The sequence below is a fragment of the Siphateles boraxobius genome, unplaced genomic scaffold, assembly GCF_051911475.1.
Source record: "Siphateles boraxobius isolate OS27281-9 unplaced genomic scaffold, OSU_SipBor_1 15, whole genome shotgun sequence".
In the NCBI taxonomy this organism is placed as follows: domain Eukaryota; kingdom Metazoa; phylum Chordata; class Actinopteri; order Cypriniformes; family Leuciscidae; genus Siphateles; species Siphateles boraxobius.
In genome coordinates, this window is record NW_027508755.1 from 3,363,978 (window position 1) to 3,490,000 (window position 126,023).

A 126,023-nucleotide genomic window follows, 5' to 3' on the forward strand; every position below is an offset into this window, starting at 1 on the left:
TGACCTCAAAAGTCTTATTTGTAAGAAAAAATGTATTTCATCTAGATTTTCCACCAAAATGTGAATGATCCATGCAAAATTCGCCTCCACTAGTATATTGTGGTTTGTTTCCAGGACGTTATTATGCGGCGGCTTAGGAATTGCTAGGTGGTTGCCCTGTCAACAGTCTGTGTTCTCTTGCTATGGCCCAAAAATTAAGATATTTTTTATATCATCCTCCATCATCCTTACAATTTGAGGTATCATTCAAGTCCATCGAATACATATGGAATGAGTTACACTCCAAAGTTGATAGGGCTATGTTTGTTCAGATCCTCAGCCCTAAGTATGAGCAAAAGTAATAGAGATATTACACTAGTTTTTACAAAATACCACTAATGAGGGTCATAAAGGGTCATACAGGAATCAGTCTCAGCCTCAGACATCACGCCCACCAACCGTTGGTTAAACGTCTAATGCATAAGGCATACAAAATGGGAAAAACTTTGGGAGTTTCGAAGTCGTGATCTGATTCGTTGAACTCTACGTGGGAGGTGTGTGTGTTGTGTTCTTTAACAGTCCGCCTGGAAACAAAGCAATCGTGAAGCCAAACCCCCTCATGGAAGAAGAAAGCCATTGTGTTTACAGCTGTGACAATGAGCGCTTACCACACTGTTAACCCTTGCTGTAAAAAAAGGGCCAAATTCTGACAATATCATACCATTTTCCATCAAAACAATAATATAGCCTACAGGAATATTCTGTGAATTAACCGCGCTCAAAATCGACACTCACAGGCTGTTTTCACAATCACACCCTATACCCTCAATCACTATTCCCAACATTAGTTCACTTATACAGTCCACTTGACAGACTTGTCATTTATTATAAAGAATATAGAAATAATTTAGTGCATTAAAACATTTCAAACCCCTCCTTGACATAGACACACACAGACATCGGCATATAAATCTCAACAATGGTTACAATCAAAAGTTTCATGCTGCAGCTCAAGCATGAGAAAAACTCATTTAAAAAAAGTCAACGGTCAGCATCCCAACTAAAGCAAACACTGATCTCTACAATAGTAACTTCAAACCAAACATTTTCAATTAAACATCTCAGTAACAACTTCTGTAGATGTATGACAGAAATAAAGTCATACAGGTCAATAAAAGGTGTAATAATGTGTAATGGCTGGAAGTCAGTTGTAGTTCTTGTGTTTTTTCTATTTTCTGTTCAGTGTTCCTCTTTCCTTCAGTGATTCTGCTTGTTAACAGCAGGTGTTCATCAATAATGCTCAACAATCACTTACATATTCCCTTAATTATCTCACTGCAACACTGTCAATGTTACGTTTTACTCTTTGTAGTGTGGATTTTCCTGTGTGGTTGAAAGGATTAACAATGTAAGATAAAAAGACACACTCACAGAATCTATTTTAACAGTAATAAACTGTAAGTTATAAAACAAGTATATACTAACACTGTTGCCAGTAGTTTACAGTAAAATTTAGTTTTTTGGGTCACCGTTGTACTGAAGAGTAGAGCCTGTGCTTCAGTCCAGGAGAAGATGTACAAGCATTGACGATATGGTACATGTTGCTTTATTTAACAGGCGGTGACTGTGTAGTTGCTGGTCCAGTAGAATTTTTTTTTACGTACCATAGTTTTTTAGTGGTCTCAAATGAAATAAGTTTACAGTACTTTGCACACATTATTAATGTGTTATAAATTTCAGTTAACACATTTTAATGACAGTTGGTTAATTTAAGGCAGTCAGTTTCTGCAAGGGAAATTAGTTAACTCAAGTCTAAATTTTGTGCATTTTTACAGTAACATACTGTAGATTACAGTAAACAACTGTACAATTAACAGTAAATTTGCCAGTATTTTACTTTTAAAAAAGCCTGGTAAGGTCTAACAGTGCAGGAACAACTAAACGCTGTATTTTCAAAAGTATGTTAAGTTTGCAGTGCCATTGATGAAGTACATTTACACAACATTCTTGAATGAATAATTTATTACATGCACACCGGTCTGTTATCGTAGCCACATCGACTTTACATTATCATGCCCCTAAACATGACGAAGAACAAAACTAACTGTGTTTGGTGGCTTTACATGTCACAGACGTCCACTGGCCAGTCCTTAGCCAAAGAAAGCTGTGATGGAGTCCAGACCTTCTGCCGTCAGTCTGAAGGACTGGCGATGCAAGACTATACTGGAATAAACACCATAAACCTACGTAAACCACTGCGTTGAGGGCTATGCAGACTTCTAAAAACGCCCATACACAAAGGTTTTACGGTTAAATGTCTTTAGATTGTGGCATGTGGTGGCGTAAAGCATAATAGGTTCAAGCTGACCACTTATCCGTCAACTGAAGCTGCCCACATCTGGTTTGCTTCCTGCAGAGACTACAAAAGACCTCACTGGTGATATTAAGTGAGTAAGAAATAGTGTAGATACACTGTGAGATATATGTAAGGGAGAGTATTTGTTATGACTCACTGGAAATCAGTGAAAGGGCTGTACAGCCATTAGGAGAGTAATGAGCAATGTGTGGAATATGAGCTGGATTACTGTGTGTTACGATCAAGATCCCTTACATCACTGTTCGCCGCAGTCCCTCAGCTCTCAGTAATCAACATTAGAAATTTCCACTATTTCTTTAGTTCTTTCTGTCTTCAACAATGGACTTTATATTCTAATATTTTTTTATTTCGCATTTTCGTTTATTTTTTTCTGTCCGCTGCCTGTCACAGTATCTGGTAGGGATGTAACGGTACACAGAAGTCACGTTTTGGTACATATCTCAACTTTGGGGTCACGGTTCGATATGAGTTGGGTAGATTTACATTTACAGGCAGCAAAAAAGAGAGCCTTGTCAGACTTTGAATTGAAGAATGTCACCCAGGGTGATGAGAGTCTGTGTCAAGTTCAAGTTCACTGAATGCATCCTAGGAACACCAACTCTATTGCTTAGCATTTTGAAGTCACTACATATTTCACATACTTGTGTTATTATAAAGTTTTGACTTTATTATTCTAAAATGTGTGAAATACTATTAATAAGTAGGTGTTTCTTTTGACTGATGATATAAAGGAATTCCACAAGGATGAGACACACAGTCTGACATAAGATTAAGTTTCTCAATGAATAAACAGTGGAAGAAAAAAAAACACAGAATAAACAGTGACCTCTACTGAAGAATGGTTCCCCTTGTATGGAAGATTTCATTCTTACTTGCCTAAGACCCCTGAGAAAAGTGTGGGCTTCAAAGAAACCAGGGTTGGACAACAAGGAAATGACACACTCAAGATTAAATGAGCAGAACTCCATGCCTTGATTCCTTATGGCATGCCACAGCCTGAGGAGAAAAACAGAGTTTTCGACATCTGAGGTCAGTGTTACGTCCCGTCCCCTTGCCCAAACAGCTCATCTCTGTCTCATGTGGCAAGGACCGTTTTTTTCTGCAAGGTCCCCACCTGATTGCAGGGCTCTGGAATTCCAGGATATTCCAGGAATCCTTGCTCATATTGTTCCATTACTGGAACAATTGAAATATTAAGCATAAAGTAAATTAAGAACACATAACATACACTGTAAAAAATAAAATCTTTAAAAAATGGTCAATGACTCAGAACTGGAAATAGGGTCAACTGGAAATTTTTATTCACCACGTTACAAAAATTCGGCTTTGGAGAGTCGTTTATTAACTGGATCAAGATTTTATACACATCACCATCGGCCACAGTAACAACGAACGGACTAACATCACAAAGCTTCACACTGCACAGGGGAACGAGGCAGGGATGTCCACTCTCTCCATCCCTATTCACCATTTTTATTCAACCTTTAGCAGCAGCTATCCGTCAAAACCCAGCAATCAAAGGTATTGAAACACCACAACAAACACATAAAATCTCACTCTATGCAGATGATATCCTACTATATATACAAGAACCCCTAACATCTACTCAAGAAATAATTAAAACAATTCAGTCCTTCTCAAAAATATCCGATTATGCAATAAACTGGAATAAATCTTCCACCCTCCCTTTACATAAAACCAAATGGGATGTGGCTCCCCAGCAATCACCAATACCTATTTGTCAAGATCACATCACTTACTTAGGCATTAAGATTTCCTCCAGACTGTCAGAGTTGGTAACACTCAACTTCACACCATTGCTAAAAAAAATAGAAGACGACTTGCTCAGATGGCTCAATCTCCCAATCTCCATAATCGGCAGGATAGCAGCAATAAAAATGACGATTTTACCGAAAATTAATTACCTATTCTCAATGATTCCAACCCACCCCACACTCACCTGGTTTAAATCACTAGACTCCATTATAACTCGCTTCTACTGGAAAAATAAAACGCCAAGGATAAAACTCACTACACTTCAAAAAAGTAAGGTTCAAGGAGGACTAGAAGCACCAAATTTCCAATATTACTCAATGGCTAACCAACTGCAATACATATACAAATGGATTCGCCCCACCCAATCTGATATTGTATGGCTAGATATAGAACAATCATTATGCAAAGAATTAAATATAGCTGACATACCATTCCTCACCAAATCAATTAAACAACACACATGTTTTAAGGCATTAACTATAGCCACCACTCTGACAGCCTGGTGGAAATTTCACCAAATCACTAATTCTACATTAGCTCCATCTAACCTCACCCCACTGTGGAACAACCGTGACTTTATAAGCAATAAAAAAACATTGAACTTTCACACATGGGCGGAAAAGGGTATCACCCACATTAAGCATATTTTCAAATCTAACACATTTAGACCATTTCCGGAACTGGCCCAGGAGTATGGCATCGGGAACAACGAATTTTTAAAATACCTACAACTCAAATCTTCTGTTCTGACAAAAATAAACATCAGAGACACAAATTTAGAACTTCCACCGGCAATATCAGACTTGGTCAACATTTCCTCTCCAAAGAAACTTCTCTCTAAAATATACAAAATGATCTCAAATCAACTTCAGACCATATACTTACCAACAATAAAATGGGAAAACGATCTATCAATAGCCCCTGATGCCAACTTCTGGACCCAAATCTGTAAAAACATCTATCACATGTCCAAAAATTCGAATCTTCAGTTAATACAATACAAAATACTTCACAGAACGCATTACACGGGCAATAGATTAGCTAAAATGGGATTCACATCAGAAATTTGCACACATTGCAATCAAAATTCTACAGATACATACATTCATGCAACCTGGCACTGCACTCCAATCAAACACTTTTGGGAAGAGGTCACACAGGCACTATCAACTATAGTTGGCTGCCACATCCCAATGTCGCCTTCCCTTTGCTTGCTGGGGGACCTCACAATAATAACTGATAAAACCATAAACTCTAAAATACTCCTCACAGCTCTAGCCATCGCCAAGAAAACTATCCTCATGAACTGGAAAACCAGAAATAAATTACACATTAACATCTGGAAAAATCTTATAACAGACTTCATGGCAATGGAACTCGCATCTCCCCTTCATAATAACACATCTGAAACTGATCCCTGCCGTCCAACACTTTCTGACCTCTTACAGCTATGAATGCTTTCTCTGTTTTCAACTCTGACTTCTCTCACCTTCTTACTCAACCCACGAATATTCATATTAGTTGTTTAAACTTGTTTCTGTCATCATTGTTATTGCTATCTTTACTGTTACTGTTATGATTACTAATTTCACTTTTTTTTTTTTTTTTTTTTTTTTTTTTTTTTTTTCATTGTTGTAACTACTGTTGTTGCTGTCTTTTGCTCTTACCGTTATGATCACCACTGCCATCATCATTGTCATTTATTATTATTATTAATATTATTATTATTATTATCATCATCAATATTGCCATTGTCAATGCTGTTTTAGAATTAGATATCATTGTCATCACTAGTGCAATAACTTCCCCCTTATCTCTTCATGGGTTTTTAATGCACCACAACATAAAAAAAAAAAAAAAAAAAAAAAAAAAAAAAGAAGGATTAAGGATATATGGAAAAACCTCACAAACACCAAGGCAGGCTAGACAGGCGAGAAGTGGTTTCAACGGGACAGCATCTCTGTCCCAATTTGAGACACTCTCGCACTGTACTCCCTATTTTAATGCACCTTAGACATTGCACATAACACACATAACACAAAAAAAAAAAAAAAAATTAAAAATTAAAAAAAAAATAGGAAAAGATATGGACTGATGAGATGAGGGGGAAGGTTATATTATATTATCTTATATTATATTATCTTATTATGTCGTATTTTATGCAGGATTGACAATGGCAATTATTACATAGGAGGAAGGATGGAAGTAAAAAATCTACCAACACAATATTGGCAATATGGTGGTAGTGGGAAGTGGGATGGTGATGGTAATAACAATGGTAATACATAATAAACGGTTACTTTGTTTACGCATACACACACATACACATAACCACACTCACACCCGCACACATACACACTTAAACACTTAAATCACTCTTGTCACTGCTGGAAGTATGGATTTACAAGATTGCTCACTACTGCACTATGTTGGTTTGTTTGTATGTATGCCTGATTGTTAAATAAAAAAAAAAAAATAAAAAAAAAAAAAAAAAAAAAAAAAAAAAAAAAATGGTCAATGACTGTTAGCTACGGCTGCCATACAAAAACCATAAAATGAATGTAAAATGTCCTAATTTAAATAAAGTGGAAAATACTTTTTCAGAAATCTTCATTAAACTTTCTAACAGAAACAGTTACCTTTTTTTTTTTACTAACTAAACCATTCAGTGTAAAAAGTGAATCTCTTGCAGTTAACAAGCATGATTTACTGTGACTATACGCCATCCAGTTACTGTCAGTTAAATAAAGCAACACACAGCATAGTAGAGTAGATTTACTGATTAGGCCTGATTTACAGATACCATCTGAAGTTTAATATCTGAATAAGTCATTAAATATTAGTTATTAATTTAGCATGCCAATACTGATGCTGAAAACCCTGTAGTGCTGTGATAAAAAATATTTTATGAAGTCATACAGAAAATGTTTTGATGGGATCATATAAACTCACTCATACATCAAGAATCATGGATCGAAGAATGGGTCGCAACAATGGTGACAATGAAAAAACATTCTGATCAACACTGACCTACTAAAGTCGCAAAAAAGCTTTGTTGATTGTCACCATTGTTGAGATTCTTCATGTCTCTATACTCCTAAAAAACCCCAGCTCAAAACATTTTCTGTATAATATATATATATATATATATATATATATATATATATATATATATATATATATATATATATATATATATATATATATATATATATATATATATATATATATATATATATTGTTTAATTTCAGAATATCAGATTGTAATAATACTGACGCCACAATATTTTTGTTTGGCAGCCAGTCATTTGACCATTTTTTAATGATTTTTTTTAAAAGAAGGTATATGATCGTGATAATTCAGGAAACATCAGTAAAATAACAGTCTTTTTCAGTTTATTTAAATTAAGATGTTGTACTTTAATGTTACAGGTTTTCTTTGGGCTGCCAGTCATTTAACCGTTTTATCATTTAACTGTTCTGTTGCTGTTTAATTACAGATTATATTTGTAATTTTACATATATTTTAATGTAATTTAAGAAAACAGCAAATATACTGTATGAAAAATACAGTACATTTTCTGTATAAACAATTTTAATTACTGGAATTTGTCATTAATGTCACAATACATAAAATAACAGCTGAAATTTAAATTTACAGTTATTATTTGTAATTTTACAGAGTTTTGAGTACAACTTAAAATTAAATAAAATTATCGTAAAAAAAAATCAGTTATTTTCTGTAAAATTAAGATTTTTTTTACAGTGTACTGAACATGCTATATAAAGCAGATGATATAACAGTGTTGTATTGTTTTGCATTGTAATTTATGCAGCGTGACAATGAGGTAAGCTGTAGAAAAGTTGTTACGTATCAAGGGCGTTCTTCTTTATCCTTCTGTATTTTTATGCAATTTTTAACTTATGTTTCACTTCAGATGGCAGTTTAATGCTGTTATGTGATTTACCAGTACTGCATATAACAAAAAACGATGTAAATTAGTTTCTGTCAGGACATCTATCGTCGAATACACATTAAGTGGTGGTACACCGCAAAATCCCAAGTGTTAAATTAACACTGCTCAGTGATTATATGAATAAACACTCAGAGTGTTATAAGTAACACTGAAGCAGTGTTAAAGTTAATGAGATAATTAACTGATAAATTGAGTGATGATTGAGCATTATTGAAGACACCTGATGTTAACAAGCAGAATCACTGAAGGAGAAAACATTTATAAGTCACCATTAGGAAGGTCGTGTGTTTGCTTTAGTTGGTCTCTTGACCCTTAAATCGTTAACTTTAGATTTAATTTGGCAACTGTAACTAAGTTATAACAGTCAGATGAACAAATAGAAAAGGTGATCTGATGGTGTTGGTTGTGTATTAACAAAATCATTGTTTGACCTGATTAATAAAGATTTTTATGTACAACATAATTTGAGAATTTATTCTGATTCAAAGGGCAATCAGAATGCCAAATCCTGACGGGGCGAGAGGAGGAGCTGGAAATGGAGCAGGATAATTTGCTCCTGAGAAATGCGATAGCTGCTGATAATATTGAAGGAACTTATACAGTGACAGGCGTCGTATTCCTATAGGTAGACGTGGATCAGCTGAGTAATGACTAACGTGACCTGCCAGCACTGACGGTACGCTTAATAAATATTAGATCGGATCTGAATAATTAAATTAGACACTTTTCTTATATTAGGATAATTTGAACTATTTATTCAAACCAACTCCACCGTTACTCAAGTTTTCTATTGCATAAATGCTTTATATTTTGTTTCTTCAAATTGCATTGTTTTTAAACATTATGCAAAAAACTATAATGCCGCAACATTAGAGAACAACTGAAGCGTCATATGCAATCCCTGATAAGAGAAGTGATACTAACTCAGACGTGTTGTTGGTGACGCTGTTATATTGAACGTTTGAACCAAATGTATGATCGAAATACCATTACAAGATTTCTAAGAATCAATAAGATTACTAACAAAAAAAACATTATTTTGACTTAGTTGCAGGAAGACACAGGAAGACAATATTGTTGTTTTTTTAATAAAATTTTAATTTTTAAAATTTAATTTCAATCCAGTTTATCTGGCAAAGGGTGTTTACATCAACCAACCACTGAGGTGCCTCAAGGATCAGTGCTTGGCCCACTCCTCTTCTACTCATCCTGGGTCAAATAGCTTTTCCTACCACTGCTGCATCAATTACATGTAGCTCTACCTGACGTTCCAGCCTAACGATGAAACGGAGTCTGAATAAATCTGGACTTGTGGATTAAAGAGCACCACCTTCAACTTATTCTTTTCAGGCTTTTGTTATCTCAGCCAGGCTGATAACAGGGCCATGCACCATTCAAAATGCTTTTTAAGACACATTTGAATGTTGGCTTAATAATGGCATCTTTGAAAGTTTCAATTGATTAATTGATACATTGAAGATTACTCTTCTGAATTGAAAAGCACAGTTATCAAATTGAGATTTTTGCCCAGGGCCAGTGTCATTACCATACAACACTGACAACACTAACGCCATCCAGGTCAGCAAAGAACCTGGGAGTAGTGCTGTTGTTTAGCATAACTTCACAAAGCACATTTTTTTCTTCTATACAGTTATGCAGATGTGTGCATTATAACACAGTTGTCATCTCAATGCCTGACTACTGAAATGCTTTGTTTGCCAGCCTTTTTACATGCGGATGGCAGTGGTACTTATTAAATCTGAAATAAAAGTTGTAAGTCAGCGTTCAATGCTGCCAACTGTGATTAAGCAGCACCATGTGATACAAAGCACAAAATCACATTTCACATTCACTGCTTACATACACTCATGAAAAAATTACCATTAATGCATTCACTTTACTCTGTCTAAGGTAACAGAAGGGGAAAAAGAAACCCTTTATACTAGATGTGGCTACTTTTAAATGCTATCATTGGTGAAAGATTAGTTTTGGCCATGATTTTTATTTTACTATATAAAATATTGGTCTGGGACAAGGGTAGAACAATAAAATATGTAAATAAAAGACTTAAAAAAATATCAAAAATAAATAATGAATGGTAAAAAAAATTTGCTTCCATGTATTACTTTTTTTATTAAAAACAATTGGTACATAAATTACCTTAATAACATAGTGAGAATATAGTGCACATAATTTTCCAAATGAAGAACAAAGCAGTATCTTATCCAATAATCAAAAGTGCCCTCACCAAGGAAAGAACAGAATTGTGCAACTGTGGTGCGAGTGTGGTTTTATCATGTCATTGATGTGAGACGTCTCATTGTATTTCAAGAGCTTGCATGGTAAGACACACAAGTTCTAACACAATAACTAGTCACTTAATCTATTTCTCAGACAAAGCCTCATCAAAACAATAAGAGTCATTATAATGGTAAAACGTTTGTTTTTAAACTCTCAACAAAAGCTCTTTTAAATCTAAACATATATTCATATTTCCTCTAAAAAATGTGTCATGGTGTACTGAAGACTTATCTACATCCTTCATGTCTAACATTTAATTATATTAACTATGTGTCCTGCTACGGGAAATCTGCTTGCCTAGTCACAAGACCAGTAAAACTACAGTAAACTAGTCCAGACCTGACTTCTATCAAACATGTTTACAAGAGTTGTAGGTGTTTTTATTATCAGAGGGAATATGTTTATAGTAAATTCCTTTATTGATTTTGATATCAAATATATTTGAATGGCTTTCTTATATAGCCAACATTTCCATGTAGGCTCCATGTAGGTTTTTGATGGGCAGTCACTCGTGCCCCAGAAATGTATCCAGTCGGCTCCACATGGGAATGTTAGCCCGTAGGGCCACATGATGTGTCCATAGTGGGCTCTAATAGGGGCCATTTAGATGTTCATTATATTGGCTCACTTGGGTCGCAAATGAGTGCTAATAATGGGGCCGAGGTGAGCTGCACTCAAAAACCATATGGGACCCACAAATGGCAAGATTATATGTTTTATATTATTTTTATTTTTTATGCTGCCCTCAAATGTTAATCTGGAGCCTTTCAAACTTAAAATAAAACTGCATATTGTAATTTCTATAAGTTAAGTCCATTTATTACCAAGGCATTTGTCAGTAATAAACTTAAAGTGCCCCTATTATGCTATTTTTAAGTTTCCTAATGTTGTTTTGGAGTCTCCTACAACAGGTTTACATGCATCAAAGGTAAGAAAAAAAAAAGTTTAATTTTCTCATAATATACATTTGCACATCACATTTTCAATGATTCTCAAACGACTCATCAGATGAAGCGATCTCTCTAAATCCCTCCTTTCCGCGAGCTACTCTGCTCTGGTTGGCCAGACAGCTCAGTCTGTTGTGATTGGTTAACTGCATACAGTGCGGGCGTCGAAAACAAAAACGCCCATTGCTATAATAACGTCAGCTCATCGTGTCCTGAGGCTTCCTACACCATAAACTAAACACAGTAATGAACAATGACGTCGATTTTACCATATCAATGCGAGCGCGATGATAAAACATTGGAAGAACTAGTCATTCAACCTGAACCTCCATCGCAAGGACGACTCGAGCAGGACGTTTCTCAGTGATAGACTACTTAGTTTGAGGTAAATTATGAGATGTTGCAACTGTAATTCCTCAGCATCAGCATTAACAAGTGCATGTCCATCAACAAACCGATTATTTTACTTGTAATCATTTATTTACCGAGTATTTTTCTAATATATTGCGGTGAAAGCGTGATAACTGTATCAATAACAGTGCATGTATGCAATGTATACATTAGCCGAGCACTAGCGAATGACTGATGTAACATAAACGTTGGTTAAACAAATCTTTCTTCATGCTTAATCTTTCAGTTTTAGGTAACGTTAATAGTGGCCCACAACGGATTAGCAGAAGTATTTCAGTAAGACAGTGATAACATGAGTTAGCCAGTTAGCAGGAGACCTACACAATATAAAACTCAAAACTCGTTTGAAAAACGATTAATTTAATTGACTCAGACTCTTGCAGGATGTTTTCATTCACTTAGACCTATGTTACACACTACATGAAAGGTCATTTTCAAAAATCCATAATAGGGGCCCTTTAAAATGAAGGTAAATGTGAATAACTGCGCTGCAGGTTGATTTAAGGTGTGCCCCTAAATTTTCTGCTTGTGCACCTAAAGTTTTCAAAAGTCTGGAGCCCTGTACATGACAATAGGCTACACCAGTGGGAATACTTCAAACATGTTCACTTTTTTAGCCAACATGACCCCAGTGTGTCAATAACTGGAACTAGAGGAAAACAAGGAGAAAAACACACGTTACAAACTGTCCCTGCAGCATTTAGTGGACACTCTCATCTTACTGGAAAAACAAAAAAAAAACAAAAAAAAGCACTTTTTTTTTTTTAAAAGCACACTGAGCTCCATATAAACACAAACATTTTATTTTCTTTGTATTTGTTTATAACTACTACACTATTACATTAAATTTTTTTATAAGGAGCTGGTTTTGTTTTATATGCTGCTAAGAAGACACCCCAATCGATGGGTCATCATTGTTCAAAGTAAAAAAAGATCATACTTTATGATGTGAGTTTATCGAGGAAATTTCTCTGGCATTTCTTTCTTTTTGCTGTATCGAAAACGTACCAAACTGTGACACCACTGTGTCGTATCAAGCTGAACCGTGAATTTTGTGAACCGCTACACCCCTAATATATATATATATATACTGTATGTATGTATATATATATATATATATATATATATATATATATATATATATATACATGGGCTACTATCTATCTGTCACGATTAGCCACGCACTCCCTGGGTTATCATGGACTACATTTCCCTGCATGCACCTCCCTTGACTGATTACACCATACACCTGCACTGCGCTGATTACACACACCTGCATCTCATTCACACACAGACATATAAACCACTTCCACGCATCACATGGATGGCCGTGTACATGTGTTACCTGGGAGGTGGTACCAGGATGTTCTGTGGGACGACATGCCGGTGGATCGAGTGTGGGAAATGTTCTGTTGGGAGACCGTGGGTCCGGACATTCATATTACCCCGGTTCTGTCAACACTGCATTTGCTCCCTATAAAACATCGTATAAATTTTAAAATATTGCTGATTACTTACAAAGCACTAAATGGTTTAGCTCCCCAATACTTGAGCGAGCTCTTAACGCATTATAGTCCTTCACGTCTATTGCGATCTCAAAGTTCTGGCCAGTTGATAATACCTAGAATATCTAAATTGACTGCTGGCGGTAGATCCTTTTCCTATTTAGCACCAAAACTTTGGAACAATCTTCCTAACATTGTCCGGGAAGCAGACACAGTCTGTCAGTTCAAAGCTAGACTAAAAACACATCTCTTTGACCTAGCATTCACATAACACTCTATAGACTTCTATAATTCAATATTAGTCTGCTTAGATTAGGTCAGCCGGAACTGGGAACACTTCCCTTAAATCCTGATGTACTCGTTACATCATAAGAAGAATGGCATCTACGCTAATTTTAGTGTCTTTGTTTATCCCGAGGTTTTCCCGCAGCCTGCCGGATCCAGGCCGTTTCCAGATCTGACGAAGGACTTTCGTCTGGACCCGATGACAATGCAGTGCTGAATTGCCTACTAGCCTCTCCCTATGGAGGATCCCTATACCACTCTACAGATAAAGCGTTGTGGAATTTTTTGGTTCGCGTACCTACCCGAGGTGATAAGATAAAATAAAATTCTGCATCAAAATTTATAGACAAGACAAGTAGTTTGTTTAGGCATGGTTTGTAAGAATTACAAACCTGCGCATATATAATCAAATGCACATAACTATAGAATCAATTCTTAATGCGCATGTAAACGCCATCAGCGTCTATCACAGTGTAGGGGATCTACAAATTGTGATTGTGAAGACTTTTATTTTGATTTTTGACATGGGCGTCGCCATTTTGGGAGTATGACGAGTTGCACGAGGAGAGAAGAGAGAGCAGCGGTGAACTGACAGTGAATGTTAAACTCGGGTGTTTAATCTCGTTAAAAAGTTACGTCGAGATCCGAAATATACATCAGAGCTGCGTGACGTTGTCTACAAGTCTTCGTGGAGGTGAATAAGTTTGTGTAACGAGTGAAAAACGAGCTGTTGCCGTGTTTGTGTCAAGCGGGGCCTGTTAGTTTCCTAAAGTTTCAGCCGCGAAGGAGTTGAACACTCTCGCGTTTTCTTTGTTTAGACAGTTTTTTTTTTGTTTTGTTTCATTTTGCTCAAACGAACGTGAAACTGTGAAAACTGTCACTGATCGAGTGAAGAAGATTTGCTGTGTCGTCGGATAGAGTTAGGTATTGTTAGTCTTCTCATTGCGCCCCATCAGCTGAGATTGCGGCCTCGTCGAGTTAAGCGGCTGTCACCAGGATCGCGAGGACAATCGCAGAGGGTTTAGTGAGTGAAGAGACATTACCCTGCCTTCCGTAGGACATCATTCAGCATCTAATCCCCGAGTTGAAAGTGGTGAAGTACACTATGTTTCCTTTTCTACTGAAAACTGGTAAGCAAATACCAAATTGTTGTCTATGAGTGATCGGAACTGAACTGTTCAATCATACAGTTATCTAACCTGAAACTGTGATAAGTGAATCTGCCTGCAAAGGGATTCATGGACGGTTTTTTCTACATATAACTGTCCATTTGAACACGTGAACTCATAAGTGGACCGAGCTTACTTTCCTTTTCTTTTTCTTGGATTCTTGAGTTGGATTTTTGGATATTTTTGAACCGAATTGGAGTGAACTTTTCTTAAGTGAACCTCTGAATCAGAGTGATCATCCAAGTGAACTTTATCTGTAACATTGAGCCAACTGAATGGATCTGTGAACTGTTTCAGTTAGGTGAATCTGTTGGAGATTGAACTGAAACCAATACAAATTTAGTGATTCTATTTCTTTCTTTATTGTTTTCTACATTTTAATTTCATTGTGATTTTACTGCATTTGAATCTGTTTGTTTATGCTTCCTGGGAAGGCAAGGGAAAGCTGAGAACTAAAATTCATGCAGCAACAATAAATGTTGTTTTTGTTATAACACTGTTATAATTTTTGGGTTATTTAGGCTATACTAAGGAGTGGGGGCGTCTGACCTATCCTGTTGGATCCGGGGACGGTGGGTTTTGTAGTTAATTAGAATTAACGTGAGTTTTCTATACACACACACACACACTTCAGGTAGCTGCCGTGCACTGAGTAAATCCTGGAGCCCACCTCGCCGCCTCTTGAGCATTACCAACCTTGCAGCACGATAGGCACAACCTACAACTCAGTAGTTGTACCCAGACCAAAAGCATTGGGTGGGGGGACACAGATCCTGTTGCTCACTCGATCTTCCTTAGGATATTGCTGAACATTTCCCCCACAAAGTGGCGGCATATTTCCCTCCGCTACATACTGGCGTCACGAACAGGATAAACTAGCGAGTATTCTAATTAAGTGTAAGTTCCTGGTCTTTGAGTCAACGCTATGGCTGAACTAGAAGAATTAAAAAGACAGTTTGACGAGATGGAAAGGAGGTTCGGTGAACAGGCGGATATGTTGATACAGGCCAGAGCCGAACAGAGAGAAGCGCTTTCACTTGCTAAAGCTGTTATCGATCAACAGGCAGTTGCTCAGAGAGTGCCATCTACCGTTTACATCCCAAGAGACCGTAAACTTCCAGAGTTCAGCGGATGCCGTTCCAAGCCTGGTGAGTCGAGTATAGAGGATTGGATAAACTCAATGAAGTCCGCCTTTAAAGTAATGAAAATTCCTGAAGAAGACAAAATTGAGTTTGTTAAGCAGTACCTCAAAGACGAAGCTAAAATGACAGTTAAGTTTATGCTTAATGGAAAAGAGAAATCAGTGGATGAGATTTTTGATGCTTTGGATCAGACTTATGGGGACAAACTTCCCATTGGCAGCAGACTGAAAGAGTTTTATGACCGCAAACAAATGCCTGGAGAAACCATCCGCTCTTACGCTTATGACTTACAGGAGAAGCTGAGCACCATCCAGAATCGTGAGCCGTCTAGAGTTTTTGATGCTGATGGCGTACTGAAAGAACAGCTGGTGTTAGGCCTCAAGGATGACTTGTTACGACGTGAGATGAAGAGAAGAATCAAAGCTGAGAAGGACCTGACATTTATTCAGCTTATGCAGGAAGCGATTACTTGGTCGGAAGAAGAGGAGGTGCAAGTTCCATGTAATTTGAGAAGCAGTACTCGTTCACGAGGTGTCGTCCAGGCTACCACTGCGACAGATAGCTCTTCAGCTCCTCTCACTCTGGAGAAGCTTCATGAAGCTATTCAACAGATAGCTGCCAGACAAGAAGAACTCTTTCAGATGGTGAACAACAACGAGAAAGTGAAACCTGTAGAAAAGGAGGGCAAAACTAAAAGTGCACCTTTAAAAGACAGTGAAGGAAGATACATCTGCTATACGTGTGGCAAGCCAGGGCACACTAGCCGACGCTGTGCTCGGAGCAGAGAGAACTCGAGTGGAGTGCAACCTCTGAAACACAAAGTAGAAATGATAAATGCAGCTGATCAAGTTACCTCGGTGTTAGAGAGTGTAGGTCCATCCGTTATCAGGAGTCACACTGCAGACTGTGATGCAGAGAATGTTTCCAAGGCCCTCTGTGAAAGTGCTTTCGGTGACTGTCTTACCATTGACTTGAGAATTGCTGGTGTTAGAACTGTTTGCCTCTTCGACACGGGGTCGGAAGTAACTACTATCACTGAGTCTCATTTTAAAGCTCACTTTGGAGACGTTGTGTTGTCATCGGCCAATTGGGTTCGACTCACCGCGGCTAATGGCTTAGACATTCCTATAATAGGTTGTTTGGAAGCTGACGTTGAGTGTATGGGGAAGACGTTGCATGGAAAGTGTGTGTTCGTAATCAGAGAGGACAATTCCAATGGAACAGAGTTGAAAGGATTACCTGGCATTGTTGGAATGAACGTGTTGAATGACCTCAAAGAGCTCTTCATGGCCACTGGAGGTATGAGGAAAATGGACCGGTATAGCCATGGTGCCAGGGAGGCAAAAGTTCAGCGAATGTTAGCTAACCTTCAGATGCAAACTGAAACTTTGAGTTGTGGAGAACAGATTGGTTTTGTGAAAGTTGCTGGGAAGCAAGCAATCACTATTCCTCCATTCAGTGAGCGTGTGTTGGAAGGTCGCTGTAGAATACCGCCGAAGGTAAACTGCGAAGTGTTGGTTGAGGCTTCATCAGAAGTTAGTCTACCAAAGAGTGTGTTGATTGCTAATGTGCTCGCCAAGACCGCTGATGGTAAAGTTCCGGTCAGAGTCTTGAATTCTAGTGAGAAAGCTGTAAAACTCATGCCGCGATGTAGGATAGCAGCACTGTGTAAGCCCCAGGAGGTGGTTCCTAAAGTACTTGTTGAGTTTGAGGAGAAAGAGGGTGCTCTGCATGTCAAGGTGGCGCAGCAACATCAGGTAAAGGTGGAGAAGAACACCACAGAGCAGTTGCCTGTTGCGGTTCACACAAACCTTGAAGATCTAACAGATACTCAGCGTGGAAAACTCCAGGACATACTGGCAAAGCACATTGACGTGTTTTCTAAGAACGAATGTGACTTCGGTTATACGACAGCTGTCACACACGACATCCCTACAGGAGATGTTCCTCCCATTAAGCAGAGGCATCGTAGAATTCCACCCCAGGTATTTCAGGAAGTGAAGAAACATGTTCGAGATCTGGTATCTCAAGGTATACTTCGAGAAAGTTGCAGTCCATGGGCTTCTCCAGCTGTAATCGTGATCAAGAAGGATGGCAGCGTGAGGTTTTGCTGTGATTACAGGAGGCTGAATAAAGTGACATGCAAGGACGCTTATCCCCTTCCACGTGTCGAGGAGTCACTTGATGCCTTGGGAAATGCGCAACTATTCTCCACACTTGATTTAACTTCAGGCTATTTCCAGGTGGCTATGAGTAAAGAGGACAGAGCAAAGACCGCTGTTACTACCCCTTTTGGTCTATTTGAATGGTCCAGGATGCCGTTCGGACTTTGCAACGCTCCTGCAACTTTTCAACGTCTGATGGGAGTGGTGCTTGGTGATCTGACGTTTGACATATTACTCATCTATCTTGATGACATTATTGTCTTTTCAAAGGACTTTGATAGCCACTGTCAAAGACTGGAAATCGTGTTCAACCGGTTGAGACAACATGGATTGAAGCTGAAACCCAGCAAGTGTTTCCTGTTGAGACCCGAAGTGAAGTTCCTAGGTCACCTAATTTCTTCCAAGGGAATACAGGTGGATGGAGAGAAAACTCAGGCATTGGAAACCTGGCCTGTACCCAAGAATGTCAGGGAGGTGAGACAAGTCCTGGGATTCATGAGTTATTACAGAAGGTTTGTTCCTGGGTTTGCTAGGTTGGCCCGACCACTTCATGCTTTGGTCGGTAAAGGAGTAAAAGGGAAAACGATAGAACCTTTTAACTGGACGATTGAGTGCCAGACTGCACTCGACGAACTCAAGCAGTGTTTGATGTGTCCACCAGTCCTCGCGTACCCAGATTTCAGTCAGCCTTTCGTACTCACCACGGATGGGAGCCTGCATGGTCTTGGAGCCGTATTGAGTCAACGACAAGGAGAGGTTGAGCGTGTGATCGCATATGCGAGTCGAGGCCTTCGTGGATCAGAAAAGAACGATCGAAATTACAGTGCTTTCAAGTTAGAGATGCTTGCTCTAAAATGGGCGGTGACTGAAAAGTTTAAAGAATATTTGATCTACTCAAAGTTCTCTGTGGTCACTGATCATAACCCGTTGCGTTACCTGGAGACGGCAAATCTAGGAGCTGTTGAACAACGGTGGATGGCTCAGTTAGCAGAGTTTGATTTTGAAGTCTACTACAAGCCAGGACGACAAAACGTAAACGCTGATGCGTTGTCTAGGATCCCATCAGTTGAGGAGCCGGAGCAGGAGGATTCTGCTAAAGACTTCATTAAGATGAACTCAGAGGAAGTGCGCACATGCTTATGGCCAGTCTCCAAAAAGCAGCAGAAAGTTCAAGCATCGGTACAGGTGTCGGTGACAAGGAAAGTTCCTGGACATAGCTGGAGTGAAATAGAAGAGCAACAAAAGGTTGACCTTAGTATAGCACCTATCTATCGCGCTGTACTGACCAACAAGAATCTGAGTCCGGTCGAGCAGCGAGACACGAATGCGGAATCAAAGAAACTTGCTAGACAGTTCACACGACTCAAGCTTAAGAAAGGATTGCTGTTCCGAACTATCCTTGATCCACGAGACGGAGAAGAAATTTGTCAGTTGGTGGTTCCTGAATCTCTACGTTTCAAAGTGTATGAAAGTCAGCATGATCATTGTGGTCATTTTGGAGAAAGAAGCACAATAGAGCGTATGAGGAAAAGTTATTACTGGCCAACAATGACTAAGGATGTTCAAAGTTGGATTCATGAGTGTAAGAGATGTACTCTAGCAAAGGATGTGTTCCCTAAAATTCGAGCCCCAATGACATGCACTAACGTTTCTGCCCCTCTGGAAGTCCTTGCTATGGATTATTCTCTCTTGGAGGAATCTGTGGGAGGATATGAGAATGTCCTTGTCTTAACTGACATGTTCACTCGTTTCACGGTGGCAGTGCCAACTAGAAATCAGACTGCTCACACCACGGCAAAAGCACTGGTACAGCATTGGTTTGTTCACTACGGCTGCCCTGCACGACTCCATTCCGACCAAGGTCGATGTTTCGAAGCTAATGTCATCAAAGAGCTATGTAAAGTCTACGGAATCGGAAAGAGTCGCACAACCCCGTATCATCCACAGGGTAACTCCCAGTGCGAGCGATTTAACAGGACTATGCACGACATGCTACGGACATTACCTCCGGAAAAGAAAAGAAACTGGAAGCAGTATCTCCCTGAGTTGGTCATGGCCTATAATAGCCGAACCCACACTTCGACCGGCTATTCACCCTTCTACCTGATGTTCGGGAGGGACGCTCGTATGCCATTAGACATTCTGGGATGGAAAGACATGGAGAACAGTGAAGTTGACAATCTTGACGATTGGGTGAAAGACCATCACGACAGACTAAAGACTGCTGTGGAAGTAGCTAACCATGCAGCACAAGAGGCTTCAAGGAAGAGAAAAAGAGCCTATGATCGCAGATCGCATGGAGCACTCATGAGATCTGGTGACCGTGTTCTGTTACGGAATCATTCACATAGGGGAAGGAAAAAGATACAAGATCACTGGGAATCTTTACCTTATATTGTGGTGAAACAGAATCACGCAGACACACCAGTCTACACAATTCGTCCAGAGAAAGGGGGTCCATGTAAAGTTGTACATAGGGATCAACTCAAGCATTGCACTTTTCAGTCATCACCACTACCCTGCACATCCAGACGTAAATCTAGAGAACATGCAGAACAGGAACACACTGACTCAGAAGATCCTTATGTTCTTGCAGTCCCTGTTGTTACATTAGCATCCGACACGCATACAAACACAGGGTGTCGAGGGGAGGATGGGGATGGATTAGACACTGGTGTTAGGGACCATGACAATGAGGTGTTAGCTGATGGTTCAGTGGGTCAGTCTGTACTTGGGTCAGTAAATTCAGGTGAATCTGATGCTGAAAGTGAAAATGAAAGTATTCCTGAACCTAGACGTTCTCAACGACAGAACAAAGGTACATTGCCTGTTAGGTATAGGACTGACTATGTTTTGGAATAATTATATGCAAAACCTGAATGTTTGAGAAGTTTCTTTGAAGGTGAATGTAAATAAAAATTTCTAGTTGATTAACCTTGAATCTTTGCACTGTGGTACCAATGTTTTGCATTGTGAAGAATGTTAACCTGCTATTCTCTGTTATATATTTGTCAGGGACTGAGTTGCTGAATGGAAGTCCGATGGTATGGCAGGGTTTAGCAGGGGGGAATGTAGGGGATCTACAAATTGTGATTGTGAAGACTTTTATTTTGATTTTTGACATGGGCGTCGCCATTTTGGGAGTATGACGAGTTGCACGAGGAGAGAAGAGAGAGCAGCGGTGAACTGACAGTGAATGTTAAACTCGGGTGTTTAATCTCGTTAAAAAGTTACGTCGAGATCCGAAATATACATCAGAGCTGCGTGACGTTGTCTACAAGTCTTCGTGGAGGTGAATAAGTTTGTGTAACGAGTGAAAAACGAGCTGTTGCCGTGTTTGTGTCAAGCGGGGCCTGTTAGTTTCCTAAAGTTTCAGCCGCGAAGGAGTTGAACACTCTCGCGTTTTCTTTGTTTAGACAGTTTTTTTTTTGTTTTGTTTCATTTTGCTCAAACGAACGTGAAACTGTGAAAACTGTCACTGATCGAGTGAAGAAGATTTGCTGTGTCGTCGGATAGAGTTAGGTATTGTTAGTCTTCTCATTGCGCCCCATCAGCTGAGATTGCGGCCTCGTCGAGTTAAGCGGCTGTCACCAGGATCGCGAGGACAATCGCAGAGGGTTTAGTGAGTGAAGAGACATTACCCTGCCTTCCGTAGGACATCATTCAGCATCTAATCCCCGAGTTGAAAGTGGTGAAGTACACTATGTTTCCTTTTCTACTGAAAACTGGTAAGCAAATACCAAATTGTTGTCTATGAGTGATCGGAACTGAACTGTTCAATCATACAGTTATCTAACCTGAAACTGTGATAAGTGAATCTGCCTGCAAAGGGATTCATGGACGGTTTTTTCTACATATAACTGTCCATTTGAACACGTGAACTCATAAGTGGACCGAGCTTACTTTCCTTTTCTTTTTCTTGGATTCTTGAGTTGGATTTTTGGATATTTTTGAACCGAATTGGAGTGAACTTTTCTTAAGTGAACCTCTGAATCAGAGTGATCATCCAAGTGAACTTTATCTGTAACATTGAGCCAACTGAATGGATCTGTGAACTGTTTCAGTTAGGTGAATCTGTTGGAGATTGAACTGAAACCAATACAAATTTAGTGATTCTATTTCTTTCTTTATTGTTTTCTACATTTTAATTTCATTGTGATTTTACTGCATTTGAATCTGTTTGTTTATGCTTCCTGGGAAGGCAAGGGAAAGCTGAGAACTAAAATTCATGCAGCAACAATAAATGTTGTTTTTGTTATAACACTGTTATAATTTTTGGGTTATTTAGGCTATACTAAGGAGTGGGGGCGTCTGACCTATCCTGTTGGATCCGGGGACGGTGGGTTTTGTAGTTAATTAGAATTAACGTGAGTTTTCTATACACACACACACACACTTCAGGTAGCTGCCGTGCACTGAGTAAATCCTGGAGCCCACCTCGCCGCCTCTTGAGCATTACCAACCTTGCAGCACGATAGGCACAACCTACAACTCAGTAGTTGTACCCAGACCAAAAGCATTGGGTGGGGGGACACAGATCCTGTTGCTCACTCGATCTTCCTTAGGATATTGCTGAACATTTCCCCCACAAAGTGGCGGCATATTTCCCTCCGCTACAACAGGTTCACGTTTAAAGTCTGTTTAGAGAGAACGGTGTCGTCTTAGCGGCCCCTAATTTAATAACAAATGATCATTTAGACGGAAGTGAATCAATCAAAACTAACTTTAGCTGAAAACATTTTTCAAGAACCACTATAAAACTAAACCAATGTTACCTTAAATTATATGTTTATCTCTGTAAAGCTGCTTTGAAACAATCTACATTGTTAAAAGCGCTATATAAATGAGGATGACTTGACTTGACTTGACGTGGACTTGAATTTGAGACGTGCCACCTAACTTATATTGTTACAGACCAGGTACAACCCTTTAGGACACTGGTGTTCCCTGGTGGAAAGTGGCCTCTTTCAGCAGGATAATCACCCTATCACACTGAAAAATTTGTTCAGGAAGGGTTTGAGGAACATGATGAAGAGTTTAAGGTGTTGCCCTGCCCTCCAAGTTCCCCATATCTCGGTCCATTTGAGCATCTGTGGGATATGCTGGACAACAATTTTGATCCATGGCGGCTCTTCCTCGCAACCTAGAGGACTTGAAGGAATTGCTGCTAACTTCTTGGTGCCAGAGACCACAGGACACTTTATAAAGATGATTGAGCTTAATCAGATTTACCACTTTACCAGCTTATGAAACCAGCTTACCAACAGTATAGCAGGATATAATAAGAAAACTGCAAAATAAATTATTAACATGTTTTATTTATATTTTTTTATTATGCATCTTTAAACAATCACACATTATTAATGTCTAACAATAATCATTACATGAAATAAGCAAAATGGTTAAATGAAAACCCTTCACTTATTTTTTAAAATGATCATAAACTGTTATTGAACATTATAAATGAAGATTAATGATTCATTTTTAATATTCATTTAAAGATTAATTTGATTGATTTTGGTAAACAGAGCCTAACTAAAACAGTGGCAGAAAATAACCTGATGTCAACAGTGCGCAGTCAGATATATTCTGGACGCACAACAAATCTAAAACTGTAGTCATCAGGACAGGGGTTAGGCAGACCCATACTGATGTTATTTGGAATCACTGCCATGTCATTTTTGAAGTCTTGGACATGAAAGACATTGTTTTGATTCTTACAAGTGAGAATCAATCTGTTACTGAAGCGAATGGTGTCAGCGTAACTGTTCTGATTACCATATTCTAAACATCTTGCAACAGGAAAAGAATCACATGAGACACCATAGTTAGAGCATTCATGAACACTAAGAAAAACCTGGGCTTGCCACTGGACAGTTTGCTCTTTGTAAATAGCACTAGGGTGTACACGAGTGGAGAAGGTTTGGATTCTGTTATTTTGGCCATAGTTGTAGTGATAGTATGGGTTATAGGTGGTTGTGTCATTGATAAATACACTCCAATCATCAGCAGTGTAGATTCTGGGTAGATAATCATTACTCATGTCATCCATTTCATTCCTGATCTTAGAGAAAGGCAGAACATTGAACTGAAAACCTCTGAGCAGACCAGTTAGGTACAGTTTCTCATGATTCTTATAGAGAACACTTGAGGAAAACTGCATTTCATACAGTTTATCCACTGGGATCGAGAAGAAACGGATGTGATTCAGGAGGCTGGCCTGTTGTTCTGAACTAATTTCACCTTTGTCTTGGATCCATCTCTCCAGAGCTTCAAGAAGTAAAGATTCATCCTTTACAACCAGGTCTGAGCGCTGCAGCAGAGCGTCCATCATGTGAAAGGAGATGGTGCTCCATAGCGGAGAGCTTATGAGGAACTCACAGTTCCAGGAAAGATACTGAAGGACATTCTCCTGCAGAACGAGGTCACCTGTGCGGACGCCATACTCGTACATTGATACCTGCGTCTGGAAGGTGTTGTCTTCTGGAATGAGTGAAGTGAAGACCCTGCCAACATCCTCCATAAGTGTCTTTACTCCGAAGATAAATGAAAGCTGATGGAGACATTGAGCCGAAGTGATGGAAACATCAATTTCACGTGTGTACAAATACCTGAGCAAAAACAGATATTATTAGTTTCTATAATATTGTGTCATTTTGGCCAAAAAAGAAAGAATTCACAATTTTTATTATTTTGTTGAAAAGGTTAATGAAAAATTACAAAATCTTATTTTCCCACCTCTTCCAACATAGGGGAACATACCTGTGATCAAATATTTTGCTTTAAGTAGACCAACTAAAAATGTACACCCAGGTCGGACGCTAATATTTATAGGGCCAAGGATAAAATTTTATGGATGCCTCCACATGAGCTATTTATTGTTGCTATACCTATTGCTAAAGTACTATTATTTCAACCTTGTCATAGTAAGATGTAAGATTTATACAAATTGTCACAGTCAACAAGCTATACAAGGACGCTTAGGGAACGCCTCTGCGTGATTGTGTTTGAAGCACATTAATGAACTCCGTCCATTTGTATGACGGAGCGTCACAGGCGGGGTGACGTCAGGACCAGGAAGCTATAAAGTCTCCATTCCCCGGGTCTCAGTCGACAGGATGTCTGCTCCTAAGTTTTGGTACTCTGGAATGTATACTACTCTCAGGTAGAGCGGCGTTACTAGGGTCCACTTTAGGATCTGGTGTGCCAGTTTGCATAGCGGGCACAGAGGGTGGCAGGGTTGGCAGAATGGCCTCCTGAGGGCACTGAGAAGGAATGAGCACCATATAATGAGGTGGGAACCACTCACACTTCTCTTAACGGTCTCGTAAAAGCGAGATCGAGCCACTACATTCTTTATTGCATCTCTCAAGATCTCAGCATCTTCACTTAGGGACTGTTCGTTTTTATTTAAGGGGATACCGGAGGAGTTTTGAAATCTGTAGTCAAAATAGCCTCCCCAATGTGTTGCTACCTTGCCGTGGTGGGGAGGCTTGCGTGCCTCTGTGACCATGAGGGCTATACCGGCGGGGGCAAGGCCCCTGGTAGGTTCAACCAAGCCGGACAGGACTCATGGTAGAGGACAGACGAAGAGCAACACCTGATCCTCTAGGTTGGGGGTTGGGCGCGGGGCTAACAACCCCACCCCGAAAAAAGAATAATGTTACAGATTCGCGAACAAGAAGTTCAAAAGTAACTAAGGCCGTGGGAGAAGATGGACCCATAGCTGGAGAAAGTATGACGCCTAGTAGGGAGAGCCCTTTGGAAGCTACTTGGCCAACAACCATCATCTCCACGAGGACCACCACGAACATCGGAACATAGAATGTCAGAACCATGTTTGAAACCGGCAAAACAGCTCAAGTGGCAGCCGAGATGAGACACTACAATCTAGATCTCCTGGGAATCAGTGAGTCTAGGTGGACAGGCGCTGGTCAGAAGAAACTAGCCACAGGGGAGCTGCTGCTTTTCTCAGGCCACGAGGAAGCAAACGCACCCCACAGCCAGGGAGAGGCTCCTAATGTTGACAAAGATGGCACAGAGAGCTCTCATTGGATGGGAGGCACATGGCCCACGGATCCTCACTGCCTGCTTCCGTACAACGAACAGGATGATCAACATGGATATCATCCAATGCTATGCCCCAACCAATGACAGTGAAGAAGACGTCAAAGAGGATTTCTATAACAGGCTGCTGACCATCCTCCAGGCATGCCTAAGACGAAACATCATCGTCACCATGGGTGACTTTAATGCCAAGATCGGCAGTAACAACCAAGGGTATGAGGAAATAATGTGAAAACAAGGCTTGGGGGAGATGAATGAGAATGGGGAGAGATTTGCCAACCTATGTGCCACTACCAACCTAGTCATAGGCGGGAGCTCTTCCAACACAAACAAATACATAAGGCTACCTGGGTGTCACCAGACCTGATGACGGAAAACCAGATTGACCATGTATGCATCGAGAAAAAGTTCAGAAGATCTCTGGAAGATGTACGGGTCAGAAGAGGAGCGGATGTTGCATCCGACCACCATCTCCTGAGCGCCCGCATGAAGCTCAAGCTGAGGCGGAACTGGACAGGGCAATCCAGTCAATGCCAGAGGTATAACATCAGTGCTCTGAAAGAAACAGCCAGGCTAGAAGTGTTTCGAAGTACACTCTCTAAAAAAGCCCAGATCCTACAGCAGCGGATCGACAGAAAGACCATGGATGAAAAATGGCAGAGCATTAAAGAGGTAATAACATCAACATGTAAGGAAGTGCTAGGTAACAAGAAGAAGGGGCAAAAATAATGGATCTCAGTGGGGACCATAGAAAAGATCCAGGAGAGGAAAAGGAAGAAGGCAGAAATAAACAGTAGTCGCACACGTGATAGAAAAGCCAAGGCCCAAAAGCAGTATACAGAGGCAAAAAGAATAGTAAAGCAGAGTATAAGGGCAGACAAGAGAAATTACATGGAAGCAATGGCAGTAGAGGCAGAATATGCGGCTCAAAATGGTAACATGAGAGAGCTGTATACAAACATCAAAAAGCTCTCAGGTAAATTCAGCCAATCAGAGAGGCCAGTTAGAGACAGAGAAGGAAAAGCTATTCCGGGGATAGAACAGCAAAAGCATAGATGGGCAGAGCATTTCGAGGACCTCTTGAACAGACCTTCTCCATTAAACCCAGTAAATATCCATCCAGCCAGCTGTGACCTACCTATCGTTTGTGGCGTTCCATCGAAGGAAGAAATGTACAAGGCCATCAAGCAATTGAGAAACGGGAAGTCAGCCGGACCAGACACCATTCCTGCAGAAGTTTTAAAAGTGGATGACGTGACCACTATGGAAATGCTCTACCCTCTTTTCCATAACATCTGGGAGGAGGAAGACATTCCAACAGAGTGGAAGGAGGGCTATCTCATCAAGCTCCCAAAGAAGGGTGATCTTAGTTCCTGCTCCAACTACAGGGGGATAACACTGCTGTCAACCCCAGGCAAGATATTCAATAGAGTCCTCCTAAACAGGATAAAAGATGCAGTCGACCCACATCTCAGAGACCAACAAGCTGGCTTCAGGAAGAGTAGATCCTGCATTGACCAGATAACAACTCTGCGGATTATCCTCGAACAGTCTTTGGAGTGGAACTCACCTCTCTATGTCAATTTTATTGACTACGAGAAGGCTTTTGGCAGCGTGGATAGGCAGACCACCTGGAGTCTGTTGAGACACTATGGGGTACCAGAAAAAATCACTAACATCATCAGGAACTCATACGAGGGAATGACCTGCAGAGTGGTACATAGCCAGCAGCTTACCGATGCCTTCCAAGTGCGAACAGGGGTGAGACAAGGATGCCTATTGTCACCCTTTCTTTTCCTGTTGGCAATAGATTGGGTAATGAAGACATCAACTGCACAGAAGTGAAATGGCATCCAATGGACAACTTGGACACAATTGGATGACTTCGACTTTGCTGATGACCTGGCACTTCTTTCCCATACACAGCAACAAATGCAAGAGAAGACAAAAATCATCACAACTCATTCAGCAAGCCTTGGACTCATTATACACAAAGGGAAGAGCAAGATCCTCAAAGTCAACAACAACAACACAGCTCCCATCAGGCTAGGAGGAGAAGCACTAGAGGAAATGGAAAGCTTCATCTATCTCGCAGCGTAGTCGACAAGTGGGGAGGGACAGAGGCAGATGTGAAGGTGCGGATTGGAAAGGCAAGGGCAGCTTTCCATCAGCTGAAGAAAGTCTGGGGATCCTCTGAGCTGCCTAGGAACACCAAGATCAGGATCTTTAACTCTATGATAAAGCCTGTTCTACTGTACGGTGCAGAGACCTGGAGAACAACAGTCACTACCATGAAGAAAATCCAGTCCTTTATTAACACCTGTCTCAGACGAATCCTAAGGGTACGCTGGCCAAACACCATCAGTAACCTGGAGATGTGGCAGCGAACAGGACAGCAGCCTATTGAGGAAGAGATCCTCCAAAGACGTTGGAGATGGGTTGGCCATACCCTTCGCAAGCCTGCATCAAGCATAGTAAGACACGCCCTCTTTTGGAACCCACAAGAGAAAAGGAAAAGAGGCAGGCCAAATAACAGCTGGCGCCGCGACCTGGAGGCAGAGGTGAGGAGGTCTGGCCACACATGGGGACAGTAAGAGAAGTTGGCCCAGGATCGGGATTACTGGAGAGCCCTTGTTCGTGGCCTATGCCCATAGTTGGGCGGAAGGTGTAAGTAAGTAAGTCAAAATAGACTTGACCCTCCCTTCGCCAGCAATACATTTTACAATGACCCACCAAAATGATTACTTATTTACTGCTTTGCGCTTGGCAAAAAAGTTCAGATCTCTATGCCTAGTAGAACTACACCAAACGTTTATTAAAATGGGTCCTATACAGTGTGACATCTACGAAAAGATTGGTCTTTGCGATTAATAAATGTACCACTGTAGCACGCGTGCCATACAGTTTTGTAAACTCCGTTACTTGTGTTTGTTTTCAGACATGATTTTATATATGTGCTTATGCGATATCACGGTTTTTGATTGTGGATAATTAAATGTCTCCACGATCTGCTTTTGAAGAAATATGGTAGTATCGTGCTACAGCGCGCATTCTATTAGCTGCAGTTCTGGCGCCTCAGTCCCAATAATGTAAAACTCGACATACATTCACATCATAATTAACACAGCGGTAGAGTTACACTCACAGGACACTGCACTTATTCACAATCACAAAAATTCATTATTTGCTCAAGCTTTGAAGCAGCGGTTTTCAAACGCTGGGTGGTTTCACCCTCGTGTGTGTCGCCAGGATGATTTAAGGAAAATAGAATAAATATATATATTTTTTTTCATAAAATCATTGTCTAAAGGCCTATATAAAAGAAACATGTGAAATATGGATATTTAAATAAATAATAGATTAATAAAACAAAAGAAAAAAACTGCATGCTGCTGAGTTTGGACAATTTCTGTGAGGCACGGCGCTTCACAAACAAGTTGAGAGAAACGAAACCTGAACGGCAGTTTGTTTTCTTTATTTTAAAAAAGCACAATGTTGTGTTTTATTGCGAGTCCTGTACAAAATAACGGAGTATATTTTTATGATTCCATCGTGCTGGCGCCACACACACACACACACACACACACACACACACACACACACACACACACACACACACACACACACACACACACACACACACACACACACACACACACACACACACACACACACACGATAGTAGGCTATTAATTGTTTAAATTATTATGATCGGTTGTTTAGCATCCCTGTATTTAGCTAGATCAAAAGAGTGCAGAATCAACTTTGTGTTGTGATCGTGTCAAGGATCAGTCAGTGCTTGTGCATCATCAAAAGTGGTTGTTAACAAAAGTGCTAGGTTTTAAATGAGAATAAAGTCAAAATGCGCCTTTAGCCCCATTGTATAAGAATACGTCTATATGAAAAATGTGAAAACCACTGCTTTAAAACTTTGCCGGGTAAACATTTAATTGGCGTTCTGTTCTGACAAGATGAACTTTTTCTGAACGTGTATACCCGGACCGCGGGTCTGTCGCTTCTGATTTTTGTTGGGTCAGACCCATCTGCTGGCGATGGGGGGGCCGAGACTGAGAGAGCTACATGGAAAAATATGCACCAAACAAGCCATTTTGAAATTCTGCTGTTTTCATGAATACAAAAGTTAGGTGGCCCTCCCCCTAGACTAAAAAAAGTTGGATGACCCTCCCCTCAACAAAGAATAAAAAAACATGACCCTCCCCTATTTTCCTCCGGTGGTCCATTCCAAAAATACCGAACAGTCCCTTATTACAATCCAGACTTTATTTCTTTCACACAAAAGTTCTCATTGAGAATTAACAGAGGTTTAGAAATTGATGTTTTATTGAAAATAATAACGTTTGATGTCATCATTTTGGTGATCAGTGTTTTGCTAATATCACAAGGGTCATGTGAAAAATTGTGACATCAAACATATTCTATAAAATAAAAAATTCTATGTATAAATGATGGAATCTCAGCTAATATACTCAGAGATTTGATTATGAGTCATATCAGGCCACCAAATAATGACTATAACTTATATAAGAAAACGCATATTTGTCTCAGTGTATGCATTGTCTTAGTCTTGCAGTGCCGGCGCTAGCTTAGCTTAGCATAATGAATGGAATCCTTTGTTGCCAGATAGCATGTTATGAGTAAAAGTGATCCAAAAAAAAAAAATCCTAATTACTTCTTGTGGCCTGCATATTCACAAGGAGTACAAATAGCAATGCAGATTAAGACTAGGTGATTTCCTAGACAGATATTGACTTGGGACCACAGCTAGCAGTCATTTGACCTTTTTTTTTTTACGATGAAGGTATATGGTCATGATAATTCAGGAAATAACTGTAAAATAACAGTGTTTTTCAGTTTATTTAATTTAGGATGTTTTACTTCAATTTTACAGGTTTTATTTTTAGGATGCTAGTCATTTGACCGTTTTATCATTTAACTGTTTTGTTTCTGTTTAATTACAGATTAAATTTGTACTTACATACATTTTTACGTAATTTAAGAAAACAGAAAAATACTGTATGAAAAATACAGTAAATTTTCTGTATAAAAAATGTGAAATACTGCAATTTGTTATTAATGTCACAATACATAAAATAACAGCTGAAATGTTTTAAGATTTTTTTTTTTTTTTACGGTGCATCATACACTTGGTTTATGGTTACAGAGAAAAACTGGGCATTATACACCAAATTCTCATAATGTATGATCCTCAGTCATTTAAAGTCATTCCAAACACAACAAACTCACATGGAACCATGCACCTCTTTGCTAGGAGATGCAGGACAAATTAAAACAATAGGTGTTCTAAAATCGGCTCAAAATATCAACCATGCTAGATCTCCTCCGATTGGATGGAATCATAGTCTGAATCTGAAATCTTAAAATCAGAGTTACCCCTTTTCCACCAAAAAAGAACTGGTTCGGAACTGGTGCTGGTTCAAAGTTGGTTCAACTTGCGAAACTTCTCAGAACCTGTTTGTTTTTCCACTGACTAGAGCGCCCATCGAACGATGTTGTTACGTCACTGTGTACGTCGCCATCCGTCTTAGCTAGAAACGCTTGCAAGTACAACATTGTGATTATCTCAAACTCGTGTACCAAGAAGGCTTTAAAAACAACTGAAATATGTAAGTTTTTTAATCTTGTCCTTTGATATGTAATCTTTTCTGATTAGTTATGTACCCCTGTCTTGTGTCTTTTTTTTCTCTCCGTTTATTTGTTCTATATTGTGACTGTTTTCTTCTTTGCTTACATAATGTTTTCAATAAAAAAATAAAATAAAAAAAAGCTAGAAACGCTTGCGCCAACTTCAAGCATAACAATTACAATGGCGGACTACATCGTGTTTCTGCAACTGTTTCTCCTGGCTTTGCGGTCAGAAAAGATATTTAGAACACATCTAAACCCGCCCCCAGCCCCCGACATAAGCATGAAGTGGTAAAAGAACGGTTCTAGTCCAGCAAAGAGTTGGTGCCGCTTTGGAACCAGTTTTCCTGGCCGAGAACCGGTTCTTTGGCTGTCGAAACACAAAGAACTGGTTCGCGAGTAGGCACCGGCTCCGAACAGGCTCTCAAAATGCTTTGATGGAAAAGGGGTAAGTATGATGCTAATTGTGGATGATCGTGCATGCACGCAATATTTACAAATGATTGGAATTCACTAACATACATAACTATCAAATCGGATTTTTACGAAGCGTTTGTGAATCTGGAGAAGAGTTTTCGGGTAGGTGCGTTTTACGCGCAAATTACATATAACTCAAATAAGTTAATATATGTATGATGGTTTAATGAAAGAGCCCCATTGAACCTCATTGGCCAGTGCACTTACACTGGCGTGATTTTATGCTTCAGTATTCTTGGATAAAGTGGTTTTCCCAATAGCATAAGCTACTGACAAATGAATCAGCTTGCAATCAAGCAGCAATAACTTCCGTAAATACCTTTTTTTTCTAAGGTGTGGCTTATTATTATTTCATTTTATTATCCACAAAATTAAATATTCTAGTTTATCCCATTCATTGTCTTGACACAATAGGCCACCAAAGACACCATTCCAGAGAATCACACAGGAGTTCAGACTGAGTAAAAAAGCATGGTCTTCTGAAACTTACCTGAGTACAGTAGGGACATGAGGATGGCACTCCTGGCTGACATCCACTGTGAGGTTTCTGGACTCATTTGTTATGTTTAGTTCTGGATAAATCATGAGGATCATTCTGTGCGCACAAATAGTCAACTCTGCCTCTTCACTAAGGTCTTGTACATTAATGCTGAAATCACAACCATCTCCACTGTCAAACAGAAGACCAAGATCATCAGACAAACCCAGACTGTTATCCACAGAGAACTGACGATTGCTGGTTGAGTTTGCACCTGCAAAGAAAATATATAAAACAAAATGTTTCCAAATTAAAATGTTCCTCAAGTTCCTCAATCTGATCAAAAGCTGTGGTTAAAGCATGTAAAAAATTATCAAAATTTCTGTGGAAAACATCAAGGTTACTAATGTAAACCCCATTCCCTAAAGGAGGGAACGGAGACGTTACGTCAGACGTGAACTGACAAATTGGGATCTCACCTGAGATTCACTTAGAGTGTAAATAAAACAAGCGAATGGACATTGGCGAGCAAGTTTTGTCTTGCGAACTACGCCCCGCAAAGATGCATGAATGGAAGCGCGCTGTATTCGCTCGGTTAAGTTTTCCACAGAGGAGCCGAGACTGTGTGTCCCAGCCATTCAGCATTGGTACAGCAATTGTGGTGACGGGACGTGACGTCTCAGTTCCCTACTTCATGGAATGTGGGTTATATTAGTAACCTAGACATTCCCTATTATTCAGTCATGTTCGATATTATGTCGGACGTGAACTAACGAATTGGGATCCCAATAGGGAGAGTTGGTCAGCCCGAAATTCCAGGCACATTTCATTGACTGAAAATGCATGTCAGTTAAGTCATCTGTTAACTAATATTGCTAAAGCAAGGCAGAGGCGACAGTGGCTAGGCACCAAAACTCTATGGGGGGTTGTGCAGTTCTCCTCTGGCCAATGAACAAACATGGTTCATTAAGATTAAGGCTGAAAAGAAAGCAAGACTCTGATTGGACATTTACGGGGTCTTCTCGGTAAGAAGAACACCAATCAACGAACGTATGCGTGCCTTGTAAAAGGGCTCAAGCTGAAGTGATCTTGTCTAACACTCCTGGGGGTAGCCACCTAAGTCCTCTGCGTCCTAACCAGATACCACACGTATTCCAGAGGTCTGGACGCAGGTCCCATAAGGTGCTCCATCTCTGAGAAAGCAGGTCCTTCCTCATAGCAATTCATCAGGGAGGGGCTGTCGCGAGGAGCACCAGTTCTAGGAACCTCCTCCCTGACCTTGCACAGTGTCTGTGCGAGAAGGCTCACTGGGGGAAACGTATACTTGCGTAGGCCCCGAGGCCAGCTGTGTGCCAGCGCATCAGTGCCGAGGGTCCCCTCAGTCAGGGAGTAAAACAACTGGCTGTTGGATGTGTCCAGAGAGGCAAACAGGTCTACCTGTGCGGCTCAGAAGCGTCTCCAGATCAGCTGGACTGCCTGGGACTGGAATCTCAATTCTTTTGGGAGCATGGTCTGTTGTGAACGTCGTCAGCTGCACAACTGAGCTCACCTGGAATGTGAATGGTGCAAAGCGACCTCAGATGCTTCTGACTCCAGACGTGCAACGGGAGTGTAGACCACCCTCATGGTTGATGTACGCAAAAGCCGCAGTGTTACCACTGCGACCTTCGTGAAGACGTGAGGCAACAGTGACAGCCCGAAGGAGAGGACCTTGTACTGACATGTCCATCCCTCGAACGCAAAGCGTAGGAATGGTCTGTGTCAAGAGAGAATCGAAGCATGAATGTACACGTCCCTCAGGTTGATCGCTGCAAACCAATCTTCGGGACAAATGCATTCGAAGAAGCATCTCTGCATTGACATCTTGGATGGGAGCTTGTGAAGGGCCTGATTCAAGACACACAGGTCCTAGACTGGCCGTAACCCACTGCCTTTCTAGGGTACTATGAATTATGGGCTGTAAAACCCTGTCTTCATATCAGCTGGAGAGACCGGCGCTATCGCTTGTAGGACTGCAATATCTGCACGCAGGACAGAAGCTTCCTTGTCCACCACTGAGGTGAACCAGATGCCGCTGAACTTGAGAGGACACTGGGCGAACTGAATTGCATAGCTGATTCTGATAGTCCGAATGAGCCAGCAAGATGGGCTGGGAAGCACTATCCAGGCTTCCAGACACGGTACAAGCAGTGTCAGAGGGACTACCAATGTTATTCACCACGCAGTAGGACAGCGTGGTGAAGCACAAGGACCCGACTTGGAAGGCTTCACTGGATTCCCTGGCTTCACGAGGCAGGGGGTGCGTGAGAAGGCATCAGGAAAGATCAGGCGAGATCCCAATTCGTCAGTTTACGCCTGACGTAACGTTGAACATTACTGACTGAAGAGTCTGAAGAGTTGTAATTTTGGTAAAATCGAGGAGATGTCTTACCAGTATCGCAGGTCACTCCTGCATCCTCTTTATGTGTGCAGTCAGTAACACCCCAGCCTTTGAAGCAGCATTCAGACAGTAAGCTCTCCGAGCCTCTACAGTTCATATCATCCAGCCAGACTGGACCAGAGCCTTGAAAGTATAATTGAACAAATATAATAATATTGTTGTTATCACAATGTGTATCAATCAAATCATCTTCCTCATATTGCACCATACCTTCACCATATTTTCCTCCAGGCGTAACTGAGATTGCTCCAGGGAAACCCATTTGACGACACACCACTTGTGCTTCAGCCAGGTCCCATCCGTCATCACAAACTGTTCCCCACTGTCCATCATGGTAGATCTCCACACGACCAGATGAAGGCAGATCTCCGACAAGCCTCACTCTACCCTCTCGCTTAGGCTTTGACTGCTCATCTGCCACAAGTAATAAATGTATATATTATATACACTGCCCGGACAAAATTACTGGATCATTATTATGTTGATTATCATCATTATTATGATTATTATGTTTCTACAATTTTATATGTTTGGGAACAGTTCTTCTAACCCTAATTGCCCAGACAGCAACATAGTATCAACCCAGATCCGGCCCACATCTGGGTCATTTGGAATCCCCATGTACCAAATGTGGACAGACACTATGTTGCTGTCTGGGTGATGGAGTGTGTAGCTTTTCATTTCTTGAACAAACATTTAGGAACACACCTATTTGGCACACAGTCTGTTTTATTTAGCTGACCAACTCTCAAAATCTGTGTGCTGAACTGCGCGACGCACTGGACAGGCTGAAGAGAATGCATAAGCTAAAGCGCAGAGCAGAATCGATTCAAGGGTAAACTATGAAATAACATTTTGAAAAATAAAGCCAGAGATGAAGAGTAATTTTATATTTATTGCTATCTATCACCGTCAGAAATGAATTAAGCCAAATACCTAGATTTTTTTCTAATCTTATTAAATTTGTAGGTCTATGATATCTTTAAATTTAAATTCTTAAAGGGTAACTAAACACTGAAACAACTTTTTTTAGTTAATGATCTGTAAGAATAGAGCTTCATAAATGCTGTTCTTTGATTAGAGTACATTTTTTGGCATTTGTGTATAAAATGTTTTAATTTTCAAATATATGGTGTAAAAACGAATGAGTGCTGCCCTCTTCAGGTTAAACGGAAAGCTCCTGAAGTAGGGGTACTCTCTCACGTAGGGGTACTCTCTGACGTAGAATACTCTCTGACGTCACTCTGTCACGCCCTTGGTGTGAGCTTACCACGCCCTTGGCAGCCCCTGGTATAAAAGCATCTGGTTCCGTCAAAACTACTGTAGCGAGTCAGGAGTTGGAATTACGAGTATTGAAAACGATCATGATAGTTTTATATTTGAAAATCAACAAACAACAAATAAAACAAGCAGCTCTATGCACTTTTTAAGGCAAGATTCTATTCTGTGGCATTTCCTTCTGACCGTCGTCAATAGCAACGCATTATAAACACAGCAAATCCATGCATCACAACGGACGTGCTCTCTCGTTTCATTCAAATACAACTTGCCGTCTTGCGTCTCCGTTTTTGATTGTATTGAAAATAAAATCAGAGTTAATTTATTGTTTACAGAGTTTGATAATATTGTTGTGATCATCTTGTCTGGACGATTGTTTTGTACGCTGTACAAAATTGATTTATAAACAGGTAAGATTTAAAAAATTAATGCAAACTTTTCTTCGTGGAAGACTTCAAATGAACGCTCTGTTGCAAAGCTAAGCGAGTTTGACAGCAGCTGTCAATCAATCCCTCACTGCGGATCTCAGGTGCACGCCCCCGCTCAGCCCCGCCCTCAGTTCGTCCCCTCTATCTCCGCTGGGGTCTGCCCACTTTTCCAGCATTTTTCAAATATTGCCAGTGGGTGGAGTCAGGCTCTGACCAGGGGTTTAGTTACCCTTTAAATTTAAACTCTGTAGAACAGTGGCACTCCAGAAGCTGAATTGAAGAAAATTTTTAACAACAATGTAAAAAAAAAAAAAAAAGTGAACCCAAACTACCGAATTAAAGGAAACACTGATCACCGTAATGGAACACATAATACCAAATATTTTCAATAAAACATTGACATCTAAACCTCTGTTAATTCTCAAAAATAACTGTGAATGAAAACTGATTATGAAATAAAGTCAGTCTGGTTAGTAATAAGAGAGATTTAATGTCTTGGTTGATTTCATCTAAGGCGGTGGCTGGAAGTCAGTAATAGTTCTTATGTTTCACTTTCCATCAGTTATTCTGCTCATTATCATCAGGTGTCTTCAATAATCGAAAAATAATCAATCAATTAATCTAATAAGTACCTAAATAACTGATTCAGTGTTACTGGTGGCTCACATATGAACACCAGGTGGAGTTAAAAGCATCTTGCTGCAGCCTGTGGGGGACATCCAATCTGGCCCACATCCTAGTGTGACATCATAAGCCATGCCCATGTCCAAATACGGATCATTCTCATTGGCCTGTTTTTTCCCCAAACCAGTTCAGCGGAAACTCTGCCCTGCAGCCGATTCTAAAGATTATATAGATCATCACATTACTGAGTGCCTGCACCAAACACTGATCTACCCGTCACTGTAACATTAAGCCTAAAAATCCTTTTAATCTAGAACCTACATACTGAAACTCACCTAAAACCTACCCTACCTATTGGACATGAGTGTGGCTTCTGACATTACACTTGGATGTGGACGGGGTTGGATGTTCACTGCTGGATGCCCCACTTTGTTAATTTAAACCGGGGACCGATGACTTAAATACTTTGAGTAGTATGAACATAATTCAATTGTGTGAATGTAACTTATTGAAACATTGTAAATATATTGTCAAATAATTTTTCAACACATGAAAAACGGCCATTGCTTATGTATTATTCAATATTGTAATATATTAACACAATATATTATTCTGTACATTTTTCAATACATTAAAGCAATTTAATATATCTCTTTCCATAAGGGCAATGCCATTACCTTTGATTTAAAAAAATAATAATAATAATAAAAAAAAAATCAACATTAATTGCTGGTGCAAAAGTCATGGTGATTCAATGCAATTTACGTTGATGCATTAACATTGTTTTAACATTGTTTGCTTGCTATCTAGGTATTTTTATACATATAATTATATAAATGGTTCATGAAAATGTGCTCAGAAAGCCCACAACAAACAAAACAATTTGTAAAACGAATAAGACTATATAAAGGACAATATAGGCTGTGTAAAATCAGATTAGCAGCTTTGCATACCCAATATTTATAGGAGATAAATTCTTATATCTGTAAACACATGCAATTTTTGTGTAATATTCATACAGAAAATACAAATAATTAATGTATGAAGGTCATATTGTAATTCAAATTTAAAGCAGTGGTATGTTCAGATACTAACCAAACAGAGTCCAACGCTGTGCTGACACAGATAGAAACAGCAAGGTCCACACAAGATACATAACCAATCGCTTGGCAGAAACTCTTTAAAACAGCAAATTAGGATGCAAAAGATTCATGAAAGTTCTAACGGAAAGACTTACAAATCCTCTTGTATCTCATCTAAATATCAGGTCAAGCATTGTGAGATAGGTATCACTTATATGTTCTACCACTGTCCAATCAAATTTGAGGACTACTTTAAATTTCATTTCACAAGAAAACAAAACTGATGTGGTGTGCAGACAAAACCTGTTTGACTGGCTTTAGGTTTGCCACACACACATACACAAAAAATCACAACAATGCAAAGAGCAGGTTCCCTTACGTAACAACAATATATGGAAATATACTGCAAAATATAATGCTATATATTACATAATACATTTCCATATACTGTATGGGAAACTAGTGCTTATATTTTTCAATTTACTGCAATATATGCATTGACCATTGACATCACATTCACGGAATGAGTTATAGCAGACTTCTAGCTCCCAGCATGCTGTGCTTATGACTGTTAAAGGAGAGCAAATGTTAAAATTAAGTTTCATTTCACGTGTTTTGCTCAGTATCAGCCCAGTGATAGTCTCTTTGCTAAATACTTTATTGTTAACTAGCTATATATGAAAACATTAAACATAAATAATTATTAAAAATAACAAATATATTACATAATAGAATTATAGCCTATACTGCATGGGTAAATATGTTCAATATATTTATTCACATGCTGTACCATATCTGGTCATATGTGCATCTATATATTATGAAGGGTATTACTGAATATGAAATGACATTCTGATATACAAGTAAATAGATTGTCACATATTTTTTAATATATGAAATCAGAAATTCCTTATGTATTATTCAATGTATTGTAATATATTACACAATTCTGTGTAAATAATTTGTTTAAATAAAAGGTTTTTGTTCAAATGTCTTTGTTCAAATAAACCGGGCTGTTTGCTTTTTCATTCTATTCATATTCACAAGAACAACCCAGGGTGTTGGCATTGCAGTGACTTCTGTGATTAGACCTGGCTTTGAACCAGACTTGAGCATGACATAGCTGAAACATAGTGTTACATTTTTCTGCAGAAAAATTTAAAGTTTGTATTTATGGTCACATATATTATTAAATGAGACTTTTGCTCAGATATAACTAAACAATTTTGGATCTAAACAGAAATTAAAACAACAACAATAACAACAACAAATTAAACTTTAGCAATCAGTGGGGAGGAGATAGAGAGTGATGATGAATGATAGAGGAAAAACCCTGGGTTTATTAAAGACCACAGAAAGGCTTATTGAAGATATTGACCGACTGAATAAAAATGAGCTCAGATTCCAAGACGGTGACGATTTTTTCATTAAACAGAGCAAACTTTCCTACGTAGAAAGTGCAATATCGGGTGCCATTGATGAGAGATGGACTATAGGACTTGGTAAATGGTACAGAGACTGCTCCACTATCTGATCCAAGTAAGTTAGCAAGTTATATGGCTAAAAGTGATTGTGCACTGGCTACCATTGTACTGTCAATAGAACCGTCTTTGCTCTATTTGATTGGAGAGCCGGGAGATAGCGTGGAAAAAGTTGTTGTATCAGTTTCAGAAGAAAACTTGGGCAAATAAGCTAGCACTGAGGCGTATACTGTACTCGTTGAAATTGAAAGACGGAGACTCGGTTCAAGAACACATTAAGGTGTTGGCTGAAACGTTTGATGCACTTTCAGTCGTGGGAGATCATATTGGCGAAGAAGATTGCGTGGTGCACCTGCTAGCTAATTTACCCGACTCGTTCAAAGTGTTAGTCACAGCACTTGAAGCAAGTGCGGATGTATCTAAAATGGAGGTAGTCACAGAACGATTGCTGCATGAAGAAAGTAAACTGAGAGAACGCGATGTTAAAATCACCAGCAACAATGTTAAAGCTCTGACTGGAAAACAGTTTGTGAGAGGAAAAGGCCCAAGTGTCACTACTGCAGAAGGTATGGACATATCAAGCGTGACTGCAGATTTCAACAAATTGATTGGAATCAGAAGTTCTTATTAAGAATAAACAGGTTCAGATGTACCTTTTTTATTGAAAATGTTTGGTCACCATTTTGGTGATGAGTGTTTACTTGACTTGGTAGGTTTGACAATTGATCTGTTTTTTGAGAGTATATGGTCTTTGTAACAATGTTTAGCAAAACAAATAATTTGATGCAAAGAAAGCCATAAAAAAGAATGATCTGGTGATATAGATAACAGCATCATAAATGGAATAGTTCTTTACTCTTATTCCTGGTAAAAAGATCTTATTTGTGAATAATATATTGGGTTTTGCCAACAAAACATTTATGCAACATATCAGACATTCTGATTTTTGATTTTAAGATACATTGTGGGATTTATTTTTTAGACACACACACAGAAATCAATAATCAGCATATGATTCACAACAGTGGTGACATGCGTCATGCTGGAATGCATGCTGGGGGCCATGATTTTAATACTGTGGTGACTCCCAGCACGCATTCCAGCTTGAGGCATGTCACCATGGTTGTGAATCATATGCTGGTTATTGATGTCTGCGTGTGTGTCAAAAGACTTTTGCCCCATAGTATATTTTAAAATGAGAATGTGTGTTCTGCTGCAAGAAAGTTTTGGTGGTTAAATTATAATATAGAAAATAATCACTTTCAGTCAGAATTAAGATTAGGGATTTAATCCAGTTTATGAAACTAAAAACTTGATCATCTTGGTTTCTATCTTTTGTTCGTTCGTTCTTTCTTAGTAACAAATTATGTGTTTTTCTAAATACTGTTATAAAGACCATAAACCCACACCAAATGTCAAGAGTGATGACCAACCAAAGGAAACGCTCATCACCAAAATGGTGACCAAATGATTTTCAATAAAAATAAATCAAGATCTAAACCTGTAAATTCTTAAGAACTTCTGTTTCCAATAGACAATAAATGTTGATTTGGCTCAACTACAAAAGATTTGTCACAGTTTTCATAGTTGAAAACAAATAATGTCAAGTTGACTCAACTAAACGTTTTTTGTTTGTTTTTGTGTCACAGACAACTTATTTTCAGTTCATAAACTGTTATTTACAAAAATTGAGTCAACAAGAAAAAGCTAGGGGAAATTAGTACCAAAATGTAAGCTTGCATTTTTTTACAGTGTAGTGTGCAAACTAAATCGCAGCATCTATGGACTGAAACAATTACCAAGATGTTGGAACATCGTCCTAGATGAAAAGCTGAAAAAGATCGGGTTTGCTGATTTATTAGCCTGCATTTACACTGCAGTAACTGGTGAGATGTTCATTATTGCTGTGTATGTTGATGACATTCTCCTGGCTGGACGCAATGATAAACGGATGATGGAGGTGAAGAAAATGCTTGCAAAGAACGTTGAAATAAAGGACAGGGGTGAGCTAACTCATTTTCTTGGAGTGAAAATTGTCCAAAAAACAGAAATTGGAGAAATCTGGATAGGTCAGACAACATATGCCAAAAATGTGTTGGAGAAATTCTGAATGGAAAATTCAAAGCCAGTAAGCACACCAGTAGACATGATCTCGACAAAGAAGGACTGGATCCGACACTATTTCAGTCTGCTGTTGATAGTCTGCTTTATTTGTCAATCAAGAACAAGACCAGACATTGCTTATGCTGTAACATATTGCAAGTTTTATAGATCTATGAGAGAGAACTCAAGCGCAGAATGAGTGTTAACAGGTTTTATTGAAAGACAGTTGACAAGACGAGAGATGGTGGGTGAGGAGGTGATACCAGTCCAAACAGCAGGGAACAAAGCAAAATGTCAAGCTGAGAGGGTGGGAGTTGAGACCAGCCCAAGGTGAACACACTGGTGTTCTGAGCTAGATGTGCAGCACAATGCCAATGGATGCAGCAAGAGCCAGACAGGAAGGATAATACAGCACACGTGGATGCACTCACAGGGCACGATCAGTCACTGATCTTTCTTTTTTAACATTGGCTATTGTAACTTTACACATTGAGAATGAACATCATAGGTTCTCGGGCGAGCAAATCCGGATTGTTACTTTAGTCCAATTAAGTGCATTTTAATACAGTTGACGTGACTGATTTACAATTTACTTCATTTGAAATGATAATGTTTCATCTGTTATGACTTGGAATTTCAAAGATGAATTTTAAACAATATTTAAAATATTGAATTGATTACAATTTCTGTGATGATTTAACCATAATCATGTAATATTTAATTTATTTTGTTTATGATGGGGTATAATTTTATTAATATGCTCTCATAAAATACATAGTATTTTATTCCTGCTGTAATCCAAATCTTCGGGATGTGCTTTGTGTGAGGAACTGTTGTAGAGTAAGATTTAAAAGTTGTATGTGAATATTTATGACAGTCTAATGCAGTTCAACCTGTGACATGGTTAATGGAAACTGCTTTCTGATGAACATAAAAATGGTCAAATGACTGGCAGCAGCGACTGTAAAATATAATAGTAATAATGTATATAATAGTAATATAATAATGTAATATAATAGTAAAATATCCTAATTTAAATTCAAGTTCAAAAAACTTTAACAGAAATTTTCTTAAATGTTTTACAGAAAAATATTATTTTAAATTAAGTATTTTCTGAATTAATTCAAATGACTGGCAGCAACAGAACAATAAACACTCATGATGTCATTAAACATATCTCTCAAGAACTCAACATGTTCGCTATTTACAATCCAGTTTGACTATTTATTTCATACTAAAGTCCCTACTGAGAATTAACAGAGGTTTAGAAGGTAAAGTTTTATTGAAAATAATAAAGTTACCAAACTGTCACCATTATGGTGATTAGTATTTGCTTTAGTTGGGCTCTTGACCCTTGACCTTTTAATATCAGTTTTTCTTTAGCTGCTTTAACTGTGCTTCTGATACACATTTGTTATGGAAAAACAAACAACAAAAAATACACAAGAAATTCTCATCAGATGAAGTTAGTCATGTTTCAGTGATGATATTGTCATCATGTAGGGGCCTGATTCACTGATGTTGCTTGAAGTCAAATCTAAGATTACTTTATCAGTTAATTTCACATGATTTACAGTAACCTTGTGATATTGTGGAATTGGTAATATGACAATATGATATTCCAAATATTTTATACAGTCATTATACAGAAAATATTTTGAGCTGTTTTTTATGGCACACAGAGACATCAAGAATCAACATATGAATCTCAACAATGCTGACGATCAACAAAACTTGTTTTGTGACGTACAGAGTTGATCTATATTTTTTGTTGATTGTCAGCATTGTTGAGATTCATGCACTGATTCTTGATGTCTGTCTGAGTCTACAAAAACATTTTCTGTATAATGACATCGTAAAATCTTTATGAGTATTACAGCACTCCAGGAGCTTCAGCAGTAGTACTGGCATGTGAAATTGAAACTAATATTAAACAACTTATTTAAACTTTAATCCCAGTGAATCAGGCCACTAAATGATGACTAGATCGCAACTTAAAAAGGGGGCAATCAAAATCTGATCATAGTTTCTTTTGTATTATTGTGCCATAATAAACATGTATCTGAGAAACACAGTTACAGAAGCAAAAGAAAAACTGATGTTCAAGAGTCAAGAGGCTAACTCAGGGGCTGTTTACATGACATGGTTTTCAACTAAAAACTGGGTGCCTGAAAACTGAAAACTGGTTTCAACATGCAAGTTTTTGAAAACGATTTCCGTGCAAACAACAAGTTTTTGAAAACGATCTCAGTGTAAACAACAAAAACGTGAATCTCTGAAGAATATGACATTGCAACTTGCTTATTACATATTTTGTTTACATATTTTGTTACCATCCAATGGCCTGGCAGCAGAATACAGCATTTTTATTCATTTCCACAGATCCGTATGAATGGGGATCCTTTTGACAATGGTGTCACCTGTACACGGAAAATTCAAAAGAAAAACTTCTCAGTATATCATGTAAGCATATCGCTGACGTAAATGTAACCTCAAAATACTGATTAACATAATGGTGACCTCAAAATTGATTATTTTCAATAAAACATTAACATATAATCCTCTGTTAATTCTCAATAAGAACTTTTATATGAAAGAAATACAGTCTTGATTATATAATAAGTGAAGATGCTGAGATCTTTAGAGATCCATTAGTGTTTAATGTTCGGTTGGGATTTAAAGGGTTTCTGTTGTCTGAGTTTTTTGGCTCACCATTGTGCTTCAGTCCAGGAGTGGCCCGAAAACATTGATGTTATGGTGCATGTTGCTTTATTTAAGAGGTGGTAATTGTTTAGTTGCTAATGCAGTGAAATGGTTAAGTAAATTCACACACGTTTTTAACTGCATTTGACAATGTATGTGTTTGTTGGTAATCATTTCAAAAATACCTGCAAAATAATAGTGTTTTTATGTAAAATATTTACTGAAACTTCCTGTTATTTTTTTTAAATTGCATTTTATATAAATTAGTTAATTTCAATGTTTTTGTTTGGCAACCGTGGCTGACAGTCATTGACTTTTTGTGTAAAAAAGGCTAAGTTTCGGGGTTTTTGGTTTACTTACACCTTGGAGTCCGTTCCAACACTAAAACCTATTCTGGCCCAGTGCAGGGCCAGTTATGGGTTAGTGATTGGCTGAGACTCGGGCCAGTTATGGACCATGTGTGGCTGTGGTCTTTAATCCCGATCTGTGCCATTCCAGTGCCATCATTTTTTGTGGCATGTGGGCCGTGGGAAAAGGGGCTGTGTGGACCGGAGCTGGGCCAGGAAATATGTGAGCAATAAAGGGAATCACACTAACAGAGATAATGAAAGAAATATTTTTTTATTTTTAAGTGCACTTGCAAAATTATGCTTTTTTATTGCCAAAACAATTAAATGAAAACTTTAAAATCAAGTGAAACATTTCAGAAAAACAATTCAAGATTATAAAACAATAACGGGCATTTTTTAAAAAGAGACTTGATTGAATCTAATAGATTTTAATAGACTGAAAATGCCTGTAGAAAACTACAGTAGCCAAATGTAACTGTGCAATCAGATATACTCTGGACGCACTACAAATGTAAAACTGTAGTCATCAGGACAGGGGTTTGGCAGACCCATACTGCTGTTGGTTTGAATCACTGCCAAGGTGTTTTTGAAGTCTTGGACTTGAAAGACATTGTTTTGATCCTTACAGGTGAGAATCAATCTATTACTGAAGCGAATGGTGTTAGCGTAACTGTTCTGATTATCATCAGAGAAGAGCCTTGCAACAGGAACAGAATTACATGAAACTTGATAGTTAGAGCATTCCTGAACAGTAAGAAAAACCCGGGCTTGCCACAAAACCCTTTGTCCCCTGTAAAGACCACTAGGGTGTACAGGAAAGTAGATGTTTTGGATTCTGTTACTTTGTTCAAGGTATGGGTGTTTGAAGCTGGTAACATTGATAACTAGACTCCACTCATCAGCAGTGTAGATTCTGGGTAGATAATCATTACTCATGTCATCCATTTTATTCCTGATCTTGGAGAAAGGCAGAGCACTGAACTGAAAACCTCTGAGCAGACCAGTTAGGTACAGTTTCTCATGATTCTTATAGAGAACACTTGAGGAAAACTGCATTTCATACAGTTTATCCACTGGGATCAAGAGGAAGCGGATGTGATTCAGGAGGCTGGCCTGTTGTTCTGAACTAATTTCATCACCTTTGTCTTGGATCCATCTCTCCAGAGCTTCAAGAAGTAAAGATTCATCATTCACAACCAGGTCTGAGCGCTGCAGCAGAGCGTCCATCATGTGAAAGGAGATGGTGCTCCATAGCGGAGAGCTTATGAGGAACTCACAGTTCCAGGAAAGATACTGAAGGACATTCTCCTGCAGAACAAGGTCACCTGTGCGGACGCCATACTCGTACATTGATACCTGCGTCTGGAAGGTGTTGTCTTCTGGAAGGAGTGAAGTGAAGACCCTGCCAACATCCTCCATAAGCGTCTTCACTCCGAAGATAAATGACAGCTGATGGAGACATTGAGCCGATGTGATGGAAACATCAATCTGACGTGTGTACAAATACCTGAGAAAACCAGTTCAGACACTGTAAGCATCTATCACCCAAAATATATTCGGTAGAATTATGATATGCATATTCAAAGCAACATTCTCGATGAATTGAGACAACTGTATTGAGCTACGAATTGAAGTGATCTTAAGAAATGCACCTGAGAAAAGCAGAGACATGAGGATGGCACGTCTGGCTGACATCAACTGTGAGGTTTCTGGACTCATTTGTTATGTTTAGTTCTGGATAAATCATGAGGATCAAACGGTGCACACAAAACTCCAACTCTGCCTCTTCACTGAGGTCTCGTACATTAATGCTGAAATCACAACCATCTCCACTGTCAAACAGAAGACCAAGATCATCAGACAAACCCAGACTGTTATCCACAGAGAACTGACGATTGCCGGTTATGTTTTTACCTGCACAAAATATAATAAACTTATTAAAATTCTGTAATTAATAGATATACAAGCGCAACTGCAAATATGTCTCTTGTAGCCAATTTGTTTTTACCAGGGTCGCAGATCACTCCTGCATCTTCTTTATGTGTGCAGTCAGTAACACCCCAGCCCTTGAAGTTGCAATCAGACAATGAGCTTTCTGAACCTTTACAGTTCATGTCATCCACCCAGATTTGACCAGAGCCTTGAAAAATCAATCGAATTTGGGGTAAAAAAAAATTAGACAATTATTGTTATCATAATGTGTAACAATAAAATGGACTGAGGATCATATACCTTCACCATATTGTCCTCCAGGCGTTACTGCGATTGCCCCAGGGAAACCCATCTGACGACACACCACTTGTGCTTCGGCCACGTCCCATTCGTCATCACAAACTGTTCCCCACTGTCCATCATGATAGATCTCCAGACGACCAGAAGAAGGAAGATCCCCCACCAATCTCATGCTGCCCTCCTGTGTTGGCTGCTTTGGTCGGTGATCTTTATCCAGGGACAAAAGATTTAAAGATTTATATATTTTACCGAAAAACATGCTCACAAAAAAGACTTTAAAGCAGCCAATAAAATGTGTTGTTTAACCTCAGCTAACTGTGCATTTGTTGTTGCAACACATGTGTTTGGTTAGAAATTCCACTGGATGTGTAAAACTTTGTAGATTAAATTTAACTTAAAAAATATGTTGTAATGTTTACAAATATTACTGTGATATTGTATTTTTTTTAAATAAAACTCACGACAAAACTGTAAATACAAATACTGCAAATAAACAATAGAGCTATTCACACTCTTTTTCATAAAGAAATTGTTACTACACCATATGTTTGTTACATAATGCAGACTCTGGAGAGGAAGATGGAAGGTGAACAGTGAGTTTATTGACAATAATGAGGCAGTGATTAAATGAACAGGTAGATTAGAGTTCAAAGGCACTCTTAGACGAGGTATCAGGTTCGGCAGCGGCCATCTTTGACGAGGAATCAGGTGCGGCGGCGGCCATCTTAGACGAGGTATCAGGTTCGGCAGAGGCCATCTTTGACGAGGAATCAGGTGCGGCGGCGGCCATCTTAGACGAGGGCTAAGGCGCGGCAGCAGCCATCTTGGACGAGGGCTCTGGAAAGGCGGCCATGACGGGACGAGAGTCTGGAACAGTGGTCATCTTGGGTTGAGACTCTGGAACGGCGGTCATCTTGGGCGAGACTCTGGAACGGCGGCCATCTTGGAACGAGCCTCTGGAATTTCGGCCATCTTGGGACGAGACTCTAGAATGGCGGCCATCTTGGGATGAGGCTCTGGAATAGCGTCCATCTCAGGACCAGGCTCTGGATTGGCGGCCATCTTGGGACGAGGCTATGGAATGTCGTCGAGTTCACCATAGCTGGGATGGCCGATGGTGAACGGGGACTCACTGCTGGCCAACACCCACTCCACAAAAGCCTCAAAATTCGCCCGAGGTCCCGCACCGGGCCGGCATGCCTTCGTCTCCGCATTGAGGGCTGTGTGGAAGAAAGCACTCAATGATCGGTTGGGGAAGGAGGTAAGGCACGCCAGGTCGAGGAACGCCATGGTGTGGGCCTCGAGAGAATGCAAAGCATAAGCACTGCTGGATCCGTTTTGGTCCGGTCCGGTCCGCAGGAGACAGGGAGAATAGTCGACTATGTGTAATTGAGACCGGACAATGAGCTGGGGTGAACCCTTACGGAACAAAAATATATGGGAATACACTGCAAAATATAATGCAAAATATTACATAATACATTTCCATATGTGGAAAACTAGTGCTTATATTTTTCAATATACTGCAATATATGCATTGACCATGTTTGGCTCTATATTAAAGCTCCAGTAGGTAACTTTTGTAAACAAATATTTGTTAAAACTGTCATTATGTCCTGACTGTAGAATATGAGACAGATAATCTGTGAAAAAATCAAGCTCCTCTGGCTCCTCCCTGTGGTCATATTCCCATTTGCAGAAATACACCGCTCCCGGTCAGAAACAACCAATCAGAGCCAGGAGGAATATCTTAGCAGTGTCAATCACGCGCGGATCACCCCTCTCTTGCACAGCGCGAGCGCGTACCGTCGTTCGTGACTCTCCTGTTCGAACTCGTTCATCCAAATGACTCGAAAAAGATTTGTTCATTTTGAATGAGTCTTTTTCGGAGTCATTTCGTTCATTCAACGAACGAAATGCCTCGAAAAAAGATTTGTTCATTTTGATGAACGAGTTCGAACAGGATCACAAACGTGCATCAAGAACAGAGCAAGGCGAGCATTTGTGCTTATAAAACTTAAAGTTTTTTATTTATTTTTGAAATGACCGATCGTTGCGCTAGATAAGACCCTTATTCATCGTCTGGTATCGTTTAAAGCCCTTTGAAGCTGCGCTGAAACTGTCATTTGGGCCTTGAACCGTTTGTGTCCCATTGAAGTCCATTATATGGAGAAAAAGCCTGGAATGTTTTCATCAAAAACCTTAATTTCTTTTCGACTGAAGAAAGAAAGACATGGACATCTTGGATGACATGGGGGTGGGTAAATTATCAGCAAAAGTTTTTTTAAAAGTGAACTAATCCTTTAACGTTATCTTACTAGCTATTTATAACTTATAGAAAGAGTGCAACGTTATAAAGTTACATGTATTGATAAATACATAATGATTTGAGGACCAAGTTTGTAGTCAAAGTATGGGAAGGCCATAGTCAATGTAAAGCATATTGTTGATGTTTCGTCCCTATTAGTGAATGTTCCATCACTGTTTATAATCCGCCGTCATCGGTGGTCCTGCTTACTAGCCTGCGCGTTCATGGCAGTCTCCGCTGTGGGGGAGGAGCTGTGGAGGGAGGAGCTGTGGAGGGAGGAGCTGTGGGGGAGGAGCTGTGGGGGAGGAGCTGTGGAGGGAGGAGCTGTGGGGGAGGAGCTGTGGGGGAGGAGCTGTGGGGGAGGAGCTGTGGAGGGAGGAGCTGTGGGGGAGGAGCTGTGGAGGGAGGAGCTGTGGGGGAGGAGCTGTGGGGGAGGAGCTCTGGAGGGAGGGCTGTAGTGTAGCAGAGAGCAAGGGGGTTGGACCTGTAAGTTGTGCTTGTTCAAATTTTCAGGCTAAGTCAACATTTTCTCAAAACTCCCTACTGCAGCTTTAATGAATAAAAAATATTTATAAATGAAGATAAAAACAGCATTACATGTAATATTCACAAAGTTTCATCCTTTATTGTGTACATATATTGCACATACAATGTATGTTCACACACATATACACACACATTCACGGAAAGAGTTACAGCAGATTTCTAGTTCCCAGGATGCTTTGCTTCTGACTGTTAAAGGAGAGCAAATGTTAAAATTTATTAACATTAAATAAATGTTATTTAAAGGACAAGTTCGGTATTTTACACTTAAAGCTCTGTTTGAAATAGAATGGTTAAGATTGAAATTTGGACAAATGCTGCTGTCCCGAGAATTTTCAGTTTCTTTGCTAGCCCCTCCCCCCACCTCGACAATGGTTTCATAGGGTCACTAGAAGAATCATTCATAAAACGCATTAAACTTTAGTTTACAAAGACGTGAAACTCACCGAGTGGTCTGGGGTGTTCACTGATATGCCCACACAAAAATCACAGCAAAAGATGCTTTCCAACAGGTTTTATCGTAGTTTTTGTCCAACCCCATTGACTTGTATTGGATGTTCTGTGAAGTACGGTATTACTCCGCTGCCGGAAACAGATATGGGGTTGTTTGTATTCTTTCTGTAGTCTTAGGGGCTAGCAAAGAAACCGAAAATTCTCGGGACAGCAGCATGTGTCCAAATTTCAAATCCCAACCATTCTATTTCATCAGAAACTATCTTAAAACAGGGCTTTAAGTGTAAAATACATCAAACTTGTCCTTTAATGTGTTTTGCTCAATATTATTATGGGAAATCTGTTAATGTTTAATATTCTATTATTTTTTTATTTAAAGGTTTTCTGGTATGTGTGAGTTTTTTGGGTCACCATTGTGCTGAAGAGTAGAGCCTGTGGTTCAGTTGACCATTGGCTTGATGCTGCAAAGTCTGTAATCAATGTTTAAAAGTTTTGACTGGTTAAACCTTAGTATAGGGTTGAACTTTTGGTTATATACTTTCGTATATGCAGATTTATTTTAGCTGTTATAATACTTTTTTGTGGGCGTTCTTGGGGCTTTAATCCAAAGATAACATTATGGATATATAAATATGGAGTTTTTAGCCTCTTTTCTCTCTTTGTTAACTCCTTCTCCTCCGCTCTCCTCTCTGTACTCTGTAATAAAAGTCCTCCCAACAACATCCACTTTAACACAATACTGATGAATTAACATTGAAATATTCAAATATAACATCAGCATTAATCTTTTTAATACAATGTGCTACACTTTTAACTCTTACACTGTTGTCAACTAGCTTGGGAATGTGAAACATTTATTATGTAAATAATTAAAAAAATATGAGAAAATATTACATATATTTCTCAATACATGTGTGTTTATGTTGCATGAGTAAATACATCTGCAATATATAACACATGCAGTACCATATCTGAGTACATATACAACTATATATTATGAAGTGTATTACTGAATATAAACTACATATATTATGATATATTAGTATAAGTATTCATTTTTCAAAATATGAAAAGTATTATTCAATATATTGTAATATATTAACACAATTTCATGTATTGATCATTCATTTTTCGTGTGTGTAGGTAATGAGGGTGTTGATGAGGGGCAGGTGTGTGTGGTCATGAACGACGTGCAGGTGGGAACCAAGGAGAGTGATGGGAGATGAAGGGCAGAACTGTGACAATGTTAGATCTTATTGGAGCACTTTATTAAATGGTAAGGTCATCCCATGGGATAAAGTGTGGTTGTTACTTGATGTTTCATATTAGAAATAAGGTTAAAGAAATATCTTTTAAACTCATTCATCGATTTTACCCAGCTAACCATTATTTAAAAAATAATTTAAATATATAAATTTAAACTGTACTTTCTGTAATAATGATCACAAAACCACATTGGATTTATTTTACTTTTTCTATTATACTGTGGTGTAAGGTACATACATTTATTAATGAAAATATTCAGTGTTCAAGACAATCAGTCTCTCTCTTATGGGAAAATGTACTCTTTGGTTTCACAGATTATCCTGAAGAAGATGGAAATATAATTAATGTCTTTATACTTTTGACCAAATGTTATATTTATAAATGTAAGTTTACCGACCAGAAACCCAATTTTATAGGTTTGTTGACTGAATGAATGTATGTAAACAGTATTAGAGACTCTGAAAAAGAAAGCTGTCAAGACTTTAAAAATCTGTGAGCTTGACAAAATATTTCTTTGTATTGTATGTATAATGTTTAATACTTTTATTTGTACAAAATGTATGTTGCTTGAGTAAAAAAAAAAAACTGCAAACAATGTATTTTTTATTACAAATGAAAGAAAAGGTTTGCTAACCAAACGGCATCCAATGTTGTGCTGAAACATGAAGAAACAGTAGAGGCAATAGAGGATACATGATTCTTCTCGTGCTGGAAATATTGCAAGCAGAGACAGGAACACAATTCTCAGCTGAATGAGTCACAAAACATCTAGCCTTTCCTTTAAATAAGGATCAAAATATTTTGAAACTGGGATAAAACACTGTAATCAAAGTCTACCAACATTTCTATTTGACGAAAAAGCCCAATTTGAGAAGTTTTATTACTGCAACATATGCATTCATTCAATAACTATCTGTCAGCACGTCTGGGCTAAGGTTAGTGTCAGAAAAATGTATTCTTTAGTTAATAATTGAACACAAACTTTGCTTTGTTGTTCCGTCCGACCTGCTTCAGATCCTTTTCATGCAGTCCAACATGGGAAGAATGATACAAACACAAAATGGTATCTCCTTCTTCTTCCAAGGCTATTGGTCAGACTCAAAGTTTATATGCTCTTCTTGTTATGCATATTCAGTTGATATAGAACAAAGACTTTCACAATTGATTGGATAAACAAATGAACATTATTATAAGCCCTCCTACTTCCGTTTACCATTTATGTGGATGTTTTTTCCTCTTTTCAAGGACAAATGTGTCAGCAGTTAGATAAAAACATGTTGAAACACAGTTGGTGCTCTAGCAAGGAAAACAATATTAAGAGAATGATGGGGGAGAACAAGCGCATCAACTCCCAGAGGGGATTGCGTCAGGGATAAGAAGAGCGGGCAGTGAGTGTTCTCTGCTAAAGCGAAGAGGTCCACTTCTGATAACTTCTGACAAACCTAGTATAGTTGAATGGTCAAAGTCAACTGTATGATGGATCAAAGTAACTGTAGACCCATTTGTTGCATTCTTGTTTTCTGCAGTGTTTTAGCAAAATTATCTTTTTTTCTTATTATTGACTTTCTGCTATTGTTGTTAAAATAACCTTTAAAGGGTTAGCTCACCCTAGAATTAAAATAGTCAAAGTGACTACAGTGGCTCAACCTTAAGTTTATCAAGCGACAAGAATACTTTTTGTGCACAAAAAAATAAATAAAAATCATGACTTCATTCAACTATTCATTTTCTTCGGTGTGGGCCTCTGAGTTTGTTGACGAGAGCGCCACGACCAATGCGCGAGAACTGAGAAGCTTCTTTAGGGTTACCAGCCCCTCAAAACCGCCCGCAGACTCGACGCCATGTTTATTCTAGCCTTTTTGGGGGGTTTCTTAGATGCTTGGAACTCGCTATATCTTCCAAATTCGACCTAAGAGTCCACCGCACATGAGTTTGGTCAGTGTCCTGCCTTCACTAAAAGGCAGTGGTGGATAGAAACTATTTTTAACTTACTATACTTGCGTACATTTTTGCTCATTAAAGTATTTTTACTCAGTACTTTTTACTAAATACTTTACTTTTACTTCACTACGTTCCAAAGCATATCGTGTTTTTACTCACTACATTTCATAAAATCGAGACGATACCTTTAAATTATCTTGTTAAATCGCTTTGCAAATCGCACTGAACAATTAATTTGTGAATTAGACCGATCTGATTGCATCTGTTCTCAAGTCAACAACGCACCGATTCAAATGATCTGGTTAGAACGATTGTGTCTCTTCAGAAAATTTGGACTAAGCTACTCAATTCATATGGATTAGCTTTACAATCCCTTTATGAACCTTTTGAAGCGTCAAAGTGTTAGTTGCGCGGGCTGTCAATGGAGGGACAGAAATTTTAATTTCTGGAACAGAGGGACAATTCATTCCTGAGACAGAAAGACAGAATATTATTCCGAAGACGAATGAAAGTCTTACGGGTCTGGAACGACATGAGGGTGAGTAAATAATTACAGAATTTTCATTTTGGGGTGAATAATTAATTTGTTGGGGTTATTTTAACACTCTGTAATGTGGATACACATATTAAACACTGTACAAAGGTTCCAAGGAGGTTCTTTTAAAACAGCACACAAAACCTTATTCATTTGAAGTTAGTTGTCATTATAATGTTTAAAAGATGTTCCAAGAATGTTTTCTGAGGATATTTAAAAAACCTTCTACAAGCAATGAAAAATGTGCACCCATTGAGGATTCAATGTCAGTTCAGTTCTCATCCACTGGTGTCAGTGCAGTCAAGTCAATAATATTGCACATGAAAGTTCTCTTGTTAAAAACTCTTTAAAATACAAAATTAGGATGAACACAATTTATGAAAGTTCTTACGGAAAGACTAACAATTCTTATTGTCTTCCATTTAAATATATACCAAATAAGGTCAAGCATTGTGAGATAGGTGTCACTTACATGCACTGTCCAATCAAATTTAAGGACTACCTTACGTTTCATTTCATGAGAAATCAAAATCAAGTAACTGCAGTGTGCAGAAAAAACCTGTTTGAGGCGCTTTAAGTTTGCCACAAAAATGTTTCACACAATGTAAAGAGGTTGTTCTCATGTCTCATCACTGATGTGAATATAAAGTATAAAGTATAAAGTATATGAATATAAATAAGTATTTTCAAAAATGTATTTTCAAATAAAACTGACTGTTTACTTTTTCCTTTATCCATATTCATGAGACCTTTTTAATGTTGGGTGTAGACATTGCAGTTACTTTTGTGATTAGACTTGGCTTTGAACTGGACATGACATGACATAGCTGAAACATATAGCATTAGCTTTTGCTGAAGAAAAAAGACTACATTTTCATACAGTTATCCAAATAATACAGGTGCCCACAGACCATGTGCTGTCTGTAATGTGTCTTCCTCGTCTCTCCAGGTCGGCCTCCGGTGGTCGACGCCCGACTTTCCGCCCCAAACTTCCGGGATTCTGGCTGTGCCTACACCCGGCACATGTGTCCACATTACAGAGTGTTAAAACAACACTGAATCAGTGTTGGAGTTAATTAATATTAGTTCTACCAGAAAGACTCAGGAGAATAAATACCGTAGCAAATATACATTTATTAACAACCCAGCAAGCAATATTATGAAATAAAGTTATTTGGCGTAGGCCCCGTCCATAGCTCTCTGAACAGAGCCATACCGCCAAATTTCAATTCAGGAACATCAACTTGTTGCATTCTATTCAATAAAAATTCTTAAATTATTTTTGTCTGTGTGTTCTTGACTTAATGGACCTGACAGAAATGAGCTCAATTGACCGGAGTTCTCCTTTAAGCAATCTAAAATAGTTCTGTCTGGTCCATTTAGGTCAAGAACACAAAAGACAATAGAAATGATTAGGAAATTGTATTGAATAAATTGCAATTCAGTTGATAATTGAAATTTGGCGGTATGGCTCTGTTCTGGGAGTCCTCTGACCTTTCATGAGCACCATGAATTTAGCAGAGAGTCAGGGGATAACAGCAGCATTAGCAGAGTGCTAATTAGCAGATTAGCAGATTATTTGCTAATTAGCAGATTAGCATTAGCAGTAGCATTATCAGCTGAGCAGATCGCTGATGAGACCGTGTTGGCCAATAGCGTTAGCAGCATCTTGACTACTTGGCCTGCCAGAACTGACGCTGACGCTCAAGTTTTAGCTAAATAACAGGTCTGGATCTCCATCTTTTTACCACATTACGACAGCAAAAGCACTCGAACGCAACACACTGGTAAATACCAGTTCACAAGTGGAAAATATCACGAAAGCACTTGAACGCAACGCACTGGTAAATACCAGTTCACAAGTGGAAAATACCATATTTTCCATTGCATGTGAACGCATCATTAGTAAAGAGGGCCACTTCATCATTGTGGGAAATTCATGTGGAAGTCCATCCGTCACATTCCAGTACATTTTCTCTCTCAACTCTCACACACACACACACACACACACACACACACACACACACACACACACACACACACACACACACACACACACACACATACACATACACACAGACACACACACACACACACACACACACACACACACACACACACACACACACACACACACACACACACACACACACACACACACTTAATTAATTAAATTCAATGAATTGATAAAAACTAATATTCTACATTGATGGTCTGTGGAAAAACTTGACTATATTTTTTTATTTATCTGGGTGCATGTAAAGACTTTGGGGGTCTCACAAGTCATCTCACACATTGTGTGCAATGTTCAATATTTCCTTAAGTAGTATCTGTCAGAAAATCATCACATAGTCTTAGTAACTTTAATCTTTAGTTAGAGAGCAACAATGAAGACATTTAGAATCTGTGATACCTCAGTCTGACCTCCATTGATAGGATGTCCTTCCGATCACCACCACATCCTCAGAGAAATACGTACAGAGCAGATGAGCCTCTGTGCATCGTGTAAAGTCTTCTAACGCCTTTCCAGAGCCAACGTTTTGTTCGTACTAAATTTATGTCAACGCATAATCGTAAAAGTTTAAAATGAAAATATTGTTTAAATTAAATCTTTAAAGTTTTTATACATTTGTATCTTCTATTTATCTCTGAGAAGAATACTGTAATGATTTTGTTTAACGGTGACTTAAAGTATTATTTTTATTAATATAGCCACAGCCATAATGATTTTTGTACTGTAACAACATATTCTACCCCGTACACCTAAACACGACCATCACAGAAAACAGGCAAGGCAAGTTTATTTATATAGCACATTTCATACACAATGGTAATTCAAAGTGCTTTACATAGAAGAAATTAAAATAATCAAAAGAAATCAGAATAATTAAAACAGTTTAGAGTAAAAGATAAAATACAGAAATAATCAAAAGAAATCAGAATAATTAAAAACAAAATAGAATACAGTGCAAACAGTCGGACGAACAGTGGCACAGTGCTCATACATTAAATGCAAAGTTAAACAGGTGTGTTTTGAGTCTGGATTTGAATGTGACTACGGTAGGAGCACATCTGATCTCTTCTGGAAGCTGGTTCCAGCTGCGGCTGGCATAATATATAAAGGCGGACTCGCCATGCTTAGAGTGAACCCTTGGTATTTCTAGCCGATGTGATCCTAATGATCTGAGTGATCTGTTGGGTTTATATTCAGTGAGCATACCTGCAATGTATTGATGTACTAGGCCATTGAGTGATTTATATACCAGTAATAATACTTTAAAATGCACAAGTTTCTCCAAGTCTTGACTGGAAACAAAGCATCTAATTCTTGCAATATTTTTCAGGTGATAATATGCTGATTTAGTTATTGCTTTGACATGACTGCTGAAACTAAGGTCTGACTCTAGAGTCACACCAAGATTCCTGACTTGATTTTTAGTTGTTTGACCCCTAGACTGAAGGTATGCGTTCACCTTGAGAACTACATCTTTGTTTCCAATATGTCCGCATGTCATGGATGTCCACTCAGACTTATGATCTCCTATACTCACATAATAACCTCTGCCTCCTAAGTATGACCTGAACCATTTTAGGACCGCTCAGGCGGGACGATTGAAACAAAGCACAACTCCCGTTCAAAGTCAATTTTTACTTAAATCATTCTATATTTCTAACGGATAACACATGATACTAAGAGAACACATATGTGAGTTGTTGATTACAAAAACAAAAAAAATCTATCTGTAACCTTATCTTAGAAAACGACGTTTACCTGAAAAGTGTTTCAACCGTCCCGGCTCTCCCCTACTTCCGTGTAGGTACAAGTGAACAATATGTTAAGTTTTGGGTAATAAACAACCAGATAAGCAAGCAAATTATTTATAATGTAATAATTTTAAAACTAACATGTACCTATTCTGTTAATATATTCCAGGCAAAAATTGTATGTCTGTTGGATATAAAAGTTTATGATTAACAAATCAAGCAATAGGCCAAAAGAATTACACAGTAAACAAGCTCACCAAACCTCCATATCACGATGTTATAGCTTTAAAAGAGCTTTGATGCTCTTTCTTTAAATATTTATTGGAAAAGACGCAAACTGTCCACCAGAGTTTATCTGATGATTCCGCTGAGTTTTGTTTTGGGCCTGATCTTTCTGGTCAGTCTTTGACTAGCTTTACTCAGAATAATCCATCTTCTATCACTGAGTTAATCTTGAAATTCAATTCCTTATCCTGTCAACTTTATCCTGCTCCACCATCTCTCTTAAACTCTGCCATTCTGTCATATCTGCAACTATTGCTCATTTCATAAATACTCTTGCCCTATGCTTCATTCCCAAAAAGATATAATAAGTGGACATGGCAACACTGCAGCGAGCTCTGTGATGCAGCTTTTCCAAACATAAGCAAAACACGACTCCTCTGGCCAATTTGATTTATTTAAAATAGTTGAACATAATAAGTCTTTTGTCGCTGTAATATTTCTTTGTTCAGAACAAAAACTTTAAAAAAAGATGGACAACGCATCTTCACTCTCTACCATTGTACAAAAGTGAAGGCTTGAAAAGTGAAGTGAATGTCCCAATATGGCGCCGACATCCCGAGTCTGCACAGTAGTGGGCGTGAAGTGGAGCCGTGGTATCAAGGCCCCACCCACATTCCTGCAGAATCGGTTAGTACAACAACTCATTATGTCGTGTGAAATAAATAGTCATGGAAATGTAGAAGTTAAAGCTCCAATCTCCTCCTGAAAATCCTGTGGTGATGTAGGGGTTGTTTAATACATTATTTTAAGGCTCAAAACCTCAATACTCAACTTTCTGCAATTCTGCAGCTGTGATCCTTGGAGAGTCTTTGGACACTCAAACTATCCTCCTCACTGTAAGACACACGTCCTCTTCCAGGCAGATTCGTAACATCTTTAGTTGATTGGAAAATCTTAACTGTGGAAATGGAAATTTTCACATTTCAAATTTCTTTAGCTATTTTCTTACAGCCACTTTCTATTTCTATTCTCAACATTCTTTTGCACATCAGAACTATATTCTTTGGTTTTAGTCATTGTAATGGATGATTAAGGGAACTTGGCCTTTGTGTTTCCTCATATTTATAGTCCTGTGAAACAGGAAGTCATGGCTAGACAATTCCATGTTCCTAGTCTCACTGGTGTGCTTAAAATTGTAAATATGAAGGGGAATATTCTTATTTTATAGAGATATTTTGCTCACAATAATTTCTAGGGGTGCCAATAATTGTCGTCAACATGTTTTGAAGAAAAACATTTATTTCATAATGTGATTTTCACCCCACTTTTAATTGTTTTACTTCAATGAAAGGTTCGATTTTTGTGATTTTTGTAGATCTTTTTAAATGCAAGATCAAAAACATTATTTTCACAGCTATCTTTGATCATATTTACCAAGGGCAATTCTGACCATGACTGTACAAGATCCTTCAATTGCTGGAAATATAGCAAACAGCAGAGACAGGAACACAATTCTCAGCTGAATGAGCTACGAAATATCTTGCCTTACCTTTAAATAATGACCAGGGGTGCGTTTCCCAAAAGCATCGTTTGCCAACTATCTCTGCAAGTTCTGTTGTTGTTGGCATAGTTCAACGAGGCAATGTTTCCCGAAATCACTGTTCCCACGAACATTCGCAAACAGCATCGCAAAGTTGTGTGGTTGAAACGACAGCTCTCGATCTGTGGTTAGAAGCAGAGTTTCTAGTTTGCATGACGTGGACTTAATAAATCCTTATCTTGAGCAAAATAAGCAAGCTGACATTCATTACAACCTGTGTCTCTAATTTAGAATGAAAATGTCATTTACGTCTTTTAGTTGGTCAAGAGATTTAAAGCACTGTTTTTGAAGACTGCGCATGTGTGAACATGCTCGACTATGTAAGAACGAGCCTATGATTGAATCTGGAAATAAAACAAAATAACTGAGAAAAATGAGAAATAGTCCTCAAATGCCATGTCCATAATTTATATCAAAACATCTAGCGTTAATTCGATCTTAAATAGTTTCATTAAAAGAAGTTATTTCTCCACCACGTGCGTGACGTAATAAACCAACGTGGTTGAACGGACACTTTGCGACAATATGGTTTCGGGAAACAGTCGTGACTTGCAAGTTGATTTCTTCAACGATGCATATGGTAGCTATGGTAGTAAAGCAGCGAGTTACGTTGTTGTATGGGAAACGCACCCCTGATCAGGCCAACTATTGTGAAATTTGGATAAAACGCTGTGTAATCACATTTAAGGGCTACCATAAGTTTCATTTCATGAACATGCTAAATTTGGTAAGTTTCATTATTGCAACATATGCACCCAAACAAGAACTGTCTGTCAGCACATCATGGGCTAAGGTTAGTGTAAGAAAAATTGCTAACACTTTATTTTGATGGTCCCCTTTAAACATTCTGCTGACTATAGGTAATGTTGCAACATGTCAAATAACTCTCTCTAGACTAGAGTATTAGTAGACTGTGTGCTTAATATCTGCTAAAATTTATTTTGATGCTTCCACAACAGACATTCAACTGACTTAAGTAACTTTGCAACTACGTTAACTTATTCTTCTAACCATAACCTTAATTTGATACGTATACTCTACTAAGACTCTAAGCAGAGTTAGTTGACATGTAGGTGCAATGTTACTTACAGTCAGCTGAATATCTAAAGGGGACTATCAAAAGTGTAACCGAAAAATTAATTCTTTAGTTAATTTTTTCTGTCAAACTTTGTCTGATGTTCCGTCCGTGCTGCTTCAGATACTTTTCATGCAGTCCAACATAGGAAAAATGATACAAACACAAAGTGGTATGCTTCACATCCCCTTCTTCAAAGTTTACTGGTCAGATACACAGTTTATACTCTTTTTGTTAATAATACAATAATAATATTTTATTTATATAGAGCTTTTCCATAGCTAAAGGACCCTTTACAACGCATATTAATAAATCATAACAGCTATAGAATAGAAAATAATAACAGACAATAGTGCAAATGGAGTAGATTTCAAACAGTAGACTATGCACTGTAAAAAATGTACTGTAAAATTTACAGCAATTTGTTACAGTGTAGAGCAAAGATAATACAAAGACAGAAAAAGGGACATTACAGTAAGGGATCACGCAGCTAAGCTTGTTTACACCACAGAATAGAAGATTTTAAAAGATAATTGCGAATTATTGTCTCACAATTGCGGGTTTACATCTAGCAATTTTGACTTTTTTTCTCAGAATTGCGAGATATAGAGTCATGATTGCGTGTTATAAAGTTAGAATTGTGAGATATAAACTCACAATTGCGAGAAATAAACTTGCGTTTTCTTTGGTGGAAACAAGTTTCCATACGCAGCAACATAGATCAAGTAGCCTACAAAAACAGAACAATACTTGATAACAATCAGAAAACAAAAGTTTTAAGTTGCGATTTAAATTCAGAAATGTTATGAATGCAGTGGTGGGGGGAGGGAGTTCCAGAGTTAAGGTGCAAAAACACTAAGGCCATGTACACACTGTAAAGTTTCAGGAGTGACAACCGTATTTAAATGCGGAACTGCAATGATTGACACCAGAATCTCGCCAGAAGAAGTAGGTCATCCGGTTACTTTTTGTCTAGTCTTTTCTGAGTTCTATGAATTCGGACATACTTATTTTGTCACATTCTGTTTTATCATCCTACTATATAGTAGGGAAGTATGTGATTTCAGATGCAGCTCAAGTGTGCCGCACAAGTCCTGAAAGGTGAAGCCAAAGCGTTTTGATCGCACCCAGGTGGCTGGATGCATTATAGGTCATAAACAACTAATCTCCATCTAATCTAATAGGATGTGGGTCCATTGTCCAAAGATGGTTTCTGTCATTTTAAGTAGTTTTTTTTATCACGCTGATGTAAGTGCAAGTGTTGTTTTTTTTAAAAAAAGTTTTGTTTTAGTTACTTATTTGATGTTATAAAAACGGGGGTGTGACTCAATAAAGTCACTGAGGCACCAACAGACTTTTCCGGGATTTTCAGGAGGAGATTGGAGCTTTCATTTCTACATTTCCATTACTATTTTTTTCGCACCATCATAATGAGTTGTTGTACTAACCGATTCTGCAGGAGTGTGGGTGGGGCCTTGATACCACGGCTCCACTTCACGCTCACTACTGTGCAGACTCGGGATGTTGGCGCCATGTTGGGACATTCACTTCATTTTTCAAGCCTTCACTTTTCACAGCAATTTTAACTAAAGCAAAGTCGTGTTTTGCTCATGCTCCCTCTTGCAGTGTTGCCATGTCCACTTATTATATTTAATGATTAAAGGCTGTGGTTGAAGTCAGTCCTTGTGTTTATCTTTCCTTCAGTGATTCTGCTTGTTAACAACAGGTGTTCATCACTACATCACTCAATCATCACTTAATTATTCACATAATTATCATATTAACTTTAAAACTTTAACATTGCTTCAGTGTTACTTTAACACTCTGTAGAGTTGGACCATATGTGACCCTGGATCACAAAACCAGTCATAAATCACGCGGGTATATTTGTGGTAATAGCCAACAATACATTGTATGGGTAAAATTATCGATTTTTGTTTTATACCGAAAATCATTAGGATATTAAGTAAAGATCATGTTCCATGAAGATATTGTATAAATTTCCTACTGTAAATATATAAAACATTTATTTTTGTGAGTGGATGCAGCACAATCGCGAACATAAATGACAACTTTAAAGGCGATTTTCTCAATGTTTCGATTTTTTTGCCCCCTCAGATACCAGATTTTCAAATAGTTGTATCACGGACAAATATTATCCTATCCTAACAAACCATACATCAATGGAAAGTATATCTATTCAGCTTTCAGATGATGTATACATCTCAATTTCAAAAAAAAAAAAAAACTATGTGACTGGTTTTTTGGTCCAGGGTCACATATGTGCTCGGAGCAGTGTTGATTTAACACTGGGGATTTTGCTGTGCAGAAAGTTCAATAGATTATAATGTTATATTCCAAATTAGGGGAGTTTTGAGAAATGTGTATGTTCTTATGGTTGCACCACAACTCGTTCATCATAAAACAGACGCCACCACCTTTCTTTTCCCCCGTGAGACTGCAATCACTGTCCGTGCAGTTTATACAAAAGTCAATAGCTGTTTTCCCATTCAGGGGCTGCATCCTCCGAAGGCCGCATTTGAAGGCTGATTGCGTCACAGCAGCGCGACGAAGGGCTACTTTTAAGTTGTTGCCAAGGGGAAATTTTTTTTTTCCGCGGGTTGATTTCCACCCTCATAAGTACGAACAGCCCCAAAACATCCCTCAGACGCACAAATCAAGTGTAGAATTCGGCCGCCCAATGGAGAAGAGCCGATGGGCTTTTTGTGCTACTTTTGTTGCACAGCTCTGGCAACCCTGCTACTGTCCTTCTTTCCCCGGGCCTGGAAGATAGAACGAGGAATATAAAGGTAGTATGATGCCATAAAGAATCGCATGTGCAGGGTAAGAATTGTGAAATTGTACATAAGATTGCAAGCGTAAATTAAATTTGCATGCAAGAGAGAAGATTTGTAAAGGTGTAAATCGCCTTTCAAGCGTAGGAAAAAATTTTAAGCTGCAGCTTCATGCTAACACAAAATAAATAGGATCTGTATTCTTCTGACCTTTTTTAAAAAAAAGTCAGAAGGTAAAAAAAATATAAATAGGATAAAAATAAATAGGATCTGTAATATTCTGACTCAGGCGTGGGCTGCCAGTCACTGAAATATTTTCAGAAAGAAGGAAGAATAAATTCAATTAACTCACATCCTCAAAAATCAAACCATAAAATATTTACCATTGAAAAAACATTCTATGAGCTAAACTCTGCAGAACAGCGGCCTCCAGGACCGACGTTGCCTATCCTCGATCTAAAAGACATATTTTTAGTGTTTCTATTGTATACTGTTCATATTCATATGTTCTAATATCAAAATCTAATATCCATGTGTAAAAAGTCAGTTTTCATAAAAATACTATATTTGTCTCTGCCTGAGATTGGTTGAATAACAAGTACTTCAAATTTATACTTTTCCAAAATTATACTAATCCAGAGTAAATGTATTTCGTTACATTCCACCACTGGTTATTTGGAAAATGAAACTAACAAAATGTTTTGTCACATTAACAAATTGTTGCAAGCTGTGTCCCGGGAGTTCAATGGGACGGTCTGTTTTGTCGCCTAACAACTGTGAAAGCCGTTGTGACGAGAGGCAGTGACATTTGTACTGGAAATTATATATATATATATATAATTTCTAGTACAAATTTAACTGAAATTTGAAAACCTATCTAAAAATGTTCAATGTCAGTAAATTAATCATAATTGATTTAACCTACCACCTTTTTTTATCTTTTAAATGTTAATTTTTATAAGAGCCTACATCTTAATTTACAGTACACGTCCTACAGGTTTGTGGAATTGCGCGCTTTTAACATGAGTTTTCTCAAAATTGCAGCATTGCATATCTAACCATTATCTAGCAATTAAACAAATAATCTTTTTTTCTTTTGTAGTAAGTTTTTATTTTGTTATATAATTTCTTTAATAGCTTTTCATTAAACTCACAAACCCCCTGCAGTTCCATCACAAGTCTGGGGAACCCTGATGTAATGTAATATTTAATGTACTTCATGTTGTTGATAAAAAAAGAATGGAAAATATTTTCTTTCTCTTTGTATTTTTATATCAATATCAATTTTATATTTTATATTTATATTTTATATCAATTAAATTAACTTAGTTCTAACTTTCTTTCTGCATTGTGTGAATTTAGTTGGACTGGTCTCACTCACACTGCATGCCCAGAATATGCTGACAGACAGTTCTTGTTTAAATTCATGTTTTGCAGTAATGAAACTCAAATGTAGCCTTTTCATGAAATGAAACTTATGGTAGCTCTCGAATATGATTACACAGCGTTTGATACAAGTTTCACAATATTTGACCTGATTTGGTCCTTATTTAAAGGAAAGGCAAGATTGTGTTCCTGTCTCTGGTGTTTGCAATATTTCCAGCGTGAGAAGAATCATGTATATTCTATTGCCTCTACTGTTTCTTCATGTTTCAGCACAACGTTGGACGCCGTTTGGTTAGTAAACCTTTACTTTCCTTTTTATATAAAATACATTGTTTGCAGTATTTGTATAGATTTTCAATGTTTACAATATGTAAACATTGCATTGTATTTTTTTAATTAAATGTAATCTACAGTGTTCATTGGTCTATTGGAATTTTACAACCAAATATGTATTCCTGTTGCAACAACAAATACAGTTAGCTGAAGTTGAACAACAAATTTGATTAACTTTCTGAGCAGTTTTTTAAAATAAATATATTAACCTTTTAATCTTTTGCTGATGGATGAAGGTTACAGACCAAAGCAGCCAACACAGGAGGGCAGAGTGAGATTGGTGGGGGATCTTCCTTTTTCTGGCCGTGTGGAAATCTACCATGATGGACAGTGGGGAACAGTTTGTGATGACGGATGGGACGTGGCCGAAGCACAAGTGGTGTGTCGTCAGATGGGTTTCCCTGGAGCAATCTCAGTTACGCCTGGAGGACAATATGGTGAAGGTATTTGATCCTCAGTCCATTTTATTGTTACACATTATGATAACAATAATTGTCTATTTTTTTTTACCCCAAATTCAATTGTTTTTTTTCAAGGCTCTGGTCCAGTCTGGCTGGATGACATGAACTGCAAAGGTTCAGAAAGCTCATTGTCTGCTTGCAGCTTCAAAGGCTGGGGTGTTAGTGACTGCACACATAAAGAAGATGCAGGAGTGATCTGCGATACTGGTAAGAAATTCAACTACTAGACATACAGTATTTGCAGTTGTCCACTTGTATTTCTATTATTTCTACTGTTTCAACCTATTTTATTATATTTTCTTGCAGGTAAAAACATAACCAGCAATCGCAAGTTCTCTGTGGATAACAGTCTGGGTTTGTCTGATGATCTTGGTCTTCTGTTTGACAGTGGAGATGGTTGTGATTTCAGCATTAATGTACGAGACCTCAGTGAAGAGGCAGAGTTGACTATTTGTGTGCACAGTATGATCCTCATGATTTATCCAGAACTAAACATAACAAATGAGTCCAGAAACCTCACAGTTGATGTCAGCCAGACGTGCCATCCTCATGTCTCTGCTTTTCTCAGGTACATTTTCTTAAGATCACTTTAATTCGTAGCTCAATCCAATTGTCTCAATTCATCGAGAATGTTGCTTTGAATAGTACACAACAAAATCACCAGTGTTAAATTAACACTACTCAGTGTTTATATAAGTATATGTTATAAGTAACACTGAAGCAGTGTGGATGTTAGTGAGATAATTAAATGATTACTTGAGTGATGATTGAACATTGTTGAAGACACCTGATGTTAACAAGCAGAATCACTGAAGGAGAAAAGCACAAATATAAGTCCTCGTTATGCTGATCAGTGTTTGCTTTAGTTGGGCTCTTGACCCTTACATTTTTAATTTTAGTATTTTTTTTATTTTGTTTGGCTGCTGTAACAGCCAGATGAACAAAGAGAAAAGGTGATCCGATGGTGTTGGTTGTGTTTTAACATAATAATTTTTTGACCTGAAACACTAAACTAATTTAGAGCCTAATTTCTGAGTTAGATTTACTTTGATTATAGCAGCACTATCCTTGAACAGCATCATTTTTTGTGCATTTTCAATGTAATCCAAAGGATTTCTTAAAAGTGGGTCTGATACAAAAACTTTTTAGAATACAATTTTTTTTAGAAAAAACGTAGAAAAATATGATGCTGTACAAGGACAGTGCTGCTATAATCAATAAAGCAAACCTCACTCAGAAGTTCAGGTTAAAAAATGATTATGTTAAAAAAACCAACACCAACGGATCACCTTTTCTCTTTATTCACCTGGCTGTTATAACTCAGTTACAGCAGCCAGACAAAATCTAAAGTTAAATATGTAAGGTTCAAGAGCCCAACTAAACACCGATCACAATAATGGTGACATTTTCTTTTTATTTCCTCCTTTGGTGATTCTGCTTATTAACATCAGCTGTTTCAATAATGCTAAATCATCACTCAACTAATCACTTGATTATCAGATTAACTTTAACACTGCTTCAGTGTTACTTATAACACTCTGAGTGTGGACTCATATAAACACTGAGCAGTGTTAATTTAACACTGGGGATTTTGCTGTGTGCATATCATAATTCTACTGAATATATTTTGGGTGATAGATGCTTACAGTGTCTGATCTGTTTTTGCTCAGGTATTTGTACACACGTCAGATTGATGTTTCCATCACTTCGGCTCAATGTCTCCATCAGCTGTCATTTATCTTCGGGGTGAAGACGCTTATGGAGGATGTTGGCAGGGTCTTCACTTCACTCCTTCCAGAAGACAACACCTTCCAGACGCAGGTATCAATGTACGAGTATGGCGTCCACACAGGTGACCTTGTTCTGCAGGAGAATGTCCTTCAGTATCTTTCCTGGAACTGTGAGTTCCTCATAAGCTCTCCGCTATGGAGCACCATCTCCTTTCAAATGATGGACGCTCTGCTGCAGCGCTCAGACCTGGTTGTGAAGGATGAATCTTTACTTCTTGAAGCTCTGGAGAGATGGATCCAAGACAAAGGTGATGAAATTAGTTCAGTACAACAGGCCAGCCTCCTGAATCACATCCACTTCCGCTTGATCCCAGTGGATAAACTGTATGAAATGCAGTTTTCCTCAAGTGTTCTCTATAGGAATCATGAGAAACTGTACCTAACTGGTCTGCTCAGTGGTTTTCAGTTCAATGCTCTGCCTTTCTCTAAGATCAGGAATAAAATGGATAACATGAGTAATGATTATCTACCCAGAATCTACACTGCTGATGAGTGGAGTGTATTTATCAATGACACAACCCCAACTATCAATTATCAGTACTACAACAACTATGGATATGACAGGTATGGCCAAATGATCAGAAACCAAGTTCCTACCTTCTCCACTCCTGCACACCCTAGTGCTCTTTACAAAGAGCAGATGGTCCAATGGCAAGCCCAGGTTTTTCGTAATGCTGAGGAATGCTCTAACTATGGTGTCTCATGTAAATCTTTTCCTGTTGCAAGGTTCCTCGCAAGTGGTAATCAGGACAGTTACGCTAACACCATTCGCTTCAGCAACAGATTGATTCTCACCTGTAAAAAACAAAACAATGTCTTTCATGTTCAAGAATTTAAAAACAGCATGGCAGTGATTCCAAATAACAGCAGTATGGGTCTGCCTAACCCCTGTCTTGATGACTACAGTTTTAGATTTGTAGTGCGTCCAGAGTATATCTGACTGCACAGTTACATTTGGCTACTGTAGTTTCCTACAGGCATTTCAGTTCATTCGAATCTAGTTTAATTGAATATATTAAATTCTATTAAGTCGCTTTATAAAATGCATGCTAATCATTCTTGATTGATTTCTCAGAAATATTTGTTGATTTTAAATTTTTGACTTATTTTAGCAATAAAAATGCACTTCAAAAATAAAAATATATAACTTACATTAACTTTGTCAGTTGGATTCCTCTTTAATGTCAATGTAACATCAAGACATTGGACTTCAACGTTAGGCAGACGTTGCATTTTGGTTGGAATAAATTACCAGAGATCTTTCAGTAGCATGGTCAGACAAATCTGATCTGATCAAGATCCACTGTCAGCCAGACCCAAAGTGTTAATTTTAAGGCTTTTAATGAAGCATGCAATGGATTATCAAAATAAACATTCAATGTAAAACTCTCAAAGTACACTCATTCCTTGTGACTCATTCCTGCTGCACTCGGTTGGTCATCATTCTGTGGATACAAAAGGGAAAGGATAACCATTCACTAATTGCATGATATAATGGTTAATCAAATTAACCAAAAACATCCACATTCATCCATATTTGCCTTGAAAAGACTTTAAAATAAAAATATTCATTCAATAGCATTACAATTGTGACACTAAAGCACTGAATATAAGTTTATCACTTCATGCACCACTCTGACGAGCAGCCCACCACTATAATTCTGAGCATTTGTACTGCGTGCCCTAAAATCCTTTAAAAAGATTATCTGAAATTCTTTCCATAAAATGTTGATATATGGAAACTACCAAGCAAGGTTAAAAGAAGCCTCTTCTAAACTCACTGATGGTCAAGTCTTATTTTTATCATTTGAGATTAATAGCAAAGGTGAAACCTCTACCGATCGACCACAGAATAAATTAAAAAAATATATTTTTTGTTTATAAATCATTGCATGGTATGGCTCCACTGTATTGAGCAAATCTGATTAAGAAATATGAACCAAAACGGTCTTTAAGGTCAGCTTACCAGCTAGTTTTAACGACTTCTAGAACAAAAGAGATCTAGAAGAGATCGAAGATCTAGAAGAGAAGCGGAGATCTAGCTTTTGTAGGGATTGCCCCAAAACTCTGGAATGACCTACCCATTTCTATTAGATTAGAACCTATATTAACTGTTTTTAAACAAAAGCTAAAGGAATATCTACTAGATTTAGCATTTAGCGGGGTATAGTAGCTGTTCTTGTAGGCTTTTTAGTTGAGCTGTTTATTTTATTGTCACTTATCTGTGGCGTAAACGTCTGTGTGTTTCTGTATGGTTATGTTTTTTTGTCTCCATTCTTGTACAGCACTTTGTTCAACGACCATTTTTTTTTTTTTTCATGATGGAGTCAATCATGTGCCCCTATGGGCTAACATACATGGGCATATGCATTTGTCCATCGGCTCCACATGGGACCCATTTGAGTTGCCCATGCAGGGCCCAAGTGACAGCCCATCAAAACCCACATGGAAATGTTGACTGGGACAGCGTATTGACATCAAACACTGACTGTGTTTGGTGTCAACACTGTCAACACTGACTGCTATTTTGTTGGTTTTAAATAGTGGTAGTAAGTAATTAAAGGGTCGGTAAAACACATTTTTTCGAAGGCTTGATTGTGTTTGTGGGGTGCACTGTAACATGTGTTCATGATTCGTTTTTAAAAAATTGCATTATTTTTCATATATTTTACCTTTATTCTACACTGTTCTGTCCCTCTTTGTAAAAACGGTCTGATGGTTTCCGGGTTCTGTGAAGCAAGTCCCTCAAAAATACGCTATGGGCTCAGATTGGTTAGCTGGCCCAGTGTGTTGTGATTCGCTAACCACCTAGTGCACGTTTTTTCGGAAACGTCACGCCCCTTACCTTTACCGGTAGTTTGTGCTTTAGTGTATTATAAACAATGGTGTCAATAAAACCATACCAATTTGAGCCCGAATCGGACCCAGAGAATGTTAGTGAAGATGATCGAGCAAAACCTGTTCAAGAACGGCTGTTAAACGACGTTTCAGAATGTTTTTTTTTTTTTTTGTCTCATTACTTTTTAGATACTGTAGTGTTACAAATTTATTCAACAGTATTTTAACTGAGAAAGTTCACACAAGTGTTTACCATTTGGAGGCATAGATGATGACTCAAGAACAGCTGGGCTTTGTTTCTCTTTGGTAATGCAGGTCTGAGGTATCTCGGAGAACAGGCTTTTATTTACATGCTTTGTTTCTCTGTGATAATGCAGGTCTGAGGAATCTCCGAGAACAGGCTTTTTTATTACCTGCATTGTTTTCTCAGAGGCTCTGAGTTACACTGTCATGCTGATCTCTATGTAAAATCCCTCCCCCTTGAAAGTTATAAAACACTGTGTTTTTTAGCTATTGAGTTAGACTTGATGACTGCAGCTACTGACAGCTCGTGTTCTCAATAAAGAATCCTGCTGAAGAAACTATCAAGTCTCCTGGTATTTCGCTTCTAAGTCTTAAAGGGGTGATGAACTGAGAAATCAAATTTTCCTTGAGCTTTTGACATCTAAGAGGTCACCATATTATAAGAATATCCTGTAAGTTTCAGAACTGAAAACGTCCTTGTTAGTCCAATAAATGCTTTTATTGGCACCAGGCTCAGCAAACGACTCGTTTTTCAAACTGGGGAACTATGACATCAAAGAGGATAAAACACCACCCCCGCAGAAGAAGATCAACGCCTACTTCAACACGGTTGGTTTAGCCCCGCCCACCGATTCGCGCATTACAGGCATAGCTAAATAACATAGGCCTACCTCGTGATGACAAACCGGATCGAGCTACCGAGCAGTAAACATGACGTTTACTAAATATTGTGCAGTGCCTGGTTGTGGAAGAAGACAGTCGCTGCATAAGCTTCCTCTGGATTCCAATAGGAATGCATGGTTAAAATTTATTTTTAATGAGGTTCCAGCTGATGTGGGTAAAACATTGTCCGTTTGTTCGCTTCATTTCGCCGAGGACTGTTTTGTAAACAAGACACAGGTCGAGACAGGATTTACAGACCGATTAAGATTGAAAAACGGTGCTGTGCCTTCTATATTGGATCCGTCAGGAATGGTGCAACACACTTATGTGAGTAAAATTTCTATAAAAATATTAAAGATAGCCTACATTAGAAGTAGCATAAACAATTAACAATAACTTACCACGCTGTCACAGGCTGAAGTATCCGTTGTATTTGAGGTGTTGTTGGTTCATTGTCCTGCGATTCGGGATCGGACTCTGGGTCGAACATGTATGGATGAATCATTCCGGTTGCCATTTTACAACATTGGAAGTTTTCAAAACAATTTCCCCCACGTGCACTGACGAGTGAGTTGAAACTCATTATTATGCAAAACTGTTATCCACTCACAGCAGTGGGCGTTTACTTCCAAGTCTTCAATGCGAGATGCCCATAAAAACCGAGCGTTTTTGAGCTAGGCTCAAAACTAGGGTAGAAAATAGCCTATTACTTATTCATTTTGATGTTTTTGAATGTAAAAACAAAGCGAACGTCATAAGTTGACCTCAGACAACAATATATATTTTTTTAAAAAGCCAATTCATGACCCCTTTAACAAAAGATGGTGCCGTGATGTAGCTACTCACTCGAATCCAGATTTGAAACTTCAAGCTCAACAAAGATCACAACAAAGAAAGAACTTTTCTGACTGAGTTTCCAGACCGTACAACCAACGATTTGGTGAGTTTCACTCTATCCAAAAGAACCTTTAAGACCAGTACAAATGTGTTATCCTCTGTGCCATCAGAGAAGAGTTAACAGGCAGCTGTAGAGTTTGGTTAACTAAGTTTATCCTCTAAAGTTTTCTGTTAGAGATTAAATTTATCCTCTGTCCAGGCAGGGAAGATTAGCATTACGTGTTAATATTTTGGTTTATATATTTGGTTTGCTAATACTGTTATTCTCTGTTTTCAGCAGAGAAGAATTGTTTTATCCTCTGTAAAGTTAGGGAAGACTTATCCTCTGCTTTACCAGGGAAGGTGATATATCCTCTGTCCAGGCAGGGAAGTTTAGCCGTACGGGTTAATATTGTTTATCCTCTGTTTTCAACAGAGAAGAATTGTTTATCTTCTGTTCTTGTAAGCAGGAAAGATTAGCGTAAAGTGCTAGTTTTGAGTTGATCAGTTTTGAGTGTACCCTCTGTTCGATAAGAGAAGTTTTAGTGTTTGTTTGTGTTGTAACAAAGAAATCCACAAAATGTTTAGGAAGAGTGCTAGACTAATCCCCACAACTGAAAAAGGTCTGCTAGCTACCTCTTTATGGACAGACAGTGAGTTCAAGTCATTGTTAGGGGAGCAGATGGACTCCATAGTAACTGAGTCAGTCAGATTGGATTTGAGAAAGAAATTTGGTATTCACCCAGAAAAAGTGTGGTCGATTGAAGAATGCAAGAATGTGTTAGGTGCATGTATCAGGAAGAGAAATATAAAAGGGATTATCTGCTGCCACAAAGAATTTAGCTTATCCATTGCACAAGAAAAAGCTTGGTGTATTGCTAAGTTAAAAGAACAGAACAAACAATTGTTCAGTCGAGTTTCCTGTCTCACGAAAAAGGTGGGCCATAAAAAGGCCTCAACCAAATGTGACTCAGAAGACCAACAGTCAGATGAGATTTATCCTGACTTACAAGCTTTCTTTGAAATAGATGTAGCTCTCCAATCAGAAACTGATGTGCCTGTAAATTCAGTCAATGTGTGTGTTGCTAGGAAAAGATCGCAGGGAACTGAGGGAATTGAGAGTGTTTCTCCCAACTCTTCTGTTGTCCAAATCCCAACTGTTGCCAAAGCGCAAAGACCTAAGGATATAGAGAGACTATCCAAGAGCTTACCCTCAGTACGTACAAATTTTTCTGAATTTAGAAGGGCATTGATCAGTAAAATACGTCTCTACGACATGTCGTTGGCAGAAGTCACACAGCTGATGTCACAAATTCTAACTGAATCTGAATTCAACAGTTTTGAGTCTGCTGTTACTTCTGAACTACAATATGCCAGAAAAGACTAATTAAGAGAGGGAGTCCTGAAAGCGTTAAAGAACATTGTTGGACCAAACATGGACTGGTCAAAGATCACTAGTTGTCAAGTCAAGTCAAGTCACCTTTATTTATATAGCGCTTTTTACAATACAGATTGTATCACAGCAGCTTCACAGTGATAACATGAAAATAATATAACAGAGTTTGTTTCTAAAAGAAAATTGAGTCAACGTCCACCTTAAGTAAGGCAGATCAATAATATTATTGAATATTAAATGTCCCCAACTAAGCAAGCCAAAAGCCAAGGCAACAGTGGCAAGGAACCAAAACTCCATCAGGTGACAGAATGGAGAAAAAAAACCTTGGGAGAAACCAGACTCAGTCGGAGGGCCAGTTCTCCTCTGGCCAACGAAGGAACAGTGCATGATTTATGATTCGGGGAGCATTACAAGTCAGATTGGATCGGAACATTTAGAATATTTATCCATTTCCATCATTTGGAAGTCCAAGTAATCACGCCGGTGTTGAGACGAGTTGTTGAGGATCAGTGCCGTCCACCATAGAGGGTCCATATCGCCGGTGTTGAGTCGTCTCTTCACAGGCTTTGTGATTGGCGTATCTGAAGTCTCTGTGAAAGGCTGGATACAAACTGGAGCTGACGAACGCCATTTTTCTCGGGACTCGCGTCCCGAGATAACAGCAGAAAAGCAAAAAGGGAAAATAATTAGCGTAGCTGCTGTTCATAATGATTTCCATAACACGGGCGTAAATGATAAAAAACATGAAGACAGTGATTCTTGTGTCCCAGAGTCACCCCCCTCCGTCCCCCACTCAACTCAGCCCTGCTTACTGACCTCTACATCCCTCCTGCTACTGAGACCCAACCACAATCTCAAAATCTCTCCGCAGCCCAACCATACGCGCCGACCCGTTTGACTAAGGCTGTCGAGCCCCACTGTCGTCGTTAATGCAGGTTCAGTGGCAACGGTTCGGTATGGCATACCACCTACCGCAAAACACAATATCTACCCAACCACCCGTCATTCACGCAATATACACAGGAACGTAATGACTGTAAATACTATGCAACCTATACAAATAACCTACAGACAAATAACCTGTAGTTGTGTACAGAAGAAGGATGAAACTGTTAGTGAGTACACTGAAAATTTTTGTCAGTCAGCTGCAGCATACAGTGGGATAGCTGACACTTCAGAGAAGTTGCTGGAAGATAATGGTCCCCTAGTTCGCACATGGTTTGATGGTCTTTTGTCAGAACATAGAAAAGCATTGCCTTTCTTAGAAGTCATATGGTCCACTAGAACCATACAAAACAATTTGGGAGAGGTTAGCTGCATGGGAAAGAGACTCTGATGTCAAGGCAAGAGTAAAAATTGCAGCACGATCCTTAAGGTCAACACAGAGAATCAACAGAAACGTAAATGTCCTAAGAGAGAGGGCAGTTGCTATTATTGTGGTAAACATGGACATTGGGGAAAAGAGTGTAGGAAAAGCAAAAAGAACTTTAGAGAAGTTAACAATGTTGCTCAGCTCCTACTCAGTCTGCTTGCTACTCTGAAGCAGCCCCTCCCCTCGTCATTAAACTCATGGGGTAGTTTGCTCAGGTGTTAACCATTTGGGCTGTGAGTGCTTAATTTTCCCAGTAAAGATGAAACAAAGATGAAAGACTGATTTTTGTTCAATAGAACAAAAGGTAAGTGACGGTCTCACCCTTCCTTTGGGGGACACTAGTTAAGTTACAGTGTGCACCTGTCACAAACCCATCATGTATCATGTCTACAATGACTGAAGTTAAGAGGATGAAGGAGAAATGACTCATGATTGTGTTACGCTTACATACACACCTTCGAGGCAAGTAAAAGAAACTCCCATAGCGAATTCAGAATTTGAGTTGTTTGTTGACGGTTCAGCTCAAGTAATTGAAAGTAATTGAAAGTAATTCAGAAACAACCCATTAGAGCCTATGTGGCATGGACCACATTAAGTGATGTTGATTACAGCAGCTACAGTATTGTGTCAGGGAAGGAAAAACCTGGACTAATGTGTCACACTGTAAAGTTGTTCCTCCATCTACAGGGATAGGATATAGGACACGGAACAAAGTGAGGAGCCCAGAGAAGAACCGAACGCAACAGGCTTCGGTGGTGAACTCTGCGGTGAAAACTCCCTCATAGGCCTTCCCCATCCACTAGTCCATCCTTACCTCACTGTTTCCTTAGGTGTCAAAGGGTTTAAGAAATAGGGGAAGAGGGAACAACAATAGCAGACTCGGAAAAGTTTACAACCCTAGAGTTTTAACAAATACTGCTCTACTGTCTAGCAGACTCGGAAAAGTGTACAACCCTAGTGTTTGAACAAATACTGCTCTCCTGTCTTTTGTTTTCTTTCTTACTCTGTGCAGATACCACTTGATGGCTGTCCCGAGACCCATACACACCGACCTCCTCATCTGCATATGAAGCCACAAGAAAACCTCAAGAAAACGACTAGACCCACAACCGAACGAACTAGATTGTCGCACCAGTAACATCACAGACACTCTTGCTTCACACAAGATAATGATCTTACAGAACAGAGTGGCCTTGGATTACATTCTAGCAACGCAAGGAGGAGCCTGCACCATCATCGGACCTAAGTAATGCACTGGTTTAATGGATCCAGCAAAGAACTTGGACAAAATCCAACAAGACTTTTTTGATCTTTTAGCAAAATTACACCAGATGACTGAAGATAATTCTTCATGGTTCGGAAACTTGATTGGGAAACCCTGGCTGTGGATAAAGGAAATCGCAATTATGTTGTTGTTTGTTTCTACTGGCATACTATCTATGTACTATCCACAGTATCAAGTGTTTAATTCAACAAATGAATCACGCCTCTCACAAGAAAATGACAGTTCCAACCAGAAAAGACTATTATCCGTAGGAACTTCACGGACCCTGATTGCATGTTTTGTTTCTGTGTCAGCATGCAATTGCAGAAACATCAACACAAAGCATGTACCTGTAATGATCACAAGTTACAAGAATGAACTTTTTAAGTGTTTAAATTTGTATATAATGTAAGAGATATTAGAATTCTCAAAGGGGGAAATGTAGTGTTACAAATTTATTCAACAGTATTTTAACTGAGAAAGTTCACACAAGTGTTTACCATTTGGAGGCATAGATGATGACTCAAGAACAGCTGGGCTTTGTTTCTCTATGGTAATGCAGGTCTGAGGAATCTCCGAGAACAGGCTTTTATTTTCATGCTTTGTTTCTCTATGATAATGCAGGTCTGAGGAATATCCGAGAACAGGCTTTTATTTACATGCTTTGTTTCTCTATGATAATGCAGGTCTGAGGAATCTCCGAGAACAGGCTTTTATTTACATGCTTTGTTTCTCTATGATAATGCAGGTCTGAGGAATCTCCGAGAGCAGGCTTTTTTATTACCTGCTTTTGCTTTCTCAGAGGCTCTGAGTTACACTGTCATGTTGAACTCTATGTTAAATCCCTCCCCCTTGAAAGTTATAAAACACTGTGTTTTTTAGCTATTGAGTTAGACTTGGGAAGATTACAGCGATGCCACGGCAATAAAGAACTCTGCTTAAAAGATACCCCCAAGTCTCCTGGTCTTCGCTTCTGAGTTTTCTACACTTAAGAAGAAAAAGGTTTACAACAATAAGCTGTTATTTAATTGTACTAATTATTATAGTTGATGTTTAATTTATAACAGTAACAAGTGTTTTTCTATTCACAAAAGTGTACTCAAGAACATTTCTTATTAAAAAAAAAATATTATTTTATTAGGTGTAGGTAGGCCTAGTAACTGTGCAAAAATGCCAACTGAAGTGGAAAACATCTGCGGATCTATAGTGATCGTTACTGACTGTATGGCACCGTTACTTTTGTATTTTGAGAATGACTGTAGCCAAATATCTGTCGCCAGAACTATTAACCCAAAACGAACACTAAACATTGGCTTTACTACAGTAGCCAAATCAAACACAGAACCATGTTTAGCATGCCTGTAGATAAACAAGCATGTATAGATAAACAATACATACAAGCTCTAATCAAAGAATAATTTACACTAATTCCAAGTTAGAGGTTGAGATAAAAAAAGTTTATAACGTTAGGTGTTTGTCGGATAACGTTAAGTATGAATGAGCATTTAACAAACTAACATTTAACAAATAATTATGAGGGACCGAGTTAAAAATAAATTTTAACCATTGATCCCTAACTCCCCAGACCCTTGGAAGGCTGAACAAAGTGGACCTGAAAATAACAGCATTTCCACGGCATTGCGGCAACAACACTCAACTCTTCCCCAAAGCAATATAAAATGGCCTCGCCCCCCTTATTTAGTATTCAAATATCTCCCTTTGTTATGTTTATGTTTATGTTTATGCTCAAACAGCAACATTACACTCTAGCTAAAGTTAGAAAAGTGAAATCGGGTTTTACCACCCATTTAAAATACATCTTCCAAACATTTAACAATGATGTAGAACTACTTTGGTCAGAAGAGAAAAAGCAAGATCTGACAACAGAGTTTACTTGCTGATGAAGTTTCAAATCAAACAAGCAGTGCTCAACTGCCTTTGCTAGAGATACAGTGAACAGGGTTTCTAACAGAATTATCTTGGCAGTAAAGAGCTGGGGTGTCCTTCTTGGAACTGCCTTCTCGGCTGTGACTGGGACAACAGGTGAACAAATTAAATCAACACTACAAACAAACAAGATGGCAGAGAGGAAAGCCGCCATGTTGCTAGCCCCAGCAACATGCAATGTGTAACGAGTATTGTGTTATATTCTGTTTTGATTTAGTTTTCTTTGTTCTCAGTTCTTGTTTGCCTAATTTCTAGATAATATTCTTGTTTGTAAGTTAGTTTCTATGGTTCCAATTTAGTACACACCTGTTCTGTTTCTCCCTTGATTAACTCTTGTGTTTATAAGCCCTGTGTTGTTTCAGTTCTTTGTCCGATCTCGTTTATATTACGTGGTTGTGATACCCATACCCTGAGTTTTCCTGTGTCATTTAGATTTATTAATTAAATGACCGTTTGCTTTGATAATCTCCGTCGTCATGCACATAATACACAGCTATAATGTTACAGAGGATCGGACCTACAAGAGTCATAAAATGGACTCACAAGCAGTGCATCTTCTCCTACCCCCTGAACAAAGGCCTTTAATTAAATATTTGTGGTGGGTTCTCCGGCAAGCAGAGTTTGTGAGACAGAGGCTACCACAGAGTCCGTCCCGGAGCCAGAGCCAGCTACCCTGTCAGTCCTGGAGTATAAGCACTCTGTTCAGTCCATCCCAGAGCCAGGAGCGGACGACTGCCTGATAGATCTGTGGGTTATGGATCCAGTTCCCACCCGAGTCCCCACCCTCGAACCGACTCTTTTCCCACCGGTTCCTCTAGGCTCCCTGGTTCCACCTCCGTCGATCGGTCCCTGGGTTACGCCGAGCCCTTCAGCCAAAGCTCCACCCTGGCTGCTCCTGCCATCGGCTACACCATCCAGCCACGTGCACACATAGACTTTTGTATTTACTGCACAGACAGCGATTGCAGTCTCACAGGGGAAAAGAAAGGTGGTGGCGTCTGTTTTATGATGAACGAGATGTGGTACAACCATAAGAGCATACACATCATCAAAACTGCCCTAATTTGGAATATATCATTATCATCTGTCGAACTTTCTTGCTCCAGAGGGAATTATTGGCGGATATCGCTATGGCTGTATATATCCCCCTATATACATCCCACTTAAAAATCTGCTCTCAATTTGGCTAAATCTGGTTTGGTTTCTGCTATGATTAACAAATCAAGCAATAGGCCAAAAGAATTACACAGTAAACAAGCTCACCAAACCTCCATATCACAATGTTCTAGCTTTAAATATTTATTGGAAAAGACGCAAGCTGTCCACCAGAGTTTATCTGATGATTCCGCTGAGTTTTGTTTTGGGCCTGATCTTTCTGGCCAGTCTTTGACTAGCTTTACTCAGAATAATCCATCTACTATCACTGAGTCAATCTTGAAATTCAATTCCTTATCCTGTCAACTTTATCCTGCTCCACCATCTCTCTTAAACTCTGCCATTCTGTCATATCTGCAACTATTGCTCATTTCATAAATACTCTTGCCCTATGCTTCATTCCCTTTACCACTTAAATCTGCAGCAGTTACTCCAGTTCTCAACAAACAGAACATATTAGTAATTTATGTGAGTGAAAACCATATTCTACAACTGAATGAATTCCTGAAAATGCAGTTAGTGACAACCGCATTTACAAAAATGCTATGTAGAGTGTACGGAACTCAACTGAACAACTACTTGTTAATGACATATTTATTCTCTCTTCTGTATGTGCGGTGCAAGAAATCACAGGGAAAGCAGTATGAGCCTTGACTCATTCATGTTGCCAGGTCATGCTAGAAAAAGCAGTGAACAAGAACAAACCCTCAATAAACCGAAATAAATACATATACTTCATGCTGAAAAACAAGACCAACATATCACAACCCTCACCTGCTCACTTTAAAAACTCTGTTAACTCTATGGCTTTATGAGCCAAGCTTAAACAACAAGCCCAAAAAGATATAATAAGTGGACATGGCAACACTGCAGCGAGCTCTGTGATGCAGCTTTTCCAAACATAAGCAAAACACGACTCCTCTGGCAAATTTGATTTATTTAAAATAGTTGAACATAATAAGACTTTTGTCGTTGTAATATTTCTTTGTTCAGAACTTTAAAAAAAGATGGACAACGCATCTTCACTCTCTACCATTGTAGAAAAGTGAAGGCTTGAAAAGTGAAGTGAATGTGAAACATCCCGAGTCTGCACAGTAGTGAGCGTGAAGTGGAGCCGTGGTATCAAGGCCCCACCCACACTCCTGCAGAATCGGTTAGTACAACAACTCATTATGATGGTGCGAAAAAAATAGTTATGGAAATGTAAAAGTTAAAGTTAAAGCTCCAATCTCCTCCTCAAAAATCCTGAAAAAGTCTGTCGGTGCCTCGGTGACTACTTTGCTCAGAGAAGCTGTAAATCACAGCTGTTATTAATGATGTCACACCCCCATTTTAATAGCATCAAATAAGAAACTAAAACTTATTAAAAAAAATAAAAACACTTGAACTTTCATCAGTGTGATAAAAACAAAAAATACCTAAAATGACAGAAACCATCTTTGGACAAAAAAATATTTGATGCGTAATTTGATTGTTTAGTTTGTCTCACATCCTATTAGATTAGATGGAGAGGATGGTGTTTATGACCTATAATGCATCCAGCCACCTGGGGGCGATCAAAACGCTTTGGCTTCACCTTTCAGGACATGGGCTGCATCTGAAATCACATACTTCTCTACTATATAGTAGGCGAAAAACAGAATGTGACAAAAGAAGTATGTCCGAGTTCACTGTACTCATAAAAGAGTAGGCAAAAAGTATCCGGATGAGCTACTTCTTCTGGTGAGATTCTGAAGTGTACGATGAACACTTTACTATCCCATGAGGCCATGGGAGAAGACAGTGAATGACAGTAAAGCAACATAACTGATGCTGGTTGGTCACATGATAATGACAACATGGCGGATGTAATACGTCCAGATTACATTCATACTACAAACATACATACTATATAGAACGTACTTTGTTTAGCGTACTTTATGTACTTTATTCTAAACAGTTTTAATTATTCTGATTTCTTTTGATTATTTGAATTGCTTTTATGTAAAGCACTTTGAATTACCATTGTGTATGCAATGTGCTATATAAATAAACTTGCCAGCGTTCATTAATACCACTTAGTAAATAGTGTTTTTACTGGAAATTGTAAATACTTTTGATATGAAACAAAGTATCAACTTTCAAATTTGGTAATTTTTTTAAAGAAATTTAAACAATAAATACCGTTTTTGTGGCTCTTTAATGTGTCTGACAGATCGCTGTAGAGCCTCAGTTAAAGCTACTGGATCATCTCTTCCTTCTAGTTAATTTATAGCATCAAATAAACATGAATGAACATCAGAAGGAATGTTGTTTTAATCACTTTTGTCACTCACAAGTGACAGTGATTAAACTGTCGCGAGACAAATGCGCTATCGCGAGAGTTTCTGTAGCGCGTGTTTCCAACATTCGTTTTTATTTTTATTTTTTATTATTATTTTTTTTTATTGAAGTGTAAATTTACAACAATGTCTGGCTTAGTAATAATTTACAAGAATATCAGTGCAAACAGGAAACGGAGCACGTACAATTACAAACAACTTTAGAAAATAAGAGTAAATTAAAGTAAAAAAATAATAACTGAAATAATAATAAACAGAAAAATAACAGAAGATAAAGATAAAAAAACCAGTTATAAGACAATAGTTAAGCAGCTTCAATTAATTTTAAGGCATCAATAAACTTAAGAAGTTTTTTTGCTGTTTTCTTCTTCATGAACAGGGACTTGTAGTACAATGCAAATTCTCTCTTAAAGACAGTAAATAGAGGCTGTGTTTTTATACATTTACATTTGTGGATGAAAAATTTACCCGAGATAATTAATGTGTTTAAAAGCAGTTCATATTTTTTGTCTTTTATTATAATTCCAAATGAGATGCTATCTCTAGTGAAACTGGAGGGAGACTGGAGAAAAGGCTCTAGCCAATCATACATGTCACACCAGAATGTGTTACTGTAAGGACAGAAGAAAAACAAATGATCCGTGGTCTCTATGTCCTCATGACAGAATATACAGTTAGTTAGCTCTAAGTTAAATCTACGTGAGAGGAGGTCTCTTGAAGGATATATATCATTAAATATTTTGAAATGGAGCTCTTTAGCTTTTGGTGATAAAGGTAACTTTAAGAAATCTGTGCGTAGTTTCTTCAGAGAAGAATGACTGAAGATAAGAGAAGCAGCATTACGGCTGAATTGCATTGGGTATAAATTCAGAGTAAAGAGATCACGGAACAATTTGTTCTGCAAAGTCTTACTACAGAACTGTTGACCAGCAATCATCAATGAAGGGAGAAGAGGGCTGGACAGTTGAGGTAGTGCATTTTTGCCATCAAAAGGAAGGCAAAAGGGATGCTTTGGATAACCATATTATAATGTTTACTATTACACTGCAAATTAAATTTTGCACCAAAATCTTCAAAGGATAAAACATTACCATAATTGTCCAGTAAATGTATGACAGACCAAATGTTGTTATCCATCCATTTACTGAAATACAGGGACTTATTTCTAAAGAGAATGAATCTGCAGTTCCAGATGGGTACATCATGGGGAGTAAAATTGTGTTTGTACAGTAGTTTCCAATATAACAGAACTTGTGAATGAAATGCAGACAGTTTTATAGGAAGTTTTGGAATATCAAAATCACAGCGTAAAAGTAAATCAATACCTCCAATTTTTTTAAACAGTTCCCTGGAAACACAATACCAGAAGCTATTACTGTTAGCTAGAAAGCATCTTAACCATTTCTTTAAGGTTCCATTTATACAATCAAAGTCTATGGCTTATAGCCCACCATCTTCATAGTCTTTCACTATAGTGGCTTTTTTAGATAATGGGGTTTTCTTTTCCAGATGTAATCAAAGTTTAAAGTATTGATGGTTTTAGCCGCTTTGTTGGGGATAGATAAAGAAAAGGCTGGGTAAATGCACCTTGAAAGGCTTTCCATTTTGGTTATATAGATGCGACCAAACAGAGAAATATCTCTATTTAACCATCTGTCTAATCTTAATTTACATTCATCCATTTTGTTCCATACATTTAATGTTTCACTCAACTTAGTATCTTTGGTTATATGTATACCCAAGTATGTAACTGTAGTTTTAATAGGGATACCATATGCTGCCTCAAGATGGCAGTCGTGTATAGATAACAACTCACATTTTTTCAGGTTCAGTTGTAACCCAGAAGCTTTTGAGAATAAGTCTATATTTTCAGTAGCCTTTGGGACCTGCTCAACATTTTTAAGAAATAGAGTGGTGTCATCAGCCAGCTGACTTATAACTATTTGGTTATCAAAGACATTTAACTGTTCAATATCTGAATTTTTGACGAGGATTGATAACATTTCAGCGGCAATAATAAAAAGTGTGGGTGAGATGGGACAGCCTTTTTTTATACCTCTTTTGATGGTGAAGCAAGGCGTAGTGCCACCTGAGAGAGATATTGAGCCGTTGGTGTCGTTATAAAAACATTTTATAGTGTTTCTAAATTTTTCCCCAAAACCACAGAGTTCCAGAGCCTTAAAAATAAAGGGGTGTCCTAGCGTGTCGCACGCCTTATAAAAATCCAAAAAGAGAATAAAGCCATCGTCCTTTATATGCTCTTTATATTCAAGTAAATCAAGGACAGGGCGAACGTTATTGTGTATTGATCATGAATCCTGATTGAGCGTCACTAATTATTTGAGGAACCCTCTTTAAGACGATTTGAGAAAATGTGTGTTAGCAATTTATAAATCATTGTTTAAAAGTGTTATCGATCTCCAATTGCCCAACATTTTGGGATCTTTGTTTGGTTTTGGAATGAGAACAATTACACCTTGCCTCAACGTCTGTGGAAGAGATCGGTTGTTTAAAGCTTCTTTAAGTGTTTCAAATAAAACTGCTTTGATATGTTCCCAGAAATGTTTATAAAAGTTGTCTGTCAGGCCGTCTGGGCCAGGGGAACGGTCAGAAGTCAGACATTGTAACGCCTTTTCAAGCTCATTATACGTGATCTCTGCCTCACATGTATTTTGGAAGTCCTCATTTATTTGAGGGAATAAAACCTCTGATTTAATTAAAGAAGGCCTCTGTTGCATTAGCTGAGAAATTAGAAGAATATAAGTAAAAGGAATAAACTTCATTGGTTATAGTTGTAGGATCAGAGCATTCCTTTTCATTAATGACCAGTGTTCCTATGTTATTTCTTTCATGGCGAATTTTTTCTAATCTACAGAAATAAGAAGAGTTTCTTTCTCCTTCCTCGATCCATTTTGCTCTGGATCTGATGAAGGCTCCATTTGTTTTTCTTGTATAAATATTATCTAATTTGGTTTGTAGTGCAAGTAGTTTCCTTTTGTCCGTATCCGTGTAAGGAACTCAGCTTTCTGGAAATATTAATAATCAATAATATCTTGTTATTATTAATTATAAATATTCGGGTCAGTTAATTGGATTAACTTGATGTGGCTGAATTAATATTACCATCAATTAATCAGTTCTTCCAACGAACTCTTTTGATTATTAATTTATTCTAAGAAAAGGGTATCTTCCATGGCCACCGAAGAATAATTATTTCTTCGCCTGTACAGTACTTTGAGCCAGTAGCAAAAACCGTGATCGTAGAGTGACTTGTATTGCAAACAAGACAGAACCAAATACATATTATGTACAAGTTTTATTAACTAAATATAGATATTTATATGAATATAAATAAACTAAACAACATACACACATGAATACATAAATAGGTTAGTGATAGGATGAAATTGGAAACCGGAAGAGGGTCTATGAGAAGAACCATCAGAATTTCATTTTCACATTTCATTGAATTGAATACTTGCATTTGTAATGGGAACAATTCTTGAAGTTGTTGAAAATTGAAGTCGTTGATGGTTCCGGCAGTGTCAAGTGGAAGTTGGTTGAGCGTTCTCTTTCTCCAGGAACGCATGACTGGTTTGGTGAAGGCCTGGGACTCTGTTGAGGCCACGCCGAGCACCCAGGAGAAGTGAGGAAGTCGGAAGGATGGGTGATTGGAGTCGTTGTTGGTTGGAGTCTTTGTTGGTTGGAGTCTTTGTTCCAAAACTCCTGAGATTGTCCTTGGTTCTTTGTGAGAGAGTCTTCTCTCTTTTCCATGAGGCCGGATCTGGTTGGAATCGAGGCCTGCTGGGCCCTGGGGCCCCCGTGGAGGGAGAGGGGGCTCCCCAGTCTCACCAGAACAGTGTTGCGGCTGGATGAAAAAACTAAGAGAGGGCGGTCACTGTTGCCTGCCTCTGATATACCCTGAGAAAGAACCAACCCCTAAGGTTTGAATGGACCTATGAGTAAGGTGACATATCCGAGAGGGGAAGCGGCTCTTAGTTGATTTATGGTCTTTGTCCCCAGCATGCTTAGACTGTTCATTCAAGCTCAAATAGACATAACAAATTCACATTGCATTCTAAGAGAAGGTGATGTACATCAAAGTGTGTGTCATTAAATGAGGATTAATTTGGTAGGAAGCATGATACAGGTGAGGTTATATTGACCGTTGGGTGGTTGTTCAACCACATACACCCCAATCAAACATACCATGTTGTTATACCTAATAGTACACGAGACAGTAAATCATCACAGTTTCTGTGAGGCATGTTCCTTCATAGATCAGTGTAACACCGCAAAGTTTATTTAATTAAAGATGGTCTCTCTCTCTTAAGCATGTGGCGCATGTGGCCACATTCCTTTGAGGTCGTAAAGTCTGTTATCAGTCTTAAAGTGTTCTGTAACCGGACACCCGGCTGACAAAGTAACTTCATTTGTGAGGTTAGTTTTGGGGGAGAGTTTCATAGACCTTTATATTCATTAAATATAGTGAATATGAATAATTAGTGTGTGTCTGATTGGTCCAGACCCTACATGTCCGTATCCGTAAGCGTGGGTTTATTACAACAGAGACTAATCTCTCTTGTCAAATTGGTCTCCCCTAAAAGGGCAGATTGTTGCAATTGTTTACTGAAAGAGATTGAAAAGTTTCTTATTCTGAATTTAAAAAAATCCCATTCGGAGCTATAAGATAGAAAGTTGGAGTCTTGAGTCATTTCATAAATTATGTCTTTAACCCCTTGGTTATACGTTTCGGATTGTAACAGGTTGGCATTTAGTTTCCAATAACCCTTGTTTCGTTTGTGATTATTACTGGATTTCAAGGTGAGAATAGCAGTGGTCAGATAGGGGAGCAGAAGATATAGAGCAGTTAGATACTAATTATTTTACACAGTCAGAGATTAACCAAAAGTCAATCCTTGATTTGATTGAATCATCCGGCTTAAACCAAGAGAAGTTTTTTAAGTTGGTGTGTGTAAAGTTTCCAACATTCGTAAAAAGTGGAGGACAGTGAGGAGGGGTGCAGCTTCGCTTTGGTGCCTGGATCAACTCATGTTTGAGCACAAAACACATCTATTCAGGTGAGTTATTAAAATCATATAAATTATTATTTTAGTTCCTTTCAACTCTTTTTGTCAGTGAAGTTTTATCAATGTTTAAACAGTGTAAACAGTTAGGAAGCAGTTAGATTTATATTAGCTGACTTGGATGCTCAGAACTATTTCCATGTTATCTCTGAATATATAGGGAAATTTATAAAGTTATGTTTTTATCATGAGACATTTAATGTAATTCAAACATTCCAATATAATTACTAGGTTATAGGTCGATTTATATACCGTATAATAAAAACATTCTGATCTTTGTTCAATAATAGTCCTACATTTTAGCTGTTTTTCAAGCATGTTAATGTTGAAATGTTTTGCTCAGATGTATTTATGTCAGACAGTCAGTGAAATGTGTGGAAAATGAAGAGAAAGGCATCAGATATAGCATCCTTCTTCAGGAAGAGTAGCATGAAGCAGCCAAATTTCCATAGTTTGCACTTGAAATAAAATTCACTTCAGTACATTATTGACATGTACATAATCTATTTTTTTTATAGATATTGATTGCCATTTCTTAAATAGGTTTTACTATTTATATTTGAGTCTGATACTGTCTTCCCACTTCTGTTTATTTTTCATTCTATATTTGAGTCTTATACTGCTTTGCTACTCCAGTTTTAAGGTTGCTCTTAGCTTTGCTGCTTTTATTTGTTTTTTACCGGTTTGTTATGCAGGTATTATTTTCAGCCTTGTGGCTGTTGTAAATGTGCTATATAAATAAATAAATAAATAAAGTGAACTTGAACATGATTTTCGAAATACACTCACCTAAAGGATTATTAGGAACACCATACTAATACTGTGTTTGACCCCCTTTCACCTTCAGAACTGCCTTAATTCTACGTGGCATTGATTCAACAAGGTGCTGAAAGCATTCTTTAGAAATGTTGGCCCATATTGATAGGATAGCATCTTGCAGTTGATGGAGATTTGTGGGATGCACATCCAGGGCATGAAGCTCCCGTTCCACCACATCCCAAAGATGCTCTATTGGGTTGAGATCTGGTGACTGTGGGGCCATTTAGGTACAGTGAACTCATTGTCATGTTCAAGAAACCAATTTGAAATGATTCGAGCTTTGTGACATGGTGCATTATTCTGCTGTAAGTAGCCATCAGAGGATGGGTACATGGTGGCCATAAAGGGATGGACATGGTCAGAAACAATGCTCAGGTAGGCTGTGGCATTTAAACGATGCCAAATTGGCACTAAGGGGCCTAAAGTGTGCCAAGAAAACTGAAATAATTGCCGTATTTACGTTATCAGTTCTTCGAAGTTTAACGGCCGGAGAACTGCACGGAGTGTCGGGCCAGCATAATTTCAGACTCATCATTTTGTTCACAATAATCATGCAAACTGTCCTTCAATACCCCGAATGCAGGATAAACTGCTTGTTTATCGTCACCTGTGCTAGCAGATCTAGCAGGAGTGTCCAGCACTGTTTTCCCTGACTTCTACGCACCTTTCCTCTTTTCAGATCCTCCCATTATTGTTGTTCCAAGAATTGAAAATATCAATTAACGAAAATTCTCAAAAAAAAAACCCTCTAAGTTTGTTATAACTACTATAAAACAGTTTGGGATTGCTGAGCTCACAAATGTACATGTGTTCAGGGTGCCATCTTGTACGCCTCGGTCCCTGACGGACTGTGGCTGCAGGCTAATATTGCATAATATTGGGAACAAGAGGTGAAACTCTGATGCTTTTTTGGAAACAGCCACTAGTTGGCGCTTCGGTAGCGCGGCCGCCATTTTGGGGTGAAAATTCCAACTGGAGTTCCTGGGCAACAGCACAGATAACAGTTAATCCAGTCATTAAATACACATTTGAGGTAGTTTTTTCTTGCTTTATTGAGTATTTCCATTTTATGCAACTTTACACATTTATTACTATTATTAGTTACCAACTCCACTAGGCCTGAAATATATTTTGTCCGTTTTACCCATAAAATGTAATATGGCCATATATGTTATATGACATCTATACATATATTTGACTTATCTGAGAACACAATATAGCCTATGCCTGCAACATAATATGAACATTTATGTGTCCAAACATGTGAAGAAAATATTTGAGTTAATCTATATATGATACCATATATCTGCTTATATTACAGAGTAGAGTATTTCTCGCATATATGGAAAACATTAAGTATAAATATGTGACATACATATTTGTTTCCCACATATTTAATAAATGTAGGTAAACATACATGCATGTGATACTGATGCATTGAAATAAGTACATATATGCGTCTTAGGCTATATATATTTAACATTTATGTGGGGTGGTGATGGCACAGTGGATAAGACACATGCCTTTGGTGTGAGAGACCCGGGTTCGAATCCACTGTGAGACACCAATGTGTCCCTGAGCAAGACACTTAACCCCTAGTTGCTACAGAGGCGTGCGTCCTCTGAAATATAGCAATTGTAAGTCTGTGTCCCTGAGCAAGACACTTAACCCCTAGTTGCTCCAGAGGCGTGCGTCCTCTGAAATATAGCAATTGTAAGTCGCTTTGGATAAAAGCGTCAGCTAAATGAATAAATGTAAATGCATATCCGGGAAAATATATGGCACTTACATGAAAACGGACATTTTTGCTATATTGGTTCATATATGTCTATGTGTTTTGAATTTTGCATATATTCTCATATAGGCAGCAGACATACATGGGCACTGACATTAGGCTACCGGTATATATGTAATTTACTTATATTGACATATATTACATTTCTGTATGGGTAATCCTCTGGATCATGCTACAAACATGATGATCTTATAGAACATGATGGACAGTAAAAAAATTACAAAGCAGCTGATATTGCCATAGCGACAGCGAAACGCTAGTGTATAGTGATGGGACGTCCGGCTCTTTTCAAAGATTCGGCTTTTAGAGCGGCTCGTTCGTGAACGACACATCAACACTAGTGGACTGCCGAGGCACTTTCACCCCAAAATGGCGGAAGCGTAGCACTGCTGCTGGCGCTGGTGTTGCAGTGGAACGTTCTATTGAGTTTCGCCTCTTGTTCTTCTATACTCTTTGTTACAGTTCATAAGAGGTATGTGCAATTGATCGGTTCATTTCTGTGTGTTTACTGAAGTTAAATAAGTTCGAGATTAGTTGAAGCAATAGTTTATTAACTGCTGTTTAGTCCACATGTGAACATAAACATTTATTTTTAGTATTGATGGATTTTCATGTCCTCCCCAGTGCCATTATATCAATTTGATGTCAAAAGTTGGTCAAGACTTGATCAAGATATTGTATATCATTTTAAGGTCAGTTTGAAAAGAAAATGTCTTCCAGTGGTAATTAGATGAAAAGAGAAAGTTAATACCCACACTGAAATTGGTTTATGTATATGCAGGTCAATATGTTTGACATTTAGTTTACATCAAATCAATGTCATGGATTGGTTTTGACGTCAATTTGATTTGCATATTTGACCTGTTCCTTGACCTTGACGTTGATTTTGACATCAATTTGATGTATTTTCAGCATCAATTGCCCACTGGGTCCACCACACATTCAACTGATGATAATGTAGTCTATTTAATGACGTGCACAGAAGACATCTGTTTTGTTTTAAGCTGCCATATTATGTAGTTTTATTGTTTCAGATTTCCGAGACAGATGATGTATAAAGTTGCAGAAAATCAGTACTGTGATCTTACCATTCCTACTGTAATTATTTCAAAACAGTTATGTTGCAAGCCATCCATTTTTACAATTGTTTCAACAAGAGGTTGCTATGCATGCATTATTAAATGTTCTTGTCAGAATAAAAAGATTCAAAGACATAGTTACATGTGATGTAAACGTTTTATTAATTTGAAAGTTTCTAAATCATTTGGGAATAAAATATATATAAAATGACTTGATCATGATTGATGTTCCTGTTATATATGAAGATCATGAACTGACAATCTTAAGCATGAAGCACAGCATTCAGTACAGAGAAATATACGTCTCTTCCAGAGTTGTGAGATCCAGTCAGAGTTTTCAGGAGGTGAAAAAGCAATCTGCAGCCTTCAAGCAGTACCTCCCTCGAGAATCGTTTTCGGTCGAACCCTGCCGGAGATCCGCTTCAGGGGGTCGAGAACGAATCCCTATTGGTACCCGAAGCCAGGCTCGAGAGCCTGGTTCCTTTGGTAAAATATTTCGATGCATGGAAAAATCTTACGAATATTTCGCCTTGGGCCCTGCGCACCATTCAAAAGGGGTACAGGCTGCAGGTCTGCAAATGTATGGATGCAGTTCTAGCACCCCTGAGGCTCCAGGGCATCAGGGTACTCAATTATATCAACGACTGGCTATGGCAGGACCATCATTCCTCCTGGCACATAAACTGCCTGGAGATGTTGGCGGTGTTCCGAGCTCTGAGGAGCTTCCTGCCAGACCTCAAGGGTCATCATGTCCTTGTGAGGTCAGACAATATGTCGGTAGTGGCCTATATAAACCATCAGGGTGGTCTGAGGTCTCGCCCTCTATGCAGACTGGCGCATCAGATCCTCCTGTGGTCACAGGGGAAACTGTTATCTCTAAGAGCAACATACATCCCAGGGAGTCAAAATCAGGGAGCAGACATCCTGTCGAGACAGGGGCTGAGGCCCGGGGAATGGAGACTCCACCCGAGGTGGTGGAGTCAATATCTCAGAGGTTCGGCCCAGTGGAAGTGGACCTATTCGCATCTCGAGAGACGACCCACTGTCCACTGTGGTTTTCCCTCACTCATCCAGCCCCGCTGGGGTTGGATGCCATGGTGCAGACGTGGCCGAGGCTGCGTCTGTATGCATTTCCCCCGATCGCTCTGCTCCCGGGAGTTCTAGAGAGGGTCCGTCGCGACGGGATCAGCCTACTGCTGGTAGCCTCGTTGTGGCCGGCCCGAGTATGGTTCTCAGACTTATATCGCTCCTAGACGGCCCTCCGTGGGAGATTCCCCTCAGGAGGGACCTGCTGACACAGGCAGAGGGCTCAATATTTCACCCTCGGCCCGCGTTATGGAAACTGTGGGTCTGGCCCCTGAGGGGGCACATTACCTAGAGGCCGGCCTATCAGCTGGAGTAGTGGAGACCATACTCAGCTCTAGAGCCCCATCCACGAGGAAATTGTACGGCTTAAAGTGGAATGTCTTTACCAATTGGTGTAGAGAGCGTGAGGTGGATCCAGTTAACTGCCCAGTGGCTTCAGTTCTGGAGTTCCTCCAAGATCGCTTTTCACCTGGTCTTACCCCGTCCACACTCAAGGTGCACGTGGCTATCATTGCGGCTTTCCACGCTCCTCTGGGTGATGGGCCTCTGGGGAGACAGCAGTTGGTCGTACGTTTCCTCCGTGGGGCTTGGAGGATGATACCTGCGGCTCGTACCAGGGTTCCCACATGGGACCTGGCAGTGGTTCTCGAAGGGCTGGCCGAGGCCCCCTTCGAACCACTGGAGTCGGCTGAGGCCAAGAACCTTTCCCTGAAGGTGGTTTTTCTGTTGGCCATTACCTCTCTGAGGAGGGTAGGAGATCTCCAGGCGCTCTCCATATCTAATGGGTGCCTGGAGTTTGCTCCAGGCGACATTAAAGCCATCCTACATCCTAGGCCGGGCTATTTGTCTAAGGTGCAATCTAATGCGGCACGGCCTACGGTTCTGCAGGCATTTCATCCTCCACCTCACGTGACGGCGGATGAGGAGAGACTTCATCTGCTCTGCCCTGTCAGAGCTCTAAAAATTTACATTCAGAGGTCCTCTTCATGGCGGAAGTCAGACCAGTTGCTGGTGTGTTTTGGGTCGCCCAAGAAGGGTCTTCCCGCCTCCAAACAGACCATCAGCAACTGGATTGTCCATGCTATTTCCTTGGCCTACCAGGTGCGCAATCTGCCTTCACCTTTGGCCGTGAGGGCTCATTCAACCAGAGGCATGGCGTCCTCTAGAGCCCTCCTCTCGGGGCCCCAATCCAAGAGGTCTGCGATGCAGCAGGATGGGCCACCCCCCACACCTGTATTAGGTTTTACAGTCTGGACATCCCGTCTACGCCTGGCACTCTCGTGCTCTCGTCCTAAGTGTGCCGTGAGCAGCTTCACACTAGGACAGGCAGGGCGCGTTGTGGCATGGTGGGTACTCGTTCCCCCAAAGTGTCGTTCGACGCAGTCCGAGTTCCCTCGAAAGGGAACGTCCTCGGGTTACGACTGTAACCCTTGTTCCCTGAGAAAGGGAACGAGGACTGCGTCCCTTCGCCACGCCTTCCCCTGCCTGGGAGCGCTTGCTTCATCACAGAAGCTGACATCTCATGTGTGCCGGCGTCCTTTATAGCTTCCGCTTGTATGCCGTCACTCATTACGTCATTACGCAGCACCAATCAGAGATTGGCTCAGTTTCATTGATACTTCAGATGCGCTACGCTGAGGGGCGTTCCCCCAAAGTGTCGTTCGACGCAGTCCTCGTTCCCTTTCTCAGGGAACAAGGGTTACAGTCGTAACCCGAGGACGTTTTCACTACTGGTGGAGTTGATAATATTGATGAGTCTGGTCGATTTGAGCTCCATGACACTGCTATATCCTTAACCAACCATCTCACTCATGACAACATGGGAGTGGACCCTCCTCCTCTAACCCTTGAAGGTTCTGAAGGCACCTTTATCAAGCTTCCAAATGACTTTGCCATTGTGCCGTACATCGCTGAATATGCTGGGGAAATCAACGAAATTGTTTAAAAACGAACGCTTGGTGACGATACTTGTACTTCAGGGAGATGTTTTACATTAGATTAGCGTGTCATTCAGGATCGATGGATCAGCAAAAACTCGGGATTTTACGCAAATGATGATAATTCACTGTAAGAATGTAAGCAGCTGATTTTAAATTCTAAAGCATGACCGTTTTTTGTTATCATTTTTTTAACGAGATTTGTTGTTCAATGCCTGCATTATTTGGTACAAAGTGCAAATAAAATGTTTAATGGCAAACACGTTTCCTGGTTGTTTACCTGTTCATACATTATGAGGGCCTATTGGTTCTGTAAAGCACTATGTTATAGTTTTTAAAGATTCATGTTTTCTAATAAGTGTCAACCGGTTATGTACGACTGTCTATCTGTGACTGTGACATCAGATATATTAAAAATCCAATTGTTTATTCATCCGCATTGCGTGTTCATGTTTTAATCTGCGTATATGTAGGCTACGGGATAAAAGTGGTTTCGAATATTAACGATCACATATAGGCTAGCTGCATAACCATAAAAAACCCACTGCTGTAAATCTGTGTGTGCAATTATAATAGACTATAATAAAATAAATAAAACACCCAGCAGATAAGTGACATGAACATGTAGGCCAATTGCTTAAATACGCTCTTGAGCACATAGCCTACATTCTAATATTTGCTATAGATCGACATAACATCTGTTTTAGTAAAAAAAAAAAAAAAAAAAAAAAAAAAATATATATATATATATATATTCACATTGCAGCGCTGCACGGATTTTATTCCCATTGTACGCACAAAACCCAATGGCCGGGGCTTGCAATTTGTTAGCCTATTATTGTCTTATTTGTCACCTTGGTTTTGCTTTGAAATAAAATAAAACACACTTTCGGATTTATCTTTTGTTTTACTGAAATACAGAATTATCATAATTTGTGTAAAATCCCGAGTTTGTGTTTATTCACTGATCCTAATGGAAAAACGAAGAAGCATAAACGAGTGATGTAAAATTACGGAGCCCTGCATGACATGCGGAAAAATATTGTTTAAATCAGCCTACATAGAAATTATCTCTCCTTTGATATGCCAGTAATTTCATGCAGTCATGCTCATTGCCCACCAAAAGTAGCACTGACTTATCTGCAGGGTAAATTAATATAGTATAGCTAGGCTAAATCTCAAACAGTGTATTATTTATCAGCAACATATTTTGTGATATCGCCAAGGCATAAAACTGCTAAATATTAAAGCTTACAATATGACTTTTTGTAAAAAGGCTTTGAAACGATGTGAATTGCAAATACATTTTAACAGTAACTTCATCTAACTTGATTCGTAAGTTCATCAAAACATTATCCAATTGATCGGTACTGAAATCGCCATGGTTATCGCTTAATATATTACGGCCAAACAGCATTGTAGATAATTCATAAACTCGTACATAAAGGAATGCGCATGCTCATGCCTCAAGCGTCTATGCCAATAAGATTGCTTTATTATAAACCAATAAGATCGGGTGTGGGCGGAGCGACACGTGTCGCCCCCCCTAAAAGTGTCGCCTCGCCCCATTGTCCAGACTAGAGATGCGCGGATGGGCTATTATTTAATCCGCAACCGCATCAGAAAACTCATCATCCGTCCGCCATCCATCCGCACCAATGTTTTTGACCAATTTTCCCGCCCGCCATCCGCTGATACAAGGCGCTGCTGATGACAGCCGCAAGACTACAAACCGCCCGAATTTAATTAAAATATTTTTTTCCGTCACGTCATCCGCCCGATCCGCGGTTTATAACCGCCAACCGCGCATCTCTAGTCCAGACTGCACTCTGGGGCTACTCAACACACACACACACACACACACACACACACACACACACACACACACACACACACACACACACACACACACACACACACACACACACACACACACACACACACACACACACACATCCAAGGCGATACTCATACATTTTAAACATTCAAAGGTTTTTGTGTACAGTGGTATATCTACGAATTGTGTTTTGCATTTGTGAAATGTATTTTATGAATATATACTTTTATTTTGCGCATGTGAATTGATTTTGTGAATATAAACTTTTTTCACGAATGTGAATTTTTTTGTGTACACGTGAATTAGGTTTCATGCATGTGAAATTGTCTACGCATGTGTGAATGACGTTTTTTGCGTGAATTATAATTGAGACTATTCTGCTTCCATACCCCCAGGTGGCTGGATGCATTATAGGTCATAAACACCATCCATTCCATGTAATCTAATAGGATGTGTGACAAACTAAACAATCAAATTACACTTCAAATAATTTTGTCCAAAGATGGTTTCTGTCATTTTAAGTCTTTTTTTTTATCACGCTGATGTAAGTTCAACTGTTAGTTTTTTCTTTTATTAAGTTTTGTTTTAGTTACTTTTTGATGCTATAAAAACGGGGGTGTGACTCTGAGCAAAATAGTCACTGAGGCACCAACAGACTTTTCCAGGATTTTTGTGAGGAGATTGGAGCTTTAATTTCTACATTTCCATTACTATTTATTTCGCACCGACATAATGAGTTGTTGTAAAAAACGATTCTGCAGGAGTGTGGGTGGGGCCTTGATACCACGGCTCCACTTCACGCTCACTACTGTGCAGACTCAGGATGTCGGCGCCATATTGAGACATTAACTTCACTTTTCAAGCCTTCACTTTTCTACAATGGAAAAATAGTTGTCCATCTTTTTTTAAGTCTGTGTTCTGAACAAAGAAATATTACAGTGACAAAAGACTTATGTTCAGCAATTTTAACTAAAGCAAAGTCGACAGAGGAGTCTTGTTTTGCCTATGCTCCCTCTTGCAGTGTTGCCATGTCCACTTATTATATTTAATGATTAAAGGCTGTGGTTGAAGTCAGTTCTTGTGTTTATCTTTCCTTCAGTGATTCTGCTTGTTAACAACAGGTGTTCATCACTACATCACTCAATCATCACTTAATTATTCACATAATTATCATATTAACTTTAAAACTTTAACATTGCTTCAGTGTTACTTTAACACTCTGTAGAGTGGGACCATATGTGCTCCAAGAAGTGTTAATTTTACACTGGGGATTTTGCTGTGCAGAAAGTTCGACAGATGATAATGATATTTTCCAAATTAGGGGAGTTTTGATTTATGTGTATCAAGGTTATTTTCGTAAACGAAAACTGAAACTAAGACTAAAACTATTGGTCAAAAAACATTTTCGTAAACTGAAATAAAATTAAAAATTCATAATAAATGAAAGACTAAAACTAAACTAAACTAACAACAGTTACTGAAAAACTAACTGAAATAAAATAATAATTAGCAAAAATAAATAATCGTTTTCGTAATTAATAAGCTCTTTACTTTGGCGGAAAATTTGACCTGTGCATGGCTGTTTAAGGAAATGCCTGATATGGCGCTTGGCTCCATACGTGAAGAAGTTGCTGAGGCGATTAACCGCTGTCCTTCTGTGATGCGCTTAATGAAGGACCGTAACGTAAAACACATGGCTAGTTCTAAGGCCGTGTGTCCACCAAAGCGTTTTTTCATGCAGCTGGTGTAAAATTCTAATTGTTTTCAATGGGAGCGCCGCGTTTTTTAAACGCCATGAGCGTAACGAGGCGCTGAGCGAGTATTTAACGCTCAAGCGCTGAGCGTTCTGCGTTTTTACTGGTCGCCGAGAGTTGAAAACTGTTCAACTTTGGATAAAACGCAGTGCTCATCACTGTCACTTTTTACACAGCCGTCCAATCACAGTGGAGGAGGGGCGGGACAAATACCACAAGACCAACTGTCACAACATTCTTTCTGTACAACGACATCAACCAGCAGAGCTAACCGAACAAAATGGTTGAAAAATGAATTTTTAGGATGAAACAAATTATCTGCCAAATCAGTTACAAGTAAACTGTGCTGCGGATATTCGGTATCATAGCAACGAATCGTCTCAACTGAAAAAACGCGGCGCTGCCAAAACGCTCTCAAGTTCCCACAGCTAGGCGTTTTCAGCAGAGCGTCTAGCGTTTTCAGCCGGCTAAAAACGCTTTGGTGGACACACGGCCTAAGCGCTGTTCATTTAGAATGCGTCTGTTGCATTGGAATGGGAAATAACACAAGGTAATAAGACGCAAGTTGGACTTCTTTTAACATGAGCATTTTTAGAATGCCGTTTCATTTGCGAGACGCGGGTGCAACAGCAAAACCGTCACGCACAAAAAAAAAACCTTTAGACTACTAGGCTAAAGTAGGCTACTGTATGTTTCAGATGTCATGTTTTCATGAAGGTTGACAGGGTGAAAGGTGCATTTAATATTATTATCCACGTTGAGACATTTCCCCGCAATGTATGGAATACCAGGACACGACACACACACACACAAGTGCGCGCATACACACACACACACACACACACACACACACACACACACACACACACACACACACACACACACACACACACACACACACACAGACACACACACACACACACACTGATCCACTATCTTTGTGGGGACTCTCCATAGACGTAATGTTTTTATACTGTAGCCTCAAACAAACTGTATTCTATCCCCTTACAGTACACTAACCCAACCCCAAGAACCCATCACACAACTTTCTGCATTTTTACATTTTCAAAAAAACTTTTTTGTATGATTTATAAGCTTGTGTACCTCAATTTAGGTCCTCACAGTGACACGAGTCCCCATGAGTCTGTGTGCATTCAGGTTTAAGTCCCCACCAGGATAGAAAAACATGCACACACACACACACACACACACACACACACACACACACACACACACACACACACACACACACACACACACACACACACACACACACACACACACACACACACACACACACACACACACACACACATACACACACACACACACACACACACACACACTGCATAGATACTTCATTATTTAATCACTCTGGCTTTACAGGCTGTCTTTACTGGCCAATCAGGTTGTGTTTGCTGTAGTAAGATGAATTGAGCTTTTTTTTTGGGGGGGGGGGGGGGGGGGGGGGGGGTTGTGTACCAGTGGTCACTCTGCTACATTTACAGCTGAAAAAAGTAAACTAGGCATGTTTAACAAGATTTCATCTTTAATATGAATTAGTTTGTCTGATCTTTTCACAGTTTTTTCTTGTATACTTTTAAGTTCCATTTATTTGGTGCTTTGTTCAATCTCCAACCATTATTTTATTTTTATTATTAAGATGTCAAGATGTACAAGAGTTAACTGTAATCTGGGCAAACATTAAACTTTGCTGAAATTAAGCGTCTCGCTTTGGTCTACACTGGAAGTGTTTTGTTTGTTCTGCTAAACTATAATTACTAAAACTAAAACTGAAACTAAATAAAATAAAAACTAAAAAGAAATGTCTTTGCAAAATAAAAACTAAACTAAAACTAACAAAACCATTAATGGAACTAACTAAAACTAAACTGAAATTTAAAGCAAAATTGAAAACGATATTAAAATAAAAACTAATTTAAAAAAACAAAACTATAATAACCTTGATGTGTATGCTCTTATGGTTGAACCACATCTCGTTCATTATAAAACAGACACCACCACCTTTCTTTTCCCCCATGAGACTGCAATCGCTGTCCATGCAGTTTATTCAAAAGTCTATGTGTGCACGTGCCTGCATGGTGGAGCCGATGGCAGGAGAAGCCAGGGTGGAGCTTTGGCTGAAGGGCTCGGCGTAACCCGGGGACCGATCGACGGAGGTGGAACCAGGGTGCCTAGAGAAATCGACAGAGCAGAGAGACCGATGGACCAGGGTGACCTAAATGGCCCTGAAAGCCCAAGGCAGAGTAGCTGGCTCGCGGGACCGAGACAGGGACTTGATTGCCCGTGGCAACGATACAGCAAGCGAGGATGAATGGGAACCTGGAGAAAGGAAGGAGTCCAGGGGAGCTGAAGGGGTGGAGGGTCGAGGCACAGCCAGAGACCTGGAAGTCTGTGGCAGAAGCTGAGCGATGGCCGACCGAGGTTGATCCAGAGGGACGAGGGAGTCTGGAGGAGTTCCAGGGCAAATGGGTCACAGTGGAGACGAGAGAAAGCAGAGTCAGGGTGGAGCCGATGGGCTGACAGGCCGAGCTGGTGGAGGGGAAGCCTGAGGTGGTGCTTAAGAGCCGCATGGATATAGTGGAGTGGATGGAACCGGAGCATCCAGACAACGGGTACTCGGGTAGGAACTGGATCTGTAACCTACCGGTCTATCAGGATCTATCAGTCGTCCGCTCCTGGCTCTGGGATGGACTGAACAGCATGCTTATACTCCAGGACTGACAGGGTAGCTGGCCAGGCCTGGCACCACGAGGGGTCAAAATGGGGTATTGCCCCCTCAGGTCTGATTTCCCCCTCAGTTTCATTTTTGTATTCATGGTTTCAAATGAAATGTTTAACCTTTTGAGCGGTACGGTCCCAAATATGGGATTTTTATTTCTGTGCCCCTGAGAGTACGGTCCCAAATATGGGATTTTTATTTCTGTGCCACTGAGAGTACTGTCCTAAATATGGGATTTTTATTTCTGTGCCCCTGAGAGTACGGTCCTACATATGTGATTTAGAATGTTCAGTGACATGACATCACTGCCAGATTCACACTACTCTTTCGCGCGTTGGTTGGCGCTGAGCCAGAGAAGGACGAGCTCAGCGCTGTCATATATCACAACTATACAGTGTTTTCAACCTCATAATCTTTATTTTAGGTTTCAGAAATTTAAATACACATAAGCACTAGTAAAAATACATTTGGAGTTTGTAAAATACACAGATGTCTGTGGAAGTCTATACAATCTATTCCAACATAATTTGCTGTCGTATGCTATTCTTATCAGAAAAAAATAGTGGAAGTACTATAAAGTTTACTCTATTCTACTCACAGTTCACTGGCCACTTTCTTGCATGTGTTTCGGGAGAAACTGATGACTGACAGGACTCTCTGAACTGCGGTGAAACATGGCCATTACAACTTAGTCATTTCATCCTGCAGCCAGGCATGTAGCTGGCTCTGGCTCTGTGGTAGCCTCTGGCTCACAAACTCTCCTTGCCGGAGAACCCACCAGAAATACTCAATCAAAGGCCTTTGTTCAGGGGGTAGGAGGAGACGCACATCTTGTAAGTCAATTTTATCACTCTTGTAGGTCCGATCTTCTGTAACATTATGGCTGTGTACAAAGTGCATGATGACTGAGATTATCAATGAAAACTGTCCTTTAATAAATAAATCTAAATGACACAGGAAAACTCAGGGGATGGGTATCACAACCATGTAAAAATCATCAGATAAAGATAATTTTGTACCAAATGAACGGTACAAATATAAAATTGAGTTAAATATAGCTACATTATATAGCTACATAGAACATTGAATTACCTCACCATCAGTGAATTTAACAGAGGCTTTATTTAACCATGCTTGGTAGTTTTGCGTTATGCAAAAATAGTCATTCACTTATTAATAAATTATAAATTGATTCCATAGATTAACATTTTATGGAAAGAATTTCAGATACTCTGTTTAAAGAATTTTAGGGCACTCAGCACAAATGCTCAGAATTATAGTGGTGGGCTGCTCGTCAGAGTGATGCATGAAGTGATAAACTTATATTCAGTGCTTTACTCAAATGTCACAATTGTACTGCATTGAATAAATATTTTTATTTGAAAGTCTTTTCAAAGCAAATGTGGATGAATGTGGTTGTTTGTGGTTAATCTGATTAACAATTATTTCATGCAATTAGTGAATGGTTATTCTTTCCCTTTTGTATCCACATAATGATGACCAACAGAGTGCAGCAGGAATGAGTCACAAGGAATGAGTGTTCCCTTTCAGTCGATAACGTCAGACGTAGTCGACGGTCGACTGAATGGGGATCACGCCAGGGAGCCTATGATCTTCGAGTACTATTGAACGCGCCAATGTAATTGGCGTGCGTGATTCGCATCACACACTCCGCCCCTGCGGTGCGGGTATAAATACAGAAATGTATGCACGCACTAGTTGCCTTTCGCTTCGGAGCCGATCGTTTTATGTCTCTGAGAGTGCTGTTGTTTACAACGAGCGAGTGTGTCGGTGTTCTTCAGGAAGACTCTCCCAGTGCTGGTGTTCTACAGCGCGAGTGCAGCGGTGATCGCGAGGGTGATGCTCTTGAAGTGGCACGATCACTCCCTCCCCCCGGGTGAGGGCCGGGTGGAGTCTTTGTTTGTGTGTGTGTCTGTTCCGCCGCTGGCGAAAAAAAGAAAAAGAAAAAAAAAGCGGAGCAAGGGGTACCCACACTTCAGAGAGAGAGCAAATTCATGTGGCGGGTGTGACCCTGTATAGCCTTACACCCCTCAGCTCCCCCTTGGTCGCCAGCAGGCAGCTTGGTGCGTTTGAGGACCCGGTCATCCGCCTTTTCACGTGCCCCCTGCCGCTAGTGGAGACAGGTAAGTGTTGCACAGCACACTAACACCACTCTCTCTACTTTGCTACCCCACCTCAGGCTCGGCTATCCCGCTCAAGTCAGTGATAATCATCACATTAGGTGTTGAGCAGACGTGCTCCTGAAAATCCAGTGATATTCATCACACCTAGTGTTAAGCAGTGCTACTGACTTATGCGTGCTTATCTTATCCTGCTGGTGAAGGATTTGATATAGCCACTCCTCCAGCCGGTATGAAGGCCAGTTGTAAACTCATTCTTCATGCTACTAGGTGGTGGCGTGACCATCTTGGCCCAAGATTGGTCTGCAGCTCCGACCTGAAAGATATGTGCTTCAGATCTCTACCTTCCGCGCCGCAGTCCATCCTGTGTGTTGCGTGTGAGGGTTGAAGTATCAGTACAGAGTCCTTCCCTTCGAGTGCTCCAGAGGCCGTTGGGTCTTCAGGTCAACTGGGAGAGAGTAATCTCGCCCATGGGTTGAGTATCTCTTTTTCAGTTTTGGAGAACGACTCGGTCCAACACGTCTCTCCAATGAGAGTGTGTTCAGCTGGTATTGAAGTGAGAAAGGGTCCCACTGAAATAACTTTCAGAGGCTCCTGGGGCATATGGTAGATGCAGCTATTGCCTTCCTCCATATGATGACCGCTTAAGCGCTAGCTTCACGATCGGGTCCCGAGGTGACCGTGGCAGAGCAGCTCACCCTGTGTGAATATAGTCATCCCGGTCTGCTGCCAAACCCTGTTCAACTGAGGGGCCATGTACAAAGGGCGTGTTTTAACGGGGGCCTGGGCTACCCTCGACTACACGGGCATTCGTGCCTCGAGTTGTTAGACATTGCGACCGTTGCGCAAGCTTCCCTTGCATGTCACAACTCACCCGTCACCTCCACCTTGGAGTCAGAAGCTTCTGAGGACGCTTTGTTCCACTCTCCCCTGTCTACTCAATCGTGCCCACCAACGAGCATCACGACAGTTATAGCCAGGGCAAGTGGCGACTCCATCCTCTGGGTCCAGCTGGGTCATGGCCATTCTGGGGCCGCTCAGTTGCCTCTCCGGTTTCATCTTCCTGCCAGTGTTTCTGTCCGAGCGGACTACCCTTGGACAGACACTGGCTCTCAGCTGCCCCAGGGGCTCGCAGAAATGCGTTTCCCCAGTGAGCCTCCTAAAAGCGACTGCGACTCATGGTCGCCTTGCGCCTGCTCAAGTCAGTGAATTCATCACATGTTGAGCGGAAATGCTCCTGAGACTCAGTGAAGTTCATCGCACTCAGGTGTTGAGCAGCAATGCTCCTGTTGCTCTGTGAAGTTCTACACACTCAAGTGTTGAGCAGAAATTCTCCTGTAGCTCAGTGATTTATCACACTCAGGTGTTGAGCAGAAATGCTCCTGAAGCTCAGTGAACTTATCACACTCAAGTGCTGAGCAGAAATGCTCCTGAAGCTCAGTGATCTTCACATGTTATGTTGAGCAGTGCTCCTGTCTTTTTGCGCCCGCCGCTTGCACCTATGGTGCCAAGTCAGGAGGGAGCAGGTCTTCATAGTTGCCCCTTATTGGCCCAACCAGACCTGGTTCCCATCGACAGCCTTCCTGACTTCCCCTGAACACTTTTTCAGGGACGGGGCACGATGGCACCCGCGTTCTACCCCTGGAGATTCCAGGCGGTCTTACGTCTGAACGCGGAGGTTCAGGTGGCTATCACAGGGACATGTAATAGTTACCATCACTTCTGCGAGCACCACCTAGAAATGGGTAGCGTGCTTACGCCTTTAGAAGTGTAACCTAGTCGTTGAGTGTGTCTTCTCTCCAGAGGAGATCCTGAAAGCTTTCGATCATTTCAGTGCTCTATTTTCTACAAGATGGGTTAGAGTAGGTTGCCTCAGTGTTAAACGACGCACATCGTGATGCAGAAGTATGGAGAAGCACGTCCTGATCGTCAGGTTCCTGAGGAGGAAGGTAATGTAAATCCTTGCGTCCCTCTTTATCCTCTTGGGCCTTATCTCTGGTGCAACTGCACTGCAGAGACCGCCCCTGAGCCACTGCAGGCAGTGAGTTAAAAATTATGTTATATCAGTTCTCCTGCTCGCATGGTCTCTACTAGAGGGTAGGGACTTGCTCGCTTTCGGTCAACGTATTGTGCCTGGAGTTCGGGCCGGCTAACTCTCACAAGCTGAGACCCCGGCTTGGATTGTGCTCAAGGTTCCTACCTCTCCCGTAATAGGAGCAGGTGGTGAACCTGCAAGCGCTGCCCCGGAGGAGGCAGATTCAGCCCTGGCTTCTCTGTCCGTTCGCTTATAGCAGTCTGACGTGTACAGAACGCAAGCCATAGACCTCAGACCAGCTCTAGATATATCTGTTAGGAATTCAGCAGAAAGGGAAGGCTGTTTCCAAGCAAAGTTGGCCACTTAGTGCCTACTTTCATTTCGGTAAAAAATTCCGAGATGCAACATGTCCACTTAGGTGTTGAGCTCCTCTTTCATGAGTGTAAAGTGCTCCGCCTGGGCTTTGACGATATGCTTTGCTATACAGATTCTAGAGTTGGGGGTTGGACGACATCTAGTTGAACCGTTGTTTCCCGTGGGCTCCCTTCTCATGAAGCCAGTTTCACCGTGAGCCCGGTTCAAGACTGGATACGTGCGCCTTTCTACTTCAGTTTAGTTCCCTTAAAGCGAACCCTGTTGAGTTCCTCCACACCCCTCCGACGTCGGACGTGCGGAACGTCTGGTGTTAGGCCTACCACTTGTAAGCAGTGTGGAACCTGTGTTAGGCTGGGTCCATATGTTAAGGTCCCTACGGCGACCCCATATGTGTATTCCACGATACGACTCCCTACAGCGAGCACGTGTCTTCCCTCGGCAGAGTCTTTCTGCCGTCACTGTCCGGTGAGTCTCCCCACGTTTTAGGCTTGAGCCACCCCAGTGACATTCCATATGTTGTACTGCCCGGTCATCCGCCCAGTTCATGTGTGTATTCTCTACGTTACCTCCCTCCGGGTAGGTTGTGGCTTCCGCAGCGTCCCTTCCTTCCAATGCACGGGGAACGCTTTCCCAGTGGTCCTGTAGGAACAGCAGTGACTTCCCTGGCCTAAGCCCTGTCCTTCCCCGCCTAGAATTGCAGGGGCATCAGGAGGCTTTTTGTCTAGGCAGCTTTAGTGGCGTTTTCAAAGGTTATCCCCATTCAGTCGACCGTCGACTACATCTGACGTTATCGACTGAAAGGGAACGTCCTGGTTGCGTATGCAACCCACCATTCCCTGAAGGAGTGAACAGAGGAAGTAGTCCCCTTCCCACTACCGCTGGACCACCGCTGACTCCAAGTTACGCTCGGCTCATCAGCGAAAAACTAGTGCGTGCATCCACTTCCGTACTTATACCCGCGCCGCGGGGGCGGAGTGTGTGATGCGAATCACGCACGCCAATTACATTGGCTCTTTCAATAGTACTCAAAGATGACCGGCTCCCTGGAGTGATCCCCATTCAGTCGACCGTCGACTACGTCCTCCGTTCGCAACCAGGACGTTCTTTGAGATTTTTACATTGAATGTTTATTTTCATAATCCATTGCATGCTTCATTAAAAGCCTTAAAATTAATACTTTGGGTCCGGCTGACAGTGGATCTTGATCAGATCAGATTAGATTTGTCTGACCATGGTATTCAAGATCTCTGGTAATTTATTCCAACCGTCTGTCTAACGTTGAAGTCCAATGTTACATTGACATTAAAGAGGAATCAAACTGACAAAGATAATGTAAGCAATATATTTTTATTTTTGAAGTGCATTTCTATTGCTAAAATAAGTTTAAAATCAACAATCAAGTTTAAAATCAACAAATATTTCTGAGAAATCACTCAAGAATGATTAACATGAATTTTAAAAAGAGACTTGATAGAATTTAATAGATTCAATTAAACTAGATTTGAATTAACTGAAATGCCTGTAGGAAACTACAGAAGCCAAATGTAACTGTGCAGTCAGATATACTCTGGACGAACAACAAATCTAAAACTGTAGTCATCAGGACAGGGGTTAGACAGGCCCATACTACTGTTATTTGGAATCACCGCCATGGTGTTTTTAAATTCTTTAACATGAAAGACAGTGTTTTGTTCCTTACAGGTGAGAATCAACCTGTTACTGAAGCGAATGGTGTTAGCGTAACTGTTCTGATAGCCACTTGCGAGGAACCTTGCAACAGGAACAGATTTACATGAAACACCATAGTTAGAGCATTCTTGAAAAGTACGAAATACCTGGGCTTGCCACTGGACCCTCTTCTCTTTGTAAAGAGCACTAGGGTGTGCAGGAGTGGAGAAGGTTTGGATTCTGTTATTTTGGCCATAGTTGTAGTGATGCCCGTAGTACGGGTTATAGGTGGTCGTGTCATTGATAACTACACTCCACTCATCAGCAGTGTAGATTCTGGGTAGATAATCATTACTCATGTCATCCATTTTATTCCTGATCTTAGAGAAAGGCAGAGCATTGAACTGAAAACCTCTGAGCAGACCAGTTAGGTACAGTTTCTCGTGATTCTTATAGAGAACACTTGAGGAAAACTGCATTTCATACAGTTTATCCACTGGGATCAAGAGGAAGCGGATGTGATTCAGGAGGCTGGCCTGTTGTACTGAACTAATTTCATCACCTTTGTCTTGGATCCATCTCTCCAGAGCTTCAAGAAGTAAAGATTCATCATTCACAACCAGGTCTGAGCGCTGCAGCAAAGCGTCCATCATTTGAAAGGAGATGGTGCTCCATAGCGGAGAGCTTATGAGGAACTCACAGTTCCAGGAAAGATACTGAAGGACATTCTCCTGCAGAACAAGGTCACCTGTGCGGACGCCATACTCGTACATTGATACCTGCGTCTGGAAGGTGTTGTCTTCTGGAAGGAGTGAAGTGAAGACCCTGCCAACATCCTCCATAAGCGTCTTTACTCCGAAGATAAATGACAGCTGGTGGAGACATTCAGCCGATGTGATGGAAACATCAATTTGACGTGTGTACAAATACCTGAGAAAACCAGTTCAGACACTGTAAGCATCTATGACCCAAAATATATTCAGTAGAATTATGATATGCATATTCAAAGCAACATTCTTGATTAATTGAGACGATTGGATTGAGCTACGAATTGAAGTGATCTTAAGAAATGTACCTGAGAAAAGCAGAGACATGAGGATGGCACGTCTGGCTGACATCAACTGTGAGGTTTCTGGACTCATTTGTTAAGTTTAGTTCTGGATAAATCATGAGGATCATTCTGTGCGCACAAATAGTCAACTCTGCCTCTTCACTGAGGTCTCGTACATTAATGCTGAAATCACAACCATCTCCACTGTCAAACAGAAGACCAAGATCATCAGACAAACCCAGACTGTTATCCACAGAGAACTGACGATTGCTGGTTATGTTTGTACCTTCAAGAAAATATAATAAAACAGATTAAAACAATAGAAATAATAGAAATACAAGTGGACAACTGCAAATATATCTATTAGTTGAATTTCTCACCAGTATCGCAGATCACTCCTGCATCTTCTTTATGTGTGCAGTCAGTAACACCCCAGCCTTTGAAGCTGCAACCAGACAATGACCTTTCTGAACCTTTACAGTTCATGTCATCCAGCCAGATTTGACCAGAGCCTTGAAAAATCGATAGAATTGTGGTTTAAATAATAATACAATTATTGTTATCATAGTGTGTAACAATAAAATGGACTGAGGATCATATACCTTCACCATATTGTCCTCCAGTCGTAACTGAGATTGCCCCAGGGAAACCCATTTGACGACACACCACTTGTGCTTCAGCCACGTCCCATTCGTCATCACAAACTGTTCCCCACTGTCCATCATGGTAGATCTCCACACGACCAGATGAAGGCAGATCTCCCACAAGCCTCACTCTGCCCTCCTGTGTTGGCTGCTTTGGTCGGCGATCTTCATCCAGCAGCAAAAGATTAAAATATTTATATTATATTTTACTGAAAAACATGCTCAGAAAGTCAATCAAATGTGTTGTTCAGCCTCAGCTAACTGCATTTATTGTAGCAACAGGAAGAAATTTTTGGTTTTAAAAATCCAATAGACCAATAAATGCTGTAGATTACATTTGACCTTCAAATATTGTAACATTGTATTAATTTTTTTAAATACAAATACTGCAAATGTATGTATTTTATATATTAAAAAAAGGAAAGTAAAGGTTTACTAACCAAACGGCATCCAACGTTGTGCTGAAACATGAAGAAACAGTAGAGGCAATAGAAGATACATTATTCTTCTCATTGCTGGAAATATTACAAACACCAGAGGCAGGAACACAATTCTCAGCTGAATGAGTCACAAAACATCTTGCCTTTCTTTTAAATAAGGTCCAAATCAGGTCAAATATTGTGAAACTTGTATCAGACGCTGTGTAATCACATTTGAGGGCTACCATAAGTTTCATTTCATGAAAAGGCTACATTTGAGTTTCAAGTTTCATTACTGCAAAACGTGAATTTAAACAAGAACTGTCTGTCAGCATATTCTGGGCATGCAGTGCGAGTGAGACCAGTCCAACCAAATTCACACAATACAGAAAGAAAGTTAGAACAAAGTTAATTTAATTTGTTAGCCGTCTGTTGTCCCAGTTCCCAGCCGTCAGCACCTCTGATCATGGACAAGAAGGACACCCCCAGCGCTTTGCCTTCAAGCTAATTCTGTCTGAAACCCTGTTCACTGTAGCTCTAGCAAAGGTGGTTGAGCACTGCTCTCAAGTTTTCGAACATGTGATATATACAATTTTATCATCTTGCTTAGACTACTGTAACTCTGTATTATAGAAACTCCTCTACCCTGGCACGACTCCAGGCCATTTAAAATGTCCTGTCACCTGTCAAGGGGTGGGATATATTAGACAGCAAGTGAACAGTCAGTTCTTGAATTTCATATGGTGGAAGCAGGAGAAATGGGCAAGCGAAAAGATATAAGTGACTTTGAAAAAGGCCAAATAGTGATTGCTAGACAACTGAGTCAGATCATCTCCAAAACGACAAGTCTTATGGAGTGTTCCCGGTATGTAGTGGTTAGTATCTACCAGTATTGGGAAGTGTTGCAAGGAAGGACAACCAGTGTTCCGGCACCCAAGGCTCAGTGATGCTGGCTCGATTTACACAAGAGCTATTTTATGTTAAATTGCTGAAAAACATAATGCTGCCCATGATAGAAAGGTGTCAGAACACAGTGCATCTCAGTTTGCTGAGAAAGCTAAAGATCAGTCAGAAAGCCCATGAAAACCCATTTACACATTGAAGAAGAATGCCTGGTCTGGTGAATCACATTTTCTTTTAGAACAGGTGGATGGCGTGGTGCATGTGCATTGTTTACCTGGGGAAGAGATGGCAGCAGGATGCACTATGGGAAGAAGGAGGCAGTGTTGATCTGGGCAATGTTCTGCTGGGAAACCTTGGTCCTGGCCTCAATGTAGACGTTACTTTACCGTACCACCTACTTAAAGTGTTCCCTGATGGCAAGGGCCTCTTTCAGGAGGATAATGAACCCTGCTGCACTGCAAATATCGTTCAGGAATGGTTTGAGGAACATGACAGTTCAAGGTGGCCTACAAATTACCATTGCTGTGCAGATAACTTGCAAATAGTAGTTGGTTACTGATTCCAGATTACATGACAACAATTATAGGTAGTAACATAATCCATTACAATACACATTTAAAGTAATATAATCAGACTATTTTTGGATTATTTTTGAGGATAATCTTGTAGCACTTTGATATAAAAATACAAAGAGAAAGAAAATATTTTCCATTCTTTTTTTATCAACAACATGAAGTACATTAAATATTACATTACATCAGGGTTCCCCAGAATCGTGATGGAACAGGGGGTTCGTGAGTTTAATGAAAAGCTAATGAAAGTATATACCAAAAGAAAAAACTTACTACAAAAGAAAAAAAGATAATTTGTTTAATTCCTAGATAATGGTTAGATTTGCAATGCTGCACTTTTGAGAAAACACTTGTTAAAAGCAAAATGATTTCTGTAAACCCAGCAGCCAAATACTGTGTGGGTTATCAGTTCTGTTTTCAGTGATATCACATGACTAGTGAGGTAACATAGTGGCTGGTCTGTGAGCACGATTCCACAAACCTGTAGGACGTATAATGTATATCCATAATCCAGATTACCTGTAATCAGTTACTACCCAGCACTGCAAATTCCGCAGATCTCAATCCGATTGAGCATCTATCTATGGGATGTGGTGGACCAACAAATCCAATCAATGGAGGCCTCACATTTGAACTTAAAGGATTGGCTGTTAAAGTCTTGGTGCCAGATACCATAGGACACGTTCAGAGGTCTTGTGGAGTCCATGTCTCGATACATAAGAGATGTTTTGACAGCACAGGGGGACCGACATGATATTAGGCAGGTGGGTTTAATGTTGTGGATGATCAGTGTAAGTGATTTTGGTGTGTGTACGCCTCTCAGCTCTTCCTACTCTAGCAATCCCTTTGGTTCTGGTTGCCGGTTTCGGATTGAGCTCACGATTCTGACCTGCCTCTTGGCCCCAACCTTACATCTTGATTTCCCCGTCTGGCCTGTCTGCTCTTCTTGGATGGCCTTCCACTTGGCGAAGGAGTTTGCTCCAGGAGGACCCCAAATATATGGGGGGTGGTAGAGGGTTTCTCTCGTTTCTTGCGACTTTGTTGAGTATTTGCTACAAAACGTTTGATGGTTCTGTCACGCCCAAATATCTTAACGATTTCAAGAGTGCTGCATCCCTCTGAAAGACTTTTTATAATTTTTGATTTCAGTTAAATCTCTTTTTTACAGTATTTTATACTGCTTTCTGAAAAATGCTCTCTCAGAAACTGCTGGTATTTTCTGATCTCTTCTCACAGGCATATTGTTCAAGGTTGTGTCAGGGAATGAAAAAAAAATGCTTATGAAAAAAAAGTTATTGGTGCTTGATTGATGGCTTAGGTCAGGAGTCCAAGTCTATGAAAACCCCAAATATGTTTTTGTTAAAAACAATTATGAATGCATAAATGCATAAAATTTGTCTACAACCACACTGTTTGGCAAGCATTTCCTATCGAATGTGATTATTTTTCATTTCTTTTTCATTTTTTTTATTTTAGCAAAATCCCTACAATAAAACCATATAAACAGAGTGATTAAAAAATATATAAAAGAAATTCAGGAGCACTAATAGCATTCTTAAAAACCTTCAATCTGTTGTTTTCAGGAAGAAAAAAACAGCAACAAGTAATAAATAGCTGTGGCACGTTAATGAAAAATAACATTCATCATATTGTGACGGATCAGTTTGTTTTTTAGATTTCTTTTTAAAAGTACCTGAAATACGTTAGAAATGTATCAATAAAGTAAAAAACAAAAATGCATCATTAAAAAAAAAACATTCACAAGACCACATGGCAACCGCAATAATGTGTGTAGAGTAAACTATTTTATGCATATACTATAGTCTATCACTTCATTCTGTTACATTCATTACACTGTAAGTACAGTACTGGCGTGAAACCACTATAGGTCGTTGCTGAAAATGGTAGTGAAAAAAACAAAAAACAAAGAAATAAAAAACTCTTGATGAAGGCTCAAATAAGACAATTAAAGAGTCAACATGTCCTAATTTCTTCAATCTCTATAACCACAACCACATTTTAAGCAATGCCTGCCAATAGTCAGTTGGCATTATTTGAATGTCATTGAACTATTTCAACCTAAAGACACCTAAGTGTCCACACCTAGATGTACATCATCTAGACGAAGGTATTTACCAGTCCTTGCCACGCATTTACTTCCACACAATCCCTTAGACACTAAATGAACTCAAGTCCTTCATACTTCACGTCTCCAATCTTAGTTTCAGGAAGCAAGATTCGGCCGTCCAGGGTGAATGCCACAATGTAAGTGGCAATTTTCCCAGCATCCTCCTCAGACTTCAGGGCAACAATAATCTGGTCATCTGTGTTGGGGACAAACTTGAAGGACGAAAAGCCATGCGTAGGGTTCAGCGTCCCAACGTTTCTCGCATCAATGTCCTGGAAGTCTGGGGAGCAGCTGAACATTATGTTGGTGCCACGACGCTCATCCGCCGTCTCGTCGTAGCGCTCGCTGCTCGCGCGCCGCGGCAAGAAGAACCAGCGCTGCAATGTGTCGCTCCAAGCTGCAGACTCGTGTATGAGGTACCCTGAGATGACCAGAGAGAGGAAATGAGCAGGGACTGGGAATTAAGCATTTCATCTGAGACTGAGTACTAGTGAATCTCTCAAGCCTGTGTCATATTTCAGCCTAAATTGAGAAGACAGAAAATTATAAATTTTTCACATTTTCCATGAAGAAAATGAAGCCTATTTTCCTGAACAATAAAGGGTTCACAACACAAGGGATTGCATTTTCCTTGATCTTTCGGAGACACTAAAGTCTGATGTTCTATAAAAATATATTCTGACTTTCATTATTCAACAATAATGAGTGTAGTCCGGTGTAAATTTTTTTGTTGTTGATTAAATTAGGAATGCTGTCAAAAAAATTACATTTAGTAAGACTAATAAAGCCAAAAGTCACTTCCCTGTCCACTTCCCGCTCTGGCTCAAAGTCTGTGTGACGTCATTTTGTTCCATCAGTAATGTCCACACAGCACGATTTTTGTTTCAGAGTGGACCATTTATCACTGTAAAGTTTATTTGTACTGTAATAAAGCACTATATAAGTAAAGATTGTAAACTAAGGTCCTCTGGGAAAGTCTCCATCTGTGCTTATTGTTCCTCTCAAAGGTAGGAATTAAAACAAGCTCATTCCCCAAAAAATGGCTTGAGAGAAGATTATTCTAGGTTCATTTTGACAAATTTGAGGTCCTGCAAGTAGATTGTCACCGCTATGCTGGAATAAAGTTCTTATTCATCAAGATCTTTCTCTAACGAGTGTACTTTGAATGGCTTTTCTTGTAGAAAACAAAGTACTCCCGGGCTCTGGTGCTCTTCAGTCATTTTTGACTGAAATATATTAAGTTTAGATTTTTGTGAATTTTTATCTTCATCGGAATGGTACGAGACTTAGTAAAGGTTTTTTGATACTTACTATATGAACACACAAAAAAATCATGGAAGTTATTCGAAAAGGTTAAATGGTCCTGTAAAAAAAAAAAAAAGGGTCACACTTTTGTGCTCCTCACGGTCATAAATGAGCACATTGCAGATTTATGGGAGACCAAATTTTATCTGGTGAAAACTTTTGGTTCTGCCACCAAACAAATTCTTAATGAAAGCACATTTTTTGAGATATCAAGCTTGGAACACAATTTGTTTAGATTCATGGCTTTTTTTTTTAGAGTAAAACATGATTTTGGAAATATATATTTAATATATTAATTGAAAATAGTATTTTTGTGCAATTTTCGTAACTATACGTAAATTTATGTTACTTTATAAAACTTTTTTCACTTCAGCAATAATCTGCCAAGTGTCGTCTTTGAATAGAGACCAAACTGAATTTTGTTTTCTTTAAAGCGTTCAAGATTTACCACAGTTTAAGTTCTATGCTCAAAAAGTGAATAAATGGATTATAAATACAGCGCAAATATAATTTAGCATTAAAAAATTCCCCTAAAAATACAAAATATGAAATAAAAAACATTATCAAACTAAAATATAGTACATTTATTTCATTGACAAAAAAATTCTGTCATTTTTGACCGACACGCAAAGAGCACCAGAGGGTTAAACTATAGGAGCTCTTAACACACAAGTTCTTGAGAGATCAATGTCACTTTTAAAAAACCAAGCATAACAATATTTACTGCCCACTACAAACACACTGTGTGTGAGTGAATGGCTGCCTCTTACCGGGCGGACTGATGCCTGCAGCTCTGCGGAGAGAGTTGTACTTAGGGACCCAGTTGTGGTGCTGTACATCTCCGTGGATTCCCACCACTTTCACCCACTCGGGATTGTCATTCAGCACTTCTCCATCGGTGGTGGTCCACTCCTTCCCCAAACCCCCCACATATAGATGCTCGTCCTTCACCGCAAGCCACTCTGCCTTAAACCCTATGTAAGAGAACGCCAAAGAAGAAACCACAACTAAAATCAGATATCATGTTAATTGAATGCTTTGAATTTGATTCATTATTTTACATTAATTTCAGTAGTTTCTGAACATTACACTAAAGTCAGCTCATGCTGGCCTAAGGGTGGTAAATTAAAATGCCCCGATTATGCTTTTTTGGAATGTACCCTTTCTTGCGGTGTGCAATTTAGTTATTTGTGTATGTTAAAGGTCTGCAAATTTTCAAAGAGCAAAGTGCACAATAAATTAAGTTAATGTCTCATTCAAAAGAAATAACTGATTCTGAGTCATCAGTAATTATATTCTTCACTGGCTGGCCGCAAACAACGTCTACTTTGACGTACCCTTCACACTGAGGCTGGAAGAGTTTGGTTCATGCTGTCGACATGTCGAGAAGATGCTGTTTTCTGCACTGCGAAAGTAAATCCACTTTGATGCACTTCCAAATTAAAAGGACTCGGGCTCGAATTGATACGGTAAAACCAATGCCATCGTTACGGTTCGTATCACTGTGTGCACAATTGCTGAGGAAGAGCTGAAATTGAGATATGGTAATGGCCGTTTGGTTGCTGACATGCGCTGTGAGTGGTTGACCAAACACAACAGACTGGGCTGTTTAACCAATTAGAGCAGAGTAGACCAATCATTGAGCCATCAGACCAATCAGAGCAGAGTACACCAATCACAACAGACTGGGTTGTTTAGCCAATTAGAGCAGAGTAGACCAATCATTGAGTCATCGGACCAATCAGATCAGAGTAGACCAATCACAACAGACCTGGCTGTTTAACCAATTAGAGCAGAGTAGACCAATCATTGAGTCATCTGACCAATCAGAGCAGAGCAGAGTAGACCAATCACAAGAGACTCGGTTCACTTGACCAATCAGACCTTGAATGCATGTAAACATATTGTAGGAGACTCCAAAATTAAATGTGGAACCTTTAAAATGGCATAATAGGAGCACTTTAATTTATTTCCTCAACACTTGAGTCAAACGAAGACAGCAATGCCTGTTTGTTTGGGGGCAGATTAAAAGTATTCATTCTCAAGGCTCTCAAGTCCGTGGAAACTCTGAATGGATCTGAGAGAGGTCCCGGTAACAGGACCATTTTGGTAAAAAAAAAAAAAAGGAAACACTAACCTTTTGAAACAGAGCCATCACCATCTGGCAGTATAACCCAGGGCACCACCTTAAGTCCTTCTATGTTATACACTACGCCCGTACGGTCATCCACGCTGTACAGTTTGCCATTAAACACCACTAATTCGGAGAGCTCCATGCCCCGACCCTTCTCTGCCAGGTGGCTCTCCAAGACCACCCTTTCCTGATCCCATTCGACAGCCACTGTATCTCCGCTCTCCGACACCAGGAGGTGACCCTTTAGCATGTAGCTAAACCAGGTCAGCTTCTTGTCACTGAGAGAGTTTGTGTCCAGGTCAGCAATGACCCCTATCCGGTAGCGTGTGCCCTGGGCCGTGCGCTCTGGTGGACTGAGGGGGTACGTGTCGTTGTAGCGGTCCTCCGCTCTCGCCTCATGATGGTTTAACTTTGAGCCATATCTGGCACTAGGATGGGGGTGAAAGGGCAAAATCTGCATGTAGATGAGGAGGACGAGGGTTAGCGCTGATGCTACCAGCACAATGGCTCTCCATTTGATGCGGAAGCGGGGGTCTGTGGTGTTGGTCATGGAGGCCAGCATCGGGAGCCCTCCAACAGAGATGCGCAGAGAGTTCATAGGCTCATTATGGTTAAGAAGTGCATAGCCTGGAGAAACAGGCATTAGGGAGGGACGGCAGCCACACCTACACAGGAAAACAGAGAGCGTAGTTAGGTCAACATGACACTTTTACAGACTTATATCCCGGACATCGAGTGAGTGAGAGAGAAAGCCTGTTTTCACCTGGTATTAAGCTGTGTGATCAGCCAAGACGTACATTTACTATTAGCATTACCAGGTGTTATTACACGGCTCTGTGGGATACTTGATTCTGATTGGTCAATCGCTCCATCCAGCGGTGTGCTCATCCGGGTCACTGAAGTCAGTGCTATACGTTTGGCTAGGAATGTTTTTTTTCCTCATGGAAGTTTTGAGTTTGGTGAGCTACTAATATATTAAAACTCAAATCAATATTTTGTGTACAGTTAATTAATCATGTCATCCGGTTATCGCAGACTCAATCTCTTGTTTCATACAAATGCAGCTGCTGCCATTTTGTGACGATTGTTTTGTACACCGTAATGGATTATAAAATAACAAACGGATACGACTGTTAAACTCTTATCCCCATAATTATTTATTATATATATATATATTATTATTGTATACCGTATCCCTTAAATGTACGTCTAGTTTTAACTTGCCACTTGCCGCTAGCAACTGCCTTCTCCACAGAAGCTTTGTGTTTAAAGAGCTAATAAAATAGTTTGACTCAGATCTAATTAATTACTTATTTGGCAAGTAGCCATGTAAAAAGCGGGAATAATTATTATCTCAGAATAAACCCCTTAAGAGTGATGCAAGACCTGATCACCGTATCGGGTTTATTCTGCGATAACAACCAGCTGGAAATACAATATCTGTTACTTAATAGGCGTTTTAAATGCGTCTTCTGTGACCTCTTGAATTCAGATTTTGTGGAGACCCTCGCCTCTTTTTTCGACACATTCACCTACATCACGTTACTGAATACCACTAAATATACAAACCCATGTTTAGTTTAAGTTTTTAATCCCCCCCCCCCCCTCCCTCTGTGACAAATTCGTTTAGCTTGTTTCTTCTCAATTGCTTCCTTAAACTGTCGATCTTAGCCACTTTATTATTTGACACAAACAGGAGCAAAGGTTAGAAATATACAGATGGCTATTTCAATCTCTCCAGCATGACTCCTCTTCTTAAGTTTCTAAACAACAAATATAATCCGGTAGATTCTCAAAAAGCTATTTATTCTAAGCTTAAAGGTTCAGAAACAGACGATTGCATCAATAAGACAAAATACAAGCAAGTGTTAAAACAGTCCTACTTAAGACACAACAATTTTTTGGACCAGACACTCACCAGCTTGTCAAACTCTGCCAGGATCCACTGAGGTAAACTTGGCGTGAGAAATGAACAATGTTGACGTGGAGGTAAGGAGTGGCTTGGCGAACGGACGGACGGTAGGCAAAACAGGTACAGCTGGATACACCACAGCTCTGACGTGAAACCAGCTAGTCAGCTTAAGAAGTTTGCCACAAATCTCACCTCTAAAATAATTGTTAGCAGCAGCCCTGGTCTTATTTATAAGTTTTCTAATGTGCATCACCCCAGTAATACAGACCACAAAGGACTACACCTGAGGAATGTAGGCTGTTAACAAGTTGTTTATCTGAAATGTTAATATTTAACAACTGAAAGTCTAAAAAAAAAATACTTCTCTTAATATATATGGATGAAGGAAATGCTGTAAATGACCTATTGAAGCTTACTGTATTTTTTTAAATACATAAATTAATCTGCATAATTATTTTAAATGAATGGTACTGTATAACATCATGTGTCCCTTCATATACTAAATGATTTCATCAAAAAAACTTTGTGGCTAATTGTAGTTAGCCTAAAATGACACATATTTTTAACTCAGGAATGTCATCAACTCTTGTTCAATACTGGGCAAGCTCAAAACACTTTGCATTTCTAAACCTTTGGCAATGACCGAATTTTGCATATCTGATCACAAATATAAGGGTTCAACAAAACTGCAAAATATTTATTTGTATTGCATTTAGATTCCCTTTATTTGATGACCGACCGTGACTCTCATGTTGGTCTTTGTCCACAAATAGCAATCGATTTATTTAAAGATCAAATATAACTCGGCCAATGAACTTTGCATCAGATGGCATGTGTTTGATTTATTTCTCACACATTGTATGTTCTTAATGTTTTAAATACATTGTTTTACGTGTATTTTTAAGAGTGTTTTGGTTATGAGTTATGGTTGTGTGCCAAAACTGAAAATAATACAAGTCATTTTTAATTTATCATTTCATTATATGTTTAGATTCTCTCAAACTAGATTCTTACCCTGGATTAATCAGCTTTAACGTCGTATTAAACCACACATAAATACAGTTTTATCAGTTAAAGAATGAAAGCTAGTCAAGGACTAGGATTTGTACCATGAGCTAGGCCTATGCATTTATGGATTTAACAATACAAAAATACAACAAAGTAGCCATTTATAGATTTAATAATACATAAATACAACCAAGTAGTTTAGAAATTCATTAGAGCAGTTGAACTAACTGGCAAAATCTTTAATCACGTGTTGTAAACAAACTGCTGGACCAATCAGAGAGTGCTTATCTTCCTGAATCAATCTGAATATTAAACAAAGATAAAACACATTATTATTAGGATATACAATTATATTTGCCAACCTGTTCGGTCAAATATCTGCTCTAAATGCGCTTAATTAGTTATACAAAACATTTAACAAGAGTCCATCTATTCCCCAAAATTTACAACTATCACATATTCATATATGAAAACCTTGCCTATAAATGATTGGCTTTCAAACGACATTTACAGTGAAGGTAATTCACTATTTTAATTCATTTACATTTTATTTCACAAAGTCAGTGTTTGCTTGGCCCACATTACAGTGTCATGTCTGCATTTAAAACGAGCTTCTGCATGAACACAGCACAGTGTTGTCTTCCTCTATAACTGAACATGTTTGAAAGCGGACTCTACTTACTGTCGAGTGGAAGACGAGGCTTGAAATGAACCAGTGAATGAACTTGATGATCAGTTTAAATCGCGACTCGTTAACTATACATTATCATTCCTCACGGGTCCATTCAGCAATGCGCGCGACCGTGCACTTCCGCAATCGGGGGCGCGCTCGAACCAGTTCTTTCCGCTCATACTTGCGTACATTTTACGCATAAATGCATGAAATAGAACGAGACATTTGCGTTATAGCAATACTTTAAACCACACGTTAAATTATGTAATCAGTAAAATAAGAAAAGGTGCCAGTCAAAAAGGTACCAGGAATGTAATAAAAAGTACATCACACCCTCATTACAAACTGTGTATGGCTTTCTTTATTCTGCTCAATCATGTACTCTAATGCGATTTTACAAGACACCACTACAGTATTATTAACCTGAATTTATTGTCATGAATTTTGTGGATAAATATGCATTTTATTTCTCCACTAAATTCATTGTTATAATAATGCAACTCAATGTCTCTACCAGCAGGGGCTATAACTTCTACATGCTAACCTTGGATATCTAGTTTGTTCGAGATTGAGACCTCTCTGATAAATGCATACTAGCATTTCATAATTAATTATATATTTAGATTTTAGTTGTTAAACTTTAGGCTTGATAAAAATATTAATGCATAAGTTTAATTTTTTAACAGTAATTTTACAGACATGCAATACGTTGTAGGCTAATATGAGAGAGAATGCCCCACTTGAGAGAAATATGCATTTACTTTTAAATATTAACATAGGCTATTTAGATATACATTTAACATGGGGAGGGGCATCAGACTCCAATGTTGAATGACAAAATAAAACTTGAAATTCATACACTACAGTTGAGTACATGGTGCATAGTGTATAAGTGCGTCATTTGGGACACAACTCAAGTCTTTGTTATTTGGTAACAGAAAGAATCAACTGTTTATTGCGCAGCATTTCCTTACAAAAAAAGAGACAGGATGTTGCAATAACTGCTGTTACAATAACAGTTGCAAAGAAAATCAACAGAAAGACTAAATTATGTGCTATGACAGAACTGTGAAAATAAAATAAAGGAAATTTCACTACCTTAAGCAAAACACAGAGATTGAAAAACATTAAATTTAGTGGTCAACTTAGATAAATTCTAGTTTTTCTTTGTTAATTTTAGGAAAATGAAGAGAACCATAAAAAAAATCGTTCTAAAACAGTCAATGTTTAAACAAATTTCAATTCCTAGATATTAATTTCAAAATAAGGCACAATTTCAATAGGAAGAGGTAGAAATCTTGCAGTGAATTTGGCCTGACATAAAGAGCACATTGTCAAGGTAAACTGCTAGAAGTCATCAACAATATTACATTTTATGATTGTTTAACACTTCCAAACTCAGGTGCTTAAAGTTTACAAAAATAAGGCTTATCATCCACACAAAGCCTATTGTCGGTCACAAATAAAAATGAAAGAAAGTGTTTACAGTAGTTTATCATTTCCTACCTCACAACATCAATCTAACTATTCATCAGTAATCAGCCTCGGTACGACTGACAGCCTCAACATCCTCACTTAATAAAGCCATTTGGCAATGGATTTAGTGCATACATTTCAACAAATGTGATGTATGGCAATGCAGTGTTTTTAAGGAATTACTTCATTTTGGTAATGCATTTGGCACTTTCTGTTGTTTAAATATGTTATGGAAACAAACATACCTTTAAGGAGTTATGGTAAAGATTATGTGATAGTGTATAAGCAACTTCTATGTTTCATTGTTGTAAAAATGGCAGCTGGTGTAGAATCTACTTGTCGGAATCAAATTTGGGGGAGAAAAAAAAAGTGCAAAGAATGTTTGCACTCAAGTTTAGGTTTCGCATCCAAACTTAATAAAAAATAAATAACTTTTTCAAACATGAAAATACACACTTGCAAAGCACAACAAGTGTCAATCCCAGGTCACAATTTAAACTCTTATGGAAAAGGAAAAAACGGCGTGGAGCGTATGAATGCGTCCACACAGGTGAGCCTTTGAGACGTGTTAAAATCCCCTCAGTACGCTGGAGGCTGATAGCCGCTCTCTCCCGCAGAGCCGGGGGTGAACGGGGACTGCTGGTAACCCTCCGGAGCACCGGCATAGGCGGAGGGGTACGGGGACGTGTGGTCACTGACGGGATCGTTGTAGCCTAGGCCAACATCGACCAACCCTTGGCGGTAACGTCGAAACGCGAACAGAGTAAGCACTCCCTAGAGAAAGAAGGATCATTTTGTTTTAATCAATCAAATGTACAATGAGGCCATCAGGCAGCAACAGTAAGTCTAAAGGCCCTGACACACCAAACGCACGGTTAACCGAACCAGTTTTTGCGGAGTGTGTTCCACACAAGCGGCAACCTTCCGGTCTCTCACTCTTGCATCCAACCCGGAAGTGACTTAGGGCCCTATTTTAATGATATAAGCACATGGTCTAAAGCGCACGGCGCAAGTGCACTTAGGGCGTGTCCGAATCCACTTTTGCTAGTTTAACGACGGGACAAATGGTCGGCGCTCCCGGCGCAAGGTCTAAAAGGGTTGTCCCTATTCTCTTAATGAGTAATGGGTGTATTTTCCCATTCCCTTTAAATGCCAGTTGCGCTCGCACCATGGTGGGTTCACTGTTTACACGGAGGAATTTACAAGCGGAAACACGTCTCCAGAGAGGAAACGGATCTACGGGACAATAATAATCTTTTACATTGTTATCCTTTTATTTTATTTTTAATATTTGGCATGTTTGTGCACTGCTGCGCGTCCCTGTGTGTGAAATAAGCAGAGTGTACACGCGTTGTGGACCCACCTATAGGCGCACATTACTAATGCGCTCTTTAAATAACAAAAATAATACTGCGATATTGACTTTAGACCAGGTTTCAGTTGGTCAATGGCGCAGTCTATTTGTCTATAGGCGAGAAAATGAAAACTGCATCGAAACTAGCATAAAAAACACTTGCGTCGGGTGTATGATAGGGCCCTTAAACTGCAATTCATAGACTGGCCGCTAGAGAAAGGCTCCAAAAGAGAGTAAATCCCATAAACACCCCATGTTAAAACTTTACAGCTGAACAAAATATGTTTACAGCCTGGTTCAAAAAAATATGGACGTAATGTGCATGACGTCACTCGTAGTGTTTCTAAAGAGCATTTTTGAAGCCCAAAGTGGGCGGAGCCTGCCATCTTGGCAGTGCGTCACTATCGGATAAACAAAAATGGCTAAAGAGGCAAATGGCTGACAGACAGCAGACAAACGGCTAGTAGTGACATCAGCTGCAATCCACCTGTCACTCATGTGGCCACGCCCTTAATTATCCACAACTTTAAGGCTTAATATAATTTAAATGGATGAGTTATAAAACAAATTCACCCCCTCACAGTTTTCATGAAGGGCAAAACTAGCTATATAGACCAAAACCACTTTTTGCACCAGGCTGTAAACATATTTTTCTTAGCTGTAAAGTTGGGCATTTTATCATCGGGGTCTATGGGATTGAGTCTTTTTTGGAGCCTGTCACTAGTGGCCAGTCGATGAATTGCAGTTTAAGTCACTTCCGTGTTGGATTCAAGAGAGAGACAGCTTTTTGGCCGAGACGCAACCAACAAGAGGCGACAACAGTCAGCTTTTGTCGCCGCTAGTTCTTTGATGTTCGCTTGGTGTGTCGCAGACTCGCAGCCTTAATAAAGTGAGATGTGCTCACCCAGCTGGCCGTGGAGAAGAAGGAAAAGGCCACCACAGCTCGAGCTGCATCAGCTGGGACGCCTGTTTTCACACTTTTACCCCACTTGTTGGCTAGGAGGCAGAAACACACAAACCACAGGATCGTCCACACGGCTGAGGAGAAACCGGAGAGAAACTCTTTTAGTCATTTCTACCAAAAAAATTCAATTCTGTAATGAATTACTCCCCCTCATGTCATTCCAAACACAAAAAGACTTTCATTCATCTTCAAAACATACAGCAAATGAAGATATTTTAGGTAACACTTTATTTTAAGGTAGCTTACTGTAGTTACACGTTACTAACAATAAATTATGCATAATTACAAGTAACTTACCCTAACTGCAACTAAGTACATGTAGCTAATTAATGTTACTCAGTATTTATTAAAGTACAATGTAACTACATAAAGTGTATTTAAAAATAATTTAATTAACACATTTTTTTACACCCAAATTTTCATATCTTTTCACAAGAGTTGGAATTAACCACTCGATTCATATGGATTCGTTTTCCGACAACTTCAAAGTTTTGGTTGGTTTAGACTTTCAATGGAGGGATAGAAACCTCTCAGATTTCATTAAAAATATCTTAATTTGTCTTTCGACAGGTGACAGAATTGAAATGTTTGGGTAACTATCCCTTTAAGAACAACTGTACATGAGGAACAGAAATATGGCTATTATGACATTTAATCAGTTGTTATGCTGTTAGCAATCTGGAGGAAAAATGTGTGCCGCTAACGCCATCTATCTGTGTCTGACACTGGGCTATCTGGATATACGATACCAGTTAAAAGTTTTGGATTAGTACGATTTTTAATGTTTTTAGAAGAAGTCTCTTCTGCTCACCAAGGCAGTAATATTGTTAAATATTATGACAATTTTAAATAACTATTTTCTATGTAAATAATGTATAGTAAAGTGTAATATATTCCTGTGATCAAAGCTGAATTTTCAGCATCATTACTCCAGTCTTCAGTGTCACATGATCCTTCAGAAATCAGTATAATATGATGATTTGATGCTCAAGAAAGATTCATTATTATTATCAATGTTGAAAACAATTTTTTCAGGATTCTACGATGAATAGAAAGTTTAAAAGAACAGCATTTTTTTTAAATGTATACTTTTGTAACATTAAAAATGTCTTTACTGTCACTTTTGACCAATTTAATGAATCCTTGATGAATAAAAGTATTGATTCATTTTATTTATTTCTCTCCCCCGCCCCAATCCAAACTAAATTCTTACTGACCCCAAAATTTTGAACGTTAGTGTTTAATGTTACAATATCTTTCTATATCAGATAAATGCTGTACTTTTGAACTTTCTATTCATTAAAGAATCCTGAAATCAAAATGTAAATAACTGTTTTCTGGAATGGAGTATGAGTATGAAAATGAGTATGGAGATAGTTTTGATCACAGGAATACATTTCACTTTACTATAATATTATTTCATAATATTACCGTTTTTTTTTTTTTTATCAAATTAATGCAGGCTTGGTCAGCAGAAGAGACCTCTTTTTAAAACATTAAAAATCGTACCGATCCGAAACCTTTGACTGGTTGTGTGCATGGGAATACTTGAGCACTGTTGTCTTCATCAAGTTAAACTTCTCTTAATGCCCACATCAAGTTGGTAAGGTTGCTTTAAAATGTCGCTGGCAGTGTGAACTGGGCTTTCAAGCTCACTTGGTTTTAGATAGAAGGCTCTAAAACACTCATCATAAAAAAAAAAAAAACTGTACTGCTTCTTACCAGAGAAAGCAAGATCCACCGAGACAATGTATTTCCTCTCGTTGGCATTGCTGATCTGGTGGAAGAGTGCATCCAGAATAATAAAGACAACACAGGCCAGGAAAGCTAAAATCCCGATGACAATTCCATAGCTGCAAGCACTGTCGCTCCCGTCGAACATGCATTTAGTGTCTGGTCCACCCGTTTCATTGATGTAGCCTTCAGAAAGGATGGTAGCGAACACCACTATGGAGAAGAGCTGCGATGGAAAGAAGAAGAGGCATTAAGGACAACGACAGAATAACACGTCAAATCAGACACACCAACGGAACTGCTATTGAGAGAGATAACAGAAGTTCACAGAGAACAACACTCTGTGTGTGTGTGTGTGTGTGTGTGTGTGTGTGTGTGTGTGTGTGTGTGTGTGTGTGTGTGTGTGTGTGTGTGTGTGTGTGTGTGTGTGTGTGTGTGTGTGTGTGTGTGTGTGTGTGTGAAGGTGCGGTTTAGTTATAAAAAAAAAGTAGTAACCAAACAAACAGTAAAGCACATAATAGAGTATATTACCATACAGCAAAAGCAGAAGTAGGCCAGTAATGCCAGCATTTTTAATCTTTCTGCCTAAAGATTTAACTTTTAAAATGTAGTTAAATGTCCATCAGGAACTGATTGGATGGTTGAGGTTTGCTATTGGTGGATCTCATGTGATTGACAGGTTGCCCCGCCCTCACGCCAGTAAACGCATCATCAGAGAAGAGAAGTTATTTTGATTAAAGTGATTATGGTGACACAAAAAAAAATTTATGTATACAGATAAATAATTTACAATAAACATCGTAATAGGGGCTTTCGCACCGGAGGAACCTTTTCATAGTTCCCAGAAGTATGTGCAGAAGTTCCCGGATGTTAGTGCGTTCGCAACGCAGGAACTAGGAACGAATTTAGTTCTAGGAACTCCTTTTGGATAAACTAATTTTTAGCGCTTACTTCAGAGTCGGCCTAAACAAGCACTATACGAACTATCCGTGACGTTAGTGTTCGCTGATTGGCCGAACGCACACGAAACACCAGCAGCCGCTCAGTAAATAGATTACTGTATCTCCTATTTACTCCAGAAACTACCTCTACGAACATGGGAAACAGAGATAGATATGCCTGTTAGCCTTTACGCTGATGAGAAAATGCAACGCAACTTTGAGGGGGACCAAGCGAAACACGATTATGTATTTCTGCTCAGCAACACTGGACATCAACCACACATAGAAAACAGATAGCCTATGTTAAATTGTAATAATATTACAGTTTTTACTGTATTCTTGATCAGATAAATGCAGAAGAGAATTAAAAATCTTACATACCCCAGACATGTTAAACAGTAGGCTAGTGTACAGTAGTGCATTTACAATAATTATGGTAGTTTGGTAAAAGTCACTG

At 39.3% G+C, this 126,023-nt stretch overlaps 5 protein-coding genes across 10 annotated transcripts in view; 1 reads left to right on the plus strand and 4 right to left on the minus strand.

Moving 5' to 3' along the window:
• Positions 1-23,332: 23,332 nt before the first annotated feature.
• Positions 23,333-38,867, minus strand: LOC143738657 (galectin-3-binding protein A-like). Its single transcript, XM_077230719.1, has 5 exons — positions 38,586-38,867; positions 35,371-35,574; positions 35,152-35,283; positions 32,733-32,994; positions 23,333-24,645 (listed from the first exon to the last, which is right to left on the minus strand). The coding sequence occupies exons 1-5, from the start codon at positions 38,644-38,646 to the stop codon at positions 23,613-23,615; spliced, it is 1,692 nt and encodes a 563-aa protein (XP_077086834.1). The 5' UTR covers positions 38,647-38,867; the 3' UTR covers positions 23,333-23,612.
• A 6,594-nt stretch (positions 38,868-45,461) lies between these two features.
• Positions 45,462-108,672, minus strand: LOC143738656 (galectin-3-binding protein A-like). Of its 4 annotated transcripts, XM_077230716.1 has the most exons (6): positions 52,994-53,099; positions 52,646-52,719; positions 47,442-47,648; positions 47,218-47,349; positions 46,862-47,123; positions 45,462-46,716 (listed from the first exon to the last, which is right to left on the minus strand). In XM_077230716.1, the coding sequence occupies exons 2-6, from the start codon at positions 52,704-52,706 to the stop codon at positions 45,693-45,695; spliced, it is 1,686 nt and encodes a 561-aa protein (XP_077086831.1). In that variant the 5' UTR covers positions 52,707-52,719; positions 52,994-53,099; the 3' UTR covers positions 45,462-45,692. The 4 variants fall into 4 exon arrangements, with proteins under 4 accessions (XP_077086831.1, XP_077086829.1, XP_077086833.1 ...); XM_077230714.1 differs by lacking the exons at positions 52,646-52,719; positions 52,994-53,099 and adding an exon at positions 108,484-108,574; XM_077230718.1 differs by lacking the exon at positions 52,646-52,719 and having other exon boundaries at positions 52,994-53,144.
• Positions 53,254-69,311, plus strand: LOC143738654 (galectin-3-binding protein A-like). The gene is made up of 6 exons (XM_077230710.1): positions 53,254-54,490; positions 65,504-65,624; positions 65,903-66,109; positions 66,203-66,334; positions 66,434-66,695; positions 67,798-69,311. Exons 1-6 carry the CDS (start codon positions 54,458-54,460, stop codon positions 68,855-68,857), a joined length of 1,815 nt encoding a protein of 604 aa, XP_077086825.1. The 5' UTR covers positions 53,254-54,457; the 3' UTR covers positions 68,858-69,311.
• A 1,395-nt stretch (positions 108,673-110,067) lies between the features above and the next one.
• On the minus strand, positions 110,068-119,263 carry cant1a (calcium activated nucleotidase 1a). 3 transcript variants are annotated; one of them, XM_077230742.1, is made up of 5 exons: positions 118,653-119,017; positions 117,423-117,559; positions 115,508-116,169; positions 114,141-114,344; positions 110,068-112,486 (listed from the first exon to the last, which is right to left on the minus strand). In XM_077230742.1, the coding sequence occupies exons 3-5, from the start codon at positions 116,145-116,147 to the stop codon at positions 112,116-112,118; spliced, it is 1,215 nt and encodes a 404-aa protein (XP_077086857.1). In that variant the 5' UTR covers positions 116,148-116,169; positions 117,423-117,559; positions 118,653-119,017; the 3' UTR covers positions 110,068-112,115. The 3 variants fall into 3 exon arrangements, with proteins under 3 accessions (XP_077086857.1, XP_077086854.1, XP_077086855.1); XM_077230739.1 differs by lacking the exons at positions 117,423-117,559; positions 118,653-119,017 and adding an exon at positions 119,107-119,263; XM_077230740.1 differs by lacking the exon at positions 118,653-119,017 and having other exon boundaries at positions 117,423-117,817.
• A 754-nt stretch (positions 119,264-120,017) lies between these two features.
• Positions 120,018-126,023, minus strand: part of syngr2a (synaptogyrin 2a) — a 7,385-nt gene continuing 1,379 nt past the window's right edge. The window contains exons 2-4 of the mRNA XM_077230757.1: positions 124,614-124,851; positions 122,832-122,965; positions 120,018-121,347 (exon numbers count right to left, since the gene is read on the minus strand). Coding sequence (XP_077086872.1) covers positions 121,153-121,347; positions 122,832-122,965; positions 124,614-124,851 — 567 coding nt within the window. The 3' untranslated portion in view covers positions 120,018-121,152. The remainder of the gene's footprint in view (positions 121,348-122,831; positions 122,966-124,613; positions 124,852-126,023) is intronic.

Bases quoted from the DNA above. Each gene is read 5' to 3' on its own strand.
- LOC143738657 (XM_077230719.1), bottom strand. From the start codon at position 38,646: ATGTATCTTGTGTGGACCTTGCTGTTTCTATCTGTGTCAGCACAGCGT. The intron at 35,284-35,370 runs GTATGGTGCAAT...TATACTTTCAAG, and splicing joins TGGAGGAAAATATGGTGAAG to GCTCTGGTCCAGTCTGGCTG. The intron at 32,995-35,151 runs GTAAGACATCTC...TTTTCTTTGCAG, and splicing joins AGGAGTGACCTGCGATACTG to GTGCAAACTCAACCAGCAAT.
- LOC143738654 (XM_077230710.1), top strand. From the start codon at position 54,458: ATGAAAGTCTTACGGGTCTGGAACGACATGAGG. The intron at 65,625-65,902 runs GTTAGTAAACCT...TGATGGATGAAG, and splicing joins ACAACGTTGGACGCCGTTTG to GTTACAGACCAAAGCAGCCA. The intron at 66,696-67,797 runs GTACATTTTCTT...GTTTTTGCTCAG, and splicing joins CATGTCTCTGCTTTTCTCAG to GTATTTGTACACACGTCAGA.
- LOC143738656 (XM_077230717.1), bottom strand. From the start codon at position 108,556: ATGAGAAGAATAATGTATCTTCTATTGCCTCTACTGTTTCTTCATGTT. The intron at 108,209-108,483 runs GTTAGTAAACCT...TGCTGGATGAAG, and splicing joins ACAACGTTGGATGCCGTTTG to ATCGCCGACCAAAGCAGCCA. The intron at 107,279-107,423 runs GTACATTTCTTA...TGGTTTTCTCAG, and splicing joins CATGTCTCTGCTTTTCTCAG to GTATTTGTACACACGTCAAA.
- cant1a (XM_077230739.1), bottom strand. From the start codon at position 116,147: ATGCCTGTTTCTCCAGGCTATGCACTTCTTAACCATAATGAGCCTATG. The intron at 114,345-115,507 runs GTTAGTGTTTCC...TCTCTTACATAG, and splicing joins TGATGGCTCTGTTTCAAAAG to GGTTTAAGGCAGAGTGGCTT. The intron at 112,487-114,140 runs GTAAGAGGCAGC...TGGTCATCTCAG, and splicing joins TGCAGGCATCAGTCCGCCCG to GGTACCTCATACACGAGTCT.